At 34.8% G+C, this 144,179-nt stretch overlaps 3 protein-coding genes across 3 annotated transcripts; all 3 read right to left on the bottom strand.

Annotated features, from left to right (window-relative positions):
- Window positions 1-85,170: 85,170 nt before the first annotated feature.
- Window positions 85,171-106,195, bottom strand: LOC124358516 (fat-like cadherin-related tumor suppressor homolog). The gene is made up of 11 exons (XM_046810811.1): window positions 106,155-106,195; window positions 106,012-106,107; window positions 105,656-105,884; window positions 102,312-102,555; window positions 101,900-102,120; window positions 99,340-99,533; window positions 97,201-97,468; window positions 96,236-96,391; window positions 94,841-95,039; window positions 87,953-88,141; window positions 85,171-85,319 (listed from the first exon to the last, which is right to left on the bottom strand). Exons 1-11 carry the CDS (start codon window positions 106,193-106,195, stop codon window positions 85,171-85,173), a joined length of 1,986 nt encoding a protein of 661 aa, XP_046666767.1.
- On the bottom strand, window positions 106,192-123,461 carry LOC124358515 (fat-like cadherin-related tumor suppressor homolog). The gene is made up of 7 exons (XM_046810810.1): window positions 123,400-123,461; window positions 123,180-123,274; window positions 118,321-118,464; window positions 112,367-112,523; window positions 112,034-112,278; window positions 109,240-109,426; window positions 106,192-106,330 (listed from the first exon to the last, which is right to left on the bottom strand). The coding sequence occupies exons 1-7, from the start codon at window positions 123,459-123,461 to the stop codon at window positions 106,192-106,194; spliced, it is 1,029 nt and encodes a 342-aa protein (XP_046666766.1).
- Window positions 123,462-125,951: 2,490 nt separating this feature from the next.
- Window positions 125,952-137,398, bottom strand: LOC124358514. Its single transcript, XM_046810809.1, has 9 exons — window positions 137,299-137,398; window positions 136,682-136,832; window positions 135,925-136,075; window positions 134,628-134,847; window positions 134,441-134,540; window positions 133,237-133,390; window positions 132,437-132,508; window positions 128,239-128,340; window positions 125,952-126,055 (listed from the first exon to the last, which is right to left on the bottom strand). The coding sequence occupies exons 1-9, from the start codon at window positions 137,322-137,324 to the stop codon at window positions 125,952-125,954; spliced, it is 1,080 nt and encodes a 359-aa protein (XP_046666765.1). The 5' UTR covers window positions 137,325-137,398.
- Window positions 137,399-144,179: the final 6,781 nt, after the last annotated feature.

The following is a 144,179-nucleotide window of genomic DNA, read 5'->3' as shown; positions in this document are numbered from 1 at the left end:
AACTTTGACTATTGATAACTTTGATACTTATAATATGTAATAATAGTTTATAAATATGCCTAGATTTGTGAATAGAGTGTTCAAGTAACGTAAAAATGTGAGGAAACCCAATATAGTTATAGTTCAACATGATGAAGCTGGTGATAGTGGTCCTAGGCCTACTCCTGGAACTTCTGTGTCTACTCCTGGAACTAGTTACACTCCCAAGGAAAGTACATCGAGTAAGAAAATAAGTGAGAATCTGTCAGAATACACATCATATAAGTGTGATTCTAAATGTTTCAATATTGTACAGTTGTAAACGATTGAAAATTTAATTAATAAAGTTTGTGTTTGTGCACAGTGCGGTGGACCAATGTCTTTTGTTGCTGGGAAACGCTTAGGCCTGAGTGTAAACATTGCACTTACATGTAATGTTTGTGGTGTAAGCGTATGTGGCACTAACAGTAAAATACTTGAAAACAGATAAGACTGAGATAAATGTAAGATTGACATATTCATTTCGCTGCATTGGCCTTGGAGAGCAAGGTGCAAAATTATTTTGCGGAATGATGAACTTGCCTTGCCCTACTGAATTCAAGCCCTTCAATAAAATGCTATGTAATGTAACCAAAGAGGTAAAAAGAAATTGATTTCCTTAAGTGTTCTATTTGTTTGTTGAAATATCATTTTGAATGTGCTGAAGTGGAGGAAGACAAATGGAGGCGTTATGGTGCAAAAAGAAGAGATGCATGGAAGTGTAAACATTGTGTTACAAGTAAGTCTCAGAGTAATAAAGATAGTCATTTTCCACAAGAAGTTATAAATGATCTGCATAAGGAGTTTTTATCTAAAATGGAGAATACCATAAAACATCAGTTTACTGTTTATGAAAAAAATATTGGTCAACAAGTAAATGAGTTTAAGGAGTCTGCAAACGTCATCTCGGCTCAAGTTGATAGCCTTGAGGGAAAAATTAACTGAGGCTCATAGCAAAATTAAGATATTAGAGAAAAAACCAAAATGCAATCATGTCTGAAAATATTAATTTAAAAAAGGAAATAAATGTACTAGCATTGAAAGTTGAAAATTTGGAGCACTATGGCAGGAATAGGAATATTCAGTTGGAAGGTGTTCCCGAAGTACCTAATGAACAAAATGGCAGATGTTATTAAAAACTTGTCATCTGTAGTTGATGAACCTGTTGATTTCCCGGCAGATATTCAGGAAATTCACCGCATCCCTACTAAACGCAACAAAGCTCCAAAACCAATTATAGTTCAATTCACAAGTAGACAGAAACGTGATGCTTTAATTAAGAAAGCTAAATCCATCCAGATTAAGGCCACCTACTTTGTTCACAACAGCCCGAACACAAGTGTATATGTTAATGAGCACCTTACTCCCTATTACAAAAATATATTATATCATGCCAAAAAGCTCAAACACTTGGGATATGCATTTGTATGGGTATTAAAGGCAAAGATTTTTTGTGAGAAAATCAGAAGGTGCTCTTGATATAGGTTCAAGTGTCGACACTGGCCGACCTGAGCAAGCTCGCTGGTCAAGACATAGAAAAAGTATCTTTTTGATTACATTTGAAAACATAAGAATGTGTTTTTTGTCTCCAATAGACAATTTTGTTCAAATGGACAGGAACGATAAATATTTAAAAGACATTAATATATTTTGTATCAATATAAGAAGCTTAAGAAAACATTTTGATTAACTAATATTATATTTAAATCATATAAAATATTCAATAATACTTCTGACAGAGGTGTGAATCAAGTCAGGGGAGCAGGACCGGTTCCAGCTTCCAGGTTTCAACATGTTGCTGCAACCTCGGCCTGATAACGCTGCCGGCGGAGTTGTTATCTACGTGGACTCTGCACTGACCTACTTCCTACTACTAGCCTTCTACTTCTAAACACCGCTGAACTAATCAATGTAAATCTTAATCTTAGTTATAATAATATTACATTTAAGCTTGCAATCTATGGTATATATCGTCAATGTAAATTGTATTATAATGCATTTAAATGTGAATTTGAAAATATATTAAAAATTAATAGCGATCCTATTATTGTTGTTGGAGACATGAACATCTGCATATTGTGCAACAATGGCTCAGGGAAAGATTATTTGAATCTTATAAGCGCATATGGTTTTGAAAATCTTATTAATGTCCCAACTAGAATTGTAAATAACTGTGCTTCTTTGGTAGACCATGCTTTGATAAGAAACTCAAAGGGCTTATGCATTAAATGCAATGTAAGGGATATTGGAATCACTGATCATTGTGCTCTGGATGTTAGTATATCTGGTGTGCAGAGCATTCCCCTAGGCTTGTTGAGGTAGCGGATTATAATATACTAAAAAGACAATTAATGTTAGCTGCTGATTGGGGAAATGTATATAGTACTGTAGATGTAAATAAATGTGTAAATATTTTTTATGAAATTTATAATAGTTGTAATGATAACGACAAAAATCTGAAAATCTTAAACAGTAAACGTAGGAGAATGTGTGAGTGGATAACTGAAAACCTAGTACGTTTAGTAAGCAGCAAAATAGTCTGTACAAAAGATATGTTAAGGATAGAAATAATTTATTACTAAGCCTAGAATATAAAAACCTATCGAAATTTGTAACGATACAGATTAGGGAAGTAAAGATGAATTATTACTCATATCTGATAGAAAACTGCCATGGCGACACTAGAAAATATTGGAATGTAATAAAAAAAGTTATGAAATCTAAAAAAAACAAATATTGAGAGGATAAAGGTAAATAACACACTGCTCCCTGTATCTGAGGGAAATGAATTTATTGTTGCCAATACTTTTAATGAGTATTTCACGAATATTTTTCAAGAGTCTTAAAACGCAATGAGTTTGGTAACAATGGATTTTATAAAGATTGTACAGAGTATGAAGTATATTTTAAAACATTTAGCATAACCTGCAATTAAATAATTGAAATTGTTAAAACATATGAAAAATAAACATAGTTGTGGATTGGATTGTCTAAATATTGTTACGGTAAAGAAAAATATAGCATTATTTGCACCCCTTTTTTATATGATATTTTTAATAAATCATTGCAGCAAGGGGTGTTCCCGGAAAAATTTAAAATTGCCTCAGTTGTGCCTGTGTTTAAGTCTGGATGCAGAGAGGATGTATCGTCCTATCGGTCTATATCTCTGATTAATTCCATCGCAACGATATTTGAAACATTAATAAAGAAAAAGTTGCTTTTATACCTGACTGAGAGAGGGTTACTTTCACACAGGCAATACGGTTTCTTGCCTGGAAGAGAGACGGATCTGGCCATAGAGAGGCATGCAAGTTGCACAACTGACTCTGATAGAAATATGTACACTATTGCTATATATCTCAATTTTCGTAAGGCATTCGACGTTTTAGATGTAAATATATTGATAAATAAATTCAGAAGGTGTGGGATTGGTGGTTCTGCTCTGTTATGGTTAGAATCTTTTTCTAAGGAAAGAAAACAAGTTGTCAAGATAAATTGAGTATTAAGTGGTGTGTTACAATTGAACTACGGAACAGCTCAAGGAGGGTTGCTTGGCCCATTGGTATTTTTGTTATATATCAATGATCTTTTAGAAATAAAACTATTTTCTAAGGTGTCTGCATATGCAGACGACACAGCGTTGGTCTGTTCAGCATAAAATAAAAATATTCTGAAGATAATAGTAGACAAAGATTACAAAGATTTACAAAATATCTCAGAATGGCTAGTTAAAAATAAAATGCTCATTAATGTTTCTAAGTCTAAATGCATATAATTTTTTGATCAGGACAAAGAAAATTACTGAGATACAAGAATTCTTTCGCTTTTGCTGTCACAAGCACTTGTGTATTTATAATTGTAGCTGTCCAATTATAGAGTGTGTCAATTATGTTAAGTATCTAGAGTCTCCATATAGATAAATACATAAAATGGAATTGTCACATACATATTTTGGGAAAACAAATAAAGTCAATTATTTTTTTTTACCATATGTGAAATCACCTGAAAGTTGATCAATTAAGAAACCTGTATTGCTCATGGCTAGAGAGTACCATGATATATGTAATTAATACACTATGGTGGAGCTTTTCAACGCTGTTAAACCCTGTTATTGCATCACAAAGAAATGCTATTAGAACATTATATGGAATAAAACGAATGGACAGAGTGAGTTACTTGTTTTCTGAACAACGTATATTAACTTTTAGTCAGATTTATATGTACAGCATTGTAATGTATGTACATAAACACCTAGATAAATGTAAGATAAAAGAAAATGTGAGAAAGTACCAGATCTGCAAATAATGTTAGAAGTTCCAAATATGAAAAAAGAAAAGAGCAGGCTCCTAACGTTTTTCTTTGTATCTTTTTTAGTAGAGGAAATATTTGAGAAGGACTTACCCCTTTCCTTTTGGTTACACACCTGCATCAAATGACCCTGCTTCTTAAAAGAGTTACAGGTGTAAGATCTGAATCTGCACGAATTTGTCGTATGCCCCACTTTGCCACAACAATAACACATCACTCCCCCCTTTTGATGAGAGATGGATGTAGACCCTTGTTGTCGTAGGCCTAGGTTGTTGTGCTGTGGTTGACGTGAAGAGTGCGTTATTTGGGGCTGTCTGCTTCCTGCTGTGTACCTTATGGATCCGTGTCGTTGTCGCCGCTGCTATTCCCGTGCTCCTGTGGTGACTCAGTGTAGCGCTGTCTTTGTCGGCTGCTTCCAGCGATTTTGCTATGCTGACTGCTTCTCTCATACGTTAAATCTGGGTTCAGCCAGTAACCGTGTTTTGATAGACTCAGTTCTGACACCACTTATTATCATGTCTCTGAGATAGTCGCCTAATTTGTCCTTGAACTCACAGTGCATTGATAACTTCTTAAGTTGCATAATATATTCAGCACACATATTCATGTTCATTTTGGTTTCGTTAAACTGAATTTATAACGTTCAGTGATGAACGAAGGTTTGAGATACAAATGTGTTTCAACAATTTTAATTAATTCTTCATAAGTCTTTGTATTTTTTTTTGGCTGGCGAACACAAGTTCTGTAACCAATTATATGTTTTAACACCAACAGCTGCTGACAGAGTACTCATTTTCTTTTCCGTATTAATATCAATGGGATCGATGAAAATTTCAAATCTCAACATATGAAGTCCACGTTTCCTCTGCGCTGTCGAATTGACCGATGACGCCGATGAATCCCGCCATGTTGGATGACGCCAAGGCGTTTGGTGAATATATTGTCCAAAAACAATGGTGATATAATGTCCATGAAAAACTTGGCGCGTTGACTACCGATAAACTATGTACACGATCGTATCAAAACGTAAGAGTATGTGTTTTTGTTGGAGTACGGACACACTATGTGTAGACTAACGGGCTTCGCTGGAGTTGCATGCAAAAAGTAAAGTCTACAAGCTGTATGTACACCTTTCATCTACTTTTCACGTGAGTATGAAACAGAACAAGACCGGCACTTGCCTACTTAACTAATACACCTTACTCCACTATAGAATGGAGGTTTATGTATTCACGCCGCTCACTTGATTAAACTGTTGTATTCCTTTATCCTCGTCGCCAAAGTGTAATATTTCTACGCACTGTACCATTAATGTTATTAACTTAAGAGGAATGAAATTAGAACTCGAATAGACTTTGCAAATAATTTACATCGGCGGAGCGGACTCAAAAATGGGTGGGGGGGGGGGGGGGTGGGGGGGGGGGGGGGTGGGGGGGGGGGGGGGTGGGGGGGGGGGGGGGTGGGGGGGGGGGGGGGTGGGGGGGGGGGGGGGACTTTACAGGATCGTGGCAACGGAGTAATAAAGACGAGGAATTGAAGAAAAAAGACTTCATAGAGAGGTAATCTTTGTAACAATGCAGCTTTAACAATAATACCTCATGCAGCAATGAAAAGGGAATGATACACATCCAACGTAACAGACCTAGGTGTTTGTTTATTAAAAGACAATAGAGACAAGCAATGGTCGCATGCTACACCCTACATAATACCCACTGAATACTAGAATTACAAATATTTATTATTTCTTAAATCTTAATTGTGTGTGTCTGTACGTCAAACTGCAAAATCTGCACCCAGTACGTAAATCCTACGTCATAATAAACTTATTTCACCATCATGATCTAAATAACACTTTGCAGACAATGAAAACTGTCTCTTACAGACTTTAGACAAGTGTATCAGCTCAACATTTCTCAGTATTAGTCAGGGTGGTGCTGGTTATCATACGGTCATGTCTTTTATAAATTTATTTTTATGTTTGGTTTTATTGGGAGAAATATAACTTCAAATATTATTTATCTTATGTATAATTATTATTTAATTGAAAATTTTTAATTTTTTTATGGCAGAATACTTATATTTTCTAATGGAGCTATTGCATATTATTTAAGATAATTAAGAACAGTGAAAGTTGTTAATTAGATTTCGCAAAAAATTTTGGTACCATTTTGAAGTGAATGGAAAACGCCACAGAGTGTGTAAGAGCTGTTTCTTGAATACATTAGGTGAGACAAATAAGTTTGTATGACTTGCTATAAACAATAAAATCCAGTCTACGTCAGGAATATGACCATTCAGTTATAGAGAGACAAAAAAAAGAAATGTGAAATTCTCATCTCTCACACTAATCATATGTGTACATAAAAAAAAATTTACCGTAATCGAAATGGAGCAAGATGATTTTTTTAACTTTGCTTCATTGTTTAAAGGCCCTTTAGCTTCCAGGAAGAAAGACACCTAAGGAAAACAATTTCTATGGAGACCCTGCTGTTGGTTATACTATTCCAAAATCTCTGGGGAAATTCTATTTAAGACAACTTTCTCCGACGATGATACATTTAGAGTTTATTCGTTTAAGAGAGAAGTTGGTAATCGTTCTGAACCAACTGGAGAACTGAAGAAAGCATATTCTAGCCCTCTACCAAAAAGAAAGGCTTGTAGCCCAGTCAATCTAGGTTTTTACCCGGAAAATGCGAGGTATAAAGCTAATTTTTTGCACAGATGTCCGTTATGGTATACCAAATCACATCCTAAAAGTCCCCGCCCGTCCCCCGTTTTAACGAAATAAAGGGTGGAGGGGGGCGCGGCTTACTTAAACGCACATTACTCGAGAACAAAAGCAGATGGAGGAAAAATAACAACTGTGTTTAATTCAGAAAAAATATAAGCTACAAAATATTATGATGATTTTCTTTTAATCAGTTTTAGTTAGTGCATGAAAAATTGTTAACCAACAAAAAAATGTTGATTTACTCTTTATTGTTAAGGTTTTAATACTGAAGTTTTTTTCTCCTATATTTTTATTTTATCAATGGTTTTCCGTCAACACTACACTTTATTTTCTTTCCTTAAATGTATATTTCAGTTGGGAAATAAACTGGTATATGAATAAACTCCAGTTGAAGTATGTAGAATGAACGTGGTCAATGGTCTAAAAAATATAACATTAGCATGGTATTAAATAAATAATGTACAGAATACAGTAAAATTTAACGGTTTTAACAATTACATTTTTAAGTACAATCATAAAATATTATTAATTTAAAATAATATTTGTACAAATCATATTAACTTTATTCAATATGATATCCAATTTTAATTTATTTTAATGATTTTAAAATGTACAACCGTATGTCAAAAAGCAATTGTATTGAACAGTGTGTTGTATCCACTATCTTGTTTAAAACTGACCTTTAGTTACTATCAACGTCCTCTTCCTCTAAATCAATTGTCTGCAGTGTGTTGTTGCAGTCTCTGCCTTGACAATGAGCACACATTGCCGAACAAGCTAATCCTGACCTTATACAATCACACGATCGGGCACACTCTTTCTTACAATCACATGTAATGAAATTCAAGAGTTTATCAGGTGCCGGTGGCAAATTCATAGATTGTGGTACAAGAACACCGTCTTTTTCAAGCCAACCCCATGAACATGGATCCAGATCCTTCCCAAGCCATTTCTGCACTTGATAGTAAACCCGCAAGCTGTGTAAGCGTGCGGCATCTGAAGTGGGTGGTAAAACAGACAAATCAAAGCTTGAAGTAGTCTTCTGTCTAGCTATCAGTTTATTGAACATAAAGTACCTTAGTTCATTTAATGTTTTGCACTTTGTATCTCCGTATATCGCAAGAAAGTATTGTTCTCCACATGATGTTAACATGTCAGGCTCAGCAGTTGGATCTTTGAAAATGTTTGACATTTTTTGAAGTTCCGCACTTTTTTTCCAACACTTTCCATGGGGACTTTCTTCCCTTTTCTAAACGTGGCGGATGTTGTATCGCATCCAGAAAATGCGTGTGCAAAACAGTATACAGTCTTTCATATTGCCTAAGTTACTACTAATTTCAGCTACTGGGTAAACTTTGTAGGAACCTTTACTGCCTTCTGGTTTGATGAAGAATAATGTATCAGAACTTTTAACTCCATGCACAAGAAGTGCTAGAAGATCAGTGTCTGTACCAACCACAGCTGTTTTCATACCTTTAGAACACTGCTGAAGAGCTGTTGAAGCAATCAAAAAGTCAGCATCTGCTACAGCTTGTACAACTGAAAAGCCAGCTCGATCAAAATGTGATTTCAGTTCACTTATAAGTCGGCTTTTATTTACAGCGTTACCAAGAAATTCAGCCTGAGTCACTGATGCTGTCATGTTTAAGTCGAAATGTATTGTTCTTGATTGAATTCGACATGCTCTTCTATCTTGCTCTTGGTTCTTTGTGGTCGCTGGTCCCTCATAGCCATCAAAAACTACGGTTACACTTGAACCGTAATGGATGCGAATAAATTCAACATATCCTGAAATAATTTGTTCATATGTGGCAGGCTTAGGCCAAACTTAATGATAAAGCAAATGTCCTCCGTCCAATACATAAACACAGTCTTGAGGCCAACTATGAAGGGTAGGTGCAAATTGTAGTGCCGTATAGATCGTGCTCAAGTTGCTTGATCAAGGTTGATAAAAGGAACTGGTTCTATGCTGCTTTTCACTCCACATCCAGGTATGTCAGTAATAATTATATCGGAGCCATAATGGTCAATAAGTTTGTTCTTTAGATGTTTAGTAGTATATCCATCTTTTCCATCCAAAAAGGTGTCCATGATATCTGAAAGTTCTCCTAAACTGTACTGGCATTCGTCGTTTTCATTTAACCTATTACACAACTTTAAAAAGGCATCATGTTTTGTAATCATTATCATCGGACTTCGTATTTTTTTTTTTTAACTTAAAAAACTGAGTTAAACAGTTTCCATGGTAAATGGCTTCAGCAGCAACTAGATCACCGGCTGCACGGACACGTGTGTCTACTTCTCTGCCCCAATCATCACCACGAATGCAAGCAATGTTGAGAATTCTAGTCTGCACTGTCAATGTTTCAACGTGATGAGCTGAATTCCTATACTTTAAAGTCCGCTTTTTTATTGCTTGGAAATCTATATGCTTAGCACAGAATAAACAATAAATTTAATATCGAAACCTTCTACTTCTGTAGATCTTGTTCTATACGAGGTTGACGGTTCACTTGAAACTTCACTTCCAACATTTTTTTTTAGGATATATACTTCTTAATGCTTGTAGGTCTGTTATAATTCTTTCGGCAAACATCATGAACTTTCAGGTCTGTAACTGTACTAAACTTGTCATGTAAGCCATCTCCGCGTTTTTCACTTGCACTTTTTAGTCCTTCTACACCTTTCTCAGTTACGCTAACAATGTTCAGTGTGTTTTTAGAATCACAACCAGCACCAAAGCCATGGGCACACAAAAAAACAATCTATTTCCATATTTAATGCAAAAAATACAACCAATCTGAAAGTACACTAACATCACTTCAAAAGACACGCACGCACAAAACGTGAAATATTAACAAAACGCACGCACTGGGTGTAAACAGAACGGGCACTCCGCCTCAACTACAGTGCAGTTGTAAACATGTTCAAGAACGCATGCGCGACACGCCGTTCACGTTGAATCCTGTCAGCGATGACTGTGCCTCTGCCGCACCGCGAACGCTGTCATCGCACCGTGCCGGCGCGGCGCGGCGCGGCGGGCGTCCGGCTTCGCTATTAAGTAAACACTCACGATTGTCTATAAGTTGTGTATACTTTATTAACATGTAATAGAGCTTTTACAACTTTGTTACATCAAGAAATAACACTAGAATATAGCATTATAACACAATTCTAGCTAAAAAGAAAGTAAAACAATAAATAAATTAATTATTAATGCTTAACGGTTACAGTTATCACATTTTATCACATGACCTTTATCAATGGCCACAGTTTACTGAATCTAAATCAGTTTTTTATATTTCTGTATATCTTACCGTTCTAAAGCAGTAAGCGTTTAAGTAATATTCGCCCCCCTCCCCCCTATTTTCGTTATGCCGAAAGAAGCACACATGGGACGGTAGGGGACTTTTAGTATATGGTCAAGGATATCATAAAGAACATCTGTGCCAAAATTCAGCTTTATACCTCGCATTTCCGGGTTTGCATGATTTTTTACCTAGATTGACTGGGCTATTGTTGTGCCTGTTAGATGTAATCCCTCAAGGTTTTCACGATTCCTATAGGAATTTAACCACTGGATATGTTTCGGATAATGACCCTGACTTAGGAGATATTGATCCAGACAGTTAAAACGTCATGATAAAAAGAATTCATTCAATTTATGTGTGTTTAATTGTTCCAAACTATTAATATTCTATGTTAAATAAGTGGACTTAAATCCATATGATCTAAGACTTAATTCCTTTTTACCTTAAATTAACTCCTTCTGTTTTAAAATTATGCTCAAAAGGGGTTAAAGTTAAGGTAAAAATGTGTTGTCTTATATCTCAAGGAGTTAAGTACACTTATTTTCTTTAAAAACCAATATTTGTTCATAATATATTTTTAATACAACAGATATCAACATTTTAAAACTATAAGACACAACTTCTACAGAGTTATAGTGTTAGAGAAATAAACACCATTTATACGAATGTGTGTATTTTCTTCATCCTTCTCCCCTGTAAAGTTAGAGTTAACAGACTTAACACCTTTTACCCAAACAGCAAAGATTTAATAATCTGAAAAGATTATATATAGCTAGTATGAACCTAGTATAGATGCAGCGGCAGTAAAAAGACATTTTTCTATTACAAATTCACCAAGAAATAGACTAATTGGATAAAAATATGTTATTTTTTGCAGAGTGAGACACATATAGAGAAATGAATAAAATATAGGAAACTTAACAATAATTAAACGCTAATATTCAGATTAAGTGGATAGTTACGTAGCCTGACCGAGGTATGCCTAACCCGTGTACCACAGGAGGTCAAGAATTGAGTCAGAAAATATATTCTATAGTAGAGAAAGACTGTAGAAAAATATGACGTATTTGACCCGGTTACAAAGGAGTTGGCGATTCTGCCATAGGTTAGTCTGACAGAGATCAGAGATGTATACAGAAAACCTTACTTGGGTAAGAATTAACGTTTAGAATCGAAAACACAGACAAAAAAAATCAGTAATACGTGAGACAGAATAAATTATATATTTTGTTACTGAACTAGAGAAATAACCAGTAATTGTTATAGATATTACAGAAAAAAAAGAAGCATCAAGTCCTGTATGAATAACAGTTTAGTAGTAAATAGATACAAAACAAAAAGTACTGAAAACGAAAGAGTAAATGCACCTGAAAACGACTACTAAACATTGGGTGATTAGTAAACAGATTGAAAACATAAAGTATCATAATAGACACAGCAAAGTCATACCAAGGCAAGTACTGTACAGAGATCGTCGCAAACCTGACAGTGGTAGCAAGTAAAACCCTACATAATACAGTATTCAATAAATACTCAACGCCAACTACAAAATATTCTGTATATTTCTGAAATCTTGATTATTGACGTACGCAAAATCGTCAAATATGTCATTAAAAGAAATGTTTGAAATATTTCTTATGTACGATAATACTGATTTTTGTGTTTGTCATGGGTGCTGTTGTCCTGGCATATAAATGCCTATTTCAGCCATTTTATTGTTAAAAAACCCTTTTTTTGTTGATTTTATAAACAAAAAACACCAAAACAGACCCAGTAAACTAAAACTAAGCTCCTCCTCTTCTTGCCTAGTGCGATCCTTATAGAGATCGTTGGAAGGAATGGGAATGCCAGGGAAATGCCTATTTCAGAGCTACTAATTGTTACAAATTATATTTTTAATTGTTGATATTATAAACATAAAACACCGTAAACAGGCTTAGTACTCAAATACAAAGCTACACTTCTCTTTGCTTAGTACGTACCGTACAGAGATCGTTGGAAATCCCAGTCTAATAATACGTGTGGAACGAAAAATTACAAATTATTGTACTTATTACTGAAGTGCCGGTTCAGTGTAACAGTTGTGGCCCTGGTACGTACTGTACAGAGATCGTTGTGATTCACGATCTGAGAAGTACAAAGAAGCTTAACCTTAAGACAGGTGTGCAAATCATATTAAAATTAAATCACGGAAATCAATTCATAAAAAAACACGACTGCCTCATAACCAGCAAATCAGAGCTTCATGAAAACATCATAAAAATGCTGACGTTTTACAAGCTTCTGTACAAAGATTTTTGGTACCAAATCTCATTCACCTCTTTATAAGTGTAAGAGTAACAAAGAATAAGACACGAAAATATAGAAAAAAGGGCAGAGAAAAGGGGAACAATGCGGAAGCATGCTCCTATCCCTTTTGAACTTTGGCATCGTTCAAGTCACAAACAGGTTTACCAGGGTAGCACAGGTACTGTGATTTGGTCTTAATTCAGACTGTGTTTTTGATTATATATTCTCTAATTTCTTATATTCATTAATTTTGCAACCCTAAAATTGCTCCCTTTTTCTCTGCCAGATCAACATATTTAGTTTGTTTTCCACGCTTTTATATCTGTCCAAATCGTCGCTGTCCCTGGATTTTCCTTAGTTTGTTCTTTAGACTAATTTTCTCGTTAATTTCTTTATTTTTAAAAGGTGTTTTTTATTTATTGTCACTCTTTCACTTGCAAAGGAGTCAATGAGATTTGGTACCAAAAATCTTTGTAGAGAATCATGTAAAACGTCAGCATTTTGTTGATATTTTCATGAAGCTGTGATGTACTGGTTATCAGCCGGTCAAGCTTTTTATAAACCGATTTTCATGTTTTTTTTTGTTGGGAGAAATATAACTTTACATAATTTTAATTTAAAGTATTTAAAAAATATTTTTAACTTTAAATATGCTAAGCATGCTAAGCTAATAAATCATAACGAAACCTCCACTCGGACAAGTGCTTGTAAGAAAACGAACAAAGAACAATTACAACCAGAAATTAACCAGTCCTGTGATATACTCAGGATTTCAAAGCATGTTAACCCGATAAATCACAACAAAACTCTCCACTTAGACAAGTGCTTGTAAGAGAAACGACCAAAGAACAATTACAACCAGAAATTGCCCAGTCCTGTAAGCCACGACACTCAAACCTACCTGGGATTCCAAAGCATGTTAACCTGATACATCATAAAAAAACCTCCATTCAGACAAATGCATGTAGGAGAAACAACCAAAGTACAGTTAACGACCAGAAATTGCCCACTCCAGTGACCCACCCCTATCAAAACAACTCGATGCTTCAAAAATAGTATTTAAGTTCACCTTTTACAAATTTGTGATACTCTGTGTTTATTTTGATAATGATAATTTCATTTAATTGCAATTCCACTCAATTATTTTTCTCCGTGGTTAATGTTATATTTAGTAATATGTAATGTTGTAATCACAGCGAATACAAGTATTAATTTGCATTTATGAATATTATTAATTGTTAGAGAAGCTACAAAAATTCAGCAAGAACAAAATTTATCCAATCCTGTGACACAGCACTGTCAAACCAATTACTTTTGACAAATTTACGATAATCTATGTTTATATTGATAGTGATTTAACGTAATTTAATTGGAAATTGCAGTTCCTGTCAATTATGTTTGTAATATTTTTACAATAAAATTCATACTTGACAATAATTAATGTTACATTTATTTATATGTAACGTTGTAATAATATAGTAAATACAAGTATTAATTAGTATTGATGACTATTAATAATAATTAGAGAAGATACAAAACTTCAGCAAGAACTGAATTTACTCAGTACTGTGACCCACCGCAGTCATAACCACCCATGATTCCAAAGCATTGTGACCCCATAAATCATAACATAAACACCACTCAGGCAAGTGCTTGTAAGAGAAACGACTAAAGTACAGTAGCAACTAGAATTTGCCCAGTCATGTAATGCACCACAGTCAATCCAACTGAGGATTCCAAATTATGTTAACCTCATAAACCATAAACAAATACCACTCAGACAAATGCTTGTAAGAAAAACGACCAAAAACAGTAACAACTAGAATTTGCACAGTCATGTGACCCACCACAGTCAAACCAACCAAGGATTTTAAAGTAAATTAACCCGTGAAATCAGGACAAGGAACTGACAAAAAGACTTGATAAATACTTGTAACAATGCAGTTTTGACATAAAACATCTAAATCTAGAAGAGAAAAAAAATCAAAACCTGCCAGGACTAGGGCATAGGCTGCATCAGAAAATGATGCATCAAAGTGAGAAATAAGAAAAAATAAGAAATAAATTGACTTAAACACTTCATAGATATGTAATGAAAAGGGACTGATATTGAATAACCTCCTAGACCTAGGTGCTAAGGCTGCATCAAAGTGAGAATAAAGACAGAAGGACAAGGAATGGACGAAAAGACTTCATAAGAAAGTAATCTTTATTATAACGCTACTTTGATAAATAATATTACAGTCCTTCAAAGGAAAGGGGCGGATTTTGAAGAAAAATGTCTGGACTGGGGACTAATGTTGCAAATAAGAGTGAGAACAAAGGCAGAAAGACGAGGCATTGACAATACTTTACAGGATCGTGGCAACGTAGTAATAAAGACGAGGAATTGAGAAAAAGACTTCATAGAGAGGTAATCTTTGTAACAATGCAGCTTTAACAATAATACCTCATGCAGCAATGAAAAGGGAATGATACACATCGAACGTAACAGACCTAGGTGCTAAGGCTACATAAAAGTAAGAAAGTAGACGAGGAGCATGAATTTATTAAAAGACTTAATAGAGACAGCAATGGTCGCATGCTACACCCTGCATAATACCCACTGAATACTCGATTTACAAACATTTACTATTTCTTAAATCTTGATTGTGTGTATGTGTCTGTACGTCAACTGCAAAATCTGCACCCAGTACGTAAAAGGATTTATACGTCAAAGGATTACGTCATAATAAACTTATTTCACCATCATGATCTAAATAACACTTTGCAGACAATGAAAACTGTCTCTTACAGGCTTTAGACAAGTGTATCAGCTCAACATTTCTCAGTATTAGTCAGGGTGGTGCTGGTTAACATACGGTCGTGTCTTTTATAAATTTATTTTTATGTTTGGTTTTATTGGGAGAAATATAACTTCAAATATTATTTATTTTATGTATAATTATTATTTAATTAAACTTTGTTCTTTATTTTATATGGCTACGTATATTTTCGAATGGAGCTATTGTATATTATTTAAGAAAATTAAGAACAGTTAAAGTTGTTAATTAAGTTTCGCAAACAATTCTAGCGTAGTGATACAAACGTTTCCTAGCACTGATTGGCTGATAACGTTTTCTTGAACTATAATACATAGACAATAGGATAATATTTATTGCTACGTAGCTTTAACAAAAAATAACAAAGCATAGCAAAGGAAAGGATGAAAAGCGGAAGTTCGAAAAATTAAAACAGACCTCAAAAACCAGACCAATATGATCTCGATCATTCAGTGTATCGAGGCAAACAGGGACGAAGAAGTAACAAAAAGACTGGATAGTGGGATAAACCTTATTACAACGCTACTTACGTATAAACGGTAGAATATAGAGTTTGATCAGAGAGTGAGAAGAGGGATAAAGGCATACTAGTGAACAGTACTCATCAGATAAATGGACGTAAAATAATTTATACGTTATCATCTAAGCGTTGAGGTTCTGGCAAAATTATTACTAGTTACAAAATATCAAAGAAACGAAATGAAGATAAAGAAACAACAGACAAGTAAAAAGACATTATTCAATACCAAATTCACACCGAAATAGACACGGTTAACTGAAGTATTAAGTGCTACCTGCAGTGTACAAGGTTAAATACTTGAAGCCAAGTCTCTTCAACAAGAGTCGCCATCACTTGACCAACAACGGTTACTTGCGAACCAGAATGACTAAACTTACATATGCCGTACGAACTGATGTCAAAAATTTCTTTGAACAAGATGATAACAGCAAGATCTGTCCTGGGAAGAAAGATTGCATTACAAGCAAGAAAATAAAGAAACAAAAGCGTTTCTTATTAGACTCTATCAAGAACTTGCATTGCAAATTTTGCGAGAATTCCTCCTATAAGCTTTGCTACAGCACATTCTGCAAACTGAGGCCATTCTGGGTCGTAGAACCACACGTTGATGACCGGAACACTGTTGCCTGCAAGATACATGCCAACATAGAATATCTGGCCGCTGCCCTTCACAAAGCAGGTATTGTTGACAAAGCAACTCCGAAAGGCATAGCTGAGAATATTTGCTGTGACAGTGGGAACATATCTTGCCTTCGAAGACAGTGCAATGCTTGCAAAGATCTTACAATTCCCTACTTTATAAATGATAACAAAGAAATTACTTACAGTAAATGGATTACAGTGAGCTCCCTGGTTAATGGAAAGAGTGTTAAAAATGTCACCAAAACAACTGTTACAGCAACTTCACATGAGGTAGTTAATTCTTTTGAAAAAGATTTTCATGCTTACATGTTCCACGAGTCGATTATGATTCACCAGTTCCAAAAAATAAAAGAGTTGAAGGTTAGGCTTGGTGAAAATGAAGTGCTCATTCACTGCGACTTCAGTGAAAATTATAATATGAAATATGCAAATGAAATTCAATCCTTCCACTTCGGTGGAAGCCGAAAGCAGTACACACTTCACACAGTAGAAATTTACTATCGAAAAAACATCTACAGTGAAACCACCTCTCAGTCATTTTGCACTTTATCAGAATATAATGAGCACGGTCCTGTCGCTGTGTGGGCACATCTACAACATGTTTTTGAATACATCAAAAAAGAACTGCTCACAGTCAATGTGCTCCACTTCCTATCTGATTGTCCTGCAACACAATACAGGAATAGAACTCTGTTCTATCTTTTTTCGAGGGCCCTGCGAGCTTGCTTTAAAAACCGTAAATTTGCTACGTGGAACTACGGAGCTCCTGGGCACGGGAAATGTGCCCCAGATGGAATTGGGGGGTGTCTGAAAAGGACAGCCGACAGGGTAGTGGCACTTGGTAATGACATCAGTGATTTTAGAACCTTCGTTGAAGTTTTACAAACTCACACAAGAAGAGTGCGCCTCGCTATCGTTGAGGAAGATGATGTGACAACTTTGGCCACGATGATCCCCACCAAAGTACCTCCTTATGTGGGATCAATGAAAGTTCATCAGGTGGTTTTTTCCGCTTCATATCCAGACATTCTTAAGATGAACTCGTTGAGCTGCTTCTCTTGTTATGACTATGAGAAGTACATTCTCGGTATACACCAACTAACTTCAGAAGCAGACACAGAGCCATCATCGCTTCCAATTCTTGACGATGTAACAATGGCAGAAGATGACCCTGATAGTACCCAAGCTGTGATTATCGATGAGGCAACCCTTAAACCTGGCGTCTTCCTGTTGGTAAAATTTTCTTCAATGGGAAAGAATCCAAGTACCAGCTTGTGGTATTCCTATGTGTGCTGCATCGAAAGAATTGAAACTGACGGAAAATACGAGGTTCAAGCTTTTCAAAGCAGTGGCTCAAACCGTGAATTTGTAATCATTGAAAATGATGTGAGCCATGTGTCAAAAAACGACACTCTTGAGGTTCTGCCAAGCCCATCCATGTTGGTTAAAGGACGAAAAATCGTTCAAGTCTTCAATAAGCCAATAAACATTAAAGAAAAACTTTAGTTCCTTCAGTGAGTTGTTGTAACTTTCCGATGGCTATAATATGCTAACAATCTATTTTTATCTTACATATAATTATTTAATTTAGTATATACTTATTTTCATATAAATACAAGAAATTAATGAGAATTTATAGTTATTTTCCTCTCAACTGTGGTTGTGTTTCTCTCAGCCGTGTGGCCATTTCTCTCCACTGTGAAAATTATTCTCTCTACTGTGTGTTGAAATAAAAAAAAATAATATCTTATAAATGAGTGGTGATTCGTGCTTCCTGTTTCACTGATATCTTAAGCAAGGTACCTTAAACCAAATTAGTGAAAAAATTCTGTTTTATTTTATAAATTGGAATTTTAAACTCTGAAATTTGCTACTTAGTGGAGAATGACCCATATTTGAACATCACTAATGTCTCTGTGAAGTACGTAATTTATTTATATCTTCTACAACCTGACTTACGATGATGTCTCAGGCGTAAGCACATAAGATAGCGTTCAACAGCAGATTGGAGAGATAAGATAATATTATGATACCTGTTATCATATTACTTAAAAAAGTCCAGCTAATAAACATGTAGAAAACATTAAGTCTACAAAGAACTTCATTTCTAATTTACATAAAGATGAAGAGTTTACATTTTATTAACGGGATCATAGCTCAAACAAGATTGCATAAGACTTAATTTGTTGAGCTGGATATTTTTGAGGCATTTGAAGTTGAAACTCTAGTGCAATTGTAACGCGTAAGTATATAGAATAACATTGCTTCAATGTCAATATACCAGTAGATGTAATACTCCGTTGTTATATATGTGTTCTGAAAATAAAATAAAATATACTATATCAAAACAATTTTACAAAAAAATTATGCTGTTTATGTTTGCGTAGTTATCTTGGTTATGTATCCCTTATGTTTTTTAATTAATAATACCAAATTAGTTGGACATTAAAAATGTCAACTTGCTCCAAGTGTAATTTTAATCAAATAAAGTCAATTCGTTCATTATAAAGTTTTTTTAATATCAACCAGTCTTCCCTAAGAAATTCCAAATAACAAATAAGGATTATTTATTTTAAAATAACATTTACCAATAATAATACAAAACGTTTCTCTTAATGTAGAGTTTCAATCTTTGAAAAATAATGTTTGAAAATAATTTACAGAATTTTATCGATTTTTTGGCAATAAAATAAAAAATATGATATATACTTTTCTGGTAAAATATAAAAGCTCCTTAGTCATATCTAAAATCTGTAAAAATCAATGTTTTTTCCAAACCCGACTAAGTCAGTTTATCACTCATCACCTGGGCTCTGCTACATCACCTACTCTTGATCACAAAACAGATGTTGAGTTTCTTATTTTCTCATTTGAGTTTATGTTTGTATCAGTGTTTATGGAACAGTAGATTTTAAACGAACAAAAATGTCATACAAAACAACATTCATTTGAATCCATTAACTACTAGATTCCCCTAGTCATAATGATACACTTGATGTTAAAGAAGATAGTGTGGAAAATGCCTGTAAACAAACGATGATACTGAATATGTCGTCATACATTGCAGATGACCATAGCCCCAGGTGAATCTTGGGACGTAACAGACTTTAATTTATCATGAAGTTGAATGTGAAGTCAGATGGGTAGTAACATTTTGTGGTTGTGAGCCTAGATCACCACTGTCGTTAATGAAACACGCAACCGACATCTGGTCACAGATAACAAACAGAAAATCGTTGATGATTTGATTCAAAGTAGTCGGCAAATCACCGTATCGCAAACCATGTTGGAATATCTAAGGATCGTGTTAGTTTCATTATTCAGCAATTAGGATACAGGAAAATCTGTGCACGAAGGTTGCCACGTTGTTTAACAGACGAGAATAAACAGCGTCGAATGGAATGCTGTCAGCAACTTTTGCTGCGCTTCCATGACGAAGGAGACGACTTTCTTTTAAATACCGTGACGTAGGACGATTCATGGGTGCATCATTATGATCCACAACAGAAAATACAAAGCACTGCCTATCGACATTTGGGTTCTCTTGCAACGAAAAAGTTAAAAACACAATCTTCGACAAAATAAATCCTTTAGCTGAGTTTTGGGATACTCATCGAGTTCATGTGAGCGATTATCTGGACTAAGGCGCGACGGTAATTTGTTCCAATACACAGAGACTCTAAAACAGCTCCAACGTCGAGTTTGTCGTGTTAGAGGCAGCCTCGAGCCAATAATCTTGCAACACGACAACGCTCGTCCGCACACTTCGCGCGCAATTGAAGAGGCACTGAGAATTCTGAGGTTTGAACCAATCCCACAACTTCCCTATTCTCCCGATCTAGCCCCCTGCGATTGTTATTTTTACCCTCTACTCAAGAGAAATCTCAAGGGTACTCATTACAATTCAGACGATACGGAAATCTGAGGAATTGTTTAATAACTGAATATAAAAACTAGTTACACGTTGGGAGATGTGGTAGTCTTGTAGTATTATAGTTATATTACAGGTAGGTTGATTATTACTCAATGTATTTCGCATAATTTACTTGCCTTTGTCCTTATTAATACTCTAATACAATAATTATCTTAGATGCTGGGTTGATATTTTCCTCACATACTTAAACGTGGGACTTAATAGGTTTTTTTTGGCGGATTGATAGTATTAAATTGAATGTACGTCGATTTATTACTCTGATGCCATGATTCATGTGGTTGTTATTATTTTTTCTGGCTGTAGAAGAAGTAACGTGAAGTCAAACAGGACAAAGAACTAACGTATCCCAATAAGAGAATTTTGAACATAGAAGATGTGCTTTTTACAAGTTGTTTTTCATGTTTGTCTCCTAGTGTTTGTCTCTCCTTGTGTTGGTGTTCATATAGGATATTTTTGATAACTAACCAGTCTTTAAAGACTATTTAAAACAATTAATAATAAGTGCAAACAATGTGATATGTTCCTAATCTCATTATCTCAGATTTATAGTAAAATTGCTCCAAAAATTGTAAATTTTGAACGGATTGATTTTACCTCAATTTTTTATTACCTCAATGTTTGAAAAACCTTTGCATCCGGTCAGTAACTCTTCCCTTCCTATTAACACCATTTCTTTCCTTATATTCCTTACAAGTTTTCGTGGAAGATAACGGAGTCAACTCAACAGATTGGTTTAATGTAATTAATCTTTACAATTTTTAACAATTTATAACGAATTGTCGCCGAAATTAATTTGGTTTGTACTACCAATTTTACTTTCAAACTCACTATAAGAGTCTTATCATTTTCTTAATGATATACTCACATTCTTAGAGAGGTTTTTGTAAATTTGAATTTTACATATTATTCTTATTCAATCCCGTATTTGGCTATCGCAATAAAAAACTCCTCTAGCCAAGCAATAACCTTCGAGAAATTTCTGTTACACCACACAACAATTGACGACATCGCACCATTACCGAAGACGAGGAGTAATCTGTTCCAAAACCCAGACCTGTAAAGCTGACCCAGAACATGTGTCCGACTGCAGCAATGTATTAAACGAAACATCCGTACATCCTCAGTTTGCCGCCTTATTAAACAATTCGTTCCATTTTCTTAACTATATTTCCGTTGGTAAAACAATAATTTTTAAAATTCAGGTAGCTGGCAATCTACTAAGTTTATCGTCTGAAAAAGAGTTCTGCTCAGTATGAATCAAGTTGAGAAAATAAAATCTATTGAGATATTCCGTATGAGAGAATGTTTGACCTCCAAATTTTTACTGACATTAAAAACAAAAAAACACAAATTGGTGCTAAAATACACACCTCCAGAAATTGAAACAAGTTTACCACAACAATCTTATATTAAGAATAAATGTATAACTTTTGGTAGATCAGTCTCGAACATATTATATCCTCACTAAGTGAGTAGCGGGCCCTAAAGCCTAGTACTATCAGTTCACAGCCTACTGCCTCTGACTTGTCCTGCACACTCAAATACGCCTGAATGGAAATTGGCTAATACACCAAGCATGACCTTGGAGTTTGACCTGGCAAGGCTCATGTACTCTGTAAAAAACAGCAGAAAACTGAGGACTAGTTGAATTCTGAGTTAGATTCAAAAACCTTTTGGAATGACGAAATCCTTTAACATTACACTTGGGATATACGTTTAAATTTTCTATTAACATTCTTTGAAGTACAATTTCCATGGGGTTACTTTATTAAGTAAGGGTTACACTTGCAGTCTATTATCCAAATACTATTGATTTATATATACAATCACATCAATAATCCATCATTAAAATATTGCGTTTTTTTAACAGCCTTGAATAACTTTCATAAGATTTTATTAACTAAAATAAATTGCAAATATGTCCGATCTTTCAACACCCTATTCCGAATGCAAATTACGTACCGCCTCACTCATTGCGAAATTCTTTTGGTGTAAATAGAGTCTTACGTCGCGATTCTATAATGTTGCAATTATTAATATGTAATTCAATAGTTATATACGCTGTTTAACAAGCAAAGGTTCTATTTCGACCAAAGTATTTGTACTTATATTATCATAATATAATTATTATTGCAAACAAGTAACAAGTGAACTTCTCATAATTCCAACGATCATCGCCAAATAATTATTTCGGTTACGACAAGAACCGACAAGGAAAGACAACAAGTGCGGAGATGTTCTTAAGGTGTCTTTGAAGACACCTTTCAGATATGCCATTAATAAAAGTTAATTGTTATAGCAGAAATAAGAATTAATTAGAGTTCCCACCACTATCACACCAATTCATCATCACTTCAGAAATGGCATTAAAGTTACACTTTTGACAAATTTAGAATAATCTATGTATTGATAGTGATATACAGTAATTTATTTGAAATTCCTCTCTATTTTTTGGACAATGGTTTAATGTTATATTTAGTTTTGTGTAATGTAATAATTATAGCAAATACAAGTATTAATTAGTATTGATGAATATTATTAATAATTAGAGAAGCTATACAAATCCAGCAAGATCTTAATTTGAAAAGTCTTGTGACCCATCACAGTCAAACCAACCCAGGATTCCAAAGGATTATAGCCCGACAGATCAAAACAAAAACATCACTAAGACAAGTGCTTGTACGAGAAACGACAAAGTACAGTAACTAGAATATATGGCAGGATTTGGGACTAAGGATGCATCAGAGAGTAAACATCTGACGAGCAATAGGCAAAAAGAATTCATAGAGAGGTATCTTTGTAACAATGTAGCTTTAACAATAATATCTCAGTCTAGCAATGAAAAGGGAGTGATACACATCCAACGTAACATACCTAGGAGGGAGCTAAGGCTACATAAAAGTAAGAAAGTAGACGAGGAGAATGAATTTATTAAAAGACGATACAGTCAGCGATGGTCGCATGCTACACCCTGCATAATACCCACTGAATACTCGATTTACAAACATATGCACTATTTCTTAAATCTTGTTATGTTTATGTATAATAATTATTTATTTAAACTTTGTTTTGTATTTTTTATGGCTTAATACTTATATTTGCTAATGGAGCTATTGCATATTATTTAAGATAATTAAGAACAGTGAAAGTTGTTAATTTAGTTTCGCATAGTTTCCTAGCACTAACTATAATACATAGACATTGGGATAATATTTATTGCTAAGTAGCTTAAAAAAAACTCAGCATAGCAAAGGAAAGGATGAAAGACTGAAGTTCGAAAAATTAAAAAAGACCTCAAAAATCAGACCAATATTGGCTCGTTGATTGAGCGTCTCGAGGCAAAAAAGGACGATGAAGAAAAAAAAAACAGTGGATAGTGGGATAAACCTTATCACGACGTTACTTTAAAGATTTCGCAGCAGTAATGAAGGCAATACAGTGGGAATTATAAACGGTCGAATACAGAGTTGGATCAGAGAGTGAGAACAGAGATAGAGGAATATTAGAGAAACAGAACTAGTCGGATAAATGGATGTAAAATAATCTGTAATTTATCATAGAAGCGTTGAGGTTCTGACAAAATTGTTGCTAGTTATAAAATATCAAAGAAACGAAATGAAGATAAAGAAACAACAGATAAGTAAAAAGACATTATTCAATACCAAATTCACCCCGAAATAGACACGGTGAACTGAAATATTAAGTGATACCTGCAGTGTACAAGGTTAAATACTTTCAACAACCACAAAGAGAAATGCAACCAGAATGAATGTGACATAAGAAATATAATGCGTGAGGAAACAATGCGAAACTTAACAATGGAGTAAGCTTCATTTAAATGCTGCTACTCAGATTCAGTGAAAACGACGCGCATCCTGACAAAAGGTAAGCCTGACCCGATACCACAAGACACTAAGAATTGAATAAGAATCCGAGACGGAACATAAACGAATTATTTAAGCTAATTAAGAACAGTCAAAGATGTTAGTTTTTATGTGTTAGTATAGTATTATATATAATATGACATATAGTATAACGTTAAAATGTATCCTTGTAGCTTATTAAATTAAATTTTGTTGTTAAGATTTATATTTGTTCCCTTGTTCATTATGTTGCTAAGAATATTATTATTGCGTATATTTCCAGACTATTTATTCCTTTCATATGTAATATAATTTATCTTTAATTTATGTATCATTAACATTTTACACTTGAAGTTAAGACATTTTCAGTCGTTGTAGTAATTAGTTTTTGATTTTGCGTGTATAACAGTTGTTAAATATTCGTTATAATATAAAATACTTAAGGTTTTGCTACTTAAGGAAACCTTAATACCAAATAGTGCCAATCTAAACCTGAAAATCTAAATATGCAGGATAACAATAACTTTAAATCCACAGATATGTCATGCATAACCTGCTTATACATTCGAATCCATTAAATACCATGTTATTCCACAATATAGTTTTTGCTCTTAGAGTTTCAAAAACCCCTTAAATGTACATAAAATAAGGAAAACACGTAAATGTTCCGTACGAATTGGCTTGGCAGAATTATATGGGCACATCTTCTGTTCATATCTAATTATTATTTCTTGCAGTATTAAAGTTCTACTTCAGGTTTACTTTTACTCAAGAACACTCATTAGAATACATACTATGTGGTAAAGGAAGCTATTGCGTCCTAGATTCGAGAAAAATCTGAAGAATTGTTTAGTAACGGAATATAAAAACTTGTTACACGTTGGGAGATGTGGTAGTCTTAATGGTGATTATGTTGAAAAATAAATGAATGATTGTGAAACTTAATAATTATACTTTACTTTACTTTTTACCCGATCTCACTATGTCTTTTAATTAGAGTTCTACAACCATGTGTGCACTACTTTTCAGTCTGCACCTGTAATTATTATTTCTTGCAGTATTATAGTTCTACTACGGGTAGGTTGCTTGTTACTCAGTGTATTTCGCATAATTTACTTTCTTTGTTCTTATTAATACTCTAATACAATAAATATCTTTGATGTTGGATTGATATTTTCCTCACATACTTAAAGGTGGGAGTTAATATGTTTCTGTTTTTATTTTGTCATATTGATAGTATAAAATTGCATGTATGTCGATTTATTACTCTGATGCCATGATTCATGTGGTTGTTATTAATTTCTGTTATTAATCATGTTTTAAATAGATTTTTATAACGATTCATACTGCAGGAAGGTATACTATAAGATTATGCCTTTTTTCAATTATGATTTTTACAGTGTTTAAATATATCATTGCTACTTATTACATTAAATGTTGTTAAAATTTCTATTTGTTCTCTTGTTGATCATGTTGAGAAGATTTCTTAATATTTTTATTGCGTATATTTCGTAGGCTATTTTTTCCTTTCGTATGTATTATAATGTATCTTTAATTTACGTATTGTTCCTATCCTACACCAGATGGAGGTTATTCGAGAAGTTTGTTTTTTAGTAGATACCTCATTTCGATGCGCACAAAAGGAACCAGCCAAAGTCTCTGAATATATTGTTCTGAAATCATCAAGAGCTTATCAAGCGTCACTGGCTCGGAGCCTTTGCACTCATTTCCACCTCCTCACTCTACATTCATCTTTTACATCAAGGAGAATTTCACCACTGCATCTGACCAAGGATTTAACCGCTTGTTGATAAGTATGTATGCCGTCTTGTTGGGGAAAAACAACAAGCTCATCAAAGGATGGCTAGCAGCAACACACATGTTGGTATTGAGAGGAACAGGCTTAGGCCTAATAGACTGGTTCTTCAAGGTAGTTAAAGAAGCAAGCAAGCCACCTTCGTGAGCCTAGGTTTCTTCAACTACGGTAATATGATGGAGAGGGTGGCCAGGTTGGTAGTTTGGGGTCAGATTTCCAAAGACCAGATTACTTGGAGGTGGTGCACACTGGTCGACGATGCCTATTTGAGTGCATTTTCAACAGCTTACAACAAAGCCATGACCTGTGTCTGTGCTTTAATCACTGTGAACTGTAATCCCAGAAGCCTGGAGGACTACACACAGTTTAATAATTATAGGAACATTATCTCTGCAGTAGTTACAGATGCATAAATAGTATCAAGAGAGATACTTGGTGCTGACATGGGAGGGCACTATTTTAGACCCCCTGCAGTAATGACCAGAAAGAGACTCATGGAGGCATCAGGAAGAGAAGGAGGATGTCGCAGAAGATCACGATCAACATCCCGAGGAAGATCCGGTGATGAATCAGAAGAAGCAGCTCGAGACTCCCATCTTGTGTTTTAGTGAGACACTATGCATAAAATTAGATTTAGAATAAAAAAGAAAAAACTATATATATATAGAATAGAATAGAATTTATTTATTCACCAATCATACATGTGCTTGGCCCCGCTAAGTTAGAACAGCGGGGTCCAATAATAACAGTTTTTGTGATATACTAGTGGAAAAACAAATAAAATTATAATATAACATAAATGCTAGAAAAGTAAAATCTATTGAGTTTACTAGTGGCACAAGTGGGCAAATCCATGTCAGTGATCAAAAAGTGGCTACTGATTTATACATATATACTGCTGCCTCCAATCAAATTAATCTAAAGACCAGCTGCACATTACCTGCAAATCATATCAATATTATATTATATTTCTAGATTAATTATTATAGCTGACCTTTATCATACTTAAAATGATTTGATTTAAGAATCACGTGAAGGTATACCATATGCAGCATCCATGGAAGGGGATGAATTTCCTAACTTACTCCCCCCACCGGTCTCTCCGGATTACAAAAAACTGTACTGCACCAGCTCTTAATCGCAAAACTACAGCGTACGGTGGTGAAACGTACAGACTGTTCCGTTCCGATCCAACCTTGGTTCGTGAAGGTTATGGGAATATGAACATAACCTAAAAGATAAACTTGCAGTGCATTAGCACGAGTAACTTAAAACAATTCAAAATAAAAAGTGATTGTTTTCAATCGTAAATAAAGCAGCTAGTGATGCATTTATTTAATCCTACCCTGAAACCTGATTTACTGTCTTTAAGTGTTTGTGTACTTGATACTGTAGCAAATAGAATTTGCCCAGTCATGTGATGCACCACAGTCAATCCAACTGAAGATTCCAAAAGTATGTTAACCTCATAAACCATAAACAAATACCAATCAGACAAGTGCTTGTAAGAGAAACGACCAAAGTACAGTAACAACTAGAATTTGCACAGTCCTGTGACCCACCACAGTCAAACCAACCAAGGATTCCAAAGTATATTAACCCGAGAAATCAGGACAAGGAACAGACAAAAAGACTTGATAAATACTTGTACCAATGCAGTTTTGACATAAATCATCTAACTCTAGCAAAGACAACTAATTGAAACCTGTCAGGACTAGGGCATAGGCTGCATCAGAAAATTATGCATCAAAGTGAGAAATAAGAAAACATGAGAAAGAAATTGACTTAAACACTTGATAGATATGTAATGAAAAGGGACTGATACTGAACTAACCTCCTAGACCTAGGTGTTAAGGCTGCATCAAAGTGAGAATAAAGATAGAAGGACAAGGAATTGACGAAAAGACTTCATAAGTGTCTTGTGAGGACTTCATACCTGTGAGGACTTGGGGATAAGACAGCATACTACAGTGAAAACCAGGACAGCAGTGAAGGAAATGACTAAAAGACATTATACGTAGGTAATCTTTGTATCAATGCAGCCGTCTAGCAAAGAAAAGGTGCTAATTCTTGAACTGAAATGCATGACAGAAGCTCCAACAATAAAACTGAAACCGAAAATGAGAAAAAATCATAGAGTCAGTGAATTAAAAAAGTAGAAGTAATAACAACTTAATTTTTACCAAAAATAACTCATTTTCTGCTTTTTATTTTTGATGGAAGTGAGTAGGTTTTAGTACGTAAGACATTTATCATTCTTCAAAATTTAATTTATTTTAAAAGCGCTTTTGCCGGTTAAGGCATCATCAGTTATATATTATTTACAGAAAAAACATATGTATAGAATAGAAAGAAAACATATGATAACATAGAATAAAATTTAAAACTAATTTTAACAACCAAAAACTAATAAATTATAAAAAAATTATGTAGAAAAATATGGGTTGCAATTCATAATTTTTGAATGGATTTTTTTTCTTATACTAGTGGTATAAAAATATCACTGAAATTTACGGAAGGTTCAGAAATACAATTATCTTTTAAAACTGTCATACATGCACTTTCAATTTTATTTCTTTTAGTCCAGGAAGATTCTTTAAAAACTGCAGTTGATGATTCAAAAATTATATTGTGATTTTCATTTATAGCATGTTCAACTTAGTTACATTTTTTAATGTTTTTTGTTTTATAATTGTAAATATGTTCTTTTAGCCTCGTTTCTACAGGTCTTGGATCTTTGGCCGATATAAGTCTTTTTGCATCCACAGTCAATCTTATATATTACGTTTTTGGTTTCCTGGTGTTTTTTTTTGTTTTAATGTTTTTTAAGTAGCTTTTTAGATTATTTTGTGACTTAAGCACAAAAGGATTTACGGATGTTAAATTTATAATAAATAAATTTATAAAAATTCCTCAGTCTAGCAAAGACAACGGACTGATACTGAACCAAACTGTCGGAACTTAGCTCTAAGGCGGCATCAGACAATGAGAATAAAGAAAGAAAGACGAGACATTGTCAGAAAAGAAAAAAAAGAAGGACAAGGACTTGCTAGATAAGATATATTTTGTAATAACGCAACTAACAAACAAAATCTCAGACCAGCAAAGAAAAGGGGCTGATACTAATACATCCTGTCAGGACTGAGGGCTAAGGTCGCATCAGATATTGAGAAAAAGAACGGTTAAGAAGTTGACAAAAAGTTTTTATACATAGTGAATCTTTGTAACAACGCAACTTTAAATAAAATTATCACAGAATAGGAAAGAAAAGTGACAGATACTGAACCAACCTGTAAGGACTGAGGACCATGGCTGAATCGAATAGGAAAAACAAAGACAGAAAGACAGGGAATTGGCTAAAACATTTCATAGAGGAGTTTGAAGAGGCAGAAGACTTTGTCTTTATTGCAATTGACATTGAAGTAACCAATCAACATTGAAAGGAAACAAAATGGGTGGAAATGTCATGGTTGCGTTTGTCCTAGCAGGGAGGTATTTACTTCAGCTCTTTTAAGTGGATAATTAAGTATCAGCTATGGATTTTATTGCACTAAAATCTGCCAATCCAGCATTCTTTATGTACAATATAAATTGGATTTAAGATGGCAGAAATAATTTAAGTCACATTGGTGAAAAGAAAATTTATGTGACATCAAAAATGTTCGAAATTATAAATATAAATTGGCTTTGTGACTTATTGTATTAACTGTTATATTATATAGGTGTGAATATATATTATAAAATTACTTTAGAAACGATTTAATGTATTTTATAAATGTTAAATAATTGTTAATTATTTCATCTGTAGTAATCTGTTTATTGCTTTTATTTCTACAAGACAGTATGTCCAGTAACTTCGTCGTCAATGCATTGTTGTATATAAATGAATTGATCTGATTAAGTAACTGTAATCAGTAACTAAGAATTGATGCACAATACCAGATGCAAAAAATAACATTCCCTAAGAGAAGGAATGGGTATTGACTACGATTAACGCATAGTATTGTCCTCTCATCACTAAAGTAAAGTGTAAGAACAAACTCGAAGTAAACACACTGTAGATAAAAGAGAAAATATCATCAAATAACCAAAACACAAAGTGAAAATTGGTTATTACGTCTCGCGTACGATTATAGCATCACTACAAACGTTTCCAAGCACTGATTAGATGATTACTGTTTACCTTAAATATGTTTTGCCAATGAATATACGTGACACTGGTATAGATTATCTTCATGCTAGACAGCTTTATCAAGAAATCACGCAGCATAGTAAAGGAATTTCAATAGATCAGAGCCAGAAAAACGAGGAAACTAAAAACACCTCAGAAAATCAGACCAATATGAGCTCGATATTCAGTGTCTAACTTAAGATGATGAATCAACAAAGACTGGCTAGTGGGATAAACCTTATTACAAAGCTACTTCAAAACTTTTGCAGTAATAAAGACAATAACACCAAGATTATAGACTGTCGAATATAGAGTCGGATCAAAGAGTGAGAATAAGGATAGTGGAATATGTTACAACTGGTCAGATAAATGGATGTAAGACAATGTATGATTTATCAACAAGGCTTTGAGATTCAGAAATAAAATATATCGCAAGTAACACAATATTAAAGAAACGAAAGGAAGACCCAAATAGCAAGAAAAAGACATTCTTCTATACCACACTCTGACGGAGAAACACACAAGGGCTTACATGCGTAAGAATTAGAGTTTAGCGTCATAAACCCATACCAAAGTAACTAGCAGTACTTGTGAAAGAAGAAATAGTATATATCCTTGTCAAAAAATTAAATAACCAGATATTGTAATGAATATGAAACATAAAATACTGAAGACGAAAGAGAAAATGTAACTGAAAACGTAGAGATCCCGATAACTACTAAACATTGGTAAGCAAATAGAAAACATAAAGTACCATAATAGACCCAGCAATCTCATATCAAGCTACGCCTATCCTGGCCTAGTAATTACTGTACAGAGATCGTTGCAAGCCTAACAGTGATCACAAGAAACACCCTAAGTGATAAAGTATTCAATGAATACTCAACGCCAATTACAAACAAGTCTTTATACAGGGTGACCGCCGGGAACCGGACGTTTTTGGAATTGCTAGTACCCGCTCAGCCAAGATGGAAGAGGGGGGAGAGTGTGGTGTGAATGACCTCGCTATACAGTACCATTTCAGTAGCCATGGAGCAGTGGACAGTGGAGCATCGCATGTTTGCATAAGACGCGAATGTGCAAAATGGTGAGTCTGTTACAACGGTACAACGGCTTTTTCGAACTCATTTCAACCTTGGACGCCATGGTACAGTTCCTACCCGCAATACTATTCTCAGGTGATTTCAAAATCTGAGAACGACAGGAGTTTTTTTTAAAGAAAAAGATCTCCTGGCCCAAGGAAGACCGAAAGGATGCCGGAAAACGTCGAGAGGGTGAGACTAGCCCTCATTCGGAGCCCAAGTCGTTCAGCAAGAAGACATGCAAGTGAACTAAGGTTAAAGCGTGAATCAGTGCGGAACATTTTGCAAAGTGATTTAAAATTTCATCCCTATAAAACGTGTGTTGTTCAAAAGCTAAAGGAAAGAGATTACACTCAGCGAGAGGACTTCGCCGTTCACATGCAAGTGTTGCTCGAAGATAATGACAGCACAATAATCAATATGAGTGATGAGGCACATTTTAATTTAAATGGAGAAGTTAACAAGCAAAATCTACGTTACTGGGCAACCGAGAATCCTCGCATAATTCACCAAAAACCTCTCCATTCAGTACGTGTAACTGTGTGGTGTGCGGTGGCCACTTTTGGAATTATTGGTCCATATTTTTTTGAAGGTGAAAATGGAGCCTCAGTAACAGTCAACTCTGAACGTTACACTCACATGCTGAACGCTTACTTACGTCCACAACTGAGAAGACGAGGTCTAGAGAGAAATGAACACGTTTATTTTCAACAAGATGGTGCCACACCGCATACTGCTCGCTTGTCAATGGCTGTGGTACGTCGAATGTTTCCAGGAAGGCTCATTTCCCGTTTCGGCGACATCCAGTGGCCCCCAAGGTCACCAGACTTGACAACTTGTGACTTTTTATTTGTGGGGGTACCACAAATCACGAGTCTACAACAACAAACCTCGCACCTTGGCAGAGCTAAAGGATGCAATCAAGACCGAAGTGGCAGCAATTGATCAAGAGCTTCTCGAACGTGTACATGCGGATTTTCTTAAAAGGTTAGAAACCTGCATTCAAGAAAATGGACACCATCTATTTGACGTTATATTCCATAAGTAACATTGTTCTTAAATGGCATGTAAGTACAAACATTTCTATGTAATAAAATAAGTTTTATGTTAAAAAATAAGTGGTTTATGTTTATTTAAAAAACGTCCGGTTCCCGGTGGTCACCTACTATTTCTGAAATCTTGATTATTTGTGTACGTCTACTTCAAAACCGTCAAATATGACCTTGAAAGAGATGTTTCGAATATTTCTTACATATGATAATACTGGTTTTTGTGTTTGTCAGTGGTTTTTTTCCTGGCACGGAAATGCCTATTTAAGCGCTACTAATTGTTACAAATTATATATTTAATGGTTGATATTATAAACATAAAACACCGTAACAGGCCCAGTACACTAATACTAAGCTACACCTCTCTTTGCTTAATACGTACCGTACAGAGATCGTTGGAAGTCCCAGAGTCTAATAATACATGTTGAACGAAAAATTACACATTATTGTAATTATTACCGAAGTGCCGGTTCAGTGTAACACTTGTGGCTCTGGTACATACCGTACAGAGATCGTTGTGAATCACATCGAGAATAAAAAGAAGCTTAATCTTGAAAACAGGATTCAAGCGGTGTGCAAATCATAAGGGCAGTGAAGAAATTAGTATCGATTACTGTATAAATTTCAACTCTTCAAAACTACAAGATCTAATACTAAACAGTTCTAAAATTAAAATCCAGTTTTAGGTAATGTTTAGGTTTACCAACTATTGTACAATCGTAAGTTTTAAAATTATTTTCAAAAAGTAAAGCCAAAAAACACCAAACTGTAATCAATCTCTTACAATAAAAGATGTTACATAACGTTTTGCAAATGTTTAGGTCAAAAGTTTATATACATAATGATACAATACCAATATCGCTTTGTACTTATCGTTAAAATACTAAACAAAGGCTTTTTAAAGGTCCTTATATTTAGTAAACGGAGTTATAGAGGCCTTACAGGTTTGTGACGGGACAGCAGACTATTATTTTAACCATTACACATAGAGCGAAACTTCACAAGTTGTAGTTAATACATATTAAGAACTATTAACACGTATTCAGTGGACCGGTAGTCTCCCAGGGAGACGGCCTGCAAGGAGCCAGAGAAAATTTTAATGGCAGTTTATATCAATAGCATTTTAACCCTTTATAGGTTGCCTAAATTATGTTTAACGAAGAATAATAGAAATTTTCAATACTTAGATATGTCATTCATATCCTACTTCTATATTCGAATCCATTAAATACCATGTTCCTCCACAATAATATTGATTAATTTAAAGAAGCGAAAAGGAATTTGCACAGAATTACGGTCAACAAATGTTCATTAACTTCACAATTTTAATTATTTTTAAAACTTGAGAATATCTGCATGTATAACACAGCTGTGACTTCTGAATTTTTTCTGAATTTCTGAAAGGGCTGTAATTTTCGTCAGTTTGTTTACAAAATTTGTTATCCTGGAATTTTCTCGTTGCCATCGTTGTTGCCAGTATAAGCATTTTGTATTTTGCCACTAATTTTGAGCGTTTGGCCCCAAAACCAATAAAGATCTCCGTGGAACAGTATTTAAAATCCAAAAAGGTATTTAAAAAATTTATAAAAACAATGAAATAGCTCTTGTGCATAAAATGTTTATTGGGCAGGTCTAAGTCGGTTTTACATAGGCTTTTTTGCCTTGTCAAAAAGATATATATGTATAAATTTGATTGATATCTATTGTGGTGTGCGCCCCAAAGACATCAATCCAACCATTATACTAAACAATTGGTTGTCTTCCCTGATGTTAGTCAAGATAGGAGATGGATGCTATATTTACCCAACTGGAAATGCTGAATCTAGAGTCACTGTTAATACCCCTACAGAAATACCTCCTGCATCTTTTGTGTCCGATGTCGGGTTGCTAAGAGAGAGAGTCAGATATGGTGGTGGTAATGAATAAATAGAGATCTCTTCAGCTAGCCTGCTAGAGTGGAGGACAGAAATGTTGCAAGCTTTAGAAAGAGCTGAATCCCAGATGGAGGTTATTCGAGAAGTTTGTTTTTTAGTAGATACCTCATTCCGATACGCACAAAAGGAACCAGCCAAAATCTCTGAACATATTGTTTTGAAATCATCAAGAGCTTATCAAGTGTCACTGGCTCGGAGCCTTTGCACTCATTTCCACCTCCTCACTCTACATTCATCTTTTACATCAAGGAGAATTTCACCACTGCATCTGACCAAGGATTTAACCGCTTGTTGATAAGTATGTATGCTGTCTTGTTGGGGAAAAACAACAAGCTCATCAAAGGATGGCTAGCAGCAACACACATGTTGGCATTGGGAGGAACAGGCTTAGGCCTAATAGACTGGTTTTTCGAGGTAGTTAAAGAAGCAAGCAAGCCACCTTCGTATTGCAATATTGCAAAATTGTAAGGTTAAAAACTTCAGTTAATGCAAGCTTTGAAGCCAGATTACAAATTAAAGAGGTATGACTTTTCGCCCGTTATTCTGTTTTTAATTAACTTTCAATTAATTTTCATTTCTCAAATTTTCAATTAACTAAATTGTATTTAATGGAGGTTATTTTTCACTTGTCTAGAAATATTCATCGTCATAAAGTTCGTATAGTGAACAAAGCAACGAATTAGAGCTGTGATTGAATCAATTACCACAAAAACTCCTAAACAAAATATGGGAGGAGATCAAAGTTTGCTTGGGCATCTACAGAATGATTTATTGTGATCGTATCGAGCCCAGATAAATTGTTAAACTGTTTAAAGTACTATTTACTCCTATTTTTATCACACTCTTGTGCTGTTTATTCTATTGTAAATAAGTTATTTAAAAACTGAAGCTATTATAAACACGCTATAATTTATTCAAATTTTGTGAATTATTGGCTGCTCGATAGTTATTTGTATTCTTTTGGTTTACGAGTTCAGAAATTTGAATCAAGATTTTTACCAAGCATCGTGACCAATCGAATATATTATCAAAAACACAGTCTGGATTAAGAGCAAATCACAGTACCTGTGCTGCCCTGGTAAACCTGTTTAGTGACTTGAAGGATGACAAAGAAAAAGTGATAGGAGCATGCTCGTGAATCCTTGTAAAAGTTGTAGAATATGGTCTGATTTTTGACATATTTTTAGGATTTCTCGGTGTTATGTCACTTATATTTTCTCTGCTATGCTGGGTGATTTTTAAATAAAGTTTCGTAGCAATAAAGATTATCTCATTGTCAAGTATATTCTTTGGAAAATACATAGTTAAAAAAAAACGTTGAATTAATCAATGCTAGGAAATTTTTGCAGTGACGCCAGAATTTCTTGCGAAATGTAATAAAAAATTCCACTGTTCCTAATTAGCTTAAATAATATACAATACCTACATTAAATAATATAAGTAACAAGCTATACAAATTTAAAAAAGAACAAATTTTCATTAAATAATAATTATACATAAGTTAAAAATGTATTTAAAAGTTATATTTCTCCAACAACATCACGGAAATCAATTTATAAAAAAAAACACGACCGGCTGATAACCAGCACAACACAGATTCATAAAAAAGTCATCAAAATGCTGACGTTTTACTCATTCTCCCCTTTATAAGTGTAAGAGTAACGAAAGAATAAGACACGAAATCACCCAGCATAGCAAAAAGAAAATACAACAGATAGAAGAACGAGAAATCCTAAAAATAGGTAAAAATCAGACTAGAGTCTACAAATTTTACAGGGTTTCACGAACATCCTTCTACCACTTTTTGTCTTTGGCATCGTTCAAGTCACTAAACAGGTTTACCAGGGCAGCACAGGTACTGAGATTTGCTCTTAATCCAGACTGTGTTTTTGATCATATATTCTCTAATTTCATATATTCATTAATTTGGCAACTCTAAAATTGTTCCCTTTTTCTCCTAATGATTCAGTTTCTCGATGTCAAAGGATGATGAACGAAATTAAACAGCATAATAATAATAACGTCTTTATTTAAAGCGATTTTCAACATTACATTGTTGTTTTTCAAAATAACTCAAGTCATGCATTTTTAATCAAGGCACATACAAATCTATCTATCATCATCCGAGAAATACAAAATTAAACTAATCTAACCGATAATACAATACATTAAACAGCTATTTAGGAGTGAAACACTCCTCCTCCAAAGCCAGTCTGAAATTGTTTTTAAACGAAAATATCCATAAGCCTTTAGACTGTGAGGGACGCTGTTGTATATCTGGGGCCAAAGTATCTAAATCCATTCCTCCCCATCTCCAGCCTGACCCTGGGCACCTCCAGCATAGCGTCCTGCCGAGTGTGACAGTCCCTAATCTCAATAACGGAGAAAATTACACGTAGATGCTTATTGCGCAACACGTAATGTGGCGTACTCCTACTTTTTGGAATGTTACGACTCACAGCAAGCTATTTTGTAAAATTTGGCAAAATGACACTCACTCACTGTATTACTTTAGGCAAGTGCAAAATAAATATAGGATGTAGGTGCAATTAGGTACAACAATGAGAATTACCAAGAAATACAGTTCAATTATCCCAACAAAAATTCCCAAAAAGATTACTTTACAATTTTAAATACAATCAATCTTACTGAAACCAACAGACATTTTCAACCACAAGGTAAATCTCACGGGCTACTACAATGTAGTAAAATTGTTACATTTTGGTTGAAAGTGATTCATTGAGAAAGTAAATATCTCTTTAGTGCAACTTACCTATTGTTAAATGTGCTTCAATAGATGCTCCAGGGTAAAATAATTAATATGTAATTAACGTAAGAATCCAACGATTAAAGCGACATTCAATATTGGTCTGTTAAAGCTGGTGCACATACACCCTTCATACAGCTCTAGGTTATGTCTGCGATTTACAACCTGTGATTAAGTTTTCTTAATGTTTTGGACCTTGAATTTCAGAAAATAACTAATAAGTTAAAAAAATAAAGCGTTTTTGATAAAACTTCTCTCGTAAATATATACTCACTCTAATTATTTTTGTAATATTCAACCTTCAAGTTGTAAAAATATTATATTCCACGTGCCCATCTACCGGTACCAGTGAAAAACCAGAACAAAATGTATATTGAAAATGGCAACAAAATGGTTTGCGCCGAGTTCCGTGACCAACAAGTGGACTCATCACTTAACGACGTCATAGCTCAACACCGTGTTCTCATCTGCAGAGCCATTGTCCCCTAGCTAACTGTGTACTGGATACGGATAAGTTCTGAGCAACGAGCTTATTACCGATCACATCAGATTAATATCTGACACGTAAGAAGTAGGACTAAGGTAAAGAAATGGGCCAAATTAATATTCTTTGACTCTGATTAGTTCCAAACCTGTCCTGTTGAATGCGAAATGTGTCTGAAAACCGAGATCGCGGATGACAACTAAACATTGGTGCTCAAAATTAAACCAAATTGCACTTGCTATCGTTATTACGTGTATAATGACTGTGAGAAAGTTTCTCATATCGGTCAACCAGACTCATCCTGAATTACGAGGTCATTTATACTGTATATCTCATAGGGAATGACTCGGTCAGAAACTGATTGTCTAGAATGACGGAAATTTCTCTTCTGGAGAAAATGAACGTGTTAAAACTAATAAATCTGCACACTATTAATAAGTACTACACTTATTTAATATTTATTATTCCATTAATTAATTTTTATATTCATTCATTATTTTTATTTTTTTTTACTGTACTTATTGAGTTTTCTTAATAATTTAATAGTTATTGAAACCATTGCATAACTGCATTTATGTAGTCTTACGAGTGTTTATACAGCCGGAACTATGAAAACAGACTGATTACACTGACTAACCCGCAGAGATTACACAAGGAATTGGCCGGAACTATGAAAACAGACTGATTACACTGACTAACCCGCAGAGATTACACAAGGAATTGGCCGGAACTATGAAAACAGACTGATTACACTGACTAACCCGCAGAGATTACACAAGGAATTGGCCGGAACTATGAAAACAGACTGATTACACTGACTAACCCGCAGAGATTACACAAGGAATTGGCCGGAACTATGAAAACAGACTGATTACACTGACTAACCCGCAGAGATTACACAAGGAATTGGCCCGAACTATGAAAAACAGACTGATTACACTGACTAACCCGCAGAGATTACACAAGGAATTGGCCGGAACTATGAAAACAGACTGATTACACTGACTAACCCGCAGAGATTACACAAGGAATTGGCCGGAACTATGAAAACAGACTGATTACACTGACTAACCCGCAGAGATTACACAAGGAATTGGCCGGAACTATGAAAACAGACTGATTACACTGACTAACCCGCAGAGATTACACAAGGAATTGGGCCGGAACTATGAAAACAGACTGATTACACTGACTAACCCGCAGAGATTACACAAGGAATTGGCCGGAACTATGAAAACAGACTGATTACACTGACTAACCCGCAGAGATTACACAAGGAATTGGCCGGAACTATGAAAACAGACTGATTACACTGACTAACCCGCAGAGATTACACAAGGAATTGGCCGGAACTATGAAAACAGACTGATTACACTGACTAACCCGCAGAGATTACACAAGGAATTGGCCGGAACTATGAAAACAGACTGATTACACTGACTAACCCGCAGAGATTACACAAGGAATTGGCCGGAACTATGAAAACAGACTGATTACACTGACTAACCCGCAGAGATTACACAAGGAATTGGCCGGAACTATGAAAACAGACTGATTACACTGACTAACCCGCAGAGATTACACAAGGAATTGGCCGGAACTATGAAAACAGACTGATTACACTGACTAACCCGCAGAGATTACACAAGGAATTGGCCGGAACTATGAAAACAGACTGATTACACTGACTAACCCGCAGAGATTACACAAGGAATTGGCCGGAACTATGAAAACAGACTGATTACACTGACTAACCCGCAGAGATTACACAAGGAATTGGCCGGAACTATGAAAACAGACTGATTACACTGACTAACCCGCAGAGATTACACAAGGAATTGGTATTCACGGATTTTCTTTTCAGTCTTTTATCAGTGCTAATTTAATTGTTTTTCTTAAATTTTCTGTGCTTCTTTGTACTTAAAAATATAGTTTTATTGGTTATTTCTGTTTCACAAAATATTGATTTTTACTTTGAATTCAGCAAAAGTTGTACTTTAAAGGCAATTCAGATACAACGATAAGTTCATTAGAAACACTATTTTATACAATCATCTTTATTGCATAGGGTCGTCGATTACTTCACCATCAAGCTCCATCAAAATTTGGTCATCGGTGAAAAGGTCCACGTCAACCGACTTAAAACCAGTGAAGCACAGGTAAGTCAACTCATCAATCACTTTATCTTCTCTAGCTATTTTCTTTGGAATTATCAATTGTTTGCTGCTCCATTATGTTATAGTATATAATAACCAAACTAAAATCGCGTAATCAAAGCGTATCATTAATTCTGTATGAATACATGAGAGAATGAGTTTCTTTGACCATGAATTTTCATTCTGTTCTTGATTACTATTACAAAATAGAGGAGACTCGTGTTAAATCCAGGTTAGCTATAAGACTGTGTTTTTGGACCTAAGCAAATATGAGGATTGTTTTGTATAATTAGGTCGATTCATTAATTTCCAAGTCGTTGGGCTTTATCCTGTACAATTCTTCAGGGCAATATCTGGTGTACTATTGAACTCAGATACTTCTTTAGTGACAATATCTAAACATTAATAGAATTTACGATTGTATTTAAACGAGATTACCATCTCATTATCTCAAATAATTATTTGAGGCAGAGACATTAGTTATAGACAACAATAACCGATAAGGAAAGACATAACGGTGTGTAAAACACTACAAAATATCTTTAAAGATACCTTACAGATATACCATTATTACACGTTAATTGATATGGCAGAAACAAGTATTAATTAGAGTTAATTGATACTAATATTAATTAGAGGAGCTACAAAAATCCAACGAAAATATTTGCCAGTTCTGTGACCCACAACAATCAAACCTACCTGGGATTCCAAAGCATGCTAAGCTAATAAATTATAACAAAACCTCCACTCGGAAAAGTGTTTGTAAGAAAAACGACCAAAGAACAATTACAACAAGAAATTGACCAGTCCTGTAATACACACCCAGTATTCCAAAGCATGTTAACCCGATAAATCACAACAAACTCTCCACTTGGACAAGTGCTTGTAAGAGAAACGACCTAAGAACAATTACAACCAGAAATTGACCAGTCCTGTAATACACACCCAGTATTCCAAAGCATGTTAACCCGATAAATCACAACAAACTCTCCACTTGGACAAGTGCTTGTAAGAGAAACGACCTAAGAAAAATTACAACCAGAAATTGCACAGTCCTGTAACCCACGACAGTCAAACCTACCTGGGATTCCAAAGTATGTTAACCTGATACATCATAACGATCAGACAAGTGCATGTAGGAGAAACAACCAAAGTACAGTTGACAACGGGAAATTGCCCACTCCAGTGACCCACCCATATCAAACCAACTCTTGATGCTTCAGAAATAGTCTTTAAGTTAAACTTTTACAAATTTGTGATAATCTGTGTTTATTTTGATAGTGATAATTTAATTTAATTCCAATTCCTCTCAATTATTTTTCTCCACGGTTAATGTTATATTTAGTAATATGGGATACTCACATACTTAAACGTGGAATTTAATGTTTCTGTTTTTGATAGTATAAAATTGTATGTATGTCGATTTATTACTCTGATGCTATGATTCATGAGGTTGTTATTAATTTATGTTACTAATCATGTTTTAAATAGATTTTTATAACGATTTATACTGTAGAAAGGTGTACTATAAGATTATGCCTTTTTCAATTATGATTTGTATAGTGTTTAAATATATCATTGCTGCTTATTACATTAAATGTTGTTGTTAAAATTTATATTTGTTCTCTTGTTGAAAAGATTTCTTAATATTTTTATTGCGTATATTTCGTAGGCTATTGTTTTCTTTTGTATGTATTATAATGTATCTTTATTTACGTACCGTTCCTATCCTACACCAGATGGAGGTTATTCGAGAAAATTGTTTTTTTAGTAATTTGTAAGTTTTATTAAGTTACTTTAGTAAGTTAAACTTTTACAAATTTGTGATAATCAGTGTTTATTTTGATAGTGATAATTTAATTTAATTCCAATTTCACTCAATTATTTTTCTCCGTGGTTAATGTTATATTTAGTAATATGTAATGTTGTAATCACAGCGAATACAAGTATTAATTTGCATTTATGAATATTATTAATTGTTAGAGAAGCTACAAAAATCCAGTAAGAACAGAATTGATCCAATTCTGTGACACAGCACTGTCAAACCAATTACTTTTGACAAATTTAGGATAATCTATGTTTATATTGATAGTGATTTAACGTAATTTAATTGGAAATTGATATTCCTGTCTATTATTTTTTTAATATTTTTACAATAAAATTCATACTTGCCAATTAATGTAATATTTATTTATATGTAATGTTGTAATTATAGTAAATACAAGTATTAATTAGAATTGATAAATATTGTTAATAATTAGAGAAGATACAAAACTTCAGCAAGAACTGATTTTAATCAGTACTGTGACCCACCGCAGTCATACCTACCCATGATTCCAAAGCATTGTAACTCCATAAATCATAACATAAACACCACTCAGGCAAGTGCTTGTAAGAGAAACGATTAAAGTACAGTAGCAACTAGAATTTGCCCAGTCATGTGATGGACCACAGTCAATCTAACTGAGGATTCCAAATTATGTTAACCTCATAAACCATAAACAAATACCACTCAGACAAATGCTTGTAAGAAAAACGAACAAAAACAGTAACAATTAGAATTTGCACAGTCCTGTGACCCACCACAGTCAAACCAACCAAGGATTTTAAAGTATATTAACCCGTGAAATCAGGACAAGGAACTGACAAAAAGACTTGATAAATACTTGTAACAATGCAGTTTTGACATAAAACATCTAACTCTAGCAGAGAAAAAAAAATCAAAACCTGCCAGGACAAGGGCAATGCCAGAAAATGATGCATCAAAGTGAGAAATAAAAAACAAAATAAGAAAGAAATTGACTTAAACACTTCATAGATATGTAATGAAAAGGGACAGATATTGAATAACCTCCTAGACCTAGGTGCTAAGGCTGCATCAAAGTGAGAATAAAGACAGAAGGACAAGGAATGGACGAAAAGACTTCATAAGAAAGTAATCTTTATTATAACGCTACTTTGATAAATAATATTACAGTCCTTCAAAGGAAAGGGGCGGATTTTGAAGAAAAATGTCTGGACTGGGGACTAATGTTGCAAATAAGAGTGAGAACAAAGGCAGAAAGACGAGGCATTGACAATACTTTACAGGATCGTGGCAACGGAGTAATAAAGACGAGGAATTGAGAAAAAGACTTCATAGAGAGGTAATCTTTGTAACAATGCAGCTTTAACAATAATATCTCATGCAGCAATGAAAAGGGAACGATACACATCGAACGTAACAGACCTAGGTGCTAAGGCTACATAAAAGTAAGAAAGTAGACGAGGAGCATGAATTTATTAAAAAACTTAATAGAGACAGCAATGGTCGCATGCTACACCCTACATAATAGCCATTGAATACTCGATTTACATACATTTATTATTTCTTAAATCTTGATTGTGTGTGTGTGTGTGTCTGTACGTCAACTGCAAAATCTGCACCCAGTACGTAAATACTACGTTATAATAAACTTATTTCACCATCATGATCTAAATAACACTTTGCAGACAATGAAAACTGTCTCTTACAGGCTTTAGACAAGTGTATCAGCTCAACATTTCTCAGTATTAGTCAGGGTGGTGCTGGTTATCATACGGTCGTGCCTTTTATAAATTTATTTTTATATTTGGTTTTATTGGGAGAAATATAACTTCAAATATTATTTATTTTATGTATAATTAGTATTTTATTAAAATTAGTTTTTTATTTTTATGGCACAATACTTATATATTATAATGGAGCTATTGTATATTATTTAAGAAAATTAAGAACAGTTAAAGTTGTTAATTAAGTTTCGTAAACAATTCTAGCGTAGTGATACAAACGTTTCCTAGCACTGATTGGCTGATAACGTTTTCTTGAACTATAATACATAGACAATAGGATAATATTTATTGCTACGTAGCTTTAAACAAAAAATAACAAAGCATAGCAAATGAAAGGATGAAAAGCGGAAGTTCGAAAAATTAAAACAGACCTCAAAAACCAGACCAATATGATCTCGATCATTCAGTGTATCGAGGCAAACAGGGACGAAGAAGGAACAAAAAGACTGGATAGTGGGATAAACCTTATTACAACGCTACTTACGTATAAACGGTAGAATATAGAGTTTGATCAGAGAGTGAGAAGAGGGATAAAGGCATACTAATGAACAGTACTCATCAGATAAATGGACGTAAAATAATTTATACGTTATCATCTAAGCGTTGAGGTTCTGGCAAAATTATTACTAGTTACAAAATATCAATGAAACGAAATGAAGATAAAGAAACAACAGACAAGTAAAAAGACATTATTCAATACCAAATTCACCCCGAAATAGACACGGTTTAACTGAAGTATTAAGTGCTACCTGCAGTGTACAAGGTTAAATACTTGAAGCCAAGTCTCTTCAACAAGAGTCGCCATCACTTGACCAACAACGGTTACTTGCGAACCAGAATGACTAAACTTTACAGATGTCAAAAATTTCTTTGAACAAGATGATAACAGCAAGATCTGTCCTGGGAAGAAAGATTGCATTACAAGAAAGAAAATAAAGAAACAAAAGCGTTTCTTATTAGACTCTATCAAGAACTTGCATTGCAAATTTTGCGAGAATTTCCTCCTATAAGCTTCGCTACAGCACTTTCTGCAAACTGAGGCCATTCTGGGTCGTAGAACCACACGTTGATGACCGGAACACTGTTGCCTGCAAGATACATGCCAACATAGAATATCTGGCCGCTGCCCTTCACAAAGCAGGTGGGCTGACATTGAAGAAACCTATCAAGATTGAAAGGAAACAAAAATTTACAATAGTAGACCCAGTAAAATCTTATAAAACTACGCTTTTCGTGGCCTAGTGCGTACTGTACAGAGATCGTCGCAACAGACACCCTGCATGATACCCACTGAATACACAAAGCCAACTACATACAAACATACGTATTATTTCTTAAACATTGATTATGTGTGTACTTCAACTGCAAAATCGTCAAATATGTCGAGGAAAGAGATGTTTGAACTATTTTGAAGAAGAACTTCAGCTCTTTTAATTGGACAATTAAGGAAAGGAAAATTTATGTGACAGTAAAAATGTTCGAAATCATAAATATAAATTGGGTTTGTGTTTTATTGTATTCACTTTTATATTATATAGGTATGAATGTATATAATCAAATTACATTTGTAACGATTTATTTTAATTTATAAATGTGAAATACTGTTTATTGATTTTATTTCTACGAGTATGTCCACTAAATTTGTCGTCAATGCATAGTTGTATATACGAGGGCTGTTCAGAAAGTAACCTCCGTAAATGAATTGATCTGATTAAGTAACTGTAATCTGTAACTAAGAATGATGCACAATACCACATGCACAAAATAACATTCCCTAAGAGAATAAATGGGTTTTGACTGCATTAACGCATAGTATTGTCCTCTCATCACTAAAGTAAAGTGTAAGAACAAACTCGAAGTAATCACACTGTAGATAAAAGAGAAAATATTATCAAATAATCAAAACACAAAGTAAAAGTTGGTTATTACATCTCGCATACAATTATATTATCACTACAAACGTTTCCAAGCACTTATTAGTTGATAAATGTTTACTTGAAATATGTTTTGCCAATGAATATACTTGACACTGGGATAGATTATCTTTATGCTAGACAGCTTTAACAAGAAATCACGCAGCATAGCAAAGGAATAGGTAAAATGCAGAAAAACGAGGAAACGAAAAACACCTCAGAAAATTAGACAAATTTGAGCTTGATATTCAATGTCTTGAGGTAACAAAAGATGAAGAATCTACAGATAGACTGGCTAGTGGGATAAACCTTATTACAACGCAACTTCAAAACTTTCATCGTAATAAAGATAATAACAAAAGGATTATAGACGGTCGAATGTAGAGTCGAATCAAAGAGTGAGAATAAGGATAGTGGAATATGTTATAACTGCTCAGATAAATGGATGTAGGACAATGTATGATTTATCAACAAGGCTTTGAGATTCTGAAATAAAATATATCGCTAGTAACAAAATATTAAAGAAACGAAAGGAAGACCCAAATAAAAAGAAAAAGACATTCTTCTATACCACCCTCTGAGGGAGAACCACAGAAGAAGGCCTTACTTGCGTAAGAATTAGAGTTTAGCGTCGTAAACGCAGACCAAAGCAACTAGCAGTACTTGTGCTGAGTTTAGTTTGATATATTTGATTAATATTTTTTTATTTCTTGCCAAAGGAACTTTTAAATTTACTAAACGGGTTGTCAATTCTTTGTGGAAAATAGAGTGATAAAAATTCTAGATCGTTGAACTTATTAATTTGCCAGTTTAAAATAAATCCATAATTTTTATTTAGAACTGTGATTTTTATTTTAGAGAAACCAGATAATATTTAACAGTTAGCAATTTAGTAGTAAATTGTACTGAATATTCACTCGGAGCTTACTAATAAAAAAATATTTTTTTATCGTCTTGGATGTCTCATTAATAATTTAAATATTAATATACATGAATATTAATATCTACAATCCAAGTCGTTATATTGCCTACGCCACTCCGCTAGTAAAGCATCCAGTGAATTTTAAAAAAAATTATACAAACTTTTATAGAGAATACTTTGGCAAGACCTTTTGTTGTATACAATTAAGTTGTGATAGTTAAGTTAAATTTATTTAACCAAAAATGGCTCTCAAAGTGGACTTTTTAAATATGGACGAATTACTTTATGAACTGTGGTTCCGTGGTGTAGAAACAATTACTGATAACACTGTAGATAAACTTAGAAAATTATTGAGTAAACTTACTAACTGGCAAGACCGTGGTGAGATGCATGCAGGCATTTTGGCACGTCCACTACAGGAAGTCTACATGGATGTATTTGGACCTCTGCTGAGATCTTTAAGGCGGGATGAATTCATCCTAACCATGGTGTACGACTTCACAAGGTGCAATTGGGTCGTGCCTCTCAGGAAATTGAATTCAGATATGGTGTTGTAAACTTTAGAGAGTAAAATTTTTTAAAAAACTTTGGTTTGCCGGAAGTTATTGTAAGCGACAACGCTACTTGCTTTACCAGCGAGGAATTAAGGGCAAATTTTTTCAAATGGGGTGAGAAATCGATCACTGCAATCCCGTACAACCCCCAGGGTAACAAATCTGAAAGATATTAAAGAAACTTATATTCAATTTTGACATTCTTGTATAGTGATTGCAAAAAGAACTGCGACTCTGGTTTGAGTAAAATTCAACAAGCAGTTAACTCGTGTGTGAATGACAGTACCGGGTATAGCGCATATTCTTTAATGTTTAATTTTAAACCTAACAATAAGTTGGATTTAAGTGGAACTTGAAATCAATTTTTTAAAATTTATTCCCAAAGGAAAAATGTCAAAAGTAAGCCGAGGCGTTGGAAAATTTAAATAAACAGTTTATTACAAATTCGAAGTTAAGGCCCTATAATAAAAACCACCGAAAGTTTAAAATTAATGATGAAGTGTTTTTGTAAAATACCTGGACACAGAAATAAATTAAATAGGAAATTTGACTGACCATACAGGATTGTGATTATCATCTCAGAGAACAGTTATATAATACAGCACAAGGACTTAAAAATTTTGAAAAGAGTGCATCTACAAGATTTGAGACCCGCTTAAGTGAAAATTAATTGCAACACTTGGACAATTAAGAACAATTGGACAATTTTCTCTTTCAGCATAAAATTTTAAAAAACCCATAGTAAAATGTCATAATTGAGTAACCATAGACCAAGTCAAGGTTTTGTGTTTTCTTTCAGGTATTAAAAGAAAATAGGGGACTTTTATGACATATAAATAAATATTACATAAAGAGGAGAATTACATGGCCTCAGGACTTTAAAATTAAGAAATGTAGTATTTAATAATAGTGTATACAATCATTATACTGTCTGATATTAGTATAAAGACATTTTATGTACTAACATTCCTTCTTGTGTGTCCAATTTCATGTTTCTATTTGTTTATAATGAATGAATGAGAGAAAGAACTTTAGGTCAACCCCCCCCCCTGTAATCCAATGTAAATAACTTGTTAGTAATAAAATAAAGGGTCTTAAATAGTTTAATAAAGTTTATGAAGGAAAGAATGAGCAATCTTCGAGTTGGATAAAAATTAAAATGTTTTGAAAACAAAACGACACAGCTCTGAAATTCCGACATAAATGGTGACGAAGGGGCCTTATGTCATAGTAAGAGAGAATGTTCTGTTTATATGTGGAATGCCGTGGAGGTGAGATGCGGAGCAACACTCACTAACACTGGTGACATCCCACGGACGGCACGGCGGATCCAAAGGCGACGGACTCAAGGGACGACACACACGACCGACTTGACGCGCACAAAGCGACTGAAGGAACTACTGTCTTCCATACATAGACGTCAACCAGAAGAGACCGGAAGGAACAAAATACCTTGGACTATGGACGACTGGCCAACTGTAATTATAGTAAAATTATAATTGTAAGGGGATTAGGCTTCGCTATCTCGAGTCATTAACATACATTCCTTTTATAACAGTCAATCTCTATTTGTTTAACTGTTCTAAAAACAATGGTGGGTAACTAAATGATGTACGATTTAAAAACATTTTTAATTGCTAATTGGTTTTAAATTTCTTTTATCAACTGCTGGGCCGTATTTAGAAGTAAAGGAGGGGGAGTAATGTAGCGTTTTTAAAGCTACATTGGTTTATATATATATTTTTTTAATTAAAACTTAAATTAAATGGAAATTTTAATTTTTAGAGGACTACAGCTGTTATTACATAGTGAGAACAAAGACAGAAGGACAAGGAATTAACAAAAAGACTTCATAGAGAAGTAATCGGTATTACAACTCAACTTTAAGCAAAAGTATCACAGTCTAAAAAAATGGGGCTGACATTGAACCAACCTGTCAGGACTGATAAAAAACAAAAAGTACCAAAATAGACCAAGTAAACTCATACCATTCTAAGTAACCACCAAGTAGAAGAGGTTAAATTATGGAGCTATTTCTAGACGAGTGACAGAACGCATTTTTAAATTGTTATTAACTTTTCTGGGAATCCAAACCTTCACTTCTCGTTTAGTAAAGAAACATGCATGTGGAATACAATTTTGAAAAACAAAAATTCTGAAGGGCAGTTCATTGAACTTGTTCCGAATTATCGAATAAATTGATTTTAGTTTGTACTACACATTATACGAAAGTGACCGTTGAATAGAGGAGAAGGAAAAATTAGATGGATTAGGAAACACGAAACACTTATTGGTAAAGCAATTAAGAGCTGTGGTTACCAAGAAATGGACATACTCAAAACAAAAAGGAATTAATTTTGGAAACAGATAAAGCTAGTTAGTATAAAGAGTACAAGTAGAATATTCAGATAAATTGCGGTATAACATTTAGTGGAGACGAAACAATGAACAAGTGCAGAGCAATAATTGGGAGCACAAATTTTAAACTCAATGTATTATTTTATTTAAAATATTTTACTTCGCTATGTTATGAAGGAAATCAAGAAACGTTACACCACCAACTAAGGGAATGAACATATTATGGATAATTGATTCAGGTAACTTAGAAATATAGATGCAACAACCATGTTAAATACTATCTGAAAATAATATTGAATATAATAAAGTGACCAATGTTTAATTTACATAAATAAGTAATTAGAAGAAACCCTCAGAAGACTTAAAATTCTATATTATCCTGGATATAGATGCTTAAATTCCGTGGTCCAATCTAATTTCGATTTAGGATATCAGATCGACAAAACCCCCTTCAGTGAAGAGCTACCACAAACCGTACCCTACTTATCCTACGAATATTTTAGTATTCATTATTCAGTAACATACACTGATAGGTTCTTTGGGGAAAGATAATTACACAGATAATACTATTTTTTTTTTTTTTTTTTTTTTTTTTTTTTTTTTTTTTTTTTTTTTTATAAGGGGCAAAAAACGCTGAGGTTATCATTGCCCTCAAGAAAGAATTGACACCTACTCGTATCTGGTAGTGTCAATTAGGTACATAAAGATTACATTGTAGATAACAAAAACTCGAATTACGACAAGTAGGTGAGTAAATAATTTAAACTTAAAACTAGATAACAATAAATATAACAAGGGAAAGACTGTAGAGAGGTCATAACCCATATAAAGGCTAAAAATATAAATAGAACATAAATAAGGACAAGGTACATAACATTAATTAAATAAACTATAAAAACTTAACACATTTTACTGCCACCAAGGTAGCTGTAAAGGGGCTAATTTGGCAGCTGTAATAATAGATAAAAATTAAACAATAAAATTTATAAATATTAACAACAATGGATAATCAGAATAAATAAACTTAACACAATACTATATTTTATTAATCAGCGACGTTGTATTTAGAAAACATAGTAGTCTTTGAGTTGCCGTCTCGTCATCACAAAGGATATCGTTCAACGAAGCCGGCAGATTCGAGTTGCGCCTATGTACCGAGTAGCGAGGGCAGTCAACAAGCATATGTTCAACTGTAATAACAGTGTCGCATGTGTCGCAGACCGGAGGATCATCTCTACTCATGAGGAAGCCATGTGTGAGAAGCGTGTGGCCTAGCCGCAGGCGACACAACACAACCTCCTCACGACGACTCGGGCGGTTCGCTGTTTCCCAGAGTCCAACGCAGTCTTTAATAAGCCGTAAACTTGTTGTTGACGACTGCCCGCCAATCGCTATTCCATTTGGCTTTCAGTTTGCCCTTCACTACCGGGGTAATGTCGGAAGAAATCATCCGTGCGGTGTAAGGCTGGAGTTGTAATGCTTCCTTAGCTCCTCTATCTGCCAGCTCGTTTCCGGATACTCCAATGTGACCAGGTACCCAGACAAGAAAGACAGCAACACCTTCGGACTGAAGGGAAGACAAAGAATGCCATATTTCGCGGATGATGATGTGTTTGGAATACATATCGCTGATGGCTTGTATACCACTAAGGGAGTCGCTGCAGATAACCAATTTTTTAGTCATAGGAAACGTTATATTTAGGGCCTTTTGGATGGCTGTTAATTCGGCCGTGAAAAATGGAAGAGTCGTTGGGGAGACGGAATCCGTATCGTCTTACCCCAGTGACGAAAGCACATCCAGTTCTACAACGTTCCTTTGACCCGTCAGTATAGACAACATCGCAAGGTGCGAGGCTGCCTAGTATTTTGACGGAATTCTTGTTGGTAGACTGTTTCTGGAGTGGAGACTTTTTTAAACCTAGAGAGATTTAAAATAGTTGTAGGCATTGAGACGCTCCAGGGTGGGATATTCACATTGATGAACGACTTTAAACTGGTAATCGTTTAGGCCTATTTCATAAGCGTAGGATTTGGCCCTAACGCCTAAGGGTGAAGGAAGATTTGGTCTCGCTAGGAAAGAATTATAGAGTGGATTTCGCAGGACCGGTTCAAACGCAGGGTTTTTCTGGCTTCCCTGAAAGAGCGTGAACATAATTTAGGGACAGTTGTTGTCGTCTATGCGAAAGAGGGGGTTCTCCCGTTTCTTTCTGCGAGAAGACTGTTAATAGGAGAAGATCGAAAAGCTCCAGTGGCCAGTCTTAAAGCAGAATTATGGACTGGGTCAAGCATTTTGAGAGCACTGGGTCTTGCGGACCCATATGCTTGACATCCATAATCTAGACAGGAACGGATGGTGGCTTTGTAGAACCTGAGCATGCATGTCCTGTCAGCCCCCCATTTTGTTCCGCTTAAAGCTCTCAGTATGTTCAAGCGCTTCACGCATCGATCTTTTAGGTCTTTCAGGTGAGGCACCCAAGTTAGCCGGGTATCAAATGTGAGACCCAGGAATCTGATACTGTCACAAGTAGTGATTCTCTGACCCAGCAAAGAGAGCGTTGGCTGCTCAACGGTACGCATTCTGGAGAAAACGATTGCTTTTGTTTTAGGTGGCGAGAAAGAAAAACCCGTCACTCCGCACCACTGCTCAAGCCTGTTGATGGTAAGCTGTAAAGCTCTCTCCCCCACCGCTAGCCTCTTTGTAGAGATGTAAATAGAGAAATCATCTACAAACAAAGAACAGCGCACAGGAGGGGTAACGCAGGACGATATGTTATTGATTGCAATGGCAAACAGAGTGCAGCTTAGAACGCTACCTTGTGGAATACCATTTTCCAGCGTGAAGGAATCGGAAATGGTTGTCCCAAGTTTGACCTGTATGGTTCTTTCCGACAAGAAGCCCTGTATGAAAGAAACCATGTGGCCCCCTACACCCCAAGATATTAAAGCATTTAATATCCCCCTTCTCCAAGCTTTGTCATAAGCCTTCGAAATGTCGAAGAATACCGCGATCAACTGTTTTCTTTCAATAAAAGAATTCAGGATTGCCGATTCCAAGGCAAGTAGATGGTCACTTGTAGACCGGCCTTGTCGGAATCCGCACTGGGAAGGTGAAAGAAGATTATTTTTCTCCAGAAACCAAACAAGGCGTTTGTTAACCATCCTTTCGAATACTTTGCAGAGACTGCTAGTAAGCGAAATTGGTCTATAGGCTCCTGGAGAAGTTCTATCTTGGCCCGGTTTTTGGAGAGCGATAATGTGTGAGCGACGCCAAGAATTAGGGAATGTGTTTTCTAAATATATTCTATTATATAATTTCAGAAGATCTTGTTTTCCATCCTCCGTCAGGTTCCGCAACATGGCATAATGTATGTTATCGGGACCTGGAGCAGAATTTTGATGTCGCCTTTAGTGATGAATCAAGTTTCATCAATGGTAAAGGGAAGGTTTAAAGGAGAGTTGTTATTAATATTTAAATTTAGAGGATGTCTTTCTGTATTTGTTTTGAATTTTTGAAACTCCCTATTGTAAGATGATGTTTTTGAAATTTCCGCAAAATGTGAGCCGAGTAAATTGGAAACTGTCAAGGGATCAGTTACCACATCGGTACCATTTTTCAGAGCAATAAGAGAAGGTGGGGAGGTCTTGCAGCAAACAGATCGAAGCTTCCTCCAAACATCAGATGCAGGAGTTGTTCGTTTTATTAGATCTGTGTAGTCCAGCCAGGACTGCCGCCGTCTCTGTCTAAAAACCTGTCTTGCTTTTGCCCGTGCTCTTCTGTACCTACTTAAATTTTCTTCATTCGGTGATCTGTTGAACTGTCTTAAACATTTTCGACGTTCCTTTAGAGCCGCCGAACATTCTTCAGACCACCAAGAAACCTGGCGTTTGTTTGGTGAACCTGAGGATTTTGGAATGCTTCGCTCTGCGGATGTTATAATATTAGATGTAAATAATTCAGTGGCTGTATTTATGTCGTTTAATTCTATATTAGTAGTTTGAGAAACTATGTTCTTTTTGTACTCGTTCCAGTCAGCCCTCTTAATTTTCCACCTGGGACACCTGCCTGTCGAAGACGGAAAGGATTGAAAAGCCACGGCAATGGGCGCATGGTCACTCCCTGACAGGTCGGGAAGTACGGACCAATGCACTCGAGTTGCCACGACCGGACTGCAGATTGACAGGTCGATTGCCGACCATATGCCAGTCCTAGGGCACATGTAAGTGGCCGACTCGTCATTGAGAACGACCGCTGCCACTTCATCCCACAATCCCGCAACCATATTACCCCTCCGATCAGAATGGTTGGAACCCCAAGAGCGATGGTGTGCATTGAAATCACCAACCATCAAGAAAGGAGAAGGGAGTTGGCTGTACAGATCACGTAGATCATCAAGAGATAAATCAAAAGGGGAAGGTGGAATATATATGGAGCAGATGGTTAATTTAAAAGGAACATCAATTGATACTGCTACTGCCTGGAGGTTTGTGACGATGGTCAAGGCTCTAGCATTAACAGAAGAATCTGCTAGAATAGCCACACCTCCACAGGCAATTTGTTGGTGATGATCTAGGCGAAAGATGTCATAACCATTTTGTTTGAAATGAGTAAGAGGAGACAATTTAGTCTCTTGTAGGCAAATAAATTTAGGTTTTCTTGTCTTTATAAGTAGTTTTAAGTCTTCAAAGTGGCTTCTCAAACCATTAATATTCCATTGTAACAGCATTTTATATTATATTATATATTTTATTTTGTGCTAGTTCATCGTAATTTTTTTTCTTTGCTTAGATACAGGACGGAAGTTACCATGAACAGTTTGGAACTCTGTCTGCATCTCCAAAGGGTCCTCAATCATATCATCATCGAGTGATAATTGTGAGGATCTGGACGAGGATGAGTTAGTCTTTTTTGCTAGGGATTTTGATCTATTTTCTGATTTTGTTTCTATGTTCTTTTTAAGTTTGTCGGTGAGTTTTTTCCTCTCTTCCAAAGACAAGGTGGATTTCGTATTTTGTTGCACCTTATCTCTGAAAGTAGAAGTAGCTGTTGGGCGAGCTTGAGTCTGTGTGTTGGACTTAATATGGGGCGTGTGGACTGCTTGGGAAGGCTTACTGGTGGATGCCAACGGATGTTGTCCGGTACCGGCTGCAAGCTGTTTAACCAAAGCGGCAACCTGCTCTGTTAATTTGAGAACCATACCCTCTAAAGCAGTACATGACGGGCACTGTGCGGATTGGACTGGGGCTGAAGCAGCTTCGGAGTACGAGACTCCCTTTTTAGGGGTTGGAGCGATTCTTCTCCTATACTCTTTACGGGCTTCGTTAAAGGAAAGTTTGTCTATAGTAACAATCTTCAATACTTCCTTTTCCTCTAAGTAAACTTTGCATTCCTTAGAGGTCGCCGCGTGTTTACCCTTGCAGTTTCACGCATCTGACGTCGTTCTTGCATCCGTCTTCTTGGTGGCCTTCATCGCCGCAACGGGAACATGTCTCGGGTCCCGAGCACGTCTTAGTAGAGTGCCCGAATCTCTGACAACGGAAACACCGCTGCGGATTTTTGAAGTAGGGCCGTACCGTCAAGGATAAATACCCAGCCTTAATAGTTTTTGGGGGTTGGGGAAATGCAAAGGTCAGAATTAGACCAGGAGTAGGGGACCTTTCTCCCATTCTCGGTCCGAAGCATTCTGACCACATCGGTAACCATTTCACTCTGCAGCTCGTCCTTGATTTCTTCCTCACTACACTCCATCAGGTCACGGCAGAAGACGATCCCCTTGGAGGTGTTCAGTGAGGAGTGCGGTTGAACGACGACTTCCACCTGATCGAAAAAACTCGTCATCTGAAGGAATTTTTTGGCTTGGATGTGGTTCGCTGCCTCCACCAAGATAGTTCCATTCCTCAATTTGCTCACAGCTTTAGGTTGACCGCCTGAGGAAACAAACGCTTTGTTAATAAGGAAAGGACTAACCTTCGTTAGAGTTTTGCCCTCATCCTTGTGACTAACGATTAGATATAGTGGAGTTGGAACGTTCATATTTTCAGCTCTTACTTTTTCTTCCACTTTCCTTTGTTTGATATACGATTCATTTTCAGAATCTGACAACTGTCGCTTTTTCTCTGGATCGTTGTCTCTTACTCCGAATTCTTGCCCTAAGGGTGGGGTGGTTTGAGTTTCCATACATAAGGTCACCAGCGCATCGTGTTTAGTAGTGCGGGCCGATTCACCGGGAGCGGGCATGCCCTCGGGTGTCCCACAAACCGTAGCTTGGGGGACAACCCTACCTCAGTTCCCCGAGGCCCGGTTTCCATCGATTACCAAGTCGGGAATACGCGCACAACTTGGACTCGCACGTGGCAACAGGGGCTCCGACACCCCTGCCTACTGAACACTTCCTGACCAAGGACCGAAGTGGCTGGCTTCTGAACCAGTACATGACTTACGCCTCGGCAGAGACAAGCTCACATCAGCTCTCACCGACACCAGATAGGGCATCTAGTACCGGCTTAAGCACTCCCAGCGAGCCATGTACTGGAAACGGTCAGAGGACGGGTACTTAAAAGACCCTGGAGGGGGATTTGGTAGGAATTAGGGAATGGTTAGGTGGGAAGAGGCAGTTTAACGTCATAACCAGGACGTAGATAATACTATAACAGGATAAGTAGTCGCCAAATAAAAATAATAACTAGATGCATCAATTGAATCTTCAATTCCGTATCCACATAAACAGACGTATAATTAACAAATTGTCGAGATTTAATATAAATTTATAGATTACTCGTATGTTATTTAATTATTGTGATCAAACACACGTAGCGTGGTTTCATATAAACACAAAACAAAAACCCTAACTAAAAGGTATCACACAATACAAAAGGGATGTATGTTTTATGTAACTAGCCAGTCTTTATGACAAATTAGGGAAAAAGTGATTAGTGATTAAATTACTTTTAAATGATTAAATTTACATCGGACAGATATGTTATTTTTCTATCCATTGAGCTATTGTTATAATTCAGTATTAGTGTAGCATTTTGTAACCGATCTAATGGTCGTGAGTGGCGAATCTGTAATCATATTATCATAAAAACCTCGAATTGTGAGAAGTGTTTTTATCAGATACCAATTAGGGTTTATTGGAAAAGTAGAAAATCCAGTTACGAGAATAACGCGATTACTTCCCGAGCTTAAGCCAGGAGTCGTATGTGAGGCTCGTTATATTAAACTCTGCGCCGCCAAAGTTTTGTTAGCCAAAGGTTAAAAAGTGAGTTAGAAATACATTCAGTTTATATAGAAGAGCAGAAGTTCATTAAATCGTGACTGCTTATGATCTTTTGTGTGATAATTAATGAATACATCTACATGTATAACTTATCAATACTACATTTTATCTCTATCTGCAATATACTGTATATAAATAAAAAATCATCTTTCATAATATTATTTCTTCCCTTAACTAATAAAATATTTTAGTTTAGGAGGTGAGAAACATTAGGATTGTATAAGAACACAAACAGGTTTGTTTTGAAATTGATAAAGAAAATTCCCCTGAGAAACAAATCGATCGTCAATTGCGCTTGATTTAGTGGTGGTAGAAATAGGGGGGTGTCAGAAGGGTTAACAAAAATTAAACGACAGATTTGTCTTAGATCGTATTTTTTAGCTAGATCCACTTACAATCAACCGCCAGACTTTCATCCTTTTTATATAGTTTTTAGACTATCGTTTTTAAGTCGATCAGTTTTAAGTGTACCAAACTAGGAAAAATGTAATATTAAAACATTTAGCTTCATATCTTTACACATTTTAATATCCTCCCACTTCGACCACCACCAAAATTAGCACTGCTGAAAAACAGTCTCTCTCTTGGAAAAAAATCCTTTCTCAATTTCTAGACAAAGACAAGTTTTACTCCTGACTCATATAACACGTTGAGATCTAAATGATTATGAAAAATAAGATTTCCACAGTTTGTTGTGAGTCTAATGTAACAAATTAGTGAAATTCACTAAAGCTTGATAGGGATTTCACTACACAACATTGAGAGTAGGTGCTTACGCTAAAAAGATAGTTCCAGATACCATATAAATATATCGTTCCTGGACCAGAGTGAGACATTGAGCAACAAAATAGGTAAATAAGCCTACCTGGTGAGTTTCCCACAAGCTTCACGTTTTGATTCAAGGTGGCCCTAAATGGTATTAAGACCAAAATTTTAAATCTCTTAATTAATAATATCCTACTATAATAATGTAATAAATAAATATTAAAAAAGGTAAGAAATGTGTAATGGAATATAGGAAATATAGGGTACATGAAATATTGCACTTCCTTTCGACAGCACTACTGAACATTAATTTTAGTCAAGAAAATGTACGTCAAAAAAGAGAAATGCATAACTCTCTCTATAAAAATTGTTCATATGGAATCCCGTTGGTTACTAGTATATAAAGTAAAAAACAATAGAGTGGAAAGTCAATGTTAAAAGTCGGTGCATACGACAAATTTCATTTCAACGTACACTCGCATTGTAGTACCCACCCTGGCTCACCAGGCCAAATTTCTGGCACCTTACACAAGGCTCCAGTTTCAAAATTAGTAATACCATATTCATAATACCTAAAACTGGTAATAATTCTGTCGACTTTAGCTTATAAACAATTCGATCTAACTGTTCATCCGTTTTAGATTGCAATATAAAAATTATAAACATTCAACATAAATGTCCTTAAAGCATAAAAGGTGTTAGTAAATTAAAAATAATTAAGAGAACTGAGTCTGCGACTATCGCAAAAACAGTCCTCGATACATTATATTAAACATGAATAATTATGGCAATTTTGATACGTCATGCTATGTCGGTTGTGACAAGAACTGTAAATAACTTAAATAATGAATATCCACGTGAATGTATTTTGACAGCAGATATTTTGATAATAATATTACAGTATAAAGTATCAGTAAATCGAACGTGGTATCCAACTAGCGCCCGTAATCGAAGAAGAAGATATGGATAATGGTTCCGGTTACTTTATGTGAGTAAACTGAACTCAACAGCTTCATTGTCAGAAGCTAAAGCAACACAAGCGAATTCTGTTGATTGATCGCAGTTACTAACGTCAGTTTTACGTCAAGGTTTGACTTGGCCTATGTTTACACATCTAATATCTTCCGTATTCAAAACTACTTCTGCTTTGTTGTTAGGATCTGTGAAACTTTAAACTCATATACACCTCATTACTGGGTATAATTGGTGGCAAGGCAATTTAAATTTAGACATGTCACTGGAGTTAGCAACTTGGATCAATCAGTATAATTCGCCACTGTCACTCACCCAATGGTAGTACTAGGCCTAACAGTCGGGACTTGCTTCTTACAATTGTTCCAATTTGGGCGATTTAAATATCATACCAATGTATTACAAAGAGATGTGTTGAACCCAATTTAAATACATGATTTTTACCACAACTACCAGTTTTCTCATGGTTTATATAATGATGAATAATATTCCACTGAACAAAATAATAAAACACACCCTTGAATTGTTTTCAGATAACCAGTGCCCTTGCAACTAACTACTCATAACTTGTAACGGTTCATTGTTTCAGATACGGTTGGTACCAAGATCTACTGATTCCTATGGACAAGAAGGACAGGCGCCTCAACAACCACCGTTTCGGATCCAAGGACATCAGACTTGTTGCCGAGATCAAGCAACATTTTTTTAAGGACCCTCCATTTACAGGGGTTCCATTCAAACTTTAATATCACATTTTACTGCGATTTTTTAATTTTCTAAAGTGTAATACTACGCCTCTTGAGTTTTGGTGATTAATATTTTACATTTAACCTACAGAGCTCTCCTCTTTGCAATACATTTATGAGTTATTATTCTAAATATTCTGTAAACAAAGCTGTAAATGTTTTCACTTACGCTACTCCAAATCGGTGCGATTCCTTGACATTGTGATATGGTATTTTAACAGTGGCTTAAGGAAAGCCGATAAATGAACACAAACATGCCTCAAACACCGATCCTTTCCAAGACTACGGAATGCAAAAACTTATAAACAATTATTTTGGAGATTTGCATGAAATTGTTAAGAATTTCCCCTTATGCCGGAAGTACGTGGGGAAAACCCTTTGACCGTAAAAGATTGGCAGTTATATTTTCATCATCGGGATAACAAGGCAAACTCAATTATGTCATGGTAAATACCTTGACCAAAAGTAGATTACAATAGCCGGAAGTTGTCACTTTTAGACTGAAATAGATTTCCGAGAATAATAGCTGTTTGATCGGGGCAAAAAGTAGTCAACTGTGACATCGTAAGTGATTTTATACGGTCGGAAGTATACACCTTTAAACCGAAGTAGTGTTTTTAGACCTACGAATTTATAAATATTTTATTCGTCGGGACAAGGCAAACTCTATGATGGCAATGGAAATATCTTAGACTGGAAGTATATAATAAGGATTTTGCTACGACATTAGCATCAACAGAATTCGCTTGTGTCGCTTTAGCTCCTGTTAATGAAACTACTAGGCTCGGTTAACTCACATACAGTAACCGGAGCCGTGATCCATATCTTCTTCTTCGATTACGAGCGCTAGTTGGATACCACGTTCCATTTACTGATACTTCATACTGTAATATTATTATCAAAATATCTGCTGTCAAAATACATTCACGTGGATGTTCATTATTTAAGTTATTTACAGTTCTTGTCACAACCGACATAACATGACGTATCAAAATTGCCATAATTATTCATGTTTAATTTGATGTATTGAGGATTGTTTTTATGATAGTCACAAACTCAGTTTTCTTAATTATTTTAAATTTACTAACACCTATTATGCTTTAAGGTAATTTATTTTGTATGTTTTATAATTTGTATATTGCAATCTAAAACGGGTGAACAGTTAGATCGTATTGTAAGTCGACAGAATTATTACCAGTTTTAGGTAGTATGAATATGGTATTACTAATTTTGAAACTGGAGCCTCGTGTAAGGTGCCAGAAAGTTGGGCCTGGTGAGCTAAGGAGAGTGCTACAACGCGAGTGTACATTGAAATGAAATGTGTCGTTTGCAGCGACTTTTTACACTGACTTTCCTTTCTATTGTTTTTTTTACTTTATATACTAGTCGAAACTGACGAGATTCCATATGAACTGTTTTTATAGTGAGAGTTATGCATTTCTCTTTTTTGACGTACATTTTCTTGACTAAAATTAATGTTCAGTAGTGGTGTCGAAAGGAAGTGCAATATTTGATGTACCCTATATTTCCTATATTCCGTTACACATTTTTACCTTTTCTAATATTTATTTATTAGATTATTATAGTATTATATAATATTAATAAGACATTTAAAATTTTGGTCTTAATACCATTTAGGGCCACCCTGAATCAAAACGTGAAGCTTGTGGGAAACTCACCTGGTAGGCTTATTTACCTATGTTGTTGCTCAATGTCTCACTCTGGTCCAGGAACGATATATTTATATGGTATCTGGAACTATTTTTTAGCGTACGCACCTACTCTCAATGTTGTGTAGTGAAATCCCTATCAAGCTTTAGTGAATTTCACTAAATTGTTACATTAGACTCACAACTATGATAATCGGGTATTCTATAAAAATTTAGATCCCAACATGGTCGGTGAATATTTGAACCTGTAAATTATTTGTTTTCAGTAGTGACATCATTTCTTTCTTGGTAATTTTCATGTCGGCAACATGTGTTTCAATCACAAGCCGATGTTTTACTTATGGTCGTGTGTAAAAAGGATTAAAGATTGCAAATACTGCTGCATATGCATATGGTCAAAAACGGATTTGTAAGAGAACGTTTTAATGAAGAATACTATCAGAAGGCTAACCAAATATTTCGTATGACTTATGAGTTACAAACACATTGCACTAAATTCCACCAATAAAAGAACATATACGTGGGTTGTTTTGTTAAATCTATATATATATAAATTAATGTTTGTGTGTTTGTCCTTTATGGAATCGTACACTATTCGACCGATCATTACGAAAAATTGTATGTATATGTATTTTTCCTAGAAGAAGGTTTCTATGCTATGTCTATTGATGTAACTCGCCTCCAGGTGGCGTTGCCAAAGATAATAGTTTTCAAAGCGCCTGCACATTATAAACTGCAATTATATACTTACGAATATTTAATAGCCAAACACTATTTGAATGCGCTAAGTTATGATGTATATTTGTCTTGAAGATAAATTTCTGGTTGAACTTAAAGCTTGAGTGTTAGACCACTTTATAATAAAACACATGTACGTGTACAATGGCTATAAACATATACAGATTTTCTTGATCGTGACAACAAAGCAAACTCTACATCGGCGTTGGAAATATAATTTACTTGAGCCAGAAGTGTACATACATACACGGGTAACGCTTACGAAAAGCGTGCGAAGCCACGGGAAACAGCTAGTACTTCATATTCTTGACAAATAAAAAATACTCAGCTGAAAATGTTTCAATAATGAGTTCCACCATGAGTCGTTTTCCCTATTCTCAATATTACTAAACAAATTAGGTAACAAAATAAAAAAATTGTGTTACAGACTTTTTCAGTTTTTAAAAGTGAACACTCTTAGAAGACATCGACGAAATATAAGATATTATCAACAAACTTTGAAATAATATTACGAGTCGGATTGCACAATTACAACTAATGTTGAAATGAACACAAAACTGTTGTTGCGTAAAAATCACAAGCTCATTATTTTAGAAAAATGTTTCAACTACGAAAGTTCAATATTGATCAAGTTTTATATTGATTAATTATTTTTATTTTTGTTACTGTATTTATTGCAGTTATTTATTTTCTTAATACTTTAATAATTATTGACATCATTGCTTAGCTCCATTTAAACATTTATGCAGTTTCACAAGTTTTTATACAGCCGGAACTAAGAAAACGGACTCATATTGAACCAACCTGTCAAATACTGGGGCATAAAGATGCACCAGAGAGTGAGAAAAAAGACAAAAGGACAAGGAACGGACGAAAAGACTTGATAGACATCTAATAACTGCACAAATGGCACTTTAATAAACAATATCTCAGTCTAGCTTAGAAAACAGACTGATACTGAACCAACCTGTCAAGACTAGGGGATTTATTCATAAGTTGTTCGACTGGGAAAAAATTACATTTTAAAACTATTGATACTGCACACTAGTTAAATTTCTAAACTTATATTAAGATTTATTTTTGTATTAATGAAGTTTTATATTAATTAATTATGTTCATTTTTGTTACTAAATTTATTCAAGATTTCTTAATACTCTAAAATTTATAAGACCATAGGTTAGCTCCATTTAAACATTTACATCTATGCAGTTTTACGTGTTATTTATTATAGCCCAGTCAATCTAGGTTTTTACCCGGAAATGCGAGGTATAAAGCTAATTATTTGCACAGATGTCCGTTATGGTATACCAAATCACATCCTAAAAAGTCCCCGCCCGTCCCCCGTTTTAACGAAATAAAGGGGGGAGGGGGGCGCGGCTTACTTAAACGCACATTACTCGAGAACAAAAGCAGATGGAGGAAAAATAACAACTGTGTTTTAATTCAGAAAAATATAAGCTACAAAATATTATGATGATTGTCTTTTAAATCAGTTTTAGTTAGTGCATGAAAAATTGTTAACCAACAAAAAAAAATGTTGATTTACTCTTTATTGTTAAGGTTTGAATACTGAAGTTTTTTTCTCCTATATTTTTTTATTTTATCAATGGTTTTCCGTCAAACACTACCACTTTATTTTCTTTCCTTAAATGTATATTTCAGTTGGGAAATAAACTGGTATATGAATAAACTCCAGTTGAAGTATGTAGAATGAACGTGGTCAATGGTCTAAAAAGTATAACATTAGCATGGTATTAAATAAATAATGTACAGAATACAGTAAAATTTAATGGTTTAACAATTACATTTTTAAGTACAATCATAAAATATTATTAATTTAAAATAATATTTGTACAAATCATATTAACTATATTCAATATGATACCCAATTTTAATTTATTTTAATGATTTTTAAAATGTACAACCGTATGTCAAAAAGCAATTGTATTGAACAGTGTGTTGTATCCACTATCTTGTTTAAAACTGACCTTTAGTTACTATCAACGTCCTCTTCCTCTAAATCAATTGTCTGCAGTGTGTTGTTGCAGTCTCTGCCTTGACAATGAGCACACATTGCCGAACAAGCTAATCCTGACCTTATGCAATCACACGATCGGGCACACTCTTTCTTGCAATCACATGTAATGAAATTCAAGAGTTTATCAGGTGCCGGTGGCAAAGTCATAGATTGTGGTACAAGAACACCGTCTTTTTCAAGCCAACCTCATGAACATGGATCCAGATCCTTCCCAAACCATTTCTGCACTTGATAGTAAACCCGCAAGCTGTGTAAGCGTGCGGCATCTGAAGTGGGTGGTAAAACAGACAAATCAAAGCTTGAAGTAATCTTCTGTCTAGCTATCAGTTTATTGAACATAAAGTACCTTAGTTCATTTAATGTTTTGCACTTTGTATCTCCGTATATCGCAAGAAAGTATTGTTCTCCACATGATGTTAACATGTCAGGCTCAGCAGTTGGATCTTTGAAAATGTTTGACATTTTTTGAAGTTCCGCACTTTTTTCCAACACTTTCCATGGGACTTTCTTCCCTTTTCTAAACGTGGCGGATGTTGTATCGCATCCAGAAAATGCGTGTGCAAACAGTATACAGTCTTTCATATTGCCTAAGTTACTACTAATTTCAGCTACTGGGTAAACTTTGTAGGAACCTTTACTGCCTTCTGGTTTGATGAAGAATAATGTATCAGAACTTTTAACTCCATGCACAAGAAGTGCTAGAAGATCAGTGTCTGTACCAACCACAGCTGTTTTCATACCTTTTTAGAACACTGCTGAAGAGCTGTTGAAGCAATCAAAAAGTCAGCATCTGCTACAGCTTGTACAACTGAAAAGCCAGCTCGATCAAAATGTGATTTCAGTTTCACTTATAAGTCGGCTTTTATTTGCAGCGTTACCAAGAAATTCAGCCTGAGTCACTGATGCTGTCATGTTTAAGTCGAAATGTATTGTTCTTGATTGAATTCGACATGCTCTTCTATCTTGCTCTTGGTTCTTTGTGGTCGCCTGGTCCCTCATAGCCATCAAAAACTACGGTTACACTTGAACCGTAATGGATGCGAATAAATTCAACATATCCTGAAATAATTTGTTCATATGTGGCAGGCTTAGGCCAAACAGCATGATAAAGCAAATGTCCTCCGTCCAATACATAAACACAGTCTTGAGGCCAACTATGAAGGGAAGGTGTGCTCATTTCTATAACATCACAAGTGCTGACTTAGCTGTTTTTCTCATCGCTGCTCCACGCAGTTTGTGAATCCACGCAATCAGGGTGCAATGTAGAATACTCACCAAGATTGTAAACGCAACCGCGAATGTCTGATCTAATTACTTCAGCAGCAGCAGAAATTATCCCCAGTTGCTCTTCTTCGGGATTGGATTTTCTGTCTTCATACCACATATCATGTAAAATTCTATGTGTTGCCATTCGGAAGCTGATTATTGTACTGCGCCCAGGTATGTCAGTAATAATTATATCGGAACCATAATGGTCAATAAGTTTGTTCTTTAGATGTTTAGTAGTATATCCATCTTTTCCATCCAAAAAGGTGTCCATGATATCTGAAAGTTCTTCTAAACTGTACTGGCATTCGTCGTTTTCATTTAACCTATTACACAACTTTAAAAAGGCATCATGTTTGTAATCATTATCATCGACTTCGTATTTTTTTTTAACTTAAAAAACTGAGTTAAACAGTTTCCATGGTAAATGGCTTCAGCAGTAACTAGATCACCGGCTGCACGGACACGTGTGTCTACTTCTCTGCCCCAATCATCACCACGAATGCAAGCAATGTTGAGAATTCTAGTCTGCACTGTCAATGTTTCAACGTGAATGAGCTGAATTCCTATACTTTAAAGTCCGCTTTTTATTGCTTGGAAATCTATATGCTTAGCACAGAATAAACAATAAATTTAATATCGAAACCTTCTACTTCTGTAGATCTTGTTTCTATACGAGGTTGACGGTTCACTTGAAACTTCACTTCCAACATTTTTTAGATATATACTTCTTAATGCTTGTAGGTCTGGTATAATTCTTTTCGGCAAACATCATGAACTTTCAGGTCTGTAACTGTACTAAACTTGTCATGTAAGCCATCTCCGCGTTTTTCACTTGCACTTTTTAGTCCTTCTACACCTTTCTCAGTTACGCTAACAATGTTTCAGTGTGTTTTTAGAATCACAACCAGCACCAAAGCCATGGGCACACAAAAAACAATCTATTTCCATATTTAAATGCAAAAAATACAAACCAATCTGAAAGTACACTAACATCACTTCAAAAGACACGCACGCAAAAAACGTGAAATATTAACAAAACGCACGCACTGGGTGTAAACAGAACGGGCACTCCGCCTCAACTACAGTGCAGTTGTAAACATGTTCAAGAACGCATGCGCGACACGCCGTTCACGTTGAATCCTGTCAGCGATGACTGTGCCTCTGCCGCACCGCGAACGCTGTCATCGCACCGTGCCGGCGCGGCGCGGCGGGCGTTCCGGGCTTCGCTATTAAGTAAACACTCACGATTGTCTATAAGTTGTGTATACTTTATTAACATGTAATAGAGCTTTTACAACTTTGGTTACATCAAGAAATAACACTAGAATATAGCATTATAACACAATTCTAGCTAAAAAGAAAGTAAAACAATAAATAAATTAATTATTAATGCTTAAACGGTTACAGTTATCACATTTTATCACATGACCTTTATTAATGGCCACATTTTAGTGAATCTAAATCAGTTTTTTTATATTTCTGTATATCTTACCGTTCTAAAGCAGTAAGCGTTTAAGTAATATTCGCCCCCCCCTCCCCCTATTTTCGTTATACCGGAAGAAGCACACAGGGGACGCTAGGGGACTTTTAGTATATGGTCAAGGATATCATAAAGAACATCTATGCCAAAATTCAGCTTTATAACCTCGCATTTCCGGGTTTGCATGATTTTTTACCTAGATTGACTGGGCTATTTATTATACAATCTATTTACACAACAAAGGTTGTCAAATCGTCACATATATCGTGGAAAGATATGTTTGGAGTATATGTTATGTATGTCATAATAATACTCTTTTGTGTTTTTTCATGGTTCTGATTGGCCTTATATGTAGGTACCTACTTTAGCACTTTTAAGTGGACAATTAAGTATCAGCTATAGATAAAATGGCAGCTATGATTTGAGTCTAAGGATATTTTATAATAAAGAAACTTTACAGAAGAACACGACTTAGGTGATCCAGGGACAAAGAATTCACCTTGAGGTCAATGAGTCTGCCATAGGTTAGTTTGTCCGGGAACCATAGACGACCATAATTAGGTAAGTATTAAAACGTTAAAACTGGCTAAACTAACCAAGAGTATATGTGAGGAAGAAATTATATATTTTGTTGCTTGACGAGAGCAGTAACCAGATATTTGTTATATTACAGAAAAAAGAAGCATAAAGTCATGTATAAATAGCAGTTGATTAGTAAAGTGATAGAACTTAAAAAGTACTATAATAGACCCAATAAACTCATACCAAGCTACGCATCTCCTGTACGTACTCTACAGACGTACGGTGACGGTTGCCACGCAAGCAGGTATCCGTTACCAGATATGACTCCAGACATGCTGGCAGGACATAGGAAGAGCTAATATCAGGCAACGAATACTTGATTGCGTGGCAACCATCAACCCAGACATGTAGCAGGGTATGGGAAGAGGTCATACCAGGCAACGAATACTTGATTGCGTGGCAACCGTCATCCAGGACATGTGGCAGGGCATGGGAAGAGCTCATAAAATAGTATATTCATTATGTATGCATTTTTTCTGTGGGTTTACAACCATTTATCCGACCTGTTACAAAATATTCTGATAAAGCCATCGTCCCCAATCCTGACAGGTTAGCTCAGTATCAGCCCATTTTCTGTACTAGACTGGGATATTTTTTGTTGCAATTGCGCTGTTATAATGATTATTTCTGATTCATGTCCTATTCAATTCCTCGTCTTTTAGTCTTTGTTCTCAATTTCTTCTGCAGCCTTCGTCCCCTGTCTTGACAGGTTAGTTCAGTGCTAGCCCCCTTTATTTGCTAGACTGTGATATTTTTGTTACAATGTCGATATTACAAAGTATACCTCTCTATGAAGTCCTTCTGTCAATCCCTTGTTCTCTCTCTAATGAAGCCTTAGTCCCCAATACTAGAAGTTGGCGTAGTGTCAGTCCCATTTTCTTGATAAACTGGGATATTTTTTGTTGCAATTGCGCTGTTATAATGTAGATACCTCTCATTCATATCTTCTTGTGTTTTTATCTTCTTTCAGTCTTTGTTCTCACTTTCTCTTGCAGCCTTCGTCCCCAGTTCTGACAGGTTGGTTAAGTGCCAGCCCCTTTATTTGGTAGACTGTGATATTTTTGTTACAATGTCGATATTACAAAGATTACCTTTCTATGAATTCCTTTTAACAAGATCACATCATTATGAAGCTTTTGACAATTTCTTGCCCTTCTTTGTTTGTTCTCAATCTCTGAAGTAAACCTTAGCATTTAATCCTCAAAGGTTGGTTATGTCACTCCCTTTTGTTTGTTGGACTGGGATATTCTTTGCTAAACCTGCGGTTTATAAAGATTACCTCCTAATTAATCCTAAAGGATTAGATAACAACGCAACTTTAACCCAAAAATACCTGTCTAGCAAAGAAGTGAAGCTGATAGTTGACCACCCTCTCAGGACTACAGGCTTAGATTATATGAGAGAGTCAGAAGAAAGACAGGATTACAAGGAATTTACAAAAGGACTTCATAGAGAGGTAGTCTTGGTAATATGAACATTTTAACAAATATATCACAGCCTAGCAATGAAAGGGAACTGATACTAACCCAACCTGTCAGTACGGGGGACTATGGCTGTTTAGCAAGCAGTTTGCATCACAATGATGTAATTGATGAGACTACAGGAGAACGGCATAAACCAGACATCATAACATTTTATAACTCCACTAAGGGTGGGGTTGACACATTGGATGAACTCTGCTCTCTGTATGATGTCGGAAGAAATTCACGGCGTTGGCTTATGGTGATACTTTTTGGACTTATGAATGTGGCTGGGGTAAATTCTCAAATAATGTTTTCGGCAAACAACATCGACACTACACTGATAGGCTGTATTTAAGAGAATTATCAGTCTCATTGATGCCAGAGCACCAGCAACGTAGATCTCTACTGATGAACCTTCCGCCTGAAGAGCCAGAAGACAAGACATTGCTAGTGTTGCTCCACAAGCAGTAAGAGCTGACCAATTCCCAGAGGGTACAAGAGATAGGTGTCATAAGTGCAAGAAAGACAGCAAGACCAAATATTATTGCAAGTATAGTCTTAAGTTCATTTGTCATTAACAAAACCCATAAACAAATTTTAGACTATTACGAATAAGTCCATTACAATATTTAAAAGAATTGTTATTTTTTTTTTACCGAAACATTTATATTTGTTATTAAAGTAAGGTAAATATTGTACTTTGGTTTTTTTTTCAAGAACTCACTGAAAGTCAGTACATTTATGTATTGGGTCTGTGAGACTTGGCGCGATCACTGGTGTTCGGCCAAAGGGAGCCAGCACTCCAGGGTTAATAGGGTAAACAATCCCTAAGCTGACCTATTTAAGTTTGGTAACAAAAAAGAGTAAAAACACTGAAATTTTGCTCCCGAGAACACAGTGTAGGTAGGAATATACTCGTAATAAAGAAGTGCATTGCCAGTTAGTGTAATTATTATTTGTAATACAGTCAGTCGATTAGTTACACAAGTGGCAGTATATATATTTAGAAGAACATTGAAATAAAAACTAATGTTGTTAAGATATCAGCTTATGTCCTACCACCACAGGCAATCAGTGTTAATTTATATTCTATTCGTTTATATTCATCAATTAAATTCATAACACAAGGATCACTGACCTACGAAATTGACAATTTATTTGTAGAAATGGTTTTTAATGAGGTGTGGCCGGCTACTCGGGAATCTATAGTAAACAAAACAATGGATATTGTGAGATGATTGGATGTCGCTAATGACAGAATTGTATCTTTTAATGGGATTTAGTGAGTTAGTAATTGAGTTTGGCTATTGGACTATATAGACACTCATTTAGTGCACAGTTAGACTGCCAATGATACAAATGTTTAACGAGTACTTTGTTATTATAAAACTGTTTTTAAAATAATATTTTGCGGGATAAATACAATATTCTTCAAATGAAAAATAACAAACAAGCAACATTTAATAATTATTTTTCAAACGACCCAACTCCATGGCAATCTTAATGTACAAAAGTAAAGACTAGTTATTGTTTTTAAAATTTGGCAATATTGCGTAAACGTGTGAATAGAGCATGGAAACACTCATTAGCATATGATCTACTCGGTGCTATTTCAGGTTTATGTTTCGTACCATTTATTTTTCGTAAGGTGTTGTACATCAATTTAAAAGTAATATCACCAAGACTTTTTACAGTTCAGAAAATGTCAATGTGAGCCCCGTTGCAAGATTCAATCGGGCAAGTATCTAAAAAGTAAAATTATTTCAAGTGATTATTTCGGAATAGTACTAGTTTCTCGGAATAACAAGTTTCATAAGGTTCCCGCTAGGTAAGATATACTTCGATACGTCCGGAATAAGCGAAGCATTTACTTCCCTAGTCTGCTACAACATTACGTATTAACTCCACTTCTTTGCTATCGGATACACCCACGTATCGAACAAACGTGTGTGTTTATTTCTTGGTGAATTTTGGTATTGAAGAATGTCTTTTTTTATTTATCAGTTGTTTCTCTATCTTCATGTAGTTTTTTTTAATATTGATGAAGTTTTTAATATTTTTGATGAGTTTATAATAATCTTAGTAAAAATAAAGCTTTAATAGACAATATCTCAGTATATCAATGAAAAGGGAGTGATACTGAACAAACCTCTTAGGACTGGACTCTAAGAATGCACTAGAAAGTGAGAACGACAGAAATTAATGAAATTACAAAAAAACTTGAATGGAAGGCAATCATTACATCAACTCAGCTTTAACAAAACATATCCTACTATAACATTAGAAAGAGGCTGATTCTGAATCAACATATTAGGACTAGGGGCTGAGACTGTATCAGAAAGTGAAAACTACAACAAAAGGGCACGGAATTGATAAAAGACTTTACAAGAGGTAATAACAACGTAACTTTGACAAAAAATATCACAGTCTAGCAAAAACAACTGACATTGAACCAATCTGTCTGGAAAATAGAGAATAAAATGTACCATAATAGACCCAATAATACATACCAAAGCTATGCATCTCCGGGCCTAGTACGTACTGTACAGATATCGTCGCAAGTGACACCTGCTTTATACAGAACCCAACGAATACTCAAAGCTAACTACGAACAAACATATTTTATTATTTCTGAAATCTTGATTATTTGTATAAGAAAACTGCAAAATGGTCAAATATGTTTTTGAAAGAGATGTGTGGAATATTATGCCACGTCATGATAATACCGATTTTTGTTTGTCACGGTTGCGGTTGTCCTGGCAAGGAGGTGCCAATTTCAGCGGTTTTAATAGTAATAAATTATTAAAAGTGAAGCATAAAACCGTAGATAAATATGAGTTAAATAGTGAAGGGCAAAAAAACAAGAAAACACCATAACAGACCCAGTAAACTAATACTAAAATACGACTCTCCTGGCCTAGTACGTACCGTACAGTGATCGTCAAAAGTCCCAGGGTCAATAAAGTGTTAAATGAAAATTTAAAAAAGTATCGTACATATTACTGTAGTGTCGGGTCAGTGTAACAGTTGTGTACAGGGTGTAACGTACCGTACAGAGCTCGTTGTGAACCCTATTGCCGACTACTAAGAACAGAAAGAAGTTTAATCTTGAAGACAGGATTCAAGCGGTGTGCAAATCATAAGAGCAGTGAATAAATTAGAAACACCAAACTGTAATTAAATTCTTACAATACAAGGTGTTATATAACGTTTTGTAAATTTTTAGGGCAAACTGTTATATACATAATAATACAACACCTTTTGTGCTTTGTACTTATTGTTACAACTCGCCTTCGGCTCGCTGGGGGCTACGCCCCCAGGCCCCTAATTGGGGAGTTGTCTAAATGAGGGGGTAAGCGGAATTCAGAGGCAGGTCAAGTCCGAGCATTAGATTAGGGATCTGGAAGTTTAAAGTAGACCTATTTTGTTGATTCAATCCGGATTCAACCAAACTTTAGACTTTGAAGAGGCGTTTTGTAGCTTAACCATTAGAGGTACGAGAAAAAGTAACTAGACCTTTCTTGTCGGAAATGTAATTTTATGACCTGTGATTTTAGCTTCCGAGTTTCGGTTTAGCCAATACACAGCGTGAAAGAAAAGTTTGCACTGATCAGCTATTGTGAATTGTTTTAGTGTAATGATAAAAAACGATTCTAAGTTAGAATTTTAAAATGTTAAGGGAGTACAATTTGCTCAGGAGTTTAACTATTCATCCCAGGAAATTCCCTGTGGGGGAGGGTTCATGTTACCGAGGGTTAAGACGTCAGCGGGTTTAATTTACTCAGGAGATTATTTTGGTCATACCAGGAAATTTCGGGGTGGGGGTAAATGTTACCGAGGGTTAATACATAAAGATATAGAGAAAAGTCATTGGACTTTCTTGTAGTTCACTTCATTCCTGACTAACGATTTTTCCTCCGATTCGAGCTAGCTCTAACGGTTCGCCCGCTATCGGGCTTCAAAGGAAAGCCTGTAAGCATGAAAAGTGTAAAATTTCACAAATTTTTTCGAGGGATTTAAAATTAAAAAATTCCTGTTTTGACGATAGGGCAAAAAGTAACTGAAGTCTTTTTGTAGACCACGTGATTTTTCTAATTCCAGTACTACATCTATTTTGGGCTACGATCAATGGTTTGGCCGCTTTTGGTGCCCGGAGTCTAACATTTCACGTAAAAATTACGCCCCCAACTGCTTAAAATTTCAGGGATTAGATAGATTTTGGTGATTGGTTTAAATTCGGACTATGAGGTTTTAAAAGGTTTATATTATTTCACCTGTTTTTGATTCTTTTAATTTCTTGGTTGTTATTCTATGCTACGTTGATAACTACCGCGATTGCTCTTTTATTCTACCTTGAACGGTTTAGTGGCGATAGGTCGGTGTTAGCAAACTCTAGGTTGGCAGATATGGACATAGTCAACATCGCCTTTGTTTAAATTTTCTCACATTCTTACTGGTTTTAGATTGAATGTCTTCTTAGTTGACAGTTAAACCTACTGGTATACCTAGATTTAAACTCTGATCAACGGTTCGGCCGTTATCGACACCAGAAACTAAAATTCACCCAAAAATTACAAAAGTATTGCATTTAAACCTTTTCTGCGGACAAGTTATTGAAGATAGAGCAAAAAGTTAATGTTTCTTTTTTGTAGATTATGTCCGTAAATCTTGTTGACAACTTGTTTTGAGCTACGACCAATGGTTTTCGCCGTTATCGAGACAAGGCAAACTCTATGATGGCAATGGAAATGTCTTAGACTGGAAGTATATAACAAGGATTTTACTACGCCATTGGCAAATACTAATAACAACATCGAATTTTGAAAAATTTCTGCGTTAAGCGACGGGTAACAGCTAGTTAATAAATAAATAATGTTACGTAAATATGATTGCTTATAGACTTTTTTAATTTTCAAAAGTGAGCACTCTTGCAAGATGTCGTCGAAATATAAGGAGTTGTAACAGTCTGACATTCATTCATTGCCTGCACTATTGCTATTTTATGTACAAGGGTTTATAAAAATCTACTTCTATGATGTTATTTAATATTAGTATCAAACTTGTTGCCAAACCTTGAAGTATAACTGACGTTAGTAACTGCGATCAATCAACAAAATTCGCTTGTGTTGCTTTAGCTCCTGTCAATAAAGCTGTTAGGTTCAGTTTAACTCACATCCTGTAACCGGAGCCGTAATCCATATCTTCTTTTACGATTATGCGCGCTAATTTGATACCACGTTCGATTTACTGATACTTTATACTGTAATATTATTATCAAAATATCTGTTGTCAAAATACATTCACGTGTATTTTCATTATTTAAGTTCTTTACAGTTTTTGTCACAACCGACATAGCATGACGTATCAAAATTGCCATAATTATTCATGTTTAATTCAATGTATCGAGGACGGTTTTTGTGATAGTCGCAGACTCAGTTCTCTTAATTATTTTTAATTTACTAACACCTTTTATGCTTTGAGGCAATTTATGTTGTAATTATTATAATTTTTGTATTGCAATCTAAAACGGATGAACAGTTATAGATCGAATTGTTTATAAGCTAAAGTTGACAGAATTATTACCAGTTTTAGGTAGTAATGAATATGGTATGACTAATTTTGAAACTGGAGCCTCGTGTAAGGTGCCAGAAAGTTAGGCCTGTTGAGATAAGGAGAGTGCTACAACGCGAGTGTACATTGAAATGAAATGTGTCCGTTCGCACGCGACTTTTAACACTTGACTTTCCACTCTATTGTTTTTTTTACTTTATATACTAGTCGAAACTGACGAGATTCCAAATGAAGATTTTTATAGTGAGAGTTATGCATTTCTCTTTTTGACGTACATTTTCTTGACTAAAATTAATGTTCAGTAGTGGTGTCGAAAGGAAGTGTAATATTTTATGTACCCTATATTTCATATATTCCATTACACATTTTTTACCTTTTCTAATATTTATTTATTAGATTATTATAGTATTATATTATTAATAAGAGATTTAAAATTTTGGTCTTAATAACCATTTAGGGGCACTCTGAATCAAAACGTGAAAGCATGTGGGAAACTCACCTGGTAGGCTTATTTACCTATGTTGTTGCTCAATGTCTCACTCTGGTCCAGGAACGATATATTTATATGGTATCTGGAACTATCTTTTTAGCGTAAGCACCTACTCTCAATGTTGTGTTACTGAAATCCCTATCAAGCTTTAGTGAATTTCACTAAATTGTTACATTAGATTCACAACCATGATAATCGGGTATTCTATAAAAATTTTAATCCCAACATGGTCGGTGAATATTTGAACCTGTAAATTATTTGTTTTCAGTAGTGACATAATTTCTTTCTTAGTAATTTTTCATGTCGGCAACATGTGTTTCAATCACAAGCCGATGTTTTACTTATGGTCGTGTGTAAAAAGGATTAAAAAATGCAAATACAGCTGCATATGCATATGAACAAAAGCGGATTTGTAAGAGAACGTATTAATGAAAAATACTATCAGAAGGCTAACCAACTATTTCGTATGACTTATGAGTTACAAACACATTGCACTAAATTCACCAATAAAAGAACATATACAAGGGTTGTTTTGTTAAATATATATATATAATATATATATAATATATATATATAAATTAATGTTTGTGTGTTTGTCCTTTATGGAATCGTATACTATTTGACCGATCATTACGAAAATTTGTATGTATATGTATTTTTCCACGAAGAAGGTTTCTATGCTATGTCTATTGATGTAACTCGCCTCCAGGTGGCGTTGCCAAAGATAATAGTTTTCAAAGCGCCTGCACAATATAAACTGCAATTACGAGACAGTTACGAATATTTAATAGCCAAACACTATTTGAATGCGCTAAGTTATGATGTATATATGTCTTGAAGATAAATTTCTGGTTGAACTTAAAGCTTGAGTGTTAGTCCACTTTATAAATAAAACACATGTACGTGTACAATAGCTATAAACGTTTTCCCTATTCTCAATATTACTAAATAAATTAGGTAATAAAATAAAAAATTGTTATTACAGACTTTTTCAGTTTTTAAAAGTGAACACTCTTAGAAGACATCGACGAAATATAAGATATTATCAACAAACTTTGAAATCATATTACGAGTCGGATTGCTCAAATACAACTAATGTTGAAATGAAAACTGTTGTTGCGTAAAAATCACAAGCTCATTATTTTAGAAAAATGTTTGAACTACGAAAGTTCGGTTTTGCCCTTTCCATTATGTTTTTATGCTTCGCCCCATACATGAATGCCTCAGTAACAAGTCAGTCATCACATTGTCATTTGACAAACGCTTAGACATCAGTGAATGTTGGAAAATAATAATCCACTTTGCAGTTAAAATTAAGGCACTATAATTTTATTTAGTATTAGCGTTGAACTTCCCTGAGGGGATTCACTACTGGATAAATTTTGACCATAAATTTAAAAAATAAATTTTCTTCTGCTGTTGTTTAAGGAATTAGAAAAACACAACGTGTGCATTTTTAACAGCTTACAACAAAGCCATGACCTGTGTCTGGGCTTTAATCACTGTGAACTGCAATCCCAGAAGCCTGGAGGACTACTCACAGTTCAATGATTACAGGAACATTATCTCTGCAGTGGTTACAGATGCAAAAATAATTTCAAGAGAGATGTTTGGTGCTGACATGGGAGGGCACTATTTTTGGAGCCGCTGCAGAAAGAGTAATGACCAGAAAGAGACTCATGGAGGCATCAGGAAAAGAAGGAGGAGGTCGCAGAAGAGCACGATAAACATCCCGGGTAAGATGCGGTGATGAATCAGAAGAAGCAGCTCGAGACTCCCCTCTTGTGTTTTAGTGGGACACTGAGCATAAAATTAGATTTTGAAAAAGACAAAACTATATATATATATATATATATATATATATATATATATATATATATATCAGTCAGTCGATTAGTTAGACCATGGCGTGGCTGTATAAATATTTAGACAAACATTGAAATACAAAAAACCTAGGAAATTGCCAATTTATTTTTAGAAATAGCTTTTGATGATGTGTGGCCGGGCTAGCAGAGAATCGATAGTAAATAACACAATGCATATTGTGAGATGATTGGACTTCGCTGATGACAGAATTGTCTCTTTTGATTGGATTTGGCTATTGGACTGTATAAACACTAATTTAGTGCACAGTTGGACTGCCAATAATACAGTTACAGATTTATTACGTGATTGTTGTGATGAACCATACACTACAGAGTTTTGAAAGAAATCTTAACCTTAACTTAACCTAAATTAAGGTGACATGCAGCACAAATATTAATAGTTCGGGTATGACTACAGCAGATGGCGCTGAAGATCTGAGAATTGAAAAACATCGTAAGAAACGAAAATCGGTCTATCCGACCACAAAACATTAAAAGAAGCAATCTTCCAACCAACCCAAAGATAACACAATAACAGAGACGATTACACGCAGATGTCTATTGCGCAACATGTAATGTGGCTTACTTCAACTATTGCGCAACATGTAATGTGGCGTATTTCAACTTTTTCAAACGTTACTACTCAAAGCAAAAGATTCTGAAACCAACAGAAATGTTCAACCAATGTAAATCTCACGGACTATTATAATGTAGTAAAAACGTTACATTTTAGTTGAAAGTTATTTACTGAGAAAGTAAATATCTCTTTAGTGCAACTTACATATTGTTAAATGCGCTTCAATCGATACTCCAGTGTAAAAAGATCAATATGTAATTAACGGGAAAACCCAACAATCAAAGCGGCGTTCAATACAGGTTTGCTTAAGCTGGTGCACATACAACCTTAATACAGCTTTAGGTTATGTCTACGATTTACAACCCGTGATAAGGTTTTGTTAATGCAATTTTTGAAATTCAATTAAAAAAAAAACTAATAAATTACAATAATAATCCACTCACATTACTTTTCGTAAATAGTCAACCTTAATGTCGAATAAATATTGTATTCCACCGGTACCTGTAAAATCCTAGGGCAAAATGTATATAGAAAAGTGTCGAAAAAATGGTTTACCGCTGATTGCCCTGACCGACAAGTGGAGTCGACACCGTATTGGACATAAGAGAAGGTTGTTAAGTCCCCATCAAATTTAATTTCCGATGAGAAACCTTCACTACAGAGTATGACGGTATTTTTTTAAGAAATTTAAATACGTTTCCGAAGAATAAAGAACAGTTATACTCTATATTGAGTTACAAAATTTTACATCCAAACACATTTAGGTCCTATAAATTAATTTTTTTTAGCTCTTGCGTGGTTCGTCCGCGCCATTCAGGTACAGGTATTGTATGATACACGGAGAGATTAAAATACTTTCAAGATCGAATATGACCTGATCGAGAAGCTCTAAATCATATTAATTCCCACGGTTAGTTATCAATAGCCACATGTAACGAGTATAAACTACATTTTGCCAATTAAGTGAAAGAGAGCAGTGATGGTACAGCCCGTGCCAAACAATTGCAACTATTGTAGTAAGCTAATGCACAATAGAGCGCACCAAACACAGTTAACCATCTCTCAGGCGAAACCGCAACCTACTTTGGCAGGCACGAGAGAACCCAATTATTGGTACAACCCAGCCACAATTAGTAAACCATTAACAACATCACGTAATGGATCCTACCCCTCCATTATTTGTCAGTCATCACCCAGCCGGCTCCATCATTTCCCCGTAAACATTAAAGTTGCTTTTATGCTGTCATATTACTTAATCTTTCGTACGTACTATAAAAGAAAGTTAAAATTTAAAAAAACATTAAGTGTCGTGAATATAAGTATTAAAATACTAGTTTTCTTGCGTTTTGATGGTGTGGCTCATTCGGAAGAAGGGGTAAATTTTGAACAAATGAACTATTATTAATTTATTCTCATGGGATGTACTTGCACTCAATATCCCAAAAACCGCTGGAGACAGGAAAGAATTGTAATTTACAAAATGTTTTAGAAATGTTAGAAATAATCGAGAAACTATTTATGTTTTCTCTAGGTTCATAAATAACGGGTTCTGATTTTTCTTAAAGTTTTAACGGCCGCCATATTGTAACTAAATGGCGAACCAAGCTGACCAATGACTTAGCCAGAAATATTTATAACATATTTTTATAAAAAGTCTACCTATTTGCATCCTCGTTGTAGGACTGACTAAAAAGTCCTGCCATAACTTAACTGAACACAATCGCCAGAGCTTAATTCGACGTTACGTTCAAAAGTTTGTCTTAGATTATATATATGGCTTGCTTTTATATTCCCCTCCGATATGAATATTTTTAAAATATAAGCAATGTATTAAATCTTATCAAAAATCTTTCTCGCCATGGCCGATAAGAGCACCTCGCTTATCAGAACAGATAACCAATAAAAAAAAAAGTCTACCTATTTGCATCCTCGTTGTAGGACTGACTAAAAAGTTCCTGCATAACTTAACTGAACACAATCGCCAGAGCTTAATTCGACGTTACGTTCAAAAGTTGTCTTAGATTATATATATGGCTTGCTTTTATATTCCCCTCCGATATGAATATATTAAAATATAAGCAATGTATTAAATCTTATCAAAAATCTTTCTCGCCATGGCCGATAAGAGCACCTCGCTTATCAGAACAGATAACCAATCGAAACTGTTCCCCATTTTTTCACAATAGGTGATAATTTTTAAAGACTAAATAGTTTGAAAATCCAATATAACAAATAACAAACGTGATGTATCTATGAATTATCCATAAGGGTACAATTCTTTATATGTAAGTTTTTCAGAATAATTTTTTCAAAATTCAAAAAGAAATTTATTTCACTTTTTTTACATAATACATACAAACAGTAAAGTACTAATACTAAAAGAAAATTAAGCACAGCATAATTATTCTAAACAATTAAGTACAATATCCTAAAAAAAACTAAAATAATTAATAATAAAATAACATAATTTTTGTAGTGAAATAAATTAGGTATATCCCAAAGGCAAGGCCCGTGTGGGATATCCATCACTTGAAAAAACACTTAAAAACAACACAGAAGACAACAGCTGCATTTGTGCTGACTAAAAAGAAAAATACATCTTTTTTACCGTAAAAAAAATTTAAAGGACATTTAAAATAAACATTTATTATTTCTGCCTTAGACATTTTTGCTATTATTCATAACAAGTAAAATAAAACAATTAAATATATCTAAACATTTATTATAATGAGCTATACTTAGAATTGGATCAAATAAACAAAACTTAATTGATAAATGAGTTAACTGATAATATATATATATATATGCAATATAGTAGGAAAGATCATCATTTATCCCCTTTGTGAAAGAAAAAAGAACTAACTAACTATTCAATAAAGCTAAATAAATTTTCACAATCAGGAAACGTAAACAATAGTTTTTTTAGGCCAACTAAAAATTGTGAACTAGTTTCTTTTTTCTGAATTTTGAACGAAATTAAATTAAATAAGCGTGGTGCATTAAATGTATAAAACTTTTTATAAAGAGTTAAGTTTAGGCTTCGGAACTTCCACTAGTAGATTTCTTAATTGGTATCTGATATTTTCTCCAAATAAATTTGATTTAATTCTGATGTAAAATAGTTTTAAAAAAAAAATGGGGGGGGGGGGTGGGGGGGGGGGGGGGTGGGGGGGGGGGGGGGTGGGGGGGGGGGGGGGTGGGGGGGGGGGGGGGTGGGGGGGGGGGGGGGTGGGGGGAAAAAAATTATCATGAAGCATGTAAATCCAAATCTGTTAAATAAAAATAAAGGTTTTTTTTGTAAATTTCAAAGTGGACTATTTATAAATGGTGCCCAAAATTTTTAAAATTTACATTTTTTATAATATTTTAAATAAGGTAATTGAATGGATTCAAATTTTTTTGAAAAATTTTATATTTCCCTAATACCCCTTTGGTGGCCTCACGGATTTTGATAAATTTTTAATTCCCCTTTTTACTTATAAAATGTATGTTTAAAGTGTTTTCGTATCTCTAAGAATGTTGTAATTAAATCAACGCAAGCAAAAATGGGCCAAGCCCAAAGGGTCGTATTTAAAATCAAACATTTTAATAACACGAACATGTATATACTCGTATATTTAATGATAATTTAAAATTAGCTAAGGCTTAAGAAAATTACTTTAATATACCTTTAAAAGGGAAATTTATACTCAGGAAAGAGGCATTAAACGGTTATACTTTTCTCAGCCCATGGGTTGGGGAAAATCGACATCTTTCAAAGTGGGATATACAGGATGGGTCAAAAGTCCCCAGACCCAAAGGAGTATTTCCTCAGACAGAATTTTGAGGGAAAAAGGTTTCAAATAAAAGTTAACGGTTTGGAAAAATTAACCACTAGTGTCATGAACTATGTGTGGGGTCGTTTGTTTTTGTTATTGAGAACCCCTTTTTTTTCGTCAAAGATTTTATGTTTACTCAAAAACTAAGAAACCGAAAAAAATATTAAAAAAAAAATAATTTGGGCCCGCAAGATGTAAAAAAGGGGAAACAGCATCTTCTTTTAAAAAAAAAAAATAAACATTTGTTTTTAAAAAAATTTTTTTTAAACCCGAAAAGTTTTCGAAAAAAACAAAAGGAACAAAATTTTTTACTTTATTAATGGTTGCAATTTGTGATTTTTTCTTTTTTTGGGAAATAAATGAATTTTTTTTGATTTATAAAAAGGGGTTTCGGTAAAACTTCAGACTCTTGTCCAAATTTTGGCCCACGACAACTCTCAGTGTTCGACCCGACTGAAAACGGTGAAGAGGTCCCCCGATCCAGAGATTCCCCACTCTCGCGTTGGGCCACTGTCCCCGGCCCGCAGCCTCCAGCTGGAACATTTGGGTTTCGTAACAGTTAAATTATCAGAGACATCAAAACCTTACAAAATTGTTTTTAAAAATTAGTACATGTTAAAAAAAAAATTAAAAAAATTAATATGGAAAGTTTTTATTGCGGGGAAAATTTTGCTGAAAACAGAGTTGAGTTGCCCTTTATTATTTAATCAAATTCTATTACAGTCGCAATATCAGTTTGACAAAATTTTTATAAAGCCCTATTATTTTTATTTATTTTTTAAAATTAAATTTAATTTTAATTTAAAAAAAAATTATAAGTTTTTACTTGTTGTTGTTATATATTGTGTAAAGTACAGTTGCTTTTTTAAAATTTTATAAAATTAAAAAATGAAATTTTTTTTTTTTCTTTTTTTTTTCAGATTATTATTTTTAAATTTTAATTAATTTCTCAGTTTAAATTTATTTGAATGATTAAATCAGTGATATAATAAAAAAATATTTGAGTTTTATTAATTTTTGATTTTTTTTGGTTCAGCAAAAAATTTTTTTTTGAAAATCAAATTAGTAAAAAACCCCCCTTTAAATTTATTTCTCCCACTTGCACGTTTCGGGACCTGAGGGAGAATGAGTTGGGAAACAGGGGTTGTCGTTACTGTAAAGACGGTGATGTTTACAGTGGTCTGCTACTGAGTGGGGGTAACCCTTGGTCCGGGGCCGAACAGTCAACAGGTCCCCTTTGGTCTGTCGTATCTATTTGCTGTCCCACTGAGATCATCCTGTCACATACATCGTCATACGAAGTGAAATGGGGTTGTGGTATTTAAAACAGTTTAAAAAGATGGCTAGGGGGGGGAAATTTTTTTGGGAGGTAATCCATTGGGTTTGTGGCCAAAGATCAGTAAAAAACACGGGGTAACCAACTTGGGTTTTTGGGGGGGGGCTTTCCGTCCCAAAACTTAAACCCCTTGGCGGGATTACCCCCCTGAGATACCCTGTCACTAACATCGCATACAGAGGTGCAATGGGGTTGTGGTAGTCTAACAGTTTAAAAGGGGTGGTACTGGTGGGGGAACCCTTGGTCCGTGGCCCCAGAACAGTAAAACAGGGTTTTAAACCCTTGGTTTCTGCCCCCTAGGTCAAATCTGCTGTACCATGAGATCACTCCTGTCACATCTTCATTAAAGAGGTCTAAAAATTATCTCTGTTCCAAATCGCTAAAAAAAAAAAACTCCCAGAATTGGGTGGGGGTCGAACTTCCCTTGTTCGTTACCCTCTACAATGTGTAGATGATTTGTGCGTTGATCCAGTGTTTTAGAGATGGCGTCAACTTTGACAATTCCGAGCTGAAGAGAGTTTTTGGAACCGTGAGGGCATAACTGCGCGAAGGAACCCCGGGGGTTGTCTTTAAAAAACCCCAGCCACGTTCCCTGCAAAATTAGCACCGTTAAAAATTTTTAATTTTGTATAATTTTTTTTAATAATTTTAATAATGAGACTTATTTATGGGGTTTTTTTAAAAATTTTATAATTTTTGCTACCCTGAATTTTAAAATTTTCTGTTTTATAAATTAATTCATAACCTTAATAAGTTTTCAATAATTTACAAAAGCAAGTTTAAAAAAAACAAAAAAATTTAATTAAAGAAATAATGATGGAAATCCAAAAAAATCCCACAAGGGCTGGCATTTAGAGCCAAAGAAATCATTATTTTTCTCCTTTTTAAAGCAATATATTTTTCAAAATAACATTGATTTTTATAACACCAAAAATTGGTGAAAAATGGTTTCAAAAAAATTTTTTTGTTGTCCGTTCTTTAACCTTCAAAATAAAGAAATTGCTTAATTCCTCCAAGAAAAATTTTTTTTCCAGAACCCTTTTGGGTGGGGAATTTCATGAAAAGGAAAATTTTTTTAAGGTTAAAAAAAAAAATTTTTACAAACCAAAATTTTTTTTTTCTTAAACTTTTCTTTCCCAGCCCGGGTTGAATTTAAAGACCTCCCCCTTAAAGTTTAAAAAAGGAAATTTTTATTAAAGTAATAGAATCGTTTAAAATGTTTTTACTAAAAACCCCCAAAATATGTTTAAACCATTTTTAAGCCCAAAACTCCTCCCCTAGGTTTTAACAACAATAAGTGACTTCACTTTTTTGTGACTTTTATAACATCGCCATCAATCCACGCTCTTTTCCCTGGAGTGTGGTGAGAGTCCGAGCGGGGGCATCCCCGAGCCCACGGCTTTCAAGATGGGGTGAAAAATGGTTTGGGGGCCTCGCGGCCCAGAGTCTTTGCGAGGCGCACGATGGCGGAACCCTTTTTAAATCGAATGATTCTCCCCAGAGTTCACCAAGTAGAGGGATTTTCCCGGTTTTACCCCCTAGGAGGGGGGGTTTTTTAGAAAATTCGCTTTTTTGGGAAAATTTATATGGTATTGAAAAAAAATTTTTATTTTATTCGTTACAATATTTTCAAAAGTATGAAAAAGTATGTAAAATAAAATCTCCCCTCTGTCTGCATCCACGGCGTCAGTTTAGAAAATGAAGCCCAACGCCGAACCCTTTGGACAGCAAAACCCCTTGTGGCTGGCCAGGGGAAACTTGGAGCGTGTCGTTCACATCGTCAAACGTAGCTTAGTACTTTTACGCACCCCCACTCGGGTAGCTGTCGTGTCGCGTAGGCCTTCAGGGAGTACCTGGGCATCGCTCCCGGTCAAAAACTTGTGCTTAAATTCTCCGGGACAAAAATTACCTTACCTTTCCCATTATAAAATTAAAAAGAAAAACTGTGTTTTTTTTTCAAAATTTATATTACCTTTTTATTTTTTTTTCTTTTAGACCAAAGTACTTTTTTTTTAAAACCCAAGTTTACCTTTCTCCTTGTGGGGGGTAGAAGTGGGGCGCCTCCCCCGCCAGGTGAAGGAGACGGAGGGTGGAGGTCGGGGGTCCCCCACGCTACGGTCAGCACGAAAGTCCGGGTGCCGCTTCTTGCCAGGGTGGCGTAGTACCGCGATGTACACGTAGGGTCGTTCATCTGACACAGTCATAGGTACAGTCAGGTTCCCAAGTACGCGCAGCAAAACTTGGCTTCAGTTACATTGGGGTTCCTAACCCAAATTAGCTTTGTAATTATTTTATAAAATTTAAGTAGAAGATAAGGGAAAATAAAGTATGCATTTTTAAAAAAACCCATTGCCTTCGGGTTTTTCCTTTTGGGAATTTTGGGGAAAGTTTTTTTTATCGAGCTGGTTTCAGTTTAAAAAATCCCCTTTTTTTTTTTTCCCGCTTCAAAGTGTTAACTTTTAGAAATTTGTTCAAGTAAATAATTTTGGATATTCATTTGTAAACATTTTTTAAAAAAAAAAAAAAAAATTTTAAATTTGGAAAATTTTTTTTTTCCTTTTAACTTTTTTTAATTTTAACGAATTTTTTTTGAAAAGAATATTTAACTCTCAAAATTTTTTTTAAAATTTTTAACTTTGGGTAAATTTTTTTTTTAAAATTTCCCCCAAATTGGTTAAAAAATTTTTTTAAAGTTTTTTTAAATTTTGCAAAAAATTTTTTCCAACCGGGGTTTTTTTTTTTTTAAAAAAACCTAAATACTTTTAAAATTAAATTTTTTTTTTTGAAAAAAACTTTTTAATTAAAGAATTTAAAAAATTTTTTCCCCCCTTTTTTCCCAATTAAAAAAAAAAATGAGAATTTAAAAAAAAGCTAAAACCTTTTTTGTTGGGAAAACCGAATTTCAAATTTTCCAAAAAAATTTCCTGTGTGATTTTAAAGCATTTTTTCACCGTTTTAAATAAAAATTTTAAAAAATCTTTTTTTTGAAAAAACTATAAAGTTTTTTCCCCTTTTAAACAAAAAAAAAAAAGGTTTTTGGTTTTGCAAACTTTTTTTTGTTAAATTTTGAATCGGGTTTGCGGGATTATTTTTTTTTGGCGGGGGTTTGTTCCCTTTTTCCCAAAGTTCCCCGTTTTTTTTAAGCCCCAAAAACGAAAAATGAAGTGGTCTTTTTTTAACACCCAGGAGTGCAGTCCCACCTGGGCTGTGCGATGAACTTTAAATCGGAGACCAATACTGTCAACGGTTTCTGTCTCGGAAATTCCCGATCAGCCCGTTCAGGTCATCACCCCGGGGGAAGCTTCATCCATGGCGAACTGCAGATCTGGATCCCCGCCAGAGATGTAGAACTTGAGCACTAAATCTGAGTCCAAGTCCGAGGCTTCTAGTAGCAGACCTCGCTCCCTTTCCCCTCCAATCTCTTTCACTATGAACATATTCACAGGAGACTAATTTGACAGTAATGATCATAGGCCCCAAAAAAATTTAAAACTTCAGACTGAGTTTATTATCCCGTAATGCCTTTTAAAAATATCATTTAGTCCAGAAAAAACTTAGTACTTTGATGTAACTATATTATAGGTAAATTTTTCCCTTTAGGATATCAATAAGTGATTTTTAAAAAAAAATTAATTGTCACAAAAGGGAAATGTCGTTTACACTAACCCAAAGGAAAGCTCTAGCCCAGGCATATTAAAACATTCTTTTAAAACCGCATCTTTATTCCCCCTGATTATTGGGATTGTTTTTTCGTTTATTAACGTTATCCTTTTTAGCAAACGTTTCTTTTTTTAATGAGGTAGATTTTAATCCGCTGATGCAAGGAAGACTGATGCACAATGTTTTAACTTTTAAAAGAGGCGAAAAAAATTATGGCTTCATGACGGGGTTTAGGATGCAATTTATAGTTGTTTGTTTTTATAAAAATTGAAGAAAAAAAATATTGTTTTTATTTTAAAAAAAAAAAACAATAAACTTTTTAAATTATTTGTTTTTTTCAAAAAAAAAATTCCCGCTTTTTAAAATGTAAAAAACATTTATTATCCACAAGACTTGCAGGTTAGTGCACCCAAAAAATTCTGATATGCAAGTACCATGTGGTGACTAAAAAACCCCGGTGTCCGAAAAACCCTTTTAATAACTAATTTTATTGAAAATAATTTTATGCTAAAAAATTTTTTCATTATTTACAAAATATTAATCAGAGTTTTTTAAACAATTTACCCCGAAAACAAACCATGCGTAAGCCAGCAGATACCCAACAGTTTTCTTGAGTAGATGTTCAATGTACATATCTTTTATAAAATACACAAATTCTCGATGTACCTATAAAATTTAGTGTGGGTTTGTTGAAGGCTTTTTTGGTCATAAAATAAAACTTAACTTTTTAACTCAACGTCCAAAAAAATAATACTGTATTATAAAAAATTCACCTTAGGAATTTTTAAACTGGGGATTTTTTTTGGGGGGAAAAGGTTTTTAAATAATAGTTTTGGCATAAAAGGGGAGAAAAGGGGTTTCCCTAAACCCTCCCCAAATAGGAATGGCGAGTCGTCATTGCTATGCCCTGACCATTCAGGTCCTTATTTTTTAACGTAAGTTAGAGACCCCATAAGCAAAATAATGGCCTCCGTTAAATTAACGCCTTAAATGATTTTTATTTTTCCAAAAATGGTTTTAATGTTTAAGGTTTTATGGTGTTTTTTATAAAAGTTTTGGTTTTCTATTTTTACTTATTTTTATCATTCTGGATCTTGAAAACGTTTTTTTAAAACCTAAAAAAATTGTGTGGAGCGTCCCAGAAACGTGTGACATCCGGGGAAAAAAACCCCGGAGGTTTCGTTGTAGTCTATGAGATTCCAGGGAGGGGTGGAACTGTGAGTCCCGGGGATGCTTGTCCATGCCCCCCCCGTAGGTTGTAGGAGGTTTTCAGTCTCGGTCCAGGCCCCGAGTCACCACCCACCCCGTGTGTGTCTATGGTGAACACCCCTCGCCCCCCCAGCGGTAGTACACCTCGCCTTTCTTCCCTCGTCGGTCTTCCGCTCCACTACGCCCAGAAAAAAATTTGCTTTTTGTATTTTTTTTTTTAAAATTTTTTTTTCAACAAAAAATTTTTTTAAAAAAAATTTTTAAATTATTTTCCCAGTTTACTTTTAAAAAGTTTATGGTGATTGAAAATTAAAAAAGTATTTTATTTTTAAAATTTTAATTTTTTAAAAAAATTTTTTCAAGAAAAATTTTTTTTTTTTTTAAAAATATTCTTCCCCCGTTTGTAAAGTTAAACTAACCATTAAAACACTATTATTACCTTTAAATTTATTATTTTTTAAAGTTGGAAGTTTCATGTAAATTTTTTAAGAGTTGTCTGGATTTTTTTTTTTCTTGATCTAAAAAAAATCGGACTTACCCATACTAATAAATGGGGGGAATCAAGTTTCCCCAAAAAAAACCCAACATTTTTTTAATGGATTAATAAAATGAACAGATTTATGATCCCGAATACAGGGTTATTTGGGTTTTTATTGGTCCTTCCTTATTTACTATTTTTTACCCCAATAATTCATGGTATAAAAGGCCCTTTATTTTTTAAAAGACGGTTTTTTTTCAATATTGGGAAAAATAAATCGAAGAAAAATTCAAAAAGTCGTTTTTTATTCGGAGACAATAAAAAAATGCTATGGTTTTCTTTTGTATTGGAAATGATGGAACTGATGAAGTTTTTTTCTATTAAAATTTTAGGAAAAAAAGGAAGACGAAAAAGGAGACTGTTGGGTGTTGAATCTTTTTCTTGTAAAATTTGAAGGCTAAATTTTGGTGCAGTAGGAAAACCTATAAGAAATTCTTACCCCTTTTTTTAAAAATTTTTCAAATTTTTTAAATTTGTTTATAATTTTTTTTGGACTTTTTTTAATAAATAATTTTGCGTTTTTTAATTAAGAAATTTTGTAAAAATCAAAATTTTCCCCAAAGGACCGCCTTGATGATGAGGTTCCCCTGCGACGTTCTCTCCCAGGAAAGCCCGGTAAATGCGGAGGGGAAACAGGGGGGGTTTTTCGTTACATCGAGACGCGCGGTAATGGTGTAAGGGTGGCAAGCTGGGGGGGCCGGGGACTGCGCCACCGCCCCAGGTGTGGGGCCCAACCGCCTCCGGTCCAGGGGAGGGGGGAAGGTAGAGCCAACCGTCGGGGCGACCAGAAACTGGAGCCGGGTAGCCAGAGACGGTAATCCCCCTTTGGAGGCTGGGACCAACTGTGTGACGTTGTAACCGGGAAAACCATGAATGGGAGACAAAGTAATAAAAGAGAAAGCAAAAAAAGAAAGTTTGAAAATAAAGTTAGAAATCTTAAACTGAAAACTAGAAAAACATTTCCAAAGGGGGGGCGTCCTGGGAATGAAGAAGTTTGTTGCCCTCTGAAGGGCCCCGGGAGCTGTCGGGAAAAGTCCATGATGTAGATTTTGACAGGGAATCGGAGGGGGAGTGAAGGTAAACCCTCTATTGCCGCTTCACAAAAAAAGGTACACTTGGCCTCTGAAAAGGGGTTTTAAAAACGTAAAATTTTAATTACAAACAGGGGTCTAAAAAAAAAACGTTAAAATTTTAAAAATTTAAAATTTCATTAAAACAAATTTTTAATCCTTCAATTTTTTTTTATAAATTTTTTAATTTTTGTTAATTTAAAAAAAGTTTTAAAATTTTAAATTTTTTTTAATTTTTAAATTTATTTATTTTAATTTTAAACTAAATAATAATTTTTGTTTTAAAAAACAAAAGGTATAAAAAAATTTTTTATTAAAAAAAAATTTAAATTTTATTAAAAAATTAAAACCTTTTTTTTAAATTAAAATTTATATTTTTTACCAAATTTAAAAAATTTAAAAATTTTTATAAAAAAGATTTAAAAATTAAAAATTTTTTTAAAATCTTTTGAAAAATTGGTTTATTAAAAATAAAAAAAATATTTTTAAAACCTTTTAATTCTGTTATGAAATATTTTCCCCAAAAGTAAAATTTAAATGCATTTTTTTCCAATTTTCTTTAAAATATTTTCCAAGAGATTTTTAAATTTTTGAGTGTAAAATTGGGAAAACGTCCACAACTGATAAGCTCTTTTTGGGTTTTGTTTTTGTTTGATTTTGTTTGTTTTACATTAGAAAGTATATCACACCAATTTATAAGGGAAATTTTAGAGAAAAAGTTTGAGGGCTGAAAGGGTTTAATTTGTTTAAAGAAGCATCTCATTAATTTCTTAATAAATTTAAAATTACTTTTCGCTTAAAACCTCGAATTTTATGTTTTTCAAAAATCGAACTTTTATTTTTAACATTTTATTTTAGGAAAAGGAAAAAGGGAAAAAAAATTTTTGGAAAAAGGAAATATACAATATTTAGTCAATTGACAAATTATTGGCCCTTTTGAACAAAGGAAAAGAAAATTAATTATAGGTTAACGCCGAGAAAAGTACGGTGCTGTAGGTACAGAGTGCCCTGACAGATGAATTTTTGAAAAAGCTTGTGTCTCGCTGCCCTGGGGGAAATGCGGGGTGTACGTAACCTGCGCAGGGGGGCCCTTTCTGCGTCGTTGCGCGCCCCCCTTAACATTTCACCTACACTGTTGACTTTCCCAACAACTTGAAAAAAAATTTCATTAGTGAAAATTCTTTATTTTCACTATCTTATTTAAACTAGAATCAAACTTCTTTTTAAAACAGGAATCTTAAAAAAGATAACCTTCGTTAACTGAGTTAACCCGTGCTCTAGGGCAATATATTCTAAGTACATGACGAAAAAATTTGGTTGCTTGCCTCAAAACACAGGAATCATAAAGCTTGGGTAAAAACTGTTTTTTTTTGTCCCGAGAACTTTGCAGATTTTTTTTCTTTAGTTTATCTCTTTTTTGCTTGCGGAAAAAGTGCGTCTGTTTAAATGCGGGAAAAAAAATTTTGAAAAAAATAAGTAATGTGAAACAAAAATGGTATCCTTCCTTTTTAAATCTATGACCAAAAAAATTCGTGTATTCGGAAAAGGGAAATTCGGAAAACGGTTTTTAATTTTTATCTCAATCTCCCGTTTTGAATAAAAGTGCTCAAGTTCGGAAACCCATGGTCATTTCATCTAACATATTACCAAAACAAAATTCACTTCAAGGAAATTTAAAATTAATTTTAAAAAAACGTGTTTTGGAGGGGATGACAAATTAACTTCCCCGTTTGGTTTTTCCCCTAAAAAATTTTTTAAATCAAATAGTAAAAAAAGGTACACGTTTTGAAGAATGCCGCAAACATACATGTTAACGATTTTTCTCTTTTTCAAATGTGTTATAGATGAATATTTATTTACAATTTGGAAAAAAAAACATTTAGTATTATTTAATTTGTGTTTTACAAAAAAAGATTTTAAAGAAGGGAAATGTATTTGGAAAGATTTGGGGTATGAAAATTTATTAAAAGATTTCCGTCACGCCGACTTTCTCAGTTAACATGGGGTTTAAAATTTTAAAAAAATTTTTTAAAAATCAAAATAAAGATGTGGGGGACCAAAAACCAAATATTTCTTGTGTCCTTTCTTCCGTTCATAAATTTGGATTAAATTTGTTCAAAATTGAAAAGTTTTAAGTTTTTAATTACAATTTTGGGGTTGTTTGCCTTTCTTGAAAATTGGGAAATTTTATATACAGGTAATTCTCGTTTCCAATTTTTTCAGGTTGGGATTTTGTTTAAAATTTAACTTGGTTTAATAAAGTTCATTCTTTTTCTAAAAATTTGACTGAATTTTAAAGTCCCCTTTCTTGGAAATTTATTAAAATTTTTAAAACTTAAGTCAAATTGTGAAAGGTTCGTACCCCCCGGGTTTCCTAGGAACAAAATAAGTACCTTAAGGAAACCCCGAGTTTTGAGGGTTTGGGGTTTTGGACGGCCACAAGCCAGGTACTCCGGAGCATGAACTTGGGCGAGTTGTCTTTGAGTCTGTAAACCGAGCAAAATTTCCCACTGGCCAAGGTGTGGGGGAGGGTTTTTCCCAATACACAGGGTCCTTTTGCCAGTGCCTTTTGCCCCCCAGTTGGCAAGAAAAAAAAACTTTTTTTTTGTTGTCTTTGGGACTTTAGGCCCAAAGGGGGGTTTCAAAAAGAAAATTGTTTTTTTTCAGAAAAAATTTATATTGAATTTTAAAAATTTAGTTCATAGTGGTAGGTTTTTCCATTCCCCTTTTTTCCCTTTTTTTTAAAATTTTTTTTTGTAACATAAGGGGCCCGATTTTTTTTTAGAAAAAATTTTTTTAAACTTCCATTTTTAAAAAATTTTGTAATTTTTTTTATTCTTTTTAAAGGTTAAAGTATTGGGGCCTAACCTGTCTTCTATGTGACCATGCTTCTTTTTGGGAAAAGGGAAGAGAAGGATTTTAATACTTTGGTCCGTATCCTCCCAGAACAACCCAGAAGCTAGGTTCCCCCATTTTCCCGGGGGGGTTACGGGGGAAAGGGAAAAAGAAAAATTGCAAAAAGGTTTGACTTTTTAATTTTTGTTTGAAAAATTAAAAAAATTTTCCAGAGGAAAAAAAGGTTTACGGATTGTTTCCCGGTTTTCTCAGGTTAGTTTTTAATTGGTAAAAAGTTAAAATCATTTTTTTAAAAAAACAAACCCCGGTTTTGGGTTACCTTATGGCCAAAACATTTTTTAAAAATTAATTTAAATTTTTTTATTAATTTAGGGTATAATTTTAAAATTTAGTGGATTTTCCGGTTATTTTAAAAAATTTTACAATTTTTTTTGTAAAAATAAAAAGGCCCCTTTTTTTTCCCTTACAAAAATTTTAGACTTTCCCAAAAATCAAATTTGTCCCTATTTTATTCTCAATTTAGGAACCGGGCGCCCGGGTCCTGTCAGGCCCTGGACTTTTCGGTCTTGGTTCGAAGAATTTGTAAGGGGGAACTTTTATTTCCCTCATAGTGACCTGGGGAAAAAGGGGCCCCGGGTGGGTTTCGCAGTCCCGGAAAAATTTTACAGAAGTTTAATCCCCAAAGAAGTTCGCCCGGGCACATATTATTAAAATAATATCTCGAGGAAAAGGGGGCCCCCCTTTCGGGTGATAAAGGAATGTACAGGTTATATCCCCAGTAAGAACGTTTAGTTTCAACACTATTTTTAGGATCTCAAACACAGTGGGCGATTCCTTGTGGGGCCCAAAAACTTACAAAAATTCCCCTTAAAGTTATAAATGCAATTTTTTCTGAAAACTGGAAAAGGATTGTATTTTTTAAAAAAAATTTTACGAACCCCAAAACCCTTTTTAAAATATAGTATTCAAAAAGGGGGCCCTTTAAAATTTTATTAAAAAATTGAGAGGTTTTTTTGGTGGTCAAAATTTGGGGCGCAATACATTTGATTTCGTATCGAAAAAGGGGGGGGGAGGTGGGTCCAAAATAGAAAAATTACAAAAGTCAAGGACATCCTCCGCATTTATTGGGGAATTCTTACTTCCTTTGGTCCAAAAAAGGGGGCCCCGGGTTTTCTCGGGTAGGAACTTAAGAAGAAGGGGCCAATTCTTCCGCTTAGTAAAAGGGGCACCCCCCCCCCACCCCCCCCCCCCCCGGCAGGGGAAGATTTCTTCTGCAAACAAAAAAGGTGGAAAAACTAAAAATTTTTGAAAAAATTTAATTTAAAAATCGAAAAAGATAATTAAGGGTTTTTTTTTTCCATTTTTTTCTAATTACATTGGGGGTTTCAGTGGGTGGCAAATCCTAAATCCATGTTGTCAGATATCAGATATATTTTCCAGGTGGAGGCCAGGGGTTTTTTGCTGTCTATAGGTTAAATTTTGGAAATATAATTTTGAAGTAAACCCCCCAAAAAGAAAGAAGGGTAGTTGTACCACAAAATTTATCTAAAAACTCGAAGGCTTAGATCTAGAATTTTTTTAAAATCGTTAAATGAAAATTATCTTTCCATTTTTTTTTTTACTGGGGAATATTATCATTTAAAAAAAAAACCTTCTTTATTTACCTTGTTTTTAAAAAAAAAAAATGATTAATAATTTTTTAATAAAATACAAAGGGGAAATAACTAAAATTCTAAGTTTTTTTAAGAAACCAAAATTAAGTTTACGTAATCAAGTTGAACGTAAAGTCGAGATTTGTTTTGGACATTAAATATTTTTTCCATTATTGAGACCATTATTATCTACGACCCCTGTGTCCGCCTTATAGGAAATGGTGGAGGCCCCTGGAGCCGTTTTTGTACTGCGGGGAGGGTCCAGATCGGGGTCCCTCGCTGCACTCTGCAGAGAATGGCCTCTGCCGCCTCAGACGATATTTGGGGAAAAAGAACACGGCCCGGGCAAAATGTGGGGATTGGTTTTGTGTCTAGAACTAAAAAACCTAATTCCCAAAAACCCTCGATACAATTTTAGCACAAATCATTTTTTGTTCTTGCATTTAAGTTTAAAAATTATTAAAAAAAACTTTAAAATTTAATTTTTTCCTATTATCTTTTACGAAATTTTTTGGGTACAAAACACAAAAAAAAAATAACTCAATATAGGAATCGTTTTGGGAAAAGGGGGTTTAACAAATGTTTTTAGATCGTTTTGGGGTATTTTTGAACTTTTTAAAAAAAAAGAATTTTAATTTATTTAAAAAAGGGTTTCCCCAATTTCATGGAAGAATTTTATATGTTCATTAAAAACATTAAAAGGATAGAGATTGTATACATTTAAATATAATTACTTTTTAGGGTAATTTATGAGTTTTATGGCTTTGTAAAAATTTTTCTTGCTTTTGGATTTTTCTTTCGATTCGTTTATTTTATGCAATCTTTATGACCCAGACTTCCCGCTTTTTCCCATGTTTTGGGGTTCTCCCCCGGGGGTAAATTTTTTTAATTTTTAATTTGTGAAGTGCCTGGTGATGGAAATCTTTGATTCAGAAAGGTCTTGCACAAAATAAAAAAAATTATATATTGGAAAATGTCGTATTCCTCTTTATCTAGTGATTACAATAAACCGTTTTTTTCCAATGCTCCAAGATTCAAAATTCAACAAAAAGCAATCAGTTAGTTTTTGTTATGCTCTTTGGAACTGCGAAATTTAGATATCAGTATTTTACTGGATAAATTTACCTTTCGATCGAGCTTATTGGTTTAGAATCCCGAATAACAAAACATATTTTAAAACGAATTGTAAAACATTGACTTAGAACATTTATTGAAGACTCTTGGAGCAATTATAAAATTCTTTAAATATTACTAAATGCTAATGAAAACATTACTTTTCCCCAAATTTTTTTATTTGTGGAGTCGTCTTATGATAAAACGTTCGGTTTTGAAAGGCCTCGTCCCAAAAATAAACAATATGGAAAAAGTATTGTTTTCATTAACATATTTAGTAATGCATAGAACATTTATACTCATACAAGCTTATTATTTTAATTAATATATCAACACCAATCAAATATATTGTTATCTTTATATTTATAAATTAAAAAGTAATAAAACTGAATAAAAGGGAATATATAGATTAATTTTTTGCTATACCACTATATTGCTCTGGTAAATAGTACATGGAAAGAACCATTCTCATTAAATCAATAACAAGTAAGTAAACAATAATAATCTTTAACAAATTTATTTGTACAATGTACATTTTCAGAAGAATTCATCGGGTACTTGTAAATTGTATACAAAAAATACACAAAAGTGTTAAAATGTTATTATTGTCTACTTATATTAAACACTTTTCGAGATAACATTTTTAATTTAATACATTGTGTTAAAAGCGAATTTATTTAACATAAATAATGTAACTAGATATTCATTCTTTACTTTACTTATTTTAATCTTTTTCAGTCATTTGTTTTACTATTTTTGGCCACTGAGAGAATTAATTAATCATGAATAATGCCAATTAGTAATAGTTTATTACTCCTTGTTGGAATTATAGAGGGTTTGATATTGTTACAATTAGAGCAGAGTAGACGGGTATAACCTCCATCGTAGGCAGCGATGCTGAGCTGGTACTCTCGGACCTGAGACTCTAGGGGCTGCTTGAGTATGACCTCTCCGGTCTTGCGGTGGACGCGGAACAGCTCACCATGGCCTCGCATCAGCTCGTACCTCACCTCCCCGTTCTCCCCGGAGTCCAGGTCGATGGCGTGTACCTGCAGGATACGCTATTTTACACTTTACCTTCGGCTTGGCACATGGTCTTGTGCTGAGAAGCAATGGTAAGTGTATCTTATTCACAAATCATTCTTTTTATACGTTATAAATGTAATTTACTTTTGCTTGTTCACGTTTATCTTGCTAAAATCCAAATATTCAAGCTGTAAATAGAATTATCTATTTAACATGGTAATCTACTACATCAATAGTAAACTAGATAGAAGTCTTCGGCAAGTAAAATATGTAAATAGGCCAAATTCAATGTTGGGAATACATATGTATATAAACATCAATTTTTTTCATAAATCGGGCACAAATTACTTAAAATCTCCTAATTAGTATTACGTCAGTCAAGAAGCTACCAACTTTAGAAAAAAAAAATATTTCGTCATAATCTGAGTAGGCAGATTAAAAAACTAATCAAACAACAACAATAATAGTTTTTTAATTAGGACGATTGATTCAAACGAAGTGCTCTTAGCTTCAGAGATCTATATAAAGCCACCCGTCACTTAGCTACACTACGATTCGGTGATTTGTCTGTGATGAGATTATAACTTTATTGATTTCCAAAAATCAATAAATCATCTTCGTCACTTCACTTTCAATGTATCTTCAGAAATAATGAACATTTATTCATCTCGAGGGATTCAAGTGTTATGACAGGTTTACTGTATCATGGCTTAACTATTATATACAGTATTATTCAGCAAATTATGGAATTGATGTAATCAAAAAAAGATTTGGAAATTCGCGATCTATTAATTTAAAAATACGTTTTAATTTTTAAAACTCTTTAATGTAGACAGATTTATTCCTTTTCATCTCGTCAACATAAAGTTTATGTATTTGTTACTTTTTCACTGTTTCTATTAGGATATAAATACTGAATATTTAAATTTAAAAATAAATCTATCTAAAAAACTGTAGTATGACTGAAAATGTTTTTTGGTTTAGTCGAAAATTGAAGTAACCAACATTTCCAACGCTAATCTCCTTGCCTCTGATACTTAAGGCAGTTTAAAATAAGAACTTTATTATTATTTGAGTCTGTGATCATATTATTTATTACTAATAATTCAAAAAGAGGATTATAAAAAAAAAACTGTAGTAAGCATGTTACATGCTATATGTTTAATATCGACTGTTCCTTAACGTGATTGGTATATTGAGAGCCAAACCTGCCACATGCCTTAGTGATGACATCGCCCTTGGCCGCATCCACAGGCACAGTCCCATAGTACGGCAACCCCACGAACAGAGGGCAGTTGTCGTTGATGTCCAGCACACTGATGTTCACAAGGGTCTGAGCCACCCGCACTTCTGCACCAGCTGTCGTGCTGCGACCCTAGGAATAGTAACATTTACACAAACTAACTGTCACAACCAAAAACAACGTATCATACAGCTACGAGGCTAAACGTTTTTTGGGTTGGAATCTCCACTTAACCACCAAGTTCCTTTACTCAGATATGTACCGATCTCTTAAGGTTTTGGAATTGAAAATCACTTATATTTGAAATCGTTATATTACACATTTTAACAGTATATCTTTAAAACATCTTTTTTAAACACACAAAACATATTTAAGAACTTAAGAAATTATTAATCTACGAGGGTTGTATGTCTCCTCTTTTGTAAGAAACACTAAATAATTCACAAGCTAATTTTTTATCAATTAACATTTGGTAAAAACATGTAAAATTCCTAAAATCATATTTCGTTGGAAAATTATTATTTCTGTGATATAAATCGTTTTAAATATTTGACTTCCTAACTCATACATACTGTAAAAATTTTTTAATTTATCTTCAACTACATTTAAATGTGCATGGTAAAAAATATTCTTGGAGTTCCTACTTTAAATGCATGTACAACGTAAAATACATACCACATATTTTAATTGTAAAGGACCGCTAGCCATAGAACAATATTGTCTGTCTTCTTTCAGATCAAAGCCGCCTATTACAGTTAAGTTCAATTTAGTTAATAATAAAAAACTGATTATGCTATTGTAGATACGTTTTAAAACTGAATATCATATAGGTTATCATTTCTGGAATAAAAACTTTAGTTTTGACACTAAAAGTTAAAATTATTGTACGTTCTGAGGAGTAAAATAGGAAGAAATATGTTTCCAGTGATGACTGAACACACCTGAACGATGAGCTGAAAGTGGTCCTGGTGCTCACGGTCGAAGCGTAGCCCGGTGGTCTGAATGGCGCCCGACGTGGGGCCGATGTGGAACAGTGGTGAGGGGTTGAGCAGGGAGAAGACCACGTGCTCGTTCAACTCTGCCCCCACCACTGACACCACAGCCACTGTTACAATCTTGGTGGAGTTCTCGACTATAGCCGCTTCGTACACGTCCTGCTGGAACTTGAGTGTCGACTCGGAGCTCCACTCCCACTTTATGTTAACAAACCTGCGGTGAAGCGTACACAGGGTGCTCAAAAAAGGTTATCACACTTCTTGGGCCGATAGTACTCATCATTTCAAACAAAAAATGTCATATAAAACATAGGTCGAGAAATGTCTCGTTCAGCCGCTAGCCAACATTTTGTCTTTTTTTAAGTTAAAATAAATAATTTTGTAATTTATTTCAACAATAACATAATAACGCTTGTTGCAAATCTTTAGTCAAATAAAAAAATAAATCTTATTTACAAGACACAATCTACTTAGCAAATTGTATTACAATACCAAATGCACTTTTTTAACGAAATCTGTCCACGCATAAGTAAGCACGATCACTGTAAAGTTCACAAGAACAGTAGCAAACATCACAACAAAATTGATGGGAATGACGAAAATAAGATTTTTCTATGTAAAGTAACATTATTTTAGTTCAGTGCTGCAAACTAAAACAAAAAGGATCAAGATTTTAAATCTAAAGGTCAAAAATAACTACTGCTGTTTCTTTGAGTTTGGTATTTATCTTTGACAATGTGCATAGTTATTTGACAAATTTTAGGCATATTAGAAGTTTTAGCACTTTCAACATTTGAAAAGCCCTGCATCCATTTCCCTGAAAGAATATGTCAGTAATAAGCTTAGAAAAATTGTGCTCCCTACTGCGTTATAGTGAGAATAACCCAAAACTTAATTTAAAACTATTTTCTTAGTACGTAATTTGGCAGATCCTCTAACTGTATCCTTTATTTTGACTTAAGATATCTAACTTTTATTTTCGCCGAAATGTTCAGTGTCTAAAGATATTAAAAATTACGTATAACTTAGAACCCATGTTGAATTATAATATTTCTAAAACATTACTCCAGCTCAAAAATAGGCATTATTTGAGCCTTTATTAAAGTTTTAAGTAATGTTATTCAATTAAAATTAGTGGATTTAGAGATAGTAAAAGTGTAATTGTTACTTAGTTTGACCACAGTAAGTTGCCTACAGCACGGGTGGTCTACCTAATCTTCTACAGAAAATAGTTTGTCATGGCTCCGATGTTACAGTATTACAAGAACTATTGTAATAACGTTGTTGCTGAACTTTACCAACTACCATAATAAGCTGAGTTACCAAACTTACGTCTATTATAAGATTGCCTTTGGTGTAATATTTTAGGGGAATGATGTGGAAAGCGAGAACTACTGTTTAAAAAAAAGAAAAGAAACTGGGCGATAAAATATTTCTACCTGTAATAACTCATTTCCTCCAGATCAGTGTCAGGATAGCGTTTTACCTCTGATCATCACATAAAACATAATCCATCACTATTTATACATACTAAAAATACAGATCGATACACTTTTTTCAGCTTAAACTGAACATTTACTGATATACTAACATTGATTAATTTTATTATCTATTCTAGTAGTTAACATGATTTCTTTAGTAGAGCGACAGAGCGTTAAACATATACCTATTTGACTAAATATATTTTTAGGCAAACTACACTTCCATAGAAAGTCACTTTATGCTTAAACAATTTACTGGTCTGTATCGTGGTCTCAATTGATTTTCCCAATAAATTAACATTTGTCTTAATATCTTTTAATCCCTTTACAGTTTATTATCATAATATTTATTATGCTATAACAAATTATTTATCTTTTTTATCAAAACATCCTCTCGGGTAAATTGACTGAATTTGCTCATCACCGGTTTAAAAAAAGTGTATATAACACTGGTGACCAAAGGAATACAATTTTTTATCTGTAACAAAATTTTTTTAAAGCAATTGAATCATTGTGCCTGTAAAAAAATAAAACTTGCATCTTCTTAGATTACAAAATTATTTTACCATGTACAGGAGAGGGAACATGTATGAAGATTACTCACGCAAATGCCGTGTGGGGACCGTCAGATACGGCAACTTTGAGGCGGTGAGGAGACTTGTGAATGCCTCGAGACTTGTTCTTCAGAGAGATCAGGCCAGAGTCGCCGGACATCGCGTAGACATTCTCGTAGTTTCCGGTCACTATGGAGTATTCCAGCTTCGTTATATTCGGGGAGTCGCAGTCACTCGCTTGTACCTGCACGTCACATTGCAAACTTGACTTAGTTACATCTAGATGTTGGATCTGATGTGGTCATATTTAGTAACAGGGGCTGAAATTGAAAAACTAAATCCCTTCATATTATTTGACGGAATGTAAGACGTTGAATGAACTTCAACAACATAAATTATACAGAGTTTCCAAAAAGTTCAACCTTTAACTATATATCGGTTGAGAATTTTCGAATCTCGATTAAGCACATGTAATAACTTCACACAAGGATATTTATTGATGTGAATGTTTAGTTCCAGTTCAACATCATCTAAGTGCATCGTCTGGAATGTGACGCTGGCACTGACTTGACTCTTGAATCTAGAGCCTTATTCCTCTAAAGAATCAAAAGAAATTTGGCTAAGTAGAAACTTAAATGAACTCTTTACATCGATTCGACATTGGAGACACTTAAGGGGACTGGGATTGTCCTATTCCTGCAATGTTAAATTTAACAAACTTGTTGTACCTCTATCTCAATAACCATAAAAGATAAAGCACTAACTTGTGTTTTATTTTGAAGATGAACCTTTTCTTTACATTTTTAGCAGAGGGGTTATAAAAATTCCATCAGGTAAAGGTTTTGGTAATTTATAAAAATATATACAGTATATATATAACATTTTGTTATTTTTTCCTCATATGATCAGATATAATTTTTTTTTTCAAGCAGTATTTCAAAAAGTTGTCTGTTCAAAATGTAAGGCATATTATGTGGAAAAAAACAAAAAAAAGATCATGCTTATATCTTTTATAGTTTTTGAGATACAGGTACATATGTAAAAAAAAACACAAATGTTCGGGAATCGCGAGTAAAATATGTATTGCTAAAACACAGAGGAATCTGTTTACTTTAATACATCCCTGCACCATATGAAGGCTCATTTGGGTCCTCCTGCTCCTCAAACTGGTCCTCCAACTTCCTTTTAGCGAACTGCTGAGTCTTACGGCACTTTTTTCTAATTTCTTCTACAGCTTTCTCTGCTTCTTCGATTCACGTTTCGTTAATGGATTTCAAGGTTTTTATGCAATTATTAATGCCCGGTGTGATTCCTAATTTTCCTAGTATTTTACATTTAGTAATGTTTCCATTTTTTAAAGTAGCTATACCCTAATAAACACCAAACTCGAGTGTAGAAATCATCACAAAATTAGACTTTGGAATTCTATTCCAGATCACACTGTTGAGCGACTCAGAAGGATTTTGGGTGCCACCATGCAGACACTTTTGTAAGAGCACAGGAGAAGATAAATCTTTGAAGATGGGTTTAATTTTGTTTATTACTTAATTCTAAATGTTTATTTAGAAATAGGTAGACCTACTATAATAAAGTACAATAACAATGTAGTGTTGAAGTAACATCTCAGTACTCGCGCGGCGCAGGTTTACGAGCCAGAAAAGCGTGCACAACATTACAAAAATGCACATAATTATTTTATTATTGCTCAGAAGTTTGTTCTAATGGTTTCAAATTAAAGAGGACAGAACATAGATTTGAAAAATGTAAAAAACAAAAAATCGGTATTTTTGACCAAATGGACCATCCCAGTCCCATTGCTACAATATAGTGTAATCTAGGTGAAGAGGTATTCTCATTGTCACATCAAGTGCACAATTGAGTGTTCTATCATGTTTTAATGACGATCTCTAAGCTCGGTGGAGCAACATAATCTTTTACACGTATCGCTCCTATGGCTAAGTGTTGAGATCTGTGACAGTGTTAGATTCCTAAGAGGAAGGCAAAGTATATATATATATATATATATATATATATATATATATATATATATATATATATATATATATATATAGGCTTGTAGCTATGTTATTTATAGATGTATTCTAAAAATCCCTCCACTTTCTAAAATTTAAATTTAAAAAACCAACAAATGAGGTATTACGTAATAGGGTTACTTGTTGAAACCTTTCTAGCTCTTCCACCCAAAAAGAGGGGAGGTTGGGTAATTGAAAGATCTACATAAGTAAAATCATCGTGTGATACCTGATTGTGAAAGTCTTGATAACATAAGAACGGTGGAAGTTATATGCCTCTAAAAGATCATCACATGTTTCCTTCCAACATAGCAACAAACTGAAGATAGGATTTTACATTTATTCAGACCACAGTCATTTTGGATAGCGTAGACTGAATGTGATACGTTGTGTCATTCAATTTAGTCTATTTTAATCACCTCTTACTAGAGGAAATGGACGTAATTAAATTTATCAAACAATCTTCATCTTCAGTTATTGCATTCCTAAAGAATATTTCAAACATCTCAAGGATTCAAAGTGAAAGGAAGGGAGGATTGGTTCGGAGTTTTAGGACTCTCTGTATGTAAGAACTTACCTGGGCAATAGAGACATTGTTGAAAGTGGGCAGCAGGACTGTAGTATTGTACTCTGTCTGGGAGAAGTGTGGCGGACAATCGTTGACGTCCGTGACCTGAACCCAGACCTTGGCGAGGTCCCGACCGGACAGTTGGGGAGATCCTGTGTCCCGGACCTGGACGTGAAACGTCACGGACTGGGTCTCCTCATAGTCCAACTGGCCTTGGGTGCGGATTGCTCCTGTAAGTTTACATCACCATTACCCTCTTAAGATTAAATAAATATTGTAAAATTTCGTGGAAAGCATTAAATTGAATCTGTTTATTGAAATATAATATTCTTAATTAAAGTCTCGAGTCGGTGGTATATAACGATATAAAGTGAAATAAAAATAACGTTTTTGCTCAATTATCCAGAAAAAGAAAATTTACCTGTGGATGGATCTATGTAGAAGATCCTCCTAGGGACGGACTCCACGATGTCGTACTGGAGGATAGCAGAGTCCGCGTCCTCGGCTTTCACCACGAGAGGGCTCCGAGAATCCGTGAGGACCAGAGAACCTGGAGTGGCGTCCTCGGATATTCTGCCTCGGTATTCGGTCTCTAGAAACCGAGGGGAGTTGTCGTTGCAGTCCACTACGTCCACCACCAGACCGATCTCCGCTCTCACTCCGGCCTGTAAACGAGATATAGATAACTTGTTGTCCTTTGGTGTCTACTTTGGTATTCGGTCTCTAGAAACCGAGGGGAGTTGTCGTTGCAGTCCACTATGTCTACTACCAGCCCGATCTCTGCTGTCACTCCGTTCTGTAAACGAGATATAGATCACTTGTTTTCCTATAGTGTCTGCTTTGGTATTCGGTCTCTGGAAACCGAGGGGAGTTGCCGTTGTAGTCCACTATGTCTACTACCAGTGCGATCTCCGCTCTCACTCCGGCTTGTAAACGAGATAAAAGTCACTTGTTGTCTTTTGGTGTCTGTTTTGCTATTTGGTCTCTAGAAACGGAGGAAAATTGTCATTGCAGTCCCTTTACTTTGACAATTTCTTAAGCTCCATATATCTGGTTCAGCAACAACATATACGTTTCATTATCAGCAGCACGCGTAAAATTAACCCACATAAAATTATACAAGATGGAGTAAAGAAATATAACAGTGAATTTTGTGACATAGGAGGTGTCAATATTATAAAGTGAAATGATTGAGGAATAACAGAGTGTCTATCATATCATTCATGCCCAACCTATCCCCAACACAAAAAAACAAACAACACACTACGATTCTCAAACATAGAGGCACATCTGCTCGGGAAATTGATAAGGAGATGTGCGTATCTCTCCACTAGAGCGATGAAAATAGAAACAATACTCTGCGTTCATCATGGAAAGTGGCACTTTGGGCCCATTGTTTTTAACCCTTCCATTCACTATAAACTGACAGTTGGACCTATTCTAACAAAGTACATAATTAACTTTGCAAATGTTGAGTCCATCACTTTACAGTGAACTTTCATACATGATATTTATCTTTGTTACTAGTACTGTTTTAAACTATGTGTACTGTAAATTTTAAAATTTTCAATTAAATCTCATAACCTTACTTATTACGAGTAAAAAATGAATAAATCTACTAGTTTACATTTTTTAAATATCAAACTCATACGAAGAAATTACGATTGTATGGCTCGTAATCATCCAACTGAAAAATTATATTAAAATATCGTAAATTCTGTGTCTATTTTTACACCATGTTCAAAAGAAATATTGTAAGGATTAGTCTATAACCAGTGCTAGCTAATTACATACATTTCTTTCACTTTATTTCTTATTTATTGCTTGTAAATTTGCACAACAAGCAATTTTTGTACTCTGCTTTCTTTTAGGCGAATTCGATTTGCTTGCTTGTTAATACTTGTAAAAGTATTTATCACTTTTGCTTAAAAAATGTATTGAACATTTATTTTTTTATGTAACTATCTGTGTAAAATGTAAAACATACACAACCTACATAATGTAAACAACACTAAAAGATTGATTCTCTAGAGTATGTGGTACATAAAAGGTGAACAAAAATTCCCGGGGAAAATCTAATTTATCACATACATCCAGTGACCGTCACTTCTTCAGGGTGACGGCCCACAAGGAGTCAGAAGAAAATCTTATATGTTAGAATACGTTGTTCTGCACATCAAATTAAAGGTAAACAAAAATTAATACTGCAAACCCAACCTCAAACGAACAACCCAGCCAGAAATAGCAGCCGTTAACTTGGAAATTTGGACTTAGTTTGTAGTAAATAAGAAAATACTAATGATGAATCACTTCTATTTTATGCCTAAATTTATGCAATTGTCGAATTCAGCAATCATCAAATGCTCTAGTTTTGCCTGTGAATAAGGTATTCATACTACCTTAAAATTTGCTACGTTTACATAATAATTGTAAATTGTAGCCATATTTGAACTGTTGTCAATTCGCTTCTCAGTATTTTGCCACTTACAGGAACCTTTGGCAAGGTTAAAAGAACAAAAGATGTTAAGTCATCTGTAAAGACATTGAGTAACAAAGGAATGTAAAATCCCCAACTCGCTGAAGAAATGAAACAGATCTCGACATTCAACAAAAACAGATTGCTGGAAAGAAAATGACTGTTGCCATCATTCGGTAATAACTCTTTTTCTAAGAGACTTACTAAAGAAAGTACAGCATCGCAGTTGTGATCTACGTTATGTTTTGTGTAATTCACGACGTTCTGTTCTCTGGGCATTGTCTGGTGTAATGGATTTCCCAAGAAAGACAGGTTGATTCGATAGCGCCCCGTTCTTTAAAACATTTTCAGACTAACCTAGTTATTTACGAAATACAACGAGTATTTTATGGAAGTTCTTTACGCCTCGTCATGGGAAATCATAAATGTAAGGGAAACGTCATTTGATGAAATTTGTGATACAATGAATTTTTCAGAAACTATTTAGAACAGAAACTAAGCTGTCTCAATAATCTATCAAATACATTTTATGATACATAACAATATAATTCTATAAATAGCTGAGATTAAAAAAAGTATAGTTAGTTAGTTAGATCTTCACTTAACTATAACGGTAGATTTCGAAATTAGAACCGTTCCTACAGTGTCTAATAAAAGTATTTCAATTCGATTTTTGAAAAGCATCTATAAATTATATCAAAATTACAGTATTCATCTAAGACGAATGTTGGACAATAACATACACAAAAAGAGTAAGTATAGATTTTGGATACTAAATATGCTAAACTAATATCCACCTACATACTTCACAGAAAGATGAAAGCAACACTACTAGATCCTTTCTTCATTAATTCGACTGTTTATTATTCCATCTGCCTTTAGTGAACTTAAATGAAAAATAGATGTACAAATGGTTAAGCAATAGACACATCGGATAGTTTTCGTTCTACATACTGTTGCCATGCCAACCGTACTGTTTCTATATTAGTGCTGGGTATTGATAGGATTCAAGGCTATAATAAAAAGGTAAAAAGCAGCGTTGTATAAGAATATAAAAGTAAAAAAGTTCGATACCTTATGTTTTAGAGTTAATTTGAGGCTATTATCCCTATAAATAAGTACTCGAATATACTGTTTTTAATTACAACTCTCAGTAAAATGAAACTAACTTTTTGAACTTTAGATACTTTGTTGCTATACGTATATTTCTGCGAAGTTCATAATCTATCTTTAAATTCGTCTCCAGAAATATTGCACTGACATTACAAATAATGTTGTAAGTACATTACCATGTTTGTAGCAGACACAGTGAGATTGTAGCTTGGCCTAGTCTCGTAGTCCAGGGGGTGTTGGGTTGAGACAACTCCTGTAGTAGGGTTGATGGTGAAGTGCCTATCGGAGTTGCCATCCTCTATATCATACGTGAGGGAGAGAGCGCTGCGAGCTCGGGCTTGCCAGACTATCCAACCCAAGGCTACACTCTCCTCTACCTCAGCCACGGCACGGATCTCCTCAAACCTACATCAAGTTAAATATTAGCGCTGTACAAAGTACTATAGAAGAACAGAAGATGTTGGACGGTGACAATTCCTGTTGTGAAGTTCATGATGATGATTCAGTGGAGTTGCCATCCTCTATATCATACGTGAGGGAGAGAGCGCTGCGAGCTCGGGCTTGCCAGACTATCCAACCCACGGCTACACTCTCCTCCACCTCAGCCACGGCACGGATCTCCTCAAACCTACATCAAGTTAAATATTAGCGCTGTACAAAGTATTATAGAAGAACAGAAGATGTTGGACGGTGACAATTCCTGTTGTGAAGTTCATGATGATGATTCAGTGGAGTTGTCATCCTCTATATCATACGTGAGGGAGAGAGCGCTGCGAGCTCGGGCTTGCCAGACTATCCAACCCACGGCTACACTCTCCTCCACCTCAGCCACGGCACGGATCTCCTCAAACCTACATCAAGTTAAATATTAGCGCTGTACAAAGTACTATAGAAGAACAGAAGATGTTGGACGGTGACAATTCCTGTTGTGAAGTTCATGATGATGATTCAGTGGAGTCTATATCATCGTGAGGGAGAGAGCGCTGCGAGCTCGGGCTTGCCAGACTATCCAACCCACGGCTACACTCTCCTCTACCTCAGCCACGGTACGGATCTCCTCAAACCTACATCAAGTTAAATATTAGCGCTGTACAAAGTATTATAGAAGAACAGAAGATGTTGGACGGTGACAATTCCTGTTGTGAAGTTCATGATGATGATTCAGTGGAGTTGTCAACCTCTTTATCATACGTGAGGGAGAGAGCGCTGCGAGCTCGGGCTTGCCAGACTATCCAACCCAGGGCTACACTCTCCTCCACCTCAGCCACGGTACGGAGCTCCTCAAACCTACATCAAGTTAAATATTAGCGATGTATAAAGTACTGTAGGAGAACAGAAGATGTTGGACGGTGACAATTCCTGTTGTGAAGTTCATGATGATGATTCAGTGGAGTTGTCATCCTCTATATCATACGTGAGGGAGAGAGCGCTGCGAGCTCGGCTTTGCCAGACTATCCAACCCACGGCTACACTCTCCTCCACCTCATCCACGGTACGGATCTCCTCAAACCTACATCAAGTTAAATATTAGCACTGTACAAAGTATTGTAGAAGAACAGAAGATGTTGGACGGTGACAATTCCTGTTGTGAAGTTCATGATGATGATGATTCAGTGGAGTTGTCATCCTCTATATCATACGTGAGGGAGAGAGCGCTGCGAGCTCGGCTTTGCCAGACTATCCAACCCAGGGCTACACTCTCCTCCACTTCATCCACGACACGGATCTCCTCAAACCTACATCAAGTTAAATATTAGCAATGTACAAACTACTATAGGAGAACAGAAGATGTTGGACTGTGACAATTCCTATAGTGAAGCTCATGATGATGGTTGAATTGAGTTGCCATCCTCTACAACACACGAAAGAGAGAGGATGCAGGAGTCAACCAATTATTTCCCAACACCTGCATCAGTAAGCACAATAAAAGAAAGGCAAGACCTTAATACCGAGGTTCATGCTGGTTACCATGTATTTGGAACTTTATGAATGCTTCCGAAGAACAAATAGTGGCTGTCTTTATGGTGTATGTAACACTATGATGATATGAGGCTGTAGCACAATTAGTAAAAACTTTAAAACGTAACAGTTAGATTTTAATCCCTTGAAATGTGAAATCGAAGATAACTGTAAAGAAAATTAGCAAAAAATAAACAAAATGTAACCAAAATTTAACGCATTTGTATAAAAAACACATGGAAGAAATCGCACACGCCTTTATTAATTCTGGTTCGATTGTGAACTTGGATTTAGTAAGGCTAGTTTAATCTTGAAACAGGTCAAATATAGCGTTCCTTTGAATTAAGTTGTAAGTGGGATGCCTTTGTTGAGTAATTGCTTGACGTGAACGTAATTAAATATCAAGAAACCAGTCATTCATGCTGCCCCTTTATTAGAAAAGTGTTATAACTCACACTGACACTATTCCTTTCTCATAGAATACTATTCAAAAGGTGACGCTTTGATGGTTGTATCGAAATTGTTAAGCTCTGAATGAGTATGTGCGTACGTTTCAAATTCTTAACAGTATCACAATAAAACTCAATTAATCCGTCTTCCTGTCCAAAGTACAACAATTAAAAATGGTTTATATTATATCTATAGTTAAAAGTTCTATAATTCATTGCAAATGCATAGCGCTTAGTGAAATCATAAAGGAAATCTCACCCTTTTCGGAAAACGATTTAAGACAGACCTTCAACGAAATCATTGTTAATGTTCTTTGTTTCGTGTTTATTTTTGTCAATAAATTGATTACGAAGAAACAGGATTTTCCAGAGGTTTGTCAGTTATAAAAAAAAACATTAATACTACTTTTCGAAATTTGAAATCGGATCTCTTCCAAAAGTAAAAACTAAACAAATATATAACTAAAATGTAGGTAAAAATAAACAATGCATATCAGAGCGTTGCGATATGTATTTTGTGTATCAAGTCCATGCAGATTAACTCTAAAACATGCACTAAATAACAATAAAAGTGAACTAATGAATGCAAGTCACAACAGGTCTGCACTCACTCACCGACTTAAGAGAACTGCCTCTGATTGGCACGCCTGATTCACCTGAAGAAGAGATCAGATTGCGGATTTCTAAACGGAGTGTTATTGATTTTTTTCACATCAAACGATACCAAATGTCGTGTTCAATACCATCAAAAATCATATTTCCTACTAAAGTAAAATTGTAAAATTATTCAGTAGACTTGTACATGTTCTTAATTAAAACCAACATTTTATGTACTTTGATTTATAAAACTCACATTTTAATGAATTTGTATAACGCTTAAACTAAAAAAGCTGGTCAAAAATCATTCAACTATCAACCACACTGAGATTAACGGAAAAACGTTTTCCTCATGTAGTTGTTTTACTAAACACCTTTAGTAGTACATTGTATACATGTAAAACAAACCTGGGAGGAGCATGGTCTGACTGCCTGACAGTGACGAAGACGGGCAGGGCACTAGCCAGCGGGGCGGAGCCCTGGTCTAAACAGCTTTGGTAGTACATTGTATACATGTAAACAAACCTGGGAGGAGCATGGTCTGACTGCCTGACAGTAACGAAGACGGGCAGGGCACTAGCCAGCGGGGCGGAGCCCTAGTACAAACGGCTTAGGTAGTAAATTGTATACATGTAAACAAACCTGGGAGGAGCATGGTCTGACTGTCTGGCAGTGACGAGGACGGGCAGGGTACTAGCCAGTGGGGCGGAGCCCTAGTACAAACGGCTTAGGTAGTAAATCACATGTAAACAAACCTGGGAGGAGCATGGTCTGACTGCCTGACAGTGACGAAGACGGGCAGGGTACTAGCCAGCGGGGCGGAGCCCTGGTCCACAGCCCTCACAATCAGGTTGAACTCCGCCGCCTCCTCGCAGTCCAGATCTCGAGCTACCGATATGTCCCCCATCACTGGGTCAATGGAGAAATAGTTTCCAACATTGCCTGTAAACACATATTTCTCATAAAATTTAAAAATAGTTTAATAGTATTTAAGTTGTTAAAACAGTAGTTTAATGAAACTATCATTTCCTTTATAATCTCCTTAGATAAAAGAGAGTTAAAAAAGTAAAAGGTTGAACCTACCTAATGCTAGTCGACCTCCATGACATTAATAACAGTGACGTTATTTATATATACTAACATACGGATAGTATAAGCTTATTTCATAAATTTGTAAACCCCGAAGAAAAGATTTTCAAAATTTTGTTATAAAGAAATTGATTTTTTTATTATAAAGAACGGGGCGCTATCGAATCAACCTGTCTTTCTTGGGAAATCCATTACACCAGACAATGCCCAGAGAACAGAACGTCGTGAATTACACAAAACATAACGTAGATCACAACTGCGATGCTGTACTTTCTTTAGTAAGTCTCTTAGAAAAAGAGTTATTACCGAATGATGGCAACAGTCATTTTCTTTCCAGCAATCTGTTTTTGTTGAATGTCGAGATCTGTTTCATTTCTTCAGCGAGTTGGGGATTTTACATCTTTGTTACTCAATGTCTTTACAGATGACTTAACATCTTTTGTTCCTTTAACCTTGCCAAAGGTTCCTGTAAGTGGTAAAATACTGAGAATCGAATTGACAACAGTTCAAATATGGCTACAAATTACAATTATTATGTAAACGTAGCAAATTTTAAGGTAGTATGAATACCTTATTCACAGGCAAAACTAGAGCATTTGATGATTGCTGAATTCGACAATTGGATAAATTTAGGCATAAAATAGAAGTGATTCATCAGTAGTATTTTCTTATTTACTACAAACTAAGTCCAAGTTCCAAAGTTAACGGCTGCTATTTCTGGCTGGGTTGTTCGTTTGAGGTTGGGTTTGCAGCATTAATTTTTGTTTACCTTTAATTGGATGTGCAGACCATCGTATTCTAGCATGTAAGATTTTCTTCTGACTCCTTGTGGGCCGTCACCCTGAAGAAGTGACGGTCACTGGATGTATGTGATTAATTAGATTTTCCTCGGGACTTTTTTCACCTTTTATGTACCACATACTCTAGAGAATCAATCTTTTAGTGTTGTTTACATTATGTAGGTTGTGTAGGTTTTAAATTTTATACAGATAGTTACATAAAAAAATAAATGTTCAATACATTTTTTAAGCAAAAGTGATAAATACTTTTACAAGTATTAACAAGCAAGAAATTCGCCTAAAAGAAAGCAGAGTACAAAAATTGCTTGTTGTGCAAATTTATACGCAATAAATAAGAAATAAAGTGAAAGAAATGTATGTAATTAGCTTTTTATTATTAAAAGTCACTAACATCCACATATACACTTTTAAAGTTAAATCTGTACAGGCTTTTGAGATGAGAACACTAGAAGTGTTAACCCTTTTTAAAATATTTATGTGTCATTAATCATTTAACACATAATATTGTAGTAAATGCCCATAAAAAATTAATGCCACACGGAAATTCAATTCCATTTATCAAACTTCCTGGAAAAAATAATATATAATAAACTAAATTCATTTTAACCATTCATTTTTTAAAATTATTTACTACACAAAATCTATTGCATTTATAAAGTATAATCTTCCCATTATAATATCGATCCGAAAAGCACCAATTTTAATATTTAATATACCATATCAATAGTAGAAACCATTAATAGAAACAAAACATTCTTCAGTCACACGCCGAGTAGTGAGTGAGTGACATTTATGTGTGTCAGTTAGCTAATCACAGGCAACGGTAGTCAAATACGAGTAATTATTGAATATTGCAAACGACTTATTTGCACAAGGCTGTGTAATTTAAATAACTTAAAAATCATCACACAATTGTATCAATCTATAACGGATGGCTAGTCAATTTATTATTTTAAACTCTTACCTTGTAGAGTGCTCATAATTAATTGATCTTCTTTATCCTGTGGCATCCTTTAGCCTGTTGTAGCTGGTGTGAGCACGTTTTACACAATTGAAGAAGTTGGAAATAAGAACTGACGCGTGGGCTGTGGATTGTATTTTCAAGGTTCGGTTAGGGATCGCTAAGCATTGGGGAAATGTGTTATTGTTCCTAGTGATAGATTAATTAAGTACTTTACTCGTTTTCTGGCAAGTAACGTAGTCAGAGTTGACAACGTAATGAATTATTCTGTTGAGTGACAGAAGGATCGCCAAAGACTAGTCAGCCAGGTGCGACGACACCAGTGCGGTTAGCCTACTCCTGCGCCCTTATAATCGTATTTAGGTCGAGACCGTGATTATAACCTGTAAGGATTAAGTTATGTTATGCTATAACTTAATCGTTATGCTGATATGCTGTTATGTTCTTGTTAAGTTTGTAAAAACCACAACATACAGGCATAACATAAACCATATATCGGACTCTTCGTCATTCCTGTTCTCTTTTCGTTGTTTTTACCTGTGACCTGGAATTATCCCACCCACTCTAAGGAGTGTCATATAAGGCAATTACAGTAATATTCTTGGGACGATTTTTCTTCACAGGCGAAATAACCCACGTATGGTGACAACGACATATTTAATGTCTATAAATAATTATTACTGCAGTACAGGCTACTACCTGACACTATAGCGTAGGTAACTGCAGCGTTGGCGCCGTGGTCTCTGTCAGTGGCGACCACAGTGACGACTCTGGAGCCCACAAAAGCGTTCTCCAGCACGACAGCCTGGACAACACCACCAGACCACTGCGGCGCGTGGTCATTGCTGTCTGTCACATGGACGATGACACGGGCAAAGTTGCGCTTCACTGGGGAGCTGGAGTCTGACACCACCACGGTCAGGATGTGCTCTGATATGCTTTCCCTGGAAGGAGTAAAATTACCTCAGTACTAACTAAATACACTGATAGAGTACGCGTTATCCTAAAATTCTCACAGTTGGTTATCCTCACCTGTCCAAAGGCTGGGCCACGGTGAGTAGTCCAGTCACGTGATCCAGGTCGAACAGCTCGAGACTGGTGACGCTGCGACTGTTGTGCACACTATAGATGAGCTGACTGGTGACGTCATTGTCTGTAGCGGTGACGTGCACCAATGAACGTGCCAGGCCTCACGCTCTCCTCCACCGTCACCACGTACTCTGCCTGAGAGAATTCCGGCCTGAACTCGTTACTATCGACAACCTCCACCAGCAACTGTTACCAACAAGTAAAATTACCATAAGATCCAGCAATATCAGAGGATTTTGTGTCAGTACCGATTGGAAACTAAGGATGCATGATTCTCCAAAACTTTTTCTCTCACAGCTATTTTTTGTAATATAGTGTATCTAAAATACTCTATATTAAAAATCAAACAAGATTTTTACTGTAACTAAAGCCTTTGGTGGAACAAAAGCCTTGTATACGGAAGTATTTTATGTGGAGAGTCATTATAATCTCTGTTACTGTAGTAAGAGGTATCCAGCATTTGTAAAGCGTTGAAACTGATCCTTGAATAGTTAAAATCGGACTGTTTTTAAAATCGGAAAAATTAGAACAATGATTAAGTTGAAGATATTTTCATACATAGACAGTTATACGATAAGTATTTAATCCCATAACCTTTAGAAAGGCAAATCACTACAAATATTCATGTTGGTGCCAAAACAGGCAGACAGGAAGAATGTTTAGATATAGTACTTCGTTATGAATTTCATCTGCAGTTATTAAAACAAGGAAATTGCATTGAACTCATGTGGTATTTTCTCTTTTTGAATTGATTCTTAATATAGAATTAATTTTAATTTAGGCTACTATTTATTGCCTGATAGATATTTTAGTACACATATATTCTATGAAATAACTAAGATGACTAGCACTATAAATTCCTGTCAAGGGATGTAATTGTATGAGTAAATGAAACTTTAATTTTTTGTATTGGTTTAATTTAGGATTAGTATATATGCATTATAGCGGACGTAGTACTGAAAGACTCGGAACTTCTTTGGTACAATAAAATAATATTGTACAATAAAAACGTTTGATTTGGTACAGTCAAAATTTAATTATTTCTGACAGAACAAAATAAATCCTTGATTAGTTACTACAACTTCCCTTGACAACAAAAGCACAAAGAGAGATAATAAGAACTTCTTGACAGAGGTTTAGTAAATCACCAACACGATTCCCTTAATTTCAAAATCCTTCACCACTAATTTCAAGAAGGAGAAGTCGACAATATTTCTACAATACTGATGCAGACCGATCCAAAACCATCTGCACAGAAGCAACCTCCGGACGAGATGTAGGAATTCATTAGTTCCAAAAATCATGATCACCTATATGATTTGTCTAGTGACTACAAAAAGAACTTTCAAATTCACAAAGAGAGATCCATTGGTGGTACAAACTTTCATAATTAGATTTGCAGACATAGACTATGATAAATATATTGTAAATTGAGTAAATTATATCTTCAAGAACAATTGGAAAAGTATCAACGTCTAACGTAAAAACCCAATAAAAAGTAAGAGACGAAATTGATTTTATTTTTTAAAAAATTGATATACAAGTACTTAAGGAGACCTCTTCAGTATCACAGACGTAAGGACTATTCCCGTAGTTCCTTTTAGGACTATGACAAGATAGGAAAACATTACACAGTATGTATTTCAGTTATAAGAACAAGTAAATTGCATAGGAATTATGTGAAATTTTCTCTTTTCAAATTTATTGTTGATATAGAATTAATCTTAAATCAGGCTAATATTTAATGCCTAATAGGTATTTTAGTAGACGTATATTATAGTATGAAAAAATTTAAATTACTAGAGCTATAAACTTGTATCGAGTATGTAAGTGTATGAATAAATAAAACTTTTTCAATTAAAAACTTTGAAAATTTTTGGTATTGGTTTTATCCAAGGTTAGTAAATATTCATTATAGCGGACTTAATAATGAAAGCCTCAACAATTATTTGGAAATATTGTATAATAAAGACGTTTGAACTTGTTACGTTACAATTGAATTATGAATTAGAGAACTAAATTAATCCTAGATTAGTTATTATCCTTTCCATTTAAAACAAAAGTACAAAGAGAGAAAGTTAAAACTCCTCGACAGGGGTTTAGTACACCACCACCAACACCATCTTTAAATTTGGAGAGCCTTCGCTACCAATTTTTAGAAAGAAGAATTCTACGATATGTCTACACCTGCAGACCGATCCAAAACCATCCAATTGGAAACGAAATGCATGCAACAAACTACTGACGAGATGTAGGAATTCACTAGCTCAAAAACTGATGATGACTTAAATGATTTGTCTATTGATTCCAAATAGAACAGTCAAAATCACAAAGAGATATAATTAGAACTCCTCAACCGATTTTTAGCACACCTCCACCTAGACCACTCCTTAATTTCAAGGTCTTCGCTACGAATTTTCAAGGTCACGAGCAGCAAGTGGACGATAATTCTATAGCTACAGTATTTATCAAACAAGAAACAAGCTCTTGACGACATGATAGAATTCACTAGCTCAAAAAATGATGTTGACCTGTATGATTTGTGTACTGACTCCAAAAAAGAACAGTCAAAATCACAAAAATACATAATTAGAACTCCTCGGCCTTTTTTCAGCTCCACCACCTACACCACACCTTCATTTCAAAGGTCTTTGCACCCAGTTTTCAAGATGAAGAAGTTACCGATAAATCTACAGCTCAAATTAGAAACAAACTTAAGACGACATGTTAGAATTCAGTAGCTCAAAAAATGATGATGACCTGAATGATTTGTCTACTGACTCCAAAAAAGAACAGTTAAAATCAAAAAGATACATAATTAGAACTCTTCGGCCAATTTTTAGCACACCACCACCTACTCCACTTCTTCATTTCAAAGGTCTTTGCACCCAATTTTCAAGATGAAGAAGTTACCGATAACTCTACAGCTCAAATTAGAAACAAACTCAAGACGACATGTTAGAATTCAGTAGCTTTCATAATTAGATTTGGGGACAATAGACTATAAATCAGAGTAAATTATAACTTCCAGTACAATCCGGAATATAAATTAGTATCAAGGTATGTAAGTGTATGAGTAAATGCTACTTTAATTATTTGCATTGGTTGTATTTGTGGTTTGTATACATTCATTATAGCGCACTTAATACTGAAAGGCTAGGAACTTGTTTAGAAATATTGTAAAATGAACACGTTTGAATCTGTACAGTAAAATTGTATTATTTCTGAGAGAACTAAACCAATCCTAGATTAGTTACTACACTTGCCCTTTAAAACAAAAGCACTAAAAGAGACAATAAAAACTCGACAAAGGTTTAGCACAAAAACACCAACACAATCCTTTAATTTCAAAGGCCTTTGCCACCAATTTCAAGATGAAGAAGTCGATGATAATTCTACACCTGCAGACCAATCCCAATACAAACAAGGAAAATAAAGCACCTGACGAGATAATAGAATTCACTAGTTCAAAAAATGATGATGACGTATGATGTGTCTACTGACTCCAGATAGAACAGTCAAGCACCATCGGTGGTACAAACTTTCATAATATAAAAGTTTTATTTGAGGATAATAGACTATTATAAATCAGAGTAAATTATATCTTCGAGAACAAAAGGAAAGTATCAACGCAAAACTTAAGTCTAACAAATCGTAAGGGACCAAATGTATTTCTTTTGTGAACATAATTTTTATACACAGTAATTTATACATGGCATAGACTTAATTCAATGTTTTATATATAATTTTTCACTCTTTTGTAATGCATCTACGTATTTTACTTAGACCTATGAATTGCAGGTGTACCGTATCCTATGAGCAGGATTATCTTAATAGGCTTTTCAGTGTCACAGACATAAGGACTATGTCCTTAAGTCATTAAAGAAATATTGCAGAATATAAAAAAATAGAATACTATCGGTTTTAGTTATTGTAACAAGTACATTTCATTAAAATTAATTGTGACTTTTTTAAAACTTTTTGCTGAGTTAGATTTATTTTCAATACGAGCAATTTGCCTGAGTTATGTAAATACCCATATTTTTACGAAATTATTAAGTTTTTACTCACAATATAAATTTGAATTATGGTATGTTAAGTTATGGTAACATAAATCTTTATGTTTCTTTTAATTGGTTTAGTGTAAAGTTTATAAATATTTATTATATCAGACTTATACGGAAGGAATCGGAACTTAAATGAAAATATATTATATAGAAAACGTTTTAAATTGGTTCAGTAAATATTTGAATAATTTTGAGAGATCTCAACGAATTTCTGATTTGCCTTATTTGAATTAATCCTCGGTCTAATATTGCAAATTGAAAGGTAACATAAAAAGCAATGTAAAAATTGAATTACATATCCCTAGATGCAGTTACAGCTGCATAGTATAATTGATGCCAAAATTGATATAATATTGATGCCACCAAACTTATAATTATCGATACACAATTCCCGCAATGTTTTACAATCTAATGTTAGAAAAACACTTTTGATTATCATAACTGACTGTCACGTTTATAATTTCCCAGAAGTTCATTTATTGCTATAATTATGATTAAACAATGCAAGTGACTTATTAGAGCATCGTATGTTTTAAATTGTTACGTATGTTTTAGTTCACTAATTGAAGAGCAGTTTAAACTATAATTCTGTCGTTATTCGTTCTTCCAGTATAATTTTAGGGATCAAAATATTTTACGGACTACAATGGTTTATATTAGCTAACAGTAAACCATAGGTGAGCATTTCTAAGATGTTTTATCAAATCATGCGAACTTATATGAAAATATTTTGTGTTCAGGACGTTTGAATTGGTACAATAAATATTATAACATTTTAAGAGATCCCAGCGAATGGTGTTGCATAATAGTTATTTTAATACTTATACATTATTGTATGAATATATTAAGTTTACTAGCACTATATAACATTATTGAAGTAAGTATCTCTACGAGGATATTAAACTTCTGTGTTTTTATATTGATGATGATGACTCGTTAGTTGGTTTAGTTTTAGAATATACGTAGTCATATCTCATTTTTATCATAGCGGAAATGCATTCGTGTGAATATTATTAGTTTCTCAGTATAATATAGAGTGTTGGCACAATTTTAATTGTATTCATATTATGAATTAGACCCACTTTGATATATATTCTTTTAATACTTCACTATTACATTTTATTTCCATTTTTTGATACAGGATTTTTAAATATAAATGCTACGCAAATAAATATTAATATCACTAACATGTTACTCAAGAATCAAATATTTATATACCACAATGTAGTAATTATTACGCCATCTGCCTCTGTGCTTGTGTATAAAAGTTACCTAATCCGCCAACCGCTTTCCGAAGCGTTAGTGGAGCGTAATCGTCCAGTTTCAGGTGCGGTAATGTCAGTGGTTAACAGATATGTCTATAACAGAATAATCCCATCAACGTTGTATCGACAGGTGGTTGTTATGACGTTGTAACAATTCGTCTAGAACTCTACGAGCACGTATGTGAGTCTACAGTGCGATGACTATTGGATACGCTACTTTGTAAAGATGTGACATTTCACAATCAAGTTGACGGACAATGGTACAGCCCGAATTATTTAGCAAGAAACGTTTGGCGGGGAGACGACACAGCCCCCTCTCCCACAAATACCCTATCCCTCCCACGACTCAAGCAAGTACAGCTCGCTCCCACATCCACAAGCCACTGACAATACAATCGTCTCAGGTCGTGACAGCATTACTTCTGGTCTGAACTGTTCCAAGTGTTTCCGTATGCACTGGAAAGGGAAGGGTAGCTCGTGCGCATGCGCTGGACGCACTGAGCCAGATGGTTCGGTCTGTACACATGGTGGTAGTTTTTAGCCATGCAACAGTTTATCTAGATACCTACGTATGTGTATACGGTGCGATGACTATCAGACAGGCTGATTGTGAGATTGTACAGATTCTGCGTCTCACAGTCCAGTTGACGGGCTAGTTGTACACTTCCTGAGTCGACTCCGATGATGAACTCTTCTCTGGGGTCTCCGGCTGAACGAAAACAAAAAACATATTTTTAACAAATAAGTTTCCAAACAAGAGAGATGAAAGTTTACACCTTTAAATAAATTTTATATTGAAGTATAAAGTACAAAATATCTTTCAAAAGTTTACCTTTTTAAACGAAAATAGTTTTGTTACAATCTACTTGTATATAAAATTATTTATATAACTCGCCCTAAATATATTACAATGTTATCTTTCTTATTTGTTTTTTCCTTTTACAGCAATACACTGACATATACATAAAGAATGAATGAGTTTATTAGTTCTACTCAAAAAGGCGACAGTTTATATGCCAAAAAGACATGTTAATGGAGTGAGAAACAAAAATATGAGTGATTGAATATAAAGTCATGCTAGAATGGAATTGTTTTTTCTGTTAAAAACGGCACAAGCCTAACAGAAGTCGGATTCTTTAACAATTTTTAGTTATTTATTTGAATCTTTTATCTTAGTATATTTTATTATTTGTTATAAAATAATAATTAATACACGATATTACTGCGTTATTGATAAGAAAAAATATTTGTTTCCTAGGAGGTAAAGCTTTACATCACAATTATTAACTCAACAAAACAAAATTTATACGTTGAGGCATAAGAAGATAATAAATAATGCAGCATCAAACATTACAAAAAACCAACTCTGAGGTACATTGTATACACAGATGAAGAGTTTGAGAAGCTAAAAGAACTCAAAATATTTCTAGACTATGTTTTACAAAACACGTTATAGTAAAAAGTATTTGTATTAGCGCGTGATAGAAAACGAAGCCTGAGAAAATATTGGATTTTTTTGTCTAGGGAACATAGAGATAAAAATTTGTTTTTATTCTGACTCTGTTACACCTTCAAATAGGAAATATAGCAACAGTTTTGGTAATTGTGAGTTATATCATTTGTAATTCAATACCACTCATAATATAAGATCTTCAAGCTACTTTATAAGTCACTGGTATTAAGTACAACTTCAAATTTGTAATGAAGGTAAATTACGTTCCGTCTTTTAATTTATAGTGAACTTGGAAAAGTTTAACTTCAAAGAAATTAACGTGAGTTTTTTTTACTCGTAATAATCGTTTATATGTATGTGAGTGTGTGTGTGTTATATATCATATATTTATACTAGCTTCACTAAAGCCTCACCACTAAAATTGAACATTTGTTATCACAAGAGATTTGTTGTTTTTAATAGTTTTGAATAAAATAGGCACCCCTAGCCATACATTCACACTTGGGGGGGGGGGGGGTGGGGGGGGGAAACTGGTATTTTCTATTTTGATGCTCAAGAAATATGGCTATTTCCTCAACTGGGAGAAGATGAACTACAAAACGTCATTAACAGCAGGATGGTGCAAAAGCGTCGTAGGTTATAACGCAGGATGCGATTGGTTGAAAATTCACTGTAAGCTGCTTTTCCATACTCTTTCTCTCTCTCTAAAAATACAAAATACAGCTATTTTGAAACCATAATAATAACTGTATATTATCTAAGTACAAAAAATGTAAGATTATTTTTAAAAGATGAAAGATTACGTCCAGAGAGTAGCTTTAACAAAAAATTTAATATTTATTAACCCTTTAAGTGCTAAACATAGTAAAAATTTTAAAATTAATGAAATAATTTAAATCGCTTATTAGTATTTAAACTAACAAAGAATATCAAATTAAAAACAATATTAACTGTAATATAAACGACGTTATCTATCAGTCGAGCTGCACAAATTGTATAAAAGATTACTTTAATAAAATCATTAATTCCCTTACAATAAGGATGACTAACCATCGTTTTGCCATCTGTCATCAACATTCTGAAAGGCCCTCTTATAAGGACAGAGTGGCCTCCTTCTCGCCGATATCACTTCCTTTTGTGAGGCAGAATCAAGAACCGATCTTCATGATGGCATATAATTTTAAACAATCAATCGAATAAAGTCTGTTATTACTAACAATGTGTTTTTAGGTCCTCGATAGGAAGAATTGTTAGGGAATGGGTTAAATGATGCAGATTTAATACTTATTTACGTATCTAGCCGATGGAGAACACACATCCAGCTAATCAAGAAACGAAGATATTTAATGATAAAACAAGTCAAAGATCAGAGGCTAATGTCCTGGTAGGCTGACGTCAGAGAGGAGGGGAGCACTGATTGGCAGAACAACGGGGGTGTGGGGTGAGGAATGAACCCTGTCCAAGCCTACAACAGGGCGATACGTAGCTTTTAGTACAGTGCACTGAGTAGCGTTAATTATAATTCAGGTTAACCGTTGTAAAATTAAATTACTCCACAAAATCTGTATTCTACTAGTCTATATTGTGTTTTACAGCTTGTTATTTTATTAATTCAGCATAATGTACGATACAACTTTAGATATCAAATAAAGGAAATGCTTCAGGTATGTAACGTTTAAAGGTGGTGAGCTTGAAAACAATATATTAAAATTATAAGTCAGCCATTAAAGAATTAGATTGTAATATTACTTATTATTAGAGCAGTCGATACTCCATCTACGATCACATCTTAATTTACCCAAAACTTTTTCTTTTCACTAGGTTTCTACTCGAACATCTGAGAGGGGAATTGAATTGAAAGCAACTGCTTATCCAACATTTGAGCCTCCTTTAGAGAAATCATTGCGATTTGTTATTCTAGCTCATAGCATACATTTGGTAGGAAGTGTTGATTCAGTGTGAAAGTTGAGTTCAACTCCAATTCTATATCGGTCTTCCTGGATCCTCAGAAGTACTTGCACTCCACATTCTAGGAGTCAAGTTAGTCAGTGGCAGCGTCAGTTCTCAGAGACTGGACCAAGCAGAAAGTGAAATATAGCTGAACTCAACATTCGCAAAATTGGTTATTGTTACTGTTCATAGCAAGTGGCGACAATCACCTTGCTGATAATCCTCTTAGATCAAATGTTCTAAATGGATCACATTTATTGTGATAAAACATACTGCAAGATATAAAAAAACAAACTAGAGTACAATTAGAAATTTTACAAATATTTAGAATCAATTACATGGATTCATTAGGGACAGTCGACACCTATTGCTAAAATATTTATTGATCAAAGAATGGTAATAGAAACCTTAATCACTCCGAGATAGATATGCTTTTCAACTAATTCGCATAGAATAACTCCTTACCACCATAGCTTAAGATGATCAAAGAATGGTAATAGAATCCTTAAGCACTCCGAGATAGATATGCTTTTCAACTAATTCGCATTGAATAAATCCTTACCACCATAGCTTAAGATGATTAAAGAATGGTAATAGAATCCTTAAGCACTCCGAGATAGATATGCTTTTCAACTAATTCGCATTGAATACCTTCCTTACCACCATAGCTTATGTTAGGTATAGATTACTCCGTTGCTCCTCCCTGCTTTAGGATAGTGTCGTGTCTAAAACATCGTAGTGAAGTGAATTGTACACATCATGAGTCAATGAGAATACTTCATCACATACATGACACTATCTTTGGTAGTCTGTGTATCTCTGATATCTAAATGATGCAAAGGGACGTAAGAGAGATGCAAAGACATGTTTTGTGAGTCTTAGAATTTCTTCACCACCTACTTTTTTTTACACTTCACCAGGACGTGGACTTGGGATTCCAGAAGTTAAATTAGTGACCCTGTCAGATTTCGGACGCTATACTAAGCGAAAAAATCGAGCTAAACTCGTCAATCAAATTAAATTAATCCTTCTTACTATACCACATGTTAGCTATTATTAACTTTACTTGCTATTATTAGGAACTCAATCTTCATTAATTCACCAAAGTGAACTTACCAATTTAATTTCCCTTCGAGTTTTCACCATAAATTAAACCCGTACTAAACATCACACACTGGTGATTCACATTTTGTAGACAGTTGAGTAAGATTGTCGTTAATTTACGTTAGCTCATTTCATATATCTTTTACACAAGGTTCGTTTTGGAACTTAGAAGAAAAGGGAAGAGTAGGGCTAATACAGCATGGTAAAGTATAGCCAGAGTATCTGACAACATTGTGCGCAAAAGGTCTAAGTGTTTTCATCGTAAAGGTTCTCTCGTCTAATGGAAGTGTCTCACGCTCTTTCTGTCTCAACCACCGGTCTTGATACTGTATCGGTATCAGCATTTGACAACATTGTGTGCAAAAGGTCTAAGTGTTTCATTGTAAGGGTTCTCTCGTCTAATGGAAGTGTCTCACACTCTTTCTGTCTCAACCACCGGTCTTGATACTGTATCGGTATCAGTATCTGACAACATTGTGTGTAAAAGGTCTGTGTTTCATTGTAATTGTTCTCTCGTCTAATGGAAGTGTCTCACGCTCTTTCTGTCTCAACCACCGGTCTTGATGCTGTATCGGTATCAGCATCAAGTGTATATGTAATTATATCCCTTTACTAAATTATATTATATTAATATTATTTAAATATTCATAACAATAATAATACAGTAATTTTCTGTCGAGTGACTACCAGTATGGTGATAATTGTTTTAGCACCTCCATAAACATAACTATTGATTTAGACTCTTGCGAACATTTACTTGCACTGGAAACCCCACAAAATAAGTCCAGACATTATTAATATAAAATATATGATTTATATATATATATATATATATATATATATATATTATATCAGCAATGTTTAAGACGTTTTTGGGTACAAATCATATAAATGCTAAAAAGTCTTAATTTGGGTACAGGGTGGTATGTTCTGTGCCTCAGAATCCGACATGGAGTAACTTGCCACGGCACTCCAGAACCTGTTATGAAGTGGCTTGTTAATGTCATCGAAGCTCGAGATTAAATGAATTGTCACAGCACTCACAGAACAACATTGAGTGAAATTTTACGGCGCTCAGAGTCCGACATTGAGTAGAGTGTGAGAGTCTTTCATTTAGTAGAATATTACCTCACTCACAATCCAACGTTGCGTGGGATGTTCCGATACTCAGGGCCCTCCACTGTAACGTTGAGTGGCATTGAGTGAACTATAACGGTTCTCAAAATTAAACATTGAGTGAATTATTACGGTATACTCCATCATTGAGTGTAATGTTACAGACTCAAAGTCCGACATTGTGTAGGCTGTCAGAGTTTGGCATTGAGTTAACTATTATGGAACTCACAGTCCAACGTTGAGTGGGCCGTTATGACACTTATGGTCCGCCTCTAATTTAAGTAACGTTGAGTGACCTGTTACGACACTCAATCCGGTATTGAGTGAACTATAACGGTTCTCACAATTAAACACTGAGTGAATTATTACGGTGCTCCCAATCAAAAATTGAGTGTATTGTTACACCACTCATAGTCCTGCATTAAAACACCAGCATTGGGTTAAAAAAATACGTACCTTTTTACACCTTAAAATACTGGGACATTTAACTAACGAAAAATACTTTCCAACGCAACGTTCCAAGTGATTATTTTAAAACAGTACATTTGATATAGGTTTGACAGGGTTAATTGAATAGAATTCATTTATTACAAAATATATTTATTATAATGAAAATGTATTTCTAACATTTACATCACTTATAAAAATAGTCCCTTTAGTAGCACAATGTTCAGGTCAGTAAATTAGATAAAAATCACAATAGTAATTTTGTGCTTGCGGGTAAAACCACATACTTAGGTAGAGTAGGGTGTAAAGGTGAAGTTATATGTAAACACTATTTCCTCTCAGGAGCTGACGAAATCCGTACAGTGAAAAAAATTCAAAATACTTATAAATCCAGTATTAAAATTAATAAGTTACTGATTTTATTGGTATTTTCTTACCAGATTACAGTAAAAATATTGAGATTATTCAGTTATAAGCTTATATATAATGTTCATCCAAAAGCTTATAAGTTTTTGTTTATTTAGAATTTCATAAAATACAAAAACGCAACATCGATTGTTCCGATGTTCCTATTAGTGAATAAGAACATCGGAACACAATGAGCATCACTATTATGCTCATTGATGGCCACGAGCGGAAAACCCTGTTATGTTAATTGTATTGTATTGTGCTTCTGTATTTAAGTCAAATTATTACTACAAACAAGCCTTACAGTTACTTCTTAAACGACAGTACAAAACTAATCGTTATTTATACAACTAATTCTAGAAAACAGTTTACTCGAATCCCATTTACTGCGCTAACAAATAAAAAATCTACACTAAATACATTCTAAACTAAATATCTATTAAATGACAGAATGAAAACGCATAAGGATTTATTGAAAATAATAATCTTTAGTAAAAAAAAGTACTGGAAAATAAGTTAAAAAGACTTGTATTGGAACTTCCGTAGAATACGAGTAAACTGTTTATACCACTGATTTTACGACCTTGTAAAAGGCTTAAAAAATTTGTGTTACTTCATACTTAACACAATGCGTTGCGATTAGGGCGAAATGCACAGTTAAAAAATTAAAACACGAGCTATGAAAAGCTGGTAAAAAATATATCTTAAGGTGTAGTCCAGAAATAAAAACTCGTTTTTAGCGTAATCAGTCAGCAGCCATGGAAATGCTTATTGGTTGAAGATAGCTCACGGAAGAATCTGTAAAATTTTCAATGGTTTTGCTAAGCACTTTTTAATGCATTTGGAGTTATTACAAAACCTATTTACAACATAGGTGTTTTTGTTATGAATTAACTTGATTTAACCCAAAATCGAAGATCGTAATGAAAACAAATTGGAAACAACCCTAGAAAAAGGTAATTGGAAAACATTTTCTACATTTTCATACATGAATGAATAGTCAGCAAAAATTAATATTGGTTTTTAGATCATACCTAATAGTTTTTTGAAGTGCAGAGATAATATTACATGTAGAATTCTTTAATGAAGTAGTCCAGAAATTTTTGAGTACGTATAAATTTTGAAAATGGTAAAATATAAACTCTACTTATCTCTGTCAATGCAGCTTTATAAGCTTATCAATTCGCTTCGTAACTCAATAAAAGCTTCTTTTGGCACAGTTGTAAGTAAAGAAGACTTTTTCCAAACGTGAAAAACAAAATAATTAAGCAATACAAAATGTTAAAATACACCTTTAAATCTGAACAATTCCTCAAATAACCCATCAGTCTTTTATTCTACTTTGTAAAGGATTTACATAGCGAATTGGTTTCAGGATAAATAAGCAGGTACACGAGTGAAACTGAAAGCGTGGAAGAGGCTAGCGAGCAGACGTCCAGACTGCTGGGAAACCCGTAGGGGATCACCTGATCCTCTTGACTGTTCAGTTTAGTGTCTAGGGTCGCCAGTTTCCCGAGCAGGGTCACCTAAAGATATGAAAACAGTTGTATATGTAACACTAGAAGCGTGGTTACAAGTAGATGTCCCGACTGCTGGGAAACCCGTACGGGATCATCTGATCCTCTTGACTGTTCAGTTTAGTGTCCAGGGTCGCGAGTTCTCGAGCAGGGTCACCTAGAGATATGAAAACAGTTGTATATGTAACACTAGAAGAGTGGTTACAAGCAGATGTCTCGGCTCCTGGGAAACCCGTACGGGATCATCTGATCCTCTTGTCTTTTCAGTTTGGTGTCTAGGGTCGCCAGTTCCCGAGCAGGGTCACCTAAAAAAATCAATTGTACCAATATGGGAAGACAAGTACATTTATATCACTAAAAGCCTGATTACAAGTAGACATCTAGAGTGATAAAACTCCCATATAAGCTTAGTTCCTTGAACTTTTCGGTTTAGTGTCCAGGATTCCTGAGGAGCTTGTTAGCACAGCGCTGGAGACAAGGTGCTGTTATCTGTTATCTGCAATTCCTGAAAAAGATAACTGTGAGCAAACCCTGATATATTAAAATAGTAAAACCCTTCGAAATGAATTATAGAAATTCTACAATCAGTTACCATTTATGGTTCATCTCAGCGTTGAAAAATATTTTGAAAAACAGGTGTAAATGAAAGATCTAATGAAGAGCAAATTTGAGACTACATAGTAGTACATCTAAAACCGAATCAGATGTTACAATTTTGTATACTATAAATATGATGCTTGAAATGAGCAATCCTTCGGGAAACAAAATCTGGAAAAAGAATAGGCATTTTCCTGCAGTATTTGATGATCTACCATATTGAATACAATGGGATTGTATTTTTTCAATCGTCAAGGCAATCTCAGCTTGTCCTAGAGAATGCCAAATACGAACATATTAAATGCAATGGGATAGAAAAATATGTTTCTGTTGAGTATTAAATACAATCTTATTTCATCCCACATACAAGAACAGTTCCAACAACGTGGTATGGTGATAAGGAAAGTTTCATTATTAAATATTGCATAGATTTTTATTCTATTATGTATCGTTATTGGCTTATTAGTATGGCGCGGGGAACTACTTTTTACTCCATTGAAGAGTAAATTTGAGTTAAATCTCATGATTAGCAAGGAAATAAAAGCACTGATTGTGGTTTCCAAAACCGAATCAAATTTAAAATGTGTCGAAAAAAGGGATTACTCTTGAAAGAAATTTGAAAATCTGCAGAAATGTTAATTTAAGAAATTATTACAGATATAGGCTGGTGATTTTCCAATCATCAAGACAATTTCAGATTGTATAGAGAATGCTACGTACGAACATATTAAATGCAGTGGGATGGAACAATATATTTCTCTTGAATATTAAATACAATTGTATATTTTCCCACGTACAAAAAAATCCAACAACATGGAATTGTGAAAAGGAAAGTGAACAAAAGAAAGGAATCGAGCATGACTGAACAATTAAGTTAGATCTTCAAGGTAAACAAGGAGCCGAATTTACTTTCAAAAGTGTCGAAAATGGAATAGACTTGAAAGAAATCGGAAAATTTACAGAAACTTATTCTTAAAAAATTATTATAAATAGGCTAGTGATTTTGTATTTTTTCAATCGTGAAGGCAATCTCAGCTTGTCCTAGAGAATGCCACATACGAACATATTAAATGCAATGGGATAGAAAAATATGTTTCTGTTGAGTATTAAATACAATCTTACTTCATCCCACATACAAGAACAGTTCCAACAACGTGGTATGGTGATAAGGAAAGTGAACCAAAGAAACAAAAGAAGGGAAACGAGCATGACTGAACAATTGAGTTAGATGTTCAAGGTGAACAATGAATAACATCAAATTTTAAACTTGTCTAAAAGAGAATAAACATGAAATAAATCGTAAAATTTTGCATCCAGACATCAAGCCATCAGGTTGTCCTAGAGGATGGCAAGAACGAAACTTATTTAAAGCAATGAGACTAATATATATATTTCAATGCCAATATTTATTTTTAATTGAATATTATTATTATTTGTGAGAATATTATATATAAATATCTAGATTTCCACATAAAAAAAAATTTTCAACTTTAAATCCCAGTTTAAAATTTATGTAATGATTAAATTATCAATTATTCGTTTATTATATTGTAAACGCAGTGAAATAGTTCTGCTCTTCCACCTAATTAATCAGTTTGTCATTAATATATTTACTTCCATTAATTTATTTTTCTAATCCGTTTTTTTAACTAAATTAAAAATCTACGAAATTTTAATTGCTAGAGTTCGAATTTAAATCAACAGAAATGATTGGTCTACTACAATTTGTTGGTTCATGGAAATTACTTTAGATATAGGTAGTTGTGAACTTTCTTTCTTAAAGCTCGCTTCTTTTGCTACACATCTGGTTGAAATAATTACCAGAAACTATTACATCTCCTACGGACAATACTTTATGTATAGCAGTAATTGATGACTGTATGTGGGCTACCTGTGAGACAGCTATCGTTGCTATGGTAACTGGAAGAGTCGCCCAGGATGGTTGTGTGGACATCGCCGTTCTGCAACCACTCCGTACAGTCCCAGTGGAATCCTGCAAGTGAACACGTGATCAACATATATAAAATATTACAAGGTTTACAAAATTTTTTATAACTAATACAGTAAATTTTATTATAAGTTATACTTTTGAATTTTGGAAGACTCGTTTTAAGTAACTTTTGTAAGTATTTGAGTTTCATTAGTTTGATTTTTGTTCAAAGACACATACGTACAGCTTTCTTTGTTTATTTGGGGTAACTTTTGTGGAGAAAATATTTATTTTAATTCATTATTTTCGAAGTGTTTTATTTTCAGGCCAGATTTTGGTTTATGCAGTTTAGTGTGTGTGACTTTTAGTTTTTCAAGTAAAACAAACTTTTACACAATTCGATGTAAACCTTTTGAGTGGTTACCAACACACAACTTTTGTTCTTCAATAAATGTGCAAACATAAAACCCCTACTTAAATTAGTTTAATTTAATTTCTATTTTAATTTATACAACCAATAATTTAGCACAAAATCAATAATCTTTAGAGCTTTTAGATTAAAATTATTTCTTTCGAGTAACTCCTTGAATAACACTAGTCAGTATAAATATCAGTATAACACAAAAATACTATTTATAATCCAACTACTAATGTATTATAAATAGTATTTTGGTGTCTGACGATTGGTTGTGGGTGAGTCTAAGATAAAGAATTAAGGTCGCTAAAATTTATTTTCCAAATTATAACCCGTTTTATAACCCCCCATTCGAACCTTCATCGAGCCTTGAACGTGAATTCTTTCTAATGGGGCTTACCGATATCAGTTTTATAAAACCTACAATAAAATTAGGTACACTTAACCAATCGGATACCATAATATGAAAAATTGGTACAAAAATATTACTGGGTAAAACAGCGAAAAGGCTTTGCATTCTATTGACATTAAGGCATATTTTTAGATAACGCTACTTTAGATATATTCAGAAATACGTAAAAAGTCTGGCTTGACAAATGACATCCGGACAAGCCGGAGATCCTGTTTGCGACACAACCAACGGACCATGTTTGTAAGACCGCCATCACTGTTCTTGAACTACAGCTCACATTACATACAGATTCCGACTGGCTTGACGCATGACATCCGGACAAACCGGAGATCCTATTTGCGACTCAATAAACGGACCAGGTTTGTAATACCGCCATCAATGTTCTAGAACTACAGCTCACATTACATACAGATTCCATCTGGCTTGACACATGACATCCGGACAAGCCGGAGATCCTGTTTGCGACTCAATAAACGGACCAGGTTTGTAATACCGCTATCACTGTTCTTGAACTACAGCTCACATTACATACAGATTCCGTCTGGCTTGACAGATGACATCCGGACAAGCCGGAGATCCTGTTTGCGACTCAATAAACGGACCAGATTTGTAATACCGCCATCAATGTTCTTGAACTACAGCTCACATTACATACAGATTCCGTCTGGCTTGACAGATGACATCCGGACAAGTCGGAGATCCTGTTTGTGACTCAACAAACGCATCAGGTTGGTAATTCCGCCATTACTGTTCTTGAAATACAGCTCACATTACATACACATTCCGTCTGGCTTGACAAATGACATCCGGACAAGCCGGAGATCCTGTTTGCGACTCAACAAACGGACCATGTTTGTAATACCGCCATCACTGTTCTTGAACTATAGCTCACATTACATACAGATTCCGTCTGGCTTGACAGATGACATCCGGACAAGCCGGAGATCCTGTTTGCGACTCAATAAACGGACCAGGTTTGTAATACCGCCATCACTGTTCTTGAACTACAGCTCACATTACATACAGATTCCGTCTGGCTTGACACATGACATCCGGACAAGCCGGAGATCCTGTTTGCGACTCAATAAACGGACCAGATTTGTAATACCGCCATCAATGTTCTTGAACTACAGCTCACATTACATACAGATTCCGTATGGCTTGACATATGACATCCGGACAAGCCGGAGATTCTGTTTGCGACTCAATAAACGGACCAGGGTTGTAATACCGCTATCACTGTTCTTGAACTACAGCTCACATTACATACAGATTCCGTCTGGCTTGACACATGACATCCGGACAAGCCGGAGATCCTGTTTGCGACTCAATAAACGGACCAGGTTTGTAATACCGCCATCACTGTTCTTGAACTACAGCTCACATTACATACAGATTCCGTCTGGCTTGTCACATGACATCCGGACAAGCCGGAGATTCTGTTTGCGACTCAATAAACGGACCAGGTTTTGTAATACCGCTATCACTGTTCTTGAACTACAGCTCACATTACATACAGATTCCGTCTGGCTTGACAGATGACATCCGGACAAGCCGGAGATCCTGTTTGCGACTCAATAAACGGACCAGGTTTGTAATACCGCCATCACTGTTCTTGAACTACAGCTCACATTACATACAGATTCCGTCTGGCTTGTCACATGACATCTGGACAAGCCGGAGATCCTGTTTGCGACTCAATAAACGGACCAGATTTGTAATACCGCCATCAATGTTCTTGAACTACAGCTCACATTACATACAGATTCCGTTCTGGCTTGACAGATAACATCCGGACAAGTCGGAGATCCTGTTTGTGACTCAACAAACGCATCAGAATGGTAATTTCCGCCATTACTGTTCTTGAAATACAGCTCACATTACATACAGATTCCGTCTGGCTTGACAGATGACATCCGGACAAGTCTGAGATCCTGTTTGTGACTCAACAAACGCATCAGGTTTGTAATACCACCATCACTGTTCTTGAACTACAGCTCACATTACATACAGATTCCGTCTGGCTTGACAGATGACATCCGGACAAGCCGGAGATCCTGTTTGTGACTCAACAAACGCACCAGGTTGGTAATTCCGCCATTACTGTTCTTGAACTACAGCTCACATTACATACAGATTCCATCTGGCTTGACACATGACATCCGGAATAGCCGGATATCCTGTTCGCGATATCTATTTTATTCTATTCTATTCTATTCTACATACAGATTCCGTCTGGCTTGATACATGACATCTAGAAAAGCCGGAGATCCTGTTCGCGATATCTATTTTATTCTATTCTATTCTATTCTACATACAGATTCCGTCTGGCTTGATACATAACATCTACAAAAGCCGGAGATCCTGTTTGTGACTCAAAAAACAGACCAGGTTTGTAATACCGCTACTACTGTTCATAGTAGAACAGAAATTAGTAATATAAGTGCCTAATTTAAAAATTAATGTTAAATATAGCTAAGGTAAAACGGGCTGGTTTACTATTAGAGTTAAAGTGAGAAATGCTTATTAAAAAACATATAACAAATTTATATAAAAAGCATACAACATTAACTATAAGTAAAATCTGTAAATTCTTTATCCGTTTAACAAAAAGTGTTAAGTAGAATACGAATATAATAGTAGCGGTATTAATGCTTTCAAGTCAAGCTAAAACTTGGGAATAGCAAATACTAATTAGTAATATAAAATTTCGGACATATTCTACGCACCTCACATTATAATCCTAACTCTTCCTGTGTTGCCGATTACATTAACGGTTTTCTTTCCATTTAAATTATCCGTAGTTGATTAATTTGTTAAGATTAATCTTTATTTTTTATCCAATTGTAATAATATTATTGTTTATTGTAATAGAAGTGTATAGCCAATAATTACTTCAACTCGATGAAACAAATATAGGTCGACGATATACAATATTACCAGTATTTTACGTTAAAGTCACCAACCAAATATCAATTCGAGAGTAACTGTAATTATGAATAATATTGGAGGAAATAATAAAATGTCATTATATGGTCGTATAATATTGTAGGCCATCCGCAGTATTTGGTATTTTAAATTACAATAAATTAAAACTTTTCATTAATGTCACGTGTACAGTAGTTATCAAAACTGACACTGAAATAATATTTAAATGAGTTTTTATGTTTATCTAGATAATGGGGTAGATTAATACCTTAGTTTTGCACAAAAAGAATTGACAGATGTACACTTGCAAAGTTAGTATTAAATACTTATTCATTAAAACACTATTCAAATTGTAAATTATGTTTTATTTTCCTTAATTTTCATTGAAAATCATTTATACTTACCTCCAATCGTTCTTGTATCATCTTCTGCGGGTATAACCTGGTGTAGGGGGATGTCTGCAGTTTGTTTTAAATCTAAAAAAAACAAAAGTTAAACTTTAGTAAATAACGTAATTATCATAACTGTACAGGGTGTTCTTTAGAAATGTTATCACGCGTCTGATCGAGCATTGAGGAAACAGTGAATATACATTTTAAATTTATATTATAACAGATGAGTTTTATTGTTTGTATTATTAGAAACAAAATTATTTACATAATCTATATTTTAGAAGTTATCAATAATTATTTACTTATATTATACAGCTAAGAACTAATTTGTATACGTCTTTAAATTAAAAAAAGACTTTCCATACCTATTTTCTTTGAATCTAGTGTAAAATGGCTAAGAAAAATAAATCCATGAGACTTTAAATAATAAACTTCAAATTATTTTGAACGATATTTATATTTATTGAACATATATGTAAAATATGGGTCAAAATGTTCAGTATTTAAGGGCATGTTTTATTTTAGCTTATATGGCTTTTTATGAAATTCAGAATCATAGTTTTTATAATGAACACAAATTTTAACCCGTATTTTATAAACTATTAGAAATTTCCTTACTCGTAAAACCTTGTTAGATCAACATCTGCATTTAGGTAAAATTACATACTTTGGACCAATAATAGATTTCTAGAAATTAACAATTACCCATACACAGTGAGATGGACCGAAAAATAAGGAGGTCCGATATTCATTTCTCTACACGTGGACTGTTTCTAGGTTGAGTAATTTCTGGACACCCTGTACATACGTACCGTTGTTGATCTTGTGATGGGGACTCATGAGGTTGCGCCTGTAGTCTGGCGGCACGTTGTCTGACTCCGCTGTCCCTCTCTCGGCGTTGTTGAGCGCCACGGCTGAGAAAACCTCGTTGTTAGAACTGCACGTGTACGACGTTGGCCTGGAGGGCTGTTCCAACATCACCAGGATAAACAATTTTTATAAAACATCTTTAATAAAACATTACATTGATGTCCAATTTTTATATCAGGGAAAATAAATTCATTTTCGAAGCTGTTGATGTTTAAGCTCTTAGCTAGGCTGACTTCCTGGAAGTTAAAAAGATTTTCAATTTAAGGTAAAGTAATTTGTTCCAAAGTAAAACTGATTAGCAAGCAAATTTATCCTGGTGAATTGATTAATTCTAAACAGTGTCTTAGGCTGTGATTATGTTTTAATTTAAATTTTATTCCAAGTATTTTATCCAGAAAGTCTGGGTATTTTATACGCTGGTGCTATGGCGGGACCTAATGGCAATCCTTCTTCGCGAATTTTTCGTAATCCTCTAAGTACTGGCCCTTTGGGTTTCATTAGTTTGATTTATTTAATCTCCTTTTTGTCTAATGAGTGATGATTATAAGGAAGTCTATTATTTTTCGGTAGGATCGTTATATATATTTTATGTTACTGTTTTTATAAACTATAATATTCGTTCGTTATATTGTTTTATTTCCATTATTACAAAAGCTTGGTTTTCTCTGGCTTAGTTAACATGTAATGGTGAGTCACTGTTTATTCTTTTTTTTAGTGTGATAGTTTGGGTTCTTTTTTAAAATATTAAACTATTATTTTTGGGACCTTTTTAAGAGTTCATTTAATTTGTTATCAATTACATGTCTAAAATAATTTTTAGTGTCAATGTTTAATGGGTATTTTTCGATGGTTTCATCGTTTAAGATTTCCGAAATCTCTCAGATAATAAACTAAAATTATTGTTTTGGTTTCTGCATTTTCTCACTTGTCTGCACTTAAAGAAGTATTCTGGAAACGTAATATGATTCTTTCACCACATTTTCCCAACCAGATTTAAAAAAACCTCCCTCTATTTTGAGGAAGGAACAGGGTTTTTGAGAGGATGTTCCAAAGCTCCTCGGAGACACATTAAAGAAGAAATGTGCAAATTATGCGTGTCCATACAAATACATTTAGATTACAATCTTAATCTACGTTCAATCTTACCTGTGTAACCTGGAGGTTACTGAGTTTGGAGGTTCTCTTGATGACGTGATTCAGTTCCGACTTTTCCACCCTGTTCCCAGGACTGATGCGGTGGCAGCGTCTGCAACACGACAGTACAGTATTTAGTCGGTTGATGCTCACATACAATCTAAATCACATCAAAAGCAATACATAACAATACTCGTACCTGTAGAGGACGAATACGAGTACAAGACACGAGACTATGAGGATGGCCACGACGATCGCCACCAGCTCCTCCCAGTGGATGCTGGCGCGGTAACGGCGGGGGGGGGACAAGAGTGAGATGGAGGGCAGGAGGGAGGTACGCAGATGTAGCCCCCAGGGGCCCCCGCCTGGGGCATGCACCCCTGAGGAGGTGGACACCCACAGTCGCCACCCGGGAGAATCTCCTCACAGTATTCCCCTGCCATGTAACACCGCAAATTAGAGAGAGCATTTAAATACAAGGAAAACTCCTCAATTATTTTACGAGTTAAGAGTACACCACACCCCACAGAAATGGAGTCAGGCTAATTAGTGATAGCTTTCAATTACGTTCAGCCAGATTCTGAGTTTCATTCAAATATAATGTTTACAGATGAAAACTTTCTCGATATATCTTGTCAACTTGATAAATTAGGTTTCATAGCAATGTTCAAATAATAAAGGTTTCTGTGAACTAGGGATAGTAATAAAATTCAAATAATGAAATAAAATCTGTCACAATTATTACACCTCATTTTCAGTCTATTATTTGTATTTTTACAATACGAATAAACATTCACGTATTGAAATATCATATCACTCAGTTTGGTTACAGATTAATTCTTGTTGCCATCATGGTTCCACACAAGACTAATTTAGAAATATTCACCAACGTTCAGTAAATTTCATGGAGTGAAATGCACTATCATCAGACTCAGAGTTTCTTGAAATTGAATGAAGCGTCATGCAAAATTTCAAGTGTATATGTATAGATTAATGTTTTCAATATGATAAACTCACGTTTAGTTCATTAGACTTGGATTTCATAGCAGTGATAAAAATAAAATCTAAAACACCTAGACACCATATATAGTGTTGAATATGTTGAGATAAGGGTACATGTGTGTTTTGATTATACTGAGATTGTTTACAAATTTGTTTATTCTACTATTTTCTCGTTATCCACAAGACCAATGTAAAAATATTCGTTAAGGCACAACAAAAACCCTATGGAGTGACATGCTCCATAATCCTAATCAATGTTACTCTTATAGATATGAACCATTCACGATTTAAATTTTATAGCTCAGTTCGTTTTCAAGAGATCGTGCTGACAGACGGAGTGACAGAAGTGATTTCCCCCCTCCGCGTGTGATAGGATTCGTTAACGCTCAGCCAACATGCAGTATAAGTAAGTTTATAATGATAAACCGACCTCCATAGCCGAGGTTGCAGGCGCAGTAGAGTTGGTGGGAGTGGCCAGGACACACGAAACTGACGTGGTCTGTGGCCACTGTGAACACCAAGTCCCGCTGTATCTGAACCTTCTGGCGGCAGAGAGAGAGCGCCGTTGTGGCAGTCGCATGACCAGTTGGCCCCGCTCAGCCCAGCGGACTGTAGAGCCTCGCTGAGCACCGCCAGCTCCACACCCTGGGTTCCAAAACTATGGTTACACCCTGGGAAATCCAAACAATACCCACAGGTTGCACTGACAATGAATCTGACTTTAAAGCCTCGCTGAGCACCGCAGGCTCCACCCCCTGGGTTACAAAACTGTAGTTACTGAAAATGAATTTTTGTTACAAGAATTCAATACGGGCAGTTAAATGTTTTCCGTGCTCATGGATTTTAATAACTTTCCTGTTAAAGAAATTTCAAAGGATGCTATGGTACTTTTGCGCACCAAGCATTCCAAAGAAACAATTTAAAGGTATTGAATTTATATTTCCTTAGGGTTTAAAATAAATTCAAACTCTTACGTCAAATGTTAAAGAGTAAACATATTTTCTAGTAATTGCAGGAAGTGTGTTTACAAATATGATGCTTGTACAAAGTATTTTTCAATTTAAAAAAAGATTTTGAAAATTCTCAATTTCTACATAAGTGTGACGAGCAATTTGGTCTCCGTACTTGACGGTTTGACACTGATCTAGATCATTGATTGACCCACGAACAAAATCGATACCAATGATCGCTACGCAGATCTTTCATAGACTCTGTACTGACTATCAAGGTTCACTATTATCTCAAACTCACCCCAGTGATGGTCAAGAGTATGTCAAGGTCACCGTGAGCCACAGCTTGCAAACTGGTCAGTGACACCTGCCTCAGCAACGCTGACTCCAGGAGCTGCACCAGGCTCTTCCACTGCCGCAGCACGAAGTGATGGGCCGTCATACTCCGCAACCTGAAGCAGTGGGACATTTCATCATGTTAGAATAATTATAACGTCAGCCGCTTAGTACTTAATTCATAAACACTTCACTAAACATTTTCCTAACAATTATAATGGTAATGTTATTTTTAACATCAAAGGATAAAATGGCTCCAAAAATTTTAATACAAAATTAATTATTTTGAATGATTTTTTCTTAATAAATGTTTTTTCACGGTAAACCTCAAAGTTCAAAAAGTTTAATCCATATTTAATTTGTTCTTGTTTTCCTCATATCATTGATTTTGTAATTTATCATGATTAACTGGTATATAGTAAATTGTGGGCAAACATAATCTCTTTTCTCCACCACCACAATACAGAAAACAGTAAGGCCATTGCGGATTGCGTCCAAAGTTATACTAGATCCATATACTAAATGATATCCTAAACTTCTGGGCAAACACCCTTAACTCTTCACTACAAACTGTTAGCGGACCTGATGCTGACGCTGTGCTGCAGCATGTCCTCCCAGAGAGGCAGCACGTGGACGGTGACGGTGGTGTACGTCGTGAACTTGCCGTCAGACACAGAGATGTTGAGGCTCGGGTTTAGCGGCCAGCATCCACCATGGGACCGGCGGTCAGAACTCCACGGCGAGGCTCCACCGAGAACTGTCCCTGGCCTGGCGGGCTCGGCTCCATCGCGAACACCAGCGTGTCATAAGGGTCCTGGTCCGAGGCTATCAGGTGACCGATCTCACCTCCGGGCCATCGCTCCTGATAGGCGATGATGAACACCTCAAGGGGCAGCACTGTCGGCGCGAACTGTGACTCCTCTATAACCTGCGGAAAGAAAAAATAATGATGAGTATCTAATGATACGTTATACACGTTTATATAAGTCATACAAAATTTACTTATAAAAAGTAATGACTATCTGAACAGTAGCTGTAAGTTGCAATACAGGATGATTCAGTGAGGAAGGCCTACATTGAGATCTCAGACATTTTTTTATTTTACAGCAAACTATTTATCTTATATTTTATGATTATTACAAAAAACGTTGTCATTACTAGTTTATTATGACTCGTTATTATTATTGAAGTTATTACTCGTACTTTAATGTGGAATTTTAAAATTCGTTCTACATTTTTCAATATGACAGTCAGCTTTGAAATTTATTATGGAAATCCCTATTCGTTTCTAACGGACTTGGGTTTTACATGCTTCCTGGTGTTATTTTGATATACTTAACCGTGTAGCCGCTAGGAACGCAGTTTTAGAATATTAATAAAATTGTGTTTAAAGAGGTAAATTTTAAAATTGTAAATATTTACGTATTCGTAATATGCATTAAAGTAAGTTAAGTTTCGAATTAAAACTTTTTACAATTATTTATAAAAGGCTTTCAAATTGTAAGTCATCCTAGTGGTTAACGGTTAAGTGAAAATAACATTATGAATCATGTAAAACACAAAACAGATAGATAAAATAAGGGTTCGCACAATAAATTTTATATATGAGCGCCATATTGAAACATAGTGAACAAATTTTAAAGCTTCAACAACAAATTTGTATTAATCATATAAAATATGGCAGAAGAATAGATTCCAAATTTTTGTGTGAAATTAATACTTCCTGATATCCCAATGATGACATCACTGAGTTGATAAACCTGTATAATTCTCCTTTACTATATAAAATGTGTTGAAAAGTGTTTTCGATACTCTGAAAAAGGTTTTGTAACTCCATGAACTCAAGCGAAAAAACGTCATATTTTATATACAAACATTTTCAATAGTACCAACATTTACGTATTTATGTAATTTTACATTAGCTAAGTCATAAGAAATTAACTTTAATATTCCATGAAACAAGACTTAGGAAAGAGGAATTAAACGCTCTTATACTTTTATCAGCGATCGGTCAGTACAAACTAAATACCTCATCGTGAATATATAGGGTGGGTTAAAAATCGTGAAAGAATAAATATTTCCTCAGACACGAATCTTTGAGAAAACGGTTTCAAACCAAAGCTGTACAGTTCTCTATTCACTAGTGTCATGGGCGATGTATGATGGGGTCACTTTGACCCTTTTATTGAGAACCCATTTTTCGTCACGGATTAATGTGACGAAAAAATACTGTGTCCACACAGAAACTAAGAAACTTTAAAAACGAAAAACTATAAAACATAATAAGGACAGCAAGGTTTAAAAAGGGATCAACCTCTTCTTAAAAAAAATAAATCCTTAGTTTGAAAGTTTTTTTTATAAACCTTAAAATGTTATCGAAAACTAATTATTCTAAAGTTCGTTCCTGCAGAAATATTCTGAAATTTTTGTTCATCCCGTATATAAAATGCAGCTACTTTATATGCTGTGAGTGGCTTAGCTGTAAGTTTAATATTTTGTGTACACATTGCGTACCTTGACAGTGATCCAAGAGTCGGTGTGGCAGGGGAGGGAAGCCGCTGTCACCCACGCGTACCTGCAGGTAGTACACAGAGCGAGCTCGCGTGCTGAGGCGAGCTGCTGTGTACAAAGTGCCGTCAGATACCACGCGGAAAGCCAGGTCAGCATTGCCGGACAAGATGCTGAAGGAAAACGGAGCTCCGTTGGGGAAGGTGTCAACGTCAGACACTATCATCTGACCCACAGCCCAGCCTGGCATTTTGTCCTCCTGAATTAAAACATGTACTCCGTGTGAATTCAGTTGTTTTGTTGAAAAGACAAGTATAGTTCTAACAGTCTAGCAGTCTGATGTGCCAGTAGATACCAAGACTCAGGAGTGATAAATTTACTTGTTTAATAGTCTAAAGACAATCGTCACTTTTAACAATATTGTATAATGGAAGAATAAATCCTCTTTATAGAGATAAACTAAATACAAAGATTAATACAAAAACTGTTACATCTTATTCAATAATTATTTAAAACACAGTGTAGAAGAAGAGTTAATTAACATTATAATACTCTTTAACGATTACGTGTGACCTTAAGGTTTACTTAAAAACTAAATCGTAGAAAAAACTTTCAAATACTGAAAGAGAGAGCTAAAAAAAGAATATCCACAAGCATCACTTTAGCCTTGTACAAAAGGGTGCGAAGCAAATGAATTGAAAATCTTGTTATTTAAACAAAAATATGAAATCAGTTTTAATAAACAAAATTTGAATTTACCGTGTGGAAGGTTATCTCGGGAAAGTTTTCATCTGTAGAAATGTTTCAACATGAATGTTTGCATAGACAAGAACGGTCTGTTACGACACAAACATTAAATTGGATGAGGGTCGACGAAATCTATAAATCAGTTGGCTGACACAATTTAATTTTTGTTTGCCGGGCGATGTAACATTTTCTTTGCCTTATAATTCTCTATGGTTCTATCTGTCAATATTTAAATGAACTACAGACTTGACATTACATAGCGAAGTCTGTTACACACGTGTTGTCGAGTACTCCTACCTACTCCTACTGTAGGATAAGATGATAATCATAGGTATCAATCATATCCCAGCAACAAAGCAACAACGTAGCAGCATCTGCATACAGGTCATTACATCCTTCAATACAAATGATTGTCGATGATACAAATGTCAAATAATAGAGGACTCAAGATAGATCCTTATGGTATTCCAAAACATATCCTTGACTAAATTTGATTTCTATTAAGGTGTTATGGTATGATTAATATAAAAAAGTAAAAATTAAATTAATTAAAGGATTACAATAAGAAAGAAGCTTCAACAAAGTATTATGATCATATTTCAGTTTCATCCGCCATGTTGGACAAAAATGTGTATGATATTTAATATACAACTATGATAATGAATCTAAATGGTTACCTGGACAAAGAACGTGTAGTTGTCTTGGGTCAGTGTTGGCGGATTATCGTTTACGTCCAGGACACTTATACTGATGAAGACAGTAGAACTCAGTTGAGGAGAGCCGAAGTCAGAGGCCCGAATCGTTAAGCTGTATTCTGCAATCTATAAAATATAATTTTATGATGTTGTGAACTTTAATTGTTAATCTTAAAGCACTAAAATAAGAGACAACTAACTTGTGCATTAAATGTCGTTTCTTTAAAGGGAATTCCATTAAACCACGAAAATTACAATAAGTTAAGTATGAACAAAAATTTTACATTGTGGTTTTTAAATAAAGGAATGGTAGAAATAAAACTGTTTCAGAACTTATCTGTAGAAAGTGGTAAGTAATAAAAATAAAATTGCTTCACTTTATAATTGGTTGCCATTTGTGATATGCTGAATAAATGAAGTTTTAAGACTTATAAGGGTACGTAAAACTTACAGACTCTCTGTCCAAAGTTTTGGCCACCGACAACTCTCCAGTGTTCAGATCCAGACTGAACTGGTGAAGAGAGTCTCCCGACTCCAGAGAATATCCCACTCTCGCGTTGGGACCACTGTCCCGGTCCGCAGCCTCCAGCTGGAACATCAACTTGGTTCGTAACAGTTGAAACTTATCAGAGACATCAAAACCTTACAAACAAATGGTGAATTTAAAAACTTAGTACATGATTGAACAACATGATTAAATTACAAAATCAATTAATATGTAAAGTTATGGTACTAGCGAGAAAACATTTTGCTGAATAACAGAGATGGAGTAAGACCATTATTATTTAACTCATGACATTCTATCTACAGATCGATAATATCAGCTTAGACATAAGTTTTATAAAGTCCTAGTGTCATATTTATTTAGTAGCCAAATTAATTGTTTAATAGGTTTAATACTCAAAATAAATCTATCAGGTTTTGACTGTGTTGAGGTGTGTTATATATATTTGTGTAAAGTTACCATATATGCATTGTTTAAACTTATACAATTCAAAAAACTAAATATATTTATTTTCCTTTTTTTATATCCATAATTATAATTTTTAAGTGTATAATTTAATCTCAAGGATAAAAATTATATGAGTGATTAATCAGTGATATAATAAAACTATAGTTGAGTTTTATTAAATGTTTGAAATTCTTTTTTGGTTGTCAGCTAGGATTTTGTTGAGAAAGATCGAGTCTAGTAAAAACCCACCTTTAGAATGATCTCTCCCACTTGCACGTCTTCGGGGACCTGAGCGGAGAATGCAGTCTGGGAGAAGACAGGAGCATTGTCGTTACTGTCCAAGACGGTGATATTTACAGTGGTCTGGCTACTGAGTGGGGGTAACCCTTGGTCCGTGGCCAGAACAGTCAACAGGTACCACTTGGTCTGCTCGTAGTCTACCTGCTGTACCACTGAGATCACTCCTGTCACATAACATCGTCATACAGAAGGTGCAACTGGAGTTGTGTAGTAGTCTAACACTTTACAGTGGTCTGGCTACTGAGTGGGGGTAACCCTTGGTCCGTGGCCAGAACAGTCAACAGGTACCACTTGGTCTGCTCGTAGTCTATCTGCTGTACCACTGAGATCACTCCTGTCACATAACATCGTCATACAGAAGGTGCAACTGGGGTTGTGGTAGTCTAATAACAGTTTACAACGATGGCTACTGAGTGGGGGTAAACCCTTGGTCCGTGGCCAGAACAGTCAACAGGTACCACTTGGTCTGCTCGTAGTCTATCTGCTGTACCACTGAGATCACTCCTGTCACATAACATCGTCATACAGAAGGTGCAACTGGGGTTGTGGTAGTCTAACAGTTTACAATGATGGCTACTGAGTGGGGTAACCCTTGGTCCGTGGCCAGAACAGTCAACAGGTACCACTTGGTCTGCTCGTAGTCTACCTGCTGTACCACTGGGATCAATCCTGTCACATAACATCATCATACAGAAGATAAACTGGGGTTGTGGTAGTCTAACAGTTTACAACGATGGCTACTGAGTGGGGTAATCCTTGGTCCGTGGCCAGATCAGTCAACAGGTACCACTTGGTCTGCTCGTAGTCTATCTGCTGTACCACTGAGATCACTCCTGTCACATAACATCGTCATACAGAAAGGTGCAACTGGGGTTGTGGTAGTCTAACAGTTTTACAACGATGGGTACTGAGTGGGGTAACCCTTGGTCCGTGGCCAGAACAGTCAACAGGTACCACTTGGTCTGCTCGTAGTCTACCTGCTGTACCACTGAGATCACTCCTGTCACATAACATCATCATACAGAAGGTGCAACTGGGGTTGTGGTTAGTCTAACAGTTTACAACGATGGCTACTGGAGTGGGGTAACCCTTGGTCAGCAGGTACCACTTGGTCTGCTCGTAGTCTACCTGCTGTACCACTGAGATCACTCCTGCCACATAACATCGTCATACAAAAGGTCCTGCACGTTATCTCTGTTGTAACTCGCTATCTTCTATTACTATCTAAGGGATAAACAAACCAGAAGTACTCACCAGTAATAGGGTGGAGGTCAAACTTCCCCTGTTCGTTACCCTCTACAATGGTGTAAATGATTTGTGCATTGACTCCAGTGTCTTTAGAGATAGCGTCCACCTTGACAATCTCCGAGCTGATAGAGATGTTCTCAGGCACCGTGATGGCATAACTGCGCGACAGGAACTCTGGTGGGTTTGTCATTAACATCCAGCACTGTTACCTGCAAAAATTAAGGCCACAACGATTAATAAAATGTCTACCATTGTAGTTTCTGTCCTTTCTATAATGAGCAAGATGTTTTGTTGAAAGTTGTATACAAAGTTTACTAGCCCTGAATTTCTGAATCACTTTTCTCGTATTATGAATTTTACTCGATTTCATAAACGTTATAATGAGAAATAGCAATACATTATACAAGTTTATAAGCCATTCAAATAACAAATGAATATTATAAGAAATACTGGTGAAATCACAACCAAATCCCACTTAAGGCTGATGCAAGTAAAAGAGCACAAAAGAATAACATTATTTTGGCTTCTTCTTCAACTAGTCAATATATATTTTAAAAATATTGAAAAATAATATGATTTTTTATATTCACAAAGATGAGTTATTCATTTTTAATTTGAAGTCTTACACCCATAAATTAGCCAGTAACAGCTCCGCTTAGTCTCCCGAACACGCCAATTGTCTAAGGAAACCATTAAAGATAAACTTTCAACTGAAGGAAAATGTCCTGAAATAAAATTTAGGAGGGAATATGTTATCCAAGTAATAAGAAAATAGGTCTGTATTAATGCAACAAACACAAGTAGGTTTAAGAAAAATTACTCAAAGCGTCTTCTAAATCTCTGTCTTGTCTTCTAGGGATTAGTACACATCAATTTGCTGATCATAGGAGTTATTACAAGCTAGACAACAACAAGCTGAACTTCTCTAATGTGGCTACTAATAACAGCGCACATCAATCATGGGGGGGGGGGGGGTGGGGGGGGGGGGGGGTGGGGGGGGGGGGGGGTGGGGG

This window comes from Homalodisca vitripennis, chromosome 3 (assembly GCF_021130785.1).
Source record: "Homalodisca vitripennis isolate AUS2020 chromosome 3, UT_GWSS_2.1, whole genome shotgun sequence".
Classification (NCBI taxonomy): Eukaryota; Metazoa; Arthropoda; class Insecta; order Hemiptera; family Cicadellidae; genus Homalodisca; species Homalodisca vitripennis.
Note: the sequence above shows the minus strand (reverse complement) of the source record. Positions and strands in the feature narration are given on the sequence as shown.

What these genes read in the sequence shown, in the direction of transcription:
- LOC124358516 (XM_046810811.1), bottom strand. Translation starts at nt 106,195, where the DNA reads ATGAACTTCACAACAGGAATTGTCACCGTCCAACATCTTCT. An exon ending in CTGTGTCTGCTACAAACATG is followed by an intron (nt 102,556 to 105,655) that starts GTAATGTACTTA and finishes TCTCGTTTACAG; the next exon opens with GCCGGAGTGAGAGCGGAGAT. An exon ending in AGGGCGATGTCATCACTAAG is followed by an intron (nt 95,040 to 96,235) that starts GCATGTGGCAGG and finishes CGTATCCTGCAG; the next exon opens with GTACACGCCATCGACCTGGA.
- LOC124358515 (XM_046810810.1), bottom strand. Translation starts at nt 123,461, where the DNA reads ATGCCACTCAACGTTACAGTGGAGGGCCCTGAGTATCGGAACATCCCA. An exon ending in ATCCCACGCAACGTTGGATT is followed by an intron (nt 123,275 to 123,399) that starts GTGAGTGAGGTA and finishes TTTAATCTCGAG; the next exon opens with CTTCGATGACATTAACAAGC. An exon ending in GTGGCCCAGCCTTTGGACAG is followed by an intron (nt 112,279 to 112,366) that starts GTGAGGATAACC and finishes TACTCCTTCCAG; the next exon opens with GGAAAGCATATCAGAGCACA.
- LOC124358514 (XM_046810809.1), bottom strand. Translation starts at nt 137,324, where the DNA reads ATGCTGCAGCACAGCGTCAGCATCAG. An exon ending in GTAACCTCCAGGTTACACAG is followed by an intron (nt 133,391 to 134,440) that starts GTAAGATTGAAC and finishes ATGTTGGAACAG; the next exon opens with CCCTCCAGGCCAACGTCGTA. An exon ending in CAACGATAGCTGTCTCACAG is followed by an intron (nt 126,056 to 128,238) that starts GTAGCCCACATA and finishes TGATTTTTTTAG; the next exon opens with GTGACCCTGCTCGGGAACTG.